Source organism: Oryza sativa, chromosome 4, assembly GCF_034140825.1.
Source record: "Oryza sativa Japonica Group chromosome 4, ASM3414082v1".
NCBI classification, from domain to species: domain Eukaryota; kingdom Viridiplantae; phylum Streptophyta; class Magnoliopsida; order Poales; family Poaceae; genus Oryza; species Oryza sativa.
The window spans coordinates 29,580,633-29,689,144 of NC_089038.1; the positions used below are offsets into that span (position 1 = coordinate 29,580,633).

The 108,512-nt window shown below is 44.9% G+C and overlaps 14 protein-coding genes and 2 non-coding genes across 29 annotated transcripts in view; 12 read left to right on the forward strand and 4 right to left on the reverse strand.

Moving 5' to 3' along the window:
• Window positions 1-1,755, forward strand: part of LOC4336740 (polyprenol reductase 1-like) — a 4,456-nt gene extending 2,701 nt beyond the window's left edge. For both annotated transcript variants that reach the window (NM_001402412.1, XM_066309182.1), the window contains exons 4-7: window positions 1-9; window positions 440-535; window positions 1,195-1,266; window positions 1,399-1,755. The exon at window positions 1-9 is cut by the window's left edge and continues 226 nt beyond it. In NM_001402412.1, the coding sequence (NP_001389341.1) occupies window positions 1-9; window positions 440-535; window positions 1,195-1,266; window positions 1,399-1,503 (282 nt within the window). In that variant the 3' untranslated portion in view covers window positions 1,504-1,755. The remainder of the gene's footprint in view (window positions 10-439; window positions 536-1,194; window positions 1,267-1,398) is intronic.
• A 6,129-nt stretch (window positions 1,756-7,884) lies between these two features.
• LOC4336741 (probable inactive leucine-rich repeat receptor kinase XIAO) lies at window positions 7,885-12,110 on the forward strand. The gene has a single exon (XM_015778254.3). It carries the CDS (start codon window positions 8,035-8,037, stop codon window positions 11,506-11,508), a length of 3,474 nt encoding a protein of 1,157 aa, XP_015633740.3. The 5' UTR covers window positions 7,885-8,034; the 3' UTR covers window positions 11,509-12,110.
• A 2,204-nt stretch (window positions 12,111-14,314) lies between these two features.
• Window positions 14,315-18,486, forward strand: LOC4336742 (uncharacterized). Its single transcript, XM_015778344.3, has 10 exons — window positions 14,315-14,426; window positions 15,002-15,046; window positions 15,691-15,768; window positions 15,885-15,909; window positions 16,002-16,034; window positions 16,105-16,226; window positions 16,327-16,457; window positions 16,553-16,779; window positions 17,486-17,742; window positions 18,170-18,486. Exons 2-10 carry the CDS (start codon window positions 15,044-15,046, stop codon window positions 18,254-18,256), a joined length of 963 nt encoding a protein of 320 aa, XP_015633830.1. The 5' UTR covers window positions 14,315-14,426; window positions 15,002-15,043; the 3' UTR covers window positions 18,257-18,486.
• An 11,850-nt stretch (window positions 18,487-30,336) lies between these two features.
• LOC4336745 (uncharacterized) lies at window positions 30,337-45,151 on the reverse strand. 9 transcript variants are annotated; one of them, XR_010740879.1, is made up of 11 exons: window positions 44,914-45,151; window positions 44,759-44,832; window positions 44,602-44,683; window positions 43,278-43,328; window positions 42,697-42,797; window positions 42,276-42,429; window positions 42,010-42,198; window positions 41,338-41,519; window positions 33,685-33,761; window positions 33,532-33,605; window positions 30,337-30,596 (listed from the first exon to the last, which is right to left on the reverse strand). XR_010740879.1 is itself a non-coding variant. In XM_015780050.3 (8 exons), the coding sequence occupies exons 1-8, from the start codon at window positions 45,067-45,069 to the stop codon at window positions 41,391-41,393; spliced, it is 936 nt and encodes a 311-aa protein (XP_015635536.1). In that variant the 5' UTR covers window positions 45,070-45,151; the 3' UTR covers window positions 41,166-41,390. The 9 variants fall into 9 exon arrangements, 3 of the variants coding, with proteins under 3 accessions (XP_015635536.1, XP_015635537.1, XP_066165802.1); XR_010740877.1 differs by lacking the exons at window positions 30,337-30,596; window positions 33,532-33,605; window positions 33,685-33,761 and adding an exon at window positions 40,430-40,838; XR_010740878.1 differs by lacking the exons at window positions 30,337-30,596; window positions 33,532-33,605; window positions 33,685-33,761 and adding an exon at window positions 40,430-40,844.
• On the forward strand, window positions 31,538-35,026 carry LOC4336743 (rho GTPase-activating protein 5). The gene is made up of 5 exons (XM_015780046.2): window positions 31,538-32,023; window positions 33,226-33,346; window positions 33,435-33,554; window positions 33,954-34,184; window positions 34,259-35,026. The coding sequence occupies exons 1-5, from the start codon at window positions 31,623-31,625 to the stop codon at window positions 34,823-34,825; spliced, it is 1,440 nt and encodes a 479-aa protein (XP_015635532.1). The 5' UTR covers window positions 31,538-31,622; the 3' UTR covers window positions 34,826-35,026.
• Window positions 35,539-38,303, forward strand: LOC4336744 (GDSL esterase/lipase At5g41890). Of its 3 annotated transcripts, none has more exons than XM_015780049.3 (6): window positions 35,539-35,902; window positions 36,755-36,898; window positions 36,978-37,108; window positions 37,198-37,440; window positions 37,531-37,789; window positions 37,905-38,303. In XM_015780049.3, the coding sequence occupies exons 3-6, from the start codon at window positions 37,040-37,042 to the stop codon at window positions 38,138-38,140; spliced, it is 807 nt and encodes a 268-aa protein (XP_015635535.1). In that variant the 5' UTR covers window positions 35,539-35,902; window positions 36,755-36,898; window positions 36,978-37,039; the 3' UTR covers window positions 38,141-38,303. The 3 variants fall into 3 exon arrangements, with proteins under 3 accessions (XP_015635535.1, XP_015635534.1, XP_015635533.1); XM_015780048.3 differs by having other exon boundaries at window positions 36,773-36,898; XM_015780047.3 differs by lacking the exon at window positions 35,539-35,902 and having other exon boundaries at window positions 36,215-36,898.
• Window positions 45,152-47,288: 2,137 nt separating the features above from the next.
• On the forward strand, window positions 47,289-48,647 carry LOC4336747 (transcription repressor OFP1). The gene has a single exon (XM_015779134.3). It carries the CDS (start codon window positions 47,371-47,373, stop codon window positions 48,472-48,474), a length of 1,104 nt encoding a protein of 367 aa, XP_015634620.1. The 5' UTR covers window positions 47,289-47,370; the 3' UTR covers window positions 48,475-48,647.
• Window positions 48,648-50,290: 1,643 nt separating this feature from the next.
• Window positions 50,291-52,473, reverse strand: LOC4336748 (protein FATTY ACID EXPORT 4, chloroplastic). Its single transcript, XM_015778660.3, has 4 exons — window positions 52,171-52,473; window positions 52,030-52,094; window positions 50,568-50,655; window positions 50,291-50,485 (listed from the first exon to the last, which is right to left on the reverse strand). Exons 1-4 carry the CDS (start codon window positions 52,388-52,390, stop codon window positions 50,376-50,378), a joined length of 483 nt encoding a protein of 160 aa, XP_015634146.1. The 5' UTR covers window positions 52,391-52,473; the 3' UTR covers window positions 50,291-50,375.
• A 4,897-nt stretch (window positions 52,474-57,370) lies between these two features.
• On the reverse strand, window positions 57,371-60,171 carry LOC4336750 (1-aminocyclopropane-1-carboxylate synthase). The gene is made up of 4 exons (NM_001419821.1): window positions 59,794-60,171; window positions 59,569-59,700; window positions 59,219-59,379; window positions 57,371-58,812 (listed from the first exon to the last, which is right to left on the reverse strand). Exons 1-4 carry the CDS (start codon window positions 59,953-59,955, stop codon window positions 57,816-57,818), a joined length of 1,452 nt encoding a protein of 483 aa, NP_001406750.1. The 5' UTR covers window positions 59,956-60,171; the 3' UTR covers window positions 57,371-57,815.
• A 14,508-nt stretch (window positions 60,172-74,679) lies between these two features.
• Window positions 74,680-76,194, forward strand: LOC4336751 (uncharacterized). The gene is made up of 5 exons (XM_015778786.3): window positions 74,680-75,102; window positions 75,262-75,416; window positions 75,535-75,601; window positions 75,698-75,749; window positions 75,902-76,194. Exons 1-5 carry the CDS (start codon window positions 74,739-74,741, stop codon window positions 75,993-75,995), a joined length of 732 nt encoding a protein of 243 aa, XP_015634272.1. The 5' UTR covers window positions 74,680-74,738; the 3' UTR covers window positions 75,996-76,194.
• An 858-nt stretch (window positions 76,195-77,052) lies between these two features.
• LOC112938874 (small nucleolar RNA Z199) lies at window positions 77,053-77,127 on the forward strand. Its single transcript, XR_003242193.1, has one exon. It is a non-coding gene; the product is annotated as a small nucleolar RNA Z199 (small nucleolar RNA).
• Window positions 77,128-77,364: 237 nt separating this feature from the next.
• On the forward strand, window positions 77,365-77,461 carry LOC112938879 (small nucleolar RNA R64/Z200 family). Its single transcript, XR_003242198.1, has one exon. It is a non-coding gene; the product is annotated as a small nucleolar RNA R64/Z200 family (small nucleolar RNA).
• Window positions 77,462-78,402: 941 nt separating this feature from the next.
• On the forward strand, window positions 78,403-79,441 carry LOC136356138 (protein SPIRAL1-like 4). The gene is made up of 2 exons (XM_066309706.1): window positions 78,403-78,810; window positions 78,930-79,441. The coding sequence occupies exons 1-2, from the start codon at window positions 78,508-78,510 to the stop codon at window positions 79,008-79,010; spliced, it is 384 nt and encodes a 127-aa protein (XP_066165803.1). The 5' UTR covers window positions 78,403-78,507; the 3' UTR covers window positions 79,011-79,441.
• A 3,246-nt stretch (window positions 79,442-82,687) lies between these two features.
• LOC4336753 (beta-carotene hydroxylase 2, chloroplastic) lies at window positions 82,688-84,755 on the forward strand. The gene is made up of 6 exons (XM_015778662.3): window positions 82,688-83,201; window positions 83,340-83,399; window positions 83,500-83,706; window positions 83,817-83,942; window positions 84,064-84,120; window positions 84,243-84,755. The coding sequence occupies exons 1-6, from the start codon at window positions 82,791-82,793 to the stop codon at window positions 84,309-84,311; spliced, it is 930 nt and encodes a 309-aa protein (XP_015634148.1). The 5' UTR covers window positions 82,688-82,790; the 3' UTR covers window positions 84,312-84,755.
• A 4,076-nt stretch (window positions 84,756-88,831) lies between these two features.
• LOC107276646 (uncharacterized) lies at window positions 88,832-90,577 on the forward strand. Its single transcript, XM_026024605.2, has 4 exons — window positions 88,832-88,949; window positions 89,855-89,950; window positions 90,044-90,241; window positions 90,328-90,577. Exons 2-3 carry the CDS (start codon window positions 89,881-89,883, stop codon window positions 90,235-90,237), a joined length of 264 nt encoding a protein of 87 aa, XP_025880390.1. The 5' UTR covers window positions 88,832-88,949; window positions 89,855-89,880; the 3' UTR covers window positions 90,238-90,241; window positions 90,328-90,577.
• Window positions 90,578-104,169: 13,592 nt separating this feature from the next.
• Window positions 104,170-107,136, reverse strand: LOC4336754 (ferric reduction oxidase 2-like). 3 transcript variants are annotated; one of them, XM_066309707.1, is made up of 6 exons: window positions 106,872-107,136; window positions 106,607-106,670; window positions 106,305-106,487; window positions 105,938-106,172; window positions 105,527-105,854; window positions 104,170-105,449 (listed from the first exon to the last, which is right to left on the reverse strand). In XM_066309707.1, the coding sequence occupies exons 1-6, from the start codon at window positions 107,056-107,058 to the stop codon at window positions 104,443-104,445; spliced, it is 2,004 nt and encodes a 667-aa protein (XP_066165804.1). In that variant the 5' UTR covers window positions 107,059-107,136; the 3' UTR covers window positions 104,170-104,442. The 3 variants fall into 3 exon arrangements, with proteins under 3 accessions (XP_066165804.1, XP_066165805.1, XP_015634063.2); XM_066309708.1 differs by lacking the exon at window positions 106,872-107,136 and having other exon boundaries at window positions 106,607-106,749; XM_015778577.3 differs by lacking the exons at window positions 106,607-106,670; window positions 106,872-107,136 and having other exon boundaries at window positions 105,938-106,329.
• Between the last annotated feature and the right edge of the window lie 1,376 nt (window positions 107,137-108,512).

Below are 108,512 nucleotides of genomic sequence, written 5' to 3' on the forward strand. Positions count from 1 at the left end.
GCAATTCTTGTAAGATCTATATGCTCTCTAATGTCCCTATGACCCTAGATATACTAGCAAGTTTCTTTTACATATATGGGCAGCATCAGAAATCTTCCTAAAAATGAAAAGAAAAGAAAGAAAGAAATCCACCTATATATGCTGTAAGTTGGAACTGTCAAACTGCAACCATAACTTGTTAGTGTAAAGCTGAAGGTATGGCTTGCTGGAAGTGTTCTATTTTTTGAGAGGGTGGAGCCCACCAGGCTTTAGGAACCCCATTTACACAAATTGCTTGGTCAATCAACATCAGGAATCCTTCATGAAATGCCAATCAGATTCAATGGGTTATGCATTATGCTTGTTCAGAAACTGTGGTATTATGCATTGTTGTCTTGGAAACTTCTAGGCTGCGGTCTATATTTTGAATTTCATGGTTTGTTTTTTATTGCTTTTACAGGGAACGTTGCGTGAGCACAAAGATTCTGATGAATATGTAATTCCTTGTGGTGACTGGTTTAATCGAGTCTCTTGCCCTCATTACCTTGCTGAACTAGTGAGTGTCTTTTCTATGTCCTCATTTTCAGTATGTGGCATATACTGTTTTGCAAAATATGGCAGGTCTTGTTAATCTGCTTATTTAACAACGTCAAGTTAGATTAGGCCTGTCCATATTGTCTTGGGTTTGTCAATAAAAATCATCTTGGGGAAGTTTGGACGGGTTCCAATTGGTGGAAGCACTAGACTGATTAGCTCCTGGTCCAGCTTCAACTCCTGGCTGGAATAGGTTGGGGGAAAAACAGAGAATTTGCATGTTGCTTTTGCTGGGATTTAGAGTTTTTACACTGAAGCTGAATTCCAGTGCAGACTTCTCATCAAATTTGTTCTGTTACCTATTTCATCACTGTAGTTCTCTGAGTGCAATACCATGTGAGAGTGAATATGTCCTTTTAGTATCACCCGTACTGGGAAATGCAAACATTCTTTGCATGGCTTAAATATGATAAAACAGGATAATATTTTCTGAACTTTCATATTATTTCACTTGTGTGAAGCAACTAGATGACTCTAACATGACAGCACATATGTTTCCATGTAGCAGAATTGGTGCTGTTTGACTTGACAGTTGATGCAGTAGGGCACTGAGCTACTAAAAGAGCTCCTGTTGTTTTAAATTATTATGGCATTAACATTTACAGTTACTTTGGCTTGTAGGTAATATATTTTGGCATGTTGGTTGCTAGTGGTGGAGAAGACATTCCAGTGTGGTTCCTGTTCGTATTTGTGGTACGCCCTACAGTAACTTTTTGAACAAAGATAGTCAGAATTCAACTAACGCGCAATTATCTTCTACATTTAGTTTCTTTTGTTTTTTGTTCCAGTAGATTGAACTATCTTTTTTCTTTTTCATTTTTGCAGATCACAAACCTGTCATTTGCAGCAGTAGAAACTCACAAGTGGTATCTTCAAAAGTTTGAAGACTATCCTCGCTCTCGCTATGCCATCATTCCATTTGTATGCTAGTGTCTACGAAATGGCTACATTATGCAAAGCTTATGTATTTGCACACAATTACGACATGTAACTTAGCTTGATGTAAATGTGATAACAATCATACTACGTACCACCGTAGAGGCTGGAAGTGTTGTATTGTATAACGTAGCCACGCAGAATGTACCTGTGACACTTCATGCTGTGTGTTATGCTACACACTTGGATATTTATCAACATTCTTAAGCATCGGGAATAAAGTTCTTGCAGAATTGGATTGGAAAATCTTCAAGCTGTGACAATCTAGGCAATGTCAGTTCCTGATTTGTGACTTAATATCAGAGCACCTATGTACGTTACCAGTAGTAATCTTTGTGCTTCTACATATTTAAATTACATGCCAATTATGTCATCGATGAAACATGTTTGGTAATTTAAACTTAAATGTTCGCAACTCAAAGTGATCTAGGGTATGTTGTGCTCGTCCTTTGTAGAAGGAAAAAGAAGTGCCGTCATGTTTAGAGACCTAAATACCTGATCTGGTCTGGAAAACGGAATACTTCAGGATTTATCAGAGCGATACCATTTCAACTTTAAGCAAGATACTTTATAAGCTTTAGGCAGATGAGTTGCTATGATTTTCTCAACCAATCGCAAGTTTAACACAGTAACAAGGTCATCATCCTCTAAAGTAGCACGCCGTCAGAGTAAATTAACAGCAGGATTAGCCTACTAAAAGAAGAAGCTGAGCTGATGAAAGTGAGCAAGAGGTGCCAGCCACCAACCCACAGCACTCATGGAGCCATGGTCCCTCACCTGGCCGGGATATGGGGGTGAGAGGCGTTTGGTCAGAAAGCACATCCACTGATCCGCGAGAGGGGACATGCTCCTTGTCTTTGCCCGGCTAATCCTCCCTCCTGGACATGTGTTCAATCACATTGCCGACTTGGATCTTCTTTAAGTCTTGTTTACTACAGCTCTTACTAGTATAATCCTTGTTTTTTTGCACGGCTAAAACTGGGACTGAATTATGGCCTGTCCACTAGCTCAGACTACTCAACGACAGACACCATGAGAGCTGAACTTTCCCTGGTTCAGGTGGTGGGGAATGGAATTAGAATCTATCCGTGGAAACTCAGAAAAAGATATTTGCAATTGCCACTGTTTTATCAGAGAGTTGCTAGTGCTTGTTCGTTTGCTCGCTGCACTATTTACTTTATAGGAGCGTGGTGACGTTGCAGGAGTTGGTGCCAGAAATCCGTGAACTGAAACTAATGAGATAAACTCGGAACTGATAGTGAAATGCCGATACAGTAGAGTAGGCGCCTGAAAACTGACGAACAGAAGGCATAATTGGAATCCGACGTTTCTGAAGGTTCATTCGGCCGAATTGAGCGGGATGTGCTCTCCAAGTCTCGATCACACGTCGATTTAATACCTTGGATAGCTGAATAAACAAACGAACGTGAGCGTTTGACGAAGCTGTCCCCATGTATGCGCCGTTCAGTTCAGAAACGAAAAATTTTCAGCTTCGATTTCCAACGTCACTGAATTGGGTGCCACCCTGTGTATAGCCTGAACATCTCATTTTTAATGAGAGAAGAGATCAAATTCGGCATCAACTCAATGGTTTCTTGATGATCCTACAATGAGAAGATGAGAACGATGTGTGTGTGATGTGTGAGCCAGTCCAAGCTCTGCCGTTTTGGACGGCTTTGCCACGGGCAGCGGACAGTAAGCGAAAACGCGACCAAAACCTTCTTTCGGCAGCTGACCTCTCGTCGTCGTTTTCCCGCTCATTTTCTGCATTTCGTCTGCGACTTGGAGTCGTTTTCTTCTGCCCATGACAATATTAATGGACACGCGAGGTCTCCGCTCGGAGTGTGTGAGACTCATCCAAGAGCAACAATGGCGTGATTTCTCTTACGCTTTGTGCGCGACTCGAACAAAGCATGTACATCCACAAGTTGACATTTATTGGGTTTTTTTTCTCTCCATATTTCTTCACGATTCAATCGATCTGCCATGGACTAACACTAGCTAACTCACCAACCATGACTTCACCGCCATTATTCAGTTTCCGTGTATTGGGCTTCTTGTTTAAGAATTTAAGAGTCAAGAATTCCAGATGCGTCCTTGATGCTTTGTGATGAACAGTGGAAACTTGGATCTATGTCTAGGAATACTTAATTCTTTTCAGATTATTCACCTGATTATTTGCTCAATGTTTTGAAAAAAAATACATTTTGTGGAGAAAAAACTTTCTTCTACTATATTGCTTTTTTTTAGATAATGGAATGAAACATCCCGACCTTTACTCCGAAGAGCTACAGCCAATTATTAAAAAAGTAACACACTTATAAAGTCTTAATTCAATATAAAACTATCAAACCAACCAAAATTAAAAGAAAGACCTAACATGACAAGGAAAACATTATTCCAGCCTATTAGAAAATCTCCATCCATGGTTGGCAAAAAGTTGCATAACCGTTGACTCAAGAGTACGACACGCAACATTCAGGAAAACTTCATCTTCCTCACACTTTTGTAGTTGAGCCCATAGCCGAAGCCAATATGTTGCCCTGAAAATTACCTGCATATAGGAAACAGATGATGATTTGTCAAAAACCCTATCATTTCTACACAACCACAGGGCCCAACATAAAGCAGAGGCACCAATAAGTATCAACTTTCTCTTGTCCTTGTCTACACCCTGAAGCCAACATTAAACATATGAGGTATGCTTCTAGGAAGATGTAATCCAAAAGAAAATTGAACAGCTCTCCAAATAAACTTTGCATAATGACAATCCATAAACAAGTGTTGGATCGTCTCATTTTTCATGCAGAAACAACATGTTAAACCCCCATTTCAATTCCGTCGTGCAAGATTATCCTTTGTTAAGACGACTCCCTTGAGCAAATACCACATACTATATTGCTTAGGTCACTTGTTTTAAACTATTTGTTAAGTTTACTTATAAAAAATATTTACTTTATCCCTTTAACCAAATAAATAATCCGAGAAAAAATAGTCTACTCAATAATCTGCTACAAACTAATCTGAAGTACTTAAGTAGTAATACATGTTCCATGGAACAAGGGATGGTGGAGGCCGGAGAGGACATGTTAAGGCGTACTGAACTTTTAAGATCCATCTGCATACATAAGTGCAAGCGAGCATCCTCTCGCTTTGCTGAATTGTTTTGCAGAAGAGGGGGGGAGGAGAAGCACAGTGATGAGGAGGAGTAAAGCTGACACTGCTTGGCTGGTGCTCCAGTGTCAGGATGAACACTGCCAGGTCGCGCCCATATGGCCGTTTGATGAATTATTGGAGCCCCTTCTCTCCTGCATCACTCTACAGTCCACACTCATCTGAATTCATTTCATCAGCTGCTGTTCTAGTAAGCAAGTATAACAGTGAGCTATAAGCTTATTATAAGCTTACGTGGAGAAGGAAAGAAAAAAAAAATCAAAGTTGTTGGCTCTCATACAAGAGCTATCTTAACACAAGCTCTAAAACAAAAATAATAAATATATAAGTGAGAGATAGAGATAGGCAAGAAAATTGTAGCCAACCTTATAACTAATCTATTATATGTGTTGGTTTTAAGATAGACTAATAGTAGATAGTGAGCTCTACTAGAGTATTATCTTTGCTCGTATGGGAGTGGGCTGCTAGCCTCTGCTCACATCGAGGTTTCGGTATTTGACCTGGAAACCTGGAGTCGCCCTGCAATTTTACCTTGAATTGAGAGCTGGTTGCCTCGAGCGAAAAAATTATGGTATAGCTATATTTATGGCGCCATATTTTTTATTAAAAAATAGTCAGCATGTATTTATATTGTAAGTCCCTAAATTACATATATAATTTTAGTGTATTTATAATATAAGTCTCAAAATTACATATGTAAGTACTAAAATTACATATATAAATTCAAAAATTACATACTAATTACATATGTAAGTGGGGTGTAAATAAGGTGTAACTACTGTGTAAGTGGCTAAAAAAATCGACTGTATCATATGGCTACCATATTTCTAGCAACTCCGAAAAATTACATCTTTTCAGATTTGATATCGTATTGTCGTATGATGTGTATTCGTACTGTATCCGTCCATATTATTTGTCGCTTTAAGTTTTTTTAATATTTAATCATCCGTTTTATTAAAAAAATTATAATTTTTTTTTGACTTGTTTTATTATCAAATATACTTTAAATATGATTTATATTTTTTTATATTTGTATTAATTTTTTTAAATAAAATGAATGATCAAACGTTACAAATAAAAAATCAAAGCGACAAGTAATATGAGATGAATGTAGTAGTACTAATTATGTGCGCGGAAAACTATAGTTCAGAGCAGTAGGAAAAAAAAATCGACGCAACGTACACTATCTTTTCACAAAGATTCGGGCAGAAAAGTGAGAACTTTGCAGTGAGCCGCGCCCTACGGTGGTGTGCACATGTGCCTGCAATAGTTCAGGGATTGATAAGATTTAATCTCTTTTCACCGGCATCAACACACACAGGATGCGAGCATTCTTCTCTACTCTCTTCACTGCAGTGGTAGGTACTGCCATATGCCCATATCAAGCATGTGCAATTGCTTTACTTACTTTTTGGTGCTTTCTATCCAACAAAACCGTCCAAATATTTGGCCGCGTACAGGTTACAACGGCAGTACATGCAGGAAGTGGATTTGGCTACGGTATTCCATTTGCTGCTTGATGCCATTAAGGAGATCGATTCGGTTGACGCTGGCACGGAATGGGAGCAATGGAGCATCAGCATTGTATATTTGTTCGAGCATAAATTAAATTGATCATATTTTGTATACAATGTACTAATAGTATAAGCTGTGGATCAAGAGGAACAAGAAAAAAGCGAGCTGTGATTAGACTTTCTGCAGATTGTTTGGTCGTTGATTATGGTCTATGATTGCCCTATTCTTCTAGGAGTAGCATGAAATTAGGATGTGATGGTCGCTTAAATTCTCTAATTGAACCACGATTTGTACGATGTTCCAGGACTAGGAGTAGAGCAGTAGGATCATGGACTTATGAAGATGTCGTAGCCGCAAGCTACTAGTTGGCGAGTGGTATTTCAATGCTGTATTCATATATACTACGTACTACTCAGCTCAGATGTTTCTGTAGTAGTATCTCAGCTGCTCTTATGTATCTACTCAGGATGTTGTCTTCATATCCTTGAATTTCATCACTGTTTTGATAGATAAACCGATATATATACTCGTACTAAAACTCGAGCTCCCTGCAGCAACAAAAAAAAAAAACTTTGAGCAGTACTCCAGCAAATTTTGTAAACCCAGAAACCGATTCATCAGAGGTAAATAAAATTGTACTAGTATAAAGTTACACTGGTAATTGAACTACCAGCGACATCATACTCCTTGAGACCTTGACACATGAGAGTTTAGGAAACAAAGTGAGGAATAAAACACACAACCATTTCGACATTAGGCAGGCAAGCAATCACCTGACCCAAGCATATGCCTACGACGAGGGAGCACAGCCTACGTGGCTCAGTCAACACATCTCCTTCGTCCAAACCCTAATCTAGTCTATGAACTGGTATCGCACAAAACCGATGCGGCGCCCCGGACAGGGCGGGCCCACAGCCCGCTGTGCCACTGACACCGCGCGTCCAGACCTTTTTTCCCCCGGGCCCACACGTCGGCGTCGCGTAGGGGGAACCCCAACATCGGGCCCACCGTGCCCCTCCTCTCCTGTAAAAAAAAAGAAACAGAGAGAGAAGGCGTTAACGGCCGTGACAGCCTGTCTTCTCGCTCGTAAAAGCGTGCTTAACGTTAACTAATCGCCCCCCCTCATAAAGCGCGCTGCGCCAGCGTCTCGCTTTTCTCCCTCCACCAGCTTTAACGCCATTTCTAGCGTGACGAGAGAGAACACACGCAGACGCAGAGATGCAAATGGTGGTTAAGAACTAACAAATGATTTGGTTAGCCTGTGCACGAAATATGAATCATATTCTATCTGTGTACGTAGCCCTATATTAGTATTGTGGAGAGTAGAACATGTACGTAGAGTGTACGTATAGGGCTCTGTTATCGATTTGTGTACGTATATGACATTATTTTTTGTGCGGGGTGCACAAATGTACATATTTTGGACACTGTTACCGACCCGGCAACTATTCAAGTATACTACTACTGTATACAACAGCTGGGTACAGTACATTGCTTCGCAAATGTGTATCAAATCCAATCATGTACTAGTACTTTTTTTTTTAACAAACAAACGAGCATGCATAAAAAACGCGCAGAGAGAGCAAGGAAGGAGTTAAAAACGCCTCGAAACCCACCCAAACCCGTCCAAAACCTCGCAACCAAACCCCTCTCTTCTTTTTCTCTCCCTCCGTCTCCTCTCCAAATGCAAAGCTCTCTTCTCTTCTCTCGCTCCTCGCTCTCTCCATCCATGGCCATGAGGGCCTAAATGCCAAAGCAGTCAAGCTGATAAGACCGAGAGAGAAAGGTGTTCCTTTCCGTCCTCGCACCCCCCGGCTCCGATTTTCTGCTCCCGCCATGCCGCCGCCGCCAAGGCTGCTGTTCTTGCTCGTCATGCTGCTGGTGGTCGCGGCGCCCGGCGCGCCGGTGTTCGGGGCGAACGCGCCGCCGGAGGTGAAGGCGGAGATCGACGCGCTACTCATGTTCCGGAGCGGGCTGCGCGACCCTTACGCCGCCATGTCCGGGTGGAACGCGTCCTCGCCGTCCGCGCCCTGCTCCTGGCGCGGCGTGGCGTGTGCGGCCGGCACCGGCCGCGTCGTCGAGCTGGCGCTCCCGAAACTCCGCCTGTCCGGCGCCATCTCCCCGGCGCTGTCATCGCTCGTATACCTCGAGAAGCTCAGCCTCCGCTCCAACTCGCTCTCCGGCACCATCCCGGCGTCCCTCTCCCGCATCTCCTCCCTCCGCGCCGTCTACCTCCAGTACAACTCCCTCTCCGGCCCCATTCCTCAGTCATTCCTCGCCAACCTCACCAACCTCCAGACGTTCGACGTGTCCGGCAACCTCTTGTCCGGCCCTGTCCCTGTTTCCTTCCCTCCCAGCTTGAAGTACCTTGACCTCTCCTCCAATGCCTTCTCCGGCACCATCCCGGCGAACGTCAGCGCGTCGGCGACGAGCCTCCAGTTCTTGAACCTGTCATTCAACCGCCTCCGGGGCACAGTCCCGGCGTCGCTGGGGACCTTGCAGGACCTGCATTACCTCTGGCTGGACGGGAACCTGCTTGAGGGCACCATCCCGTCGGCGCTGTCCAACTGCTCGGCGCTGCTCCACCTCAGCCTGCAGGGGAATGCGCTCCGCGGCATCTTGCCGCCCGCGGTGGCGGCGATTCCCTCGCTGCAGATTCTTTCGGTGTCTCGGAACCGGCTCACCGGCGCCATCCCGGCTGCGGCGTTCGGCGGCGTGGGGAACTCGTCGCTGCGCATCGTGCAGGTCGGCGGCAACGCGTTCTCCCAGGTGGACGTGCCGGTGTCGCTCGGCAAGGATCTCCAGGTGGTGGACTTGAGGGCCAACAAACTGGCCGGCCCATTCCCGTCCTGGCTCGCCGGGGCTGGGGGGTTGACGGTGCTCGACCTTTCGGGCAATGCGTTCACCGGCGAAGTACCTCCGGCGGTCGGGCAGCTCACTGCGCTGCAGGAACTGCGGCTTGGCGGCAATGCCTTCACAGGCACCGTGCCGGCGGAGATTGGCAGATGCGGTGCGCTCCAGGTGCTTGATCTCGAAGACAACCGCTTCTCCGGCGAGGTACCTGCCGCTCTTGGCGGTCTCCGGCGGCTCAGAGAGGTGTATCTTGGCGGTAACTCATTCTCCGGCCAGATTCCGGCCAGTTTGGGCAACCTCTCGTGGCTGGAAGCATTGTCCACACCGGGGAATCGGCTCACCGGCGATTTGCCCAGTGAGCTCTTCGTGCTGGGGAATCTGACATTCTTGGACCTCTCCGACAACAAGCTCGCCGGGGAGATCCCTCCTTCCATCGGCAATCTGGCCGCTCTGCAGAGTTTAAATTTGAGCGGCAACTCCTTCTCCGGCCGCATTCCGTCCAACATTGGCAACCTGCTGAACCTGAGAGTTCTTGACCTCTCTGGTCAGAAGAACCTCTCGGGCAATCTCCCGGCAGAGCTCTTCGGTTTGCCACAGCTGCAGTATGTGTCGCTCGCCGGAAACTCTTTCTCCGGTGATGTTCCGGAGGGGTTCAGCAGCCTGTGGAGTCTGCGCCACCTCAACCTCTCGGTGAACTCATTCACAGGCTCAATGCCGGCTACCTATGGATACTTGCCATCACTCCAGGTGCTCTCGGCCTCCCACAACCGCATCTGCGGTGAGCTGCCTGTGGAGCTCGCCAACTGTTCCAACCTCACCGTGCTTGATCTCAGGAGCAACCAGTTGACTGGCCCAATCCCCGGTGATTTTGCGCGCCTCGGCGAATTGGAGGAGCTTGACCTGAGCCACAACCAGCTGTCCCGCAAGATACCTCCAGAGATTTCAAACTGCTCATCGCTTGTCACTCTCAAGCTTGATGACAATCATCTTGGTGGCGAGATACCGGCCTCTCTCTCCAACCTGTCGAAGCTGCAGACACTTGACCTGTCGTCCAACAATCTTACCGGCAGCATCCCTGCTTCATTGGCTCAAATTCCAGGCATGCTATCACTCAATGTGTCACAAAATGAGCTCAGCGGAGAGATACCGGCAATGCTTGGCTCCCGCTTTGGCACCCCGTCAGTGTTTGCTTCCAACCCGAACCTGTGCGGTCCGCCATTGGAGAACGAATGCAGTGCGTACCGGCAGCATCGGAGGCGGCAGAGGCTGCAGCGCCTCGCTCTGCTGATTGGTGTGGTGGCTGCTACCGTGCTGCTGCTTGTGCTGTTCTGCTGCTGCTGTGTGTACAGCTTGCTGCGGTGGAGGCGCCGGTTCATTGAGAAGCGAGATGGTGTCAAGAAGAGGCGGCGCAGCCCGGGACGGGGCAGCGGGTCGAGCGGCACAAGCACAGACAGTGTCAGCCAGCCGAAGCTGATCATGTTCAATTCCCGGATCACCTATGCTGACACGGTGGAGGCGACGAGGCAGTTCGATGAGGAGAATGTGCTTAGCCGAGGCCGCCATGGTCTCGTGTTCAAGGCTTGCTACAATGACGGCACCGTGCTGGCGATCCTACGGCTTCCTTCCACCTCATCTGATGGCGCCGTGGTGATTGAGGAGGGCTCGTTCAGGAAGGAGGCCGAGTCCCTCGGCAAGGTGAAGCACAGGAACCTCACTGTGCTCCGTGGCTATTACGCCGGGCCGCCGCCAGATGTTCGGCTGCTGGTCTATGACTACATGCCCAACGGCAACCTCGCCACGTTGCTGCAGGAAGCGTCGCACCAAGACGGACACATTCTCAATTGGCCAATGAGGCACCTGATCGCCCTCGGCGTCTCCCGCGGCCTTGCTTTTCTCCACCAGTCCGGTGTCGTGCACGGCGACGTCAAGCCGCAGAACATCCTCTTCGATGCCGACTTCGAGCCGCACCTGTCCGACTTCGGGCTGGAGCCAATGGTGGTGACGGCTGGTGCTGCCGCTGCTGCGGCGGCTGCATCGACGTCAGCTACAACAACAGTCGGTTCGCTCGGCTACGTCGCCCCGGACGCCGCGGCCGCGGGTCAGGCCACGCGGGAAGGCGACGTCTACAGCTTCGGCATCGTGCTGCTCGAGCTGCTCACCGGCCGGCGCCCCGGCATGTTCGCCGGGGAGGACGAAGACATCGTGAAGTGGGTGAAGCGTCAGCTGCAGCGCGGGGCGGTGGCCGAGCTGCTCGAGCCGGGCCTGCTGGAGCTGGACCCGGAGTCGTCGGAGTGGGAGGAGTTCCTGCTCGGGATCAAGGTCGGCCTCCTCTGCACGGCGCCCGACCCGCTGGACCGCCCGGCCATGGGCGACGTGGTGTTCATGCTCGAGGGCTGCCGCGTCGGCCCGGACATCCCGTCGTCGGCCGACCCAACCTCCCAGCCATCCCCGGCGTGATCGCCGGCTCCCCTCGGCCGGCGGCATCACCCGATCCAGTCCACTAGTGTTGTTCCATCCATTTTCCGCTAATTCTTTCTTCTTTAGTTCAGATTAGTCTTAGCTTCATCCAGCCGCGGGGTCAAAACTGACATGTGAGCCCGGGAGCAAGAACACCTGCATTTCCCGCCAAGCAGACCAGAGGCTTGGCCCCAAGTGGGAAAGTAGCCGTTGAGCCCCTTCCTAATCTCGCGGTTAGTGGAGGTGTCAGTGGCTGCCGGGGAAGCAAATCACCATGTGGACTGATGCTTGCGCGGCATGTTGCGGAGGAGGAGGTTGGTGGTGGTGGCGTCGTGGACTCGCGCATGTGGGGTTCCCCATCGCAACGGCTACTGATGCTCCATCTGTTCTTGGCTGCTCTGTACCCTGTACTCCCTTCTCTCTCTCTCTAGGAAATTGATTTCGTGTAGGGGGGCCTGCTTGGCTTCTTCGGATCTTGTCTTTTATTAATCTCCATTTTTTACCATGGGCTTAGATCTTTTGTAATGTTGTGATGTACATCTTGTCTGTATTTTGTTATCCCAATTGGTTCAAGAGGATGGTGGGGGATGAATGATGCTTCATACTACTAGCCGTTAAATCTTTTTTTCCCCTCTGCATGGAATGATTTGTGTATGGCAGTATCTAGCAGTAGTACATCCAAAATACTCTGTGCACTTGTTTTATCCACTGTATGATTAGTTGGGGACCCTACCTATCTATCGGATGAATGGATATATATTACTCTGTGGTCACCTTGTTTTTCTTTGTCAATTGGAGAAAGAAATGGTTGAAACAGTGTATTATAGGCTTGACTGGCCAGCAATGCTGAACGTTTGCTTGGCAGTTGAGGAGATCTTGGTACCACTGTACTTGGTTTGAGCCCCAGAGGCCCCCTTAATACTTTTCTTTACCTCCTGAATCCGGTCATGTGCGCCATTGAGTAATAATTAGCACCTGCGTTATATCAGTACATAAATGCATTAAATCATGGACTTCAAGGTGCGTAACGTACACTGAAGAGCACGACGTTCGTGGATAGACCATCTCAATGTATAGCAGTGAATGAGCCTTCAATTTGGCCGAGATGGAAATCATGGAATACAGTCAGCCCCTCTTTCCCTGTGTCTCAATGCTGCTTGCTTGTTTTTCCGGAATAGTAATTTCTTACGAGCATCAGGCGGCAGGGGCCCTTGCTACATTTCGGAATCCAGATCATCGCACTGAAATTTTCTTCGTCAGGGAGGGCACGGGCAGATTGGCATGATACGATGACGAAGTGCAGGCTGCCATGATCACACGCAGCACTGCGCGACTGCACGAACACACTTGAAAAGCTCACACCGTTTTTCAGGTTCGGCGCAAGTACTGTAGTAGTCAACAGCCAAGCAAGAATTGCACAATTAGCGCGCACTACGAGTCTACGATTCCTCTCCTTTTGATCTCTGACTCACCTTGTCCTCAAGCGTGTAGACCTGCCTGTAACTCGGGATACCACATCAAAGTTTAGGCATTAGCAATCCCGGATGTCGATACTTCTAACCTGAGCAGAGAGAGGCCGTGAGTAGGGGGAGAGAATGCAACCCATGGCGTCTTGTCAACAAGATGGCATCAATAGTCGTCTATCCTAGTGCCTAGACCTGAATAAATCCTGAACAAGTAGCATGTGGCATGTATAAAACAACACGAGGCAAGGCACCAACTGGCAACTCGGCCATCCTGTTGCGTTTGCGCATACATCACCGTAGAGCACCAGGGAAGATTAATTACTATAGCTGTAAACTTGTGCTAACAGAATGGGGGAGGATAACTGACCATGTATTCTGGCTGCAACGGTGGTCAGAGAGAAAGACCACCAACACCAGGCGTGAAATTTGCACTGAAACTCTGCAGAATGCTGTAAATTTTGCTGTAGAGGTACAGAAAAGGCTGCATGCCGCATGCTGAATTATTGGGGAGCCACCAGCCCGTGCAATCAGTGGCACTGTAAATTTTTGCTGCAGGGGAGTAAACTACTGAGTTCACTCACGGACTGGTGGAACCGAAATCACTTTGGCAGCATGTTTTCCTCTGTAACCAGGGGACACTGGCTTTCTGCATGATTGCAACAGTACTATATACAATTCTGGATGGAACACAGACGACATTTATGTTTCGGCATGTGCATACTTCTGTTGTCACAATTTCACAGATTCAAGCTAGAGTGTTTTTACTACTCTCCCATCTCGCCCTGTCCCGGCCTACATCCAAGCTTGAAATGCTCACGTTGGAATCTCTTGAAAGATGAAATGGCCCATGTAAAACAGTACATTTACAATCTACTCCAGTCATGGAAGAGAACAGACATCTATGTCCTCCTAGTTCTCATATTGTTGCATGCTCAATTATTGTTTCATTGAGCATTGTTTCCTACCATACACACACCTTTGCATCATTGCTGCCCTACTTTCTTCAGTAGTTTGAAACCTTTCTGCGCCACTAGCTCCTAATTCCAAAACCAAGTCTAGTATGGTGTACTCTAGATCATCTTGGAAACTTGGAAATTGGAAGCACGTCCTATTGCATTCGCATCTTGTTCTTTTCAGGAGACACAACATAAAACGACATATGTACTTTGTGTCTTTTGACTCTTTCAGGTTGTACATGGGCTGACACAGGCTAACCTATTACCAACTGGGCCGGAAACAATTGGGCCCTGCAGCCCGTTCCACTTCCCAAGTGGGCTTTCCTGGCCCATATACTTGTGCCGGTGCGAGATAGCCCCCCCCCCCCCCCCCCCCTTCCTCTCGCCTGTCGCCTCGACTCCCGGACGTCTCCTCGGCGAGTTCGCCCGCCGCCTCGCCTGCGTCGATCTCCATCGCCGCCGGCGTCTGCTGCTTCCGCCGCATCCTCGCTCGCTGGTGAGCAATCCATCTGTTACGCGCATCCTCTTTCTCATCTCTCTCTAGCCACACTTTTACTTGCGTTAGCCGTTAGCCCTACCTTCACTTCACTTCTAGATCCGGAAGCCTTTTTGTCTTAACCCTAGTACCAGTAACAGCTTAGTTTGTTCGCAAGAAAATTTGGGGGGTTCAACTAAGCCCTCATGCCCCCACGTTAGGTCCTCCCCTGGCTTGATTTTTTTTTTTTAGATAATGGATAATCTGGATTGTGCAGAGTGTTGAGAAGTTCTGTGGCTCTGATGGTGAGGCTATGTGATATCGAATGGTTTTGTATTATTTTTGTCTTTTCAATGAAATTTGTTTTATAAGCAAGCAGACTGCTCAAGAATGGCCCTCAGTGTCTATGCACCACCAGCAGCTGCAATGCAGAGGCTTGCTCTAGGCATATAGTTATCATATTTCGTGCTTACAACCCCTAATTGCTTTGTTACATTAGCTTTTTTAATCTTTTGCTCCACCCTATTGCTTAGTACATAGTAACATCCTCTACCACAGATTAAATAGCCACCTTTTCGCTTTTCCATCCTTCGTAGGTTACGAGCCTGGGAGAAGTTGAGGCAAAGACCTGCAGCAAAATGGTATGCATCACTTGTTATTGCCATTAAAATTTATTGATTTTTTGTGTCGCAATTTGGTGCATGTATATTATGCTTGCTGGGTTATTTCTCCCGCATGTGGAATTTCTTCTAGACTAGAGAAATCACCTAATATATGTTGAAAGTTCATGTTTACACCTAAAGGAAATGTGTACTCTCATGTTGTCTAAGGGGATCAAGTGGAACAAGAGCAGGTAATAACTAGTCTTATCAGAAAGGATCTCTTTGGAATTTGAAATATATTAGTCATTGCTACATGTTTAAAAATACTGGAACTTCCTGGTGTATTATTGCTGGCTGAACTATGGAATAGTTAGCCCCAAAAATGAAGTTCATAGTGTACACACAATACACAATGTTTTCCTGAGATTATCCCCTAGCAACATCACACTGCAATAAAATTCCCTCTGGTGTTTGCATTTCTATTTTTCAGTCCTGTTTGTAACTTTGTATATCTTATGTTTCGTTCCTTCCTCATCCTTACCTTTCTACTGAGCTTTTCAATTTAAGAGATGCCAAAGATAAAAATCACTACTTATTCTTCTGTGTGTGTGATGCTTGTCTTTTCAGGTTGCACTATGTAATTGGCATAAGCTTAACTAATCCTTTTATTTTTGCTTCTGCAGTTTTATGCAGGATATGGCTACCATGGGAGTAACTTTGAGCAAACATACCGTTGTTATCCAGCATCTTTCTTTGACAAGGTATCCTTCTCCCCTGTGCTGTTATTGAAATATCTAGCATTGTTTTATCCTTTTACATGATGAACTGGATTTAACTGTCTTTTTTTTCCTTTTTTTTTTTTGCTTCATTTCTTCAGCCACACCTGGAAGGTGGCGACAAAGGTATGTCTTCAGACCCCTCCCCCCTCCTCTCACACACACAAACAATTCAAACCGCATGCCACTGACATTATATTTTATCATCATCAATGCAGTAATTATGCCACCATCTGCTCTTGATCGGCTTGGTAAGCTCAATCTCAGCTCTTTTATACTCTGGCCTTAGATTTACATTAATTGTTTTGGCTCCTCTAACAGCTTCTCTGCACATTGAATATCCTATGCTGTTTGAGTTGCATAATGATGCAACTCAGCGGATTTCACACTGTGGTGTGCTGGAATTTGTGGCAGAAGAAGGCATGATCATCATGCCCTACTGGGTATGTAATATGCAGTGGATTTTCTTTACTGATATCTGCAATTATATTCCAAAGAAACATATTGACTGATTTATGCTATAATTCTTTCATATATGTGCAGATGATGCAAAACATGCTTCTTCAAGAGGGTGACACTGTCCGTGTAAAAAATACAACCCTTCCCAAGGGTACATATGTCAAGTTGCAGCCTCACACAACTGACTTTTTGGACATCTCAAATCCGAAGGCCATGTGAGGATATGATAAAAACGCTCCATATTAAAACCATTCCGTTTCTTGGGGAAATCATCATTCTAATGATAATGCTTTGCTTTGTGACATTGCAGCCTGGAGAAAACACTAAGAAACTTCTCTTGTTTAACCACCGGCGATAGTATCATGGTAGCTTACAACAACAAACAATACTACATTGACATTGTTGAAACAAAACCTGCTTCCGCAGTTAGTATTATTGAGACGGACTGTGAAGTGGACTTTGCACCTCCTCTTGATTACAAAGAACCTGAAAATCCGCAGCAACCATCAGTTCCTGCAAGTGAGGCAACTGCTGAAGGTTTGTCTTTAGATTAAGTGCACTTTAGTTTTCAGATGAACTTGTATTGAAAGGCTGAATTTTATCCTCCTCTTCTATAGCAATTTTTCAAGTGTGCTGCCATCTGGGAGCATGTACTCCACACCCTGAACTAGTATTTTCATCTACTCCCATAGTCCTGTATTTTGCATAGTAAACTGCAACATAAGTTAAACAAAGAACAATAGAAGGAAAACTAGAACTGGAAGACATGCTTGAATCAAAGACGTCAAGCACTCTGTCCAGTGGTGTGAAGTGGCACTGTTCTGGATTGCTTGGTTTTGGGGTTGACAGCCTTTCTGTCAACTTCTTGTATGCTACTAGTTTGTTTACTGGGTTGTCAGCCTTTCTGTCAACTTGTATTCTATGGTTTGCTTCTTTCTTACTAAAATTCAGCCGGTCATATTTGGCTTGCCTGGCTAAAACTACATAAAAAAAATTCATTCTTTTTCATGCTTATGTATTGAAATTCTATATAAGGTGTATTTTCGTCATATCAAGTGTGAACGATCTGCAATGTTAACGTTTCTATAAAAGAAAATATGCGCTGTTAACATGTATTCCACATGCATGTTTGCATATGTTTATCAAGTGCATTCAATACAAGATTCCAGCTGCCAAGGTGTGTAGTGGTGGCATTTTTGAATTTCTCCTTTTAAAACTATCCTTTTGGCGACCTTCCCACCAGATGAAAATGCTAAAGTTGAAGATGAACTGAAATTCAAGCCGTTTACTGGTTCTGGAAAGCGGCTGGATGGTAAAGCCTCAAAGCTACAAGCAACAGAGGTCCCTTCTGCCTCACGTTCTTCCCCTTCAGACTCAAACAAAAGGGTGAATCAGGAAACGTTAGCACCAGCATCTTCAGGAGCTAGCAACTCCACACGCCAGAAATCAGGAAAGCTTGTTTTCGGTTCAAGTGCAAACAACAACAAAGAACCGCAAAAGGTATTACATTTTTCTCGCACTTGAACACCCTCCTTTCCCTTCTTTTCATGCTTCATTTTTTCCCTACTGAATCTGTTTTTTTAATCTAATAAATGCGTTACTAAATGTGAATAAATTTGCAAGAATGATGAGCTTGTTTTCTCTGCATATGTTCACAGAATCACCGGCCAGGATGGCCAGCTAATTGAAGGGTTAACCTTATAAATTCTATGTATTGGCCTTTTGGGCGACAAACAGAGGATGCTAGCCGGAACTTAGATTCATCTATGATCTAGAACTCAAATATATTTAGATATTTTTTGTTCTGTCAGTTGCTTTCCTAGTTAGTGAGCAGAGTTTTGATTGAGTGGAATGACATGTTTATGCTGCCTGCATTATGGATATGCCGACTAGTTATTGATTCTTTTTTTTTTTTTTTTGTGAACAGGCTTCCGTTAAGGATGATGAGTCTCCAAAGAAGGACGAGCCCAAGTTCCAAGCATTTAGTGGGAAGAGCTACTCCTTGAAACGTTAGCTGGATTTTGTAGCCTTAACTTTTGGAATGAGCCATCCTAATTCACTTGGTGAATGTGTGGGGCCGTCTGGCTACTCTAGCGTAGACAAATGCGTATATTCACTTTTCATACTATGAAACACTAGCATGTATATCCAAATTAAACTATATAAATGCTTTAGCGTGATGGAAATATTGCATTTACAGTTATATTTATTTACCCGCGGCTAACTCATTGGCCCTTTTGGTCCTGTTTCTAGCTCTACAGCCGTGAAGTTAGGCATCAGTGGAACATAAACTACACTTTTCATACTGTTGATTTATTTTGGTTCAAAGTTTGAACTCTAAGAGATGATTTATTTTTGGGAGTAAGAGGCAGGCCGATACATTTGGGCTCTAGCTAATCAAATGTTAGGGCCTGATAGTTCGGTTTGTACTGTAGTATTCCCTCCATCCCATAATGTAAGGCGCGCACGCATTTCAAGATTTAACCTTTAAAACACTTAGTATAATATGAAATGAATTTTATTTGTTAAAAATCATATCATTAGATTGAGATTTAAATTTACTTTCATATGATTATAATTTTGTTGCTACAAAGCTTACAGTATGTGAGACAATAAAAACTAAATATTAGTTTTAGAGACCGTGACAACTTTGACCGCGTCTTATATTATAGATAGAGGGAGTATTATTAAAGATAGGTATTGATGCTGCCACATGCTGTACGGTCTGGTGTCGCTGAAGTGCAAGACAACCAAAAACATCTCTTCATTGGCAAATACTACTGTTGACTAAAATGTTTAAGTGTATGGATGGAATCTTGTTGTGAGCCTATAGTGAGATTCGACTCACTATCAGTTCCTCTGCTTGAGTGAAATTATTGATGGAGGTGCCCAAGGCATCATATGATTCATATCGGTGGCCTGAGATGAGATGGAGAAGTCCATGATTTCAGTGGTCTAGACTGACAAAAAACAACATTACTACTCTTTAACCTGATGAATGCTTCCTTTGGGAAGTTGACAAAGTGGCATTCTGCACAAGAACAGGCCTCTGATTACAATGTGGGTTTGCAAGTGGTCACGTCATCCCAAAACTTCCTCACGGCCTCACAACTCCCCTAGCTTCCTTGTCTTCCTCTGCAACGTTAACAATGCCATTCACTATTCCATCAAAGAAAAAAAAATGTAGCATTGGAAGATAAAGATTTTGGTTTTATAGCACCCAAACTAGAGAAACTGGAATGGACATATAGGAAGAACTTAACTAGTTAGGCCGGTTTCCCTGTCTAATTTTTACTACCGACTAATCAGGTTCTTGGGATGCTAGTATGTTTACTTGTGTTAGTGAAGGAAACACCAGCTGACGTAGTTATAGGTAAACTAAAGGCTGCTAACAACAGCTTTACTGCTTGCTAGTTGCTACTCCAACAATAATGTCTTGCTCCACTCTGATAAAGTAAAAAATTATAATGCACAATTGCAGTCTTTCTCATGGAAGTGCGTAGTACTGTCAAGTGCTCCACTGCTGCTTCATGGACAGCACCATCTGATTCTGATACTTGCAGCAGTGCACTGTGCACACATCAAAACCTGCAAGCAAAGAAAACACAGCGACGTCCTCGTGACGTCGTGGCAGCCATGGTCTTCGATTAGCATACTTGATTGCATCGACAATTGACATGCCCAAAGCCACCTCGTGGCCATTTGTCACATCCAAAAGGGCCCTGCATCAAGAACCAGAGATCGATATGTTTGGAGGCTAAGCAACATGAGCAGCCTTTTTCTCGCCAAGTTTCTAGGTACATATCGTCTTCAGGTAGCACGTAGGAAATTGGTTGGTTTCTTTCACTCTCTCGATCTCCCTTTTGTCTCTCTCACTAGCACGTCCACTTTGGTTTTTAAAAATGGTGGATTAGGTCGTAGTGCATCAACTAATGAAAGCAGCGTGTGTGTCGTTTTATTTTGCATATCTCCTGATCAATGGAGCTAGCACTGCATGCTTCTGAATGGTCATGCACCTGTCGATATTAGCCCGCACGATGATCCATCACCATCTTCTTCAGAGTTTATTCAGACCTACCACATCTTATAAATCTCTAGTACATTAGTATGTACATATCAGGTGTCCGACACAATTAATTCGACGGGGAACTGGTTATACTATGGATTTCAACACAGAGATATATCTCTGATATATACACACACACAGTACGTAACTAGCTAACTGAAACTCTTGCAAAAAGAAAAAAAAACAGAAAGAAAGAAAGAAAAGGTAGCTAGCGAACTGAAACAATAATCGGAATGCAGCAAAATACGGCCCTATATATGCTCGTTTTTCCTCTTTAATTTACTAGTGCTTTGTACTGTATAATTCGCTCATATATACAGCTTGATTTCTAGCTCTATCTAGCTAGTGTTAGTACCACACTCTCGACGCAGCAAGTTAAACAATGGTAAAGGTAAAAACACGTAGCCACATCGATAATCTCCTTTCTCGTCTAAAAGCGATGCCCCAACGGACGACGTGTAGCTGTGTAGGTGATCAGTCTCGCAGAAAAGCATGGAATCCTTGAGAAACATCGACATGATCTCGACTGGTAGTAGTATATATGCCATGCTTAGTACACAAGTAAAATTAGGAGCTGCATGTCCTTAATCAAACTTAAAAAAAAAGTAAAACTAGCTAGGAATGGTCTACATATACGATACTCGATACTCCCTCCGTTTCAGGTTACAAGATGTTTTGACTTTGGTCAAAGTTAAACTATTTTAAGTTTGGCTAAGTTTGTAGAAAAAAATAGTACACCACCCATTTTAGGTAATTAGACGTTTTGACTTTGGTCAAAGTCAAACTTTTTTAAATTTAACTAAGTTTATAAATAAATATAGTAATATTTATAATACTAAATTAGTTTCATCAAATCAATAATTAAATATATTTTCCTAATAAATTTGTCTTGGGGTGAAAATGCTACTATTTTTTCTACAAACTTGGTTAAACTTAAAACAGTTTAACTTTGACCAAAGTGAAAACGTCTTATAACCCGAAACGGAGGGAGTAACATTTTCAACCCAAGACAAATTTATTATGAAAATATTTTTCAATTATTGATTTGATGAAACTAATTTAGTATTATAAATATTACTATATTTGTCTATAAACTTAGTTAAATTTGAAACAGTAAGTTAAAACGTTTTAAGTTAAACTTAAAACAGTTTAACTTTGACCAAAGTGAAAACGTCTTATAACCCGAAACGGAGGGAGTAACATTTTTAACCCAAGACAAATTTATTATGAAAATATTTTTCAATTATTGATTTGATGAAACTAATTTAGTATTATAAATATTAGTATATTTGCCTATAAACTTAGTTAAATTTGAAACAGTAAGTTAAAACGTTTTATAATCTAAAACGGAGGGAGTAGTATATATATTTGATATATCTCTTGTCGTCTTGTCGAAATGGCTCGGCATAGCAGAAACCAAGAGTGACATGCCACTTGCACCTCCATGAATGTACGATGACATCCATGATGCGCTAACAGCTACCACAGCTGATATAGATGCAAATTTATGCACCCATATGCATCTGCATGCATGCATGGGTAAGTTGAAATGTCATTTGGTAATTAAAGAAAAATGCATGCAAAGTTCTTGCATCTACCTACCGTTGTTAAACTCGTCGATCTGTGTTCACAGAACGAAAAGAAAAGAAGCCAGATAATCTTTTCGTGGTGATGCTTACATGCTACCAGTTCAGAGTGTAATGCTTGTCTTAACAAAGCAAAATGAGACATCACATCACTTATGGCAAGCAACCGCGTTCTCTTTAGCTAGCTAGTCACTATTATTACATGCATGCTAAACGGTACTTTATCCAACCATATGTAACTAACAAGAGCACTGCATATTTTTGGAGCAGATCGCGATCGAGATATTAAGCTAGCTCTTGCCATATATTCTAACTAGCATGGTGGCCCACGCAAATTACGCGTCTAGCATTATTATATTTTTCTCTCATATAATAGTATATATATATATTTTCTCATTATATTATTTAAATATATTAAAATGATAACATAATTTTAAATTTTGCAATAAGTTTACAAAACTACTAATGTGTAATATTCATATTATATTTTATATATGTGTTAGTTATTAATTATTTTTAAAATCAAATTTTAGTTATTCGTATATATCCTATATGTACTCTAGACTCGTCTTTTTAATATTTCTTTTTTTCAATTCCGAATTTTCTGTAAATTGTATTTCTATATAGACTCTATACTCTTCTTTTAATATTATTTATTTTTATTTCTGAATTTACATATTATATTTTATATACGTGTTAGTTATTAATTATTTTTAATATCAAATTTTAGTTATTTTTAAATTATATATATTCCTATATGGACTCTAGACTCATCTTTTAATATTTCTTTTTAAAATTTTGAATTTTAATATTCTTTAATTTTTAATTTTGAATTTCAGTTACTTCTAAATTGTATTTCTATATTGACCTTAAACTCTTCTTCCCATGTTTTTCTTAATTTTGAATTTTAGTTATTTGTAAATTGTATTTTTATACGGATTCTAAACTCTAATTTTAATTTTATTATGTTTATTCCAAATTTTAGTTAGTTTTAAATTCCTATATGGACTCTATACTCTACTTCTAATATTCCTTATTTTTTTAATTCCGAATTTCTATTTTTTTCTTAATTGTATTTCTATATGGACTCTATACTCTACTTCTAATATTCCATTTTTAATTCCAAATATATATTATTTCCTAATTGTATTTCTATATGGACTCTATACTCTACTTCTAATATTCCTTATTTTTAATTCTGAATTTTAGTTATTTCTTAATTGTATTTCTATATGGACTCTATAATCTACTTCTAATATTCCTTATTTTTATTCCGAATTTCAATTATTTCCATATTGTATTTCTATATGGACTCCAGTCTCCTCTTCTAATATTTCTTATTTTTTAATTCTGAATTTCAGTTATTTCCTAATTGTATTTCTATGGACTCTAGTCTCCTCTTCTAATATTCCTTATTTTTTAATTCCGAATTTCAGTTATTTCCTAATTGTATTTCTATATGGACTCCAGTCTCGTCTTCTAATATTCCTTATTTTTTTAATTCCGAATTTAAGCTATTTCTAAATTGTATTTCTATATGGACTCTGTCTTTTCTTTTTCTCCGATTAATGTGAGAATTTCTAGGCCATGAGAGCGAATTATTTCCTAATTGTATTTCTATATGGACTCTATACTCTACTTCTAATATTTCTTTTTTTTTAATTCCGAATTTCAGTTATTTCCATATTGTATTTCTATATGGACTCCAGTCTCCTCTTCTAATATTTCTTATTTTTTAATTCCGAATTTCAGTTATTTCCTAATTGTATTTCTATATGGACTCCAGTTTCGTCTTCTAATATTTCTTATTTTTTATTTCGAATTTAAGCTATTTATAAATTGTATTTCTATATGGACTCTGCCTTTTTTTTTTCTCCGATTAATGTGAGAATTTCTAGGCCATGAGAGCGAATGTGGAGGCTCTTTTTTTTATTCCTTTAATTATATAATAGATAGATTGCTGGACGTGACAAATGCCCAGTCCAAAACTGATTTTAAGTGTCACGACTTCCGTACAAATAAGGTACCAACCCTAACTACATGATTTGCCCCCACGTAACTACGTACTAGTAAGAGTATATGGCGAGAGCTAGCTAGCTAGCTGTCTGGACTATAGTTGGCCATATGGGCCGCCCGGCACGGCACGGCCCAGGCACGACCGGGCCTAGGCCGAGGTCAGTCGGGCCGGCACGGCCCGACGAACAAGCTGTGCCGTGCCGTGCCGTGCCAGCCCACGGGCTACAACCACGGCCCAGGCACGGCCCAAGTAGCCTCCGGCCATGCCGGGCTGGCCCGACGGCCCGGCTAGCCCATCGTGCCCGTGCCGGCCCAAGCACGCCCTGGCAAAATACCCCTTCAAAGGTTCAATTGAATACAACAAATTGACATAACACATCAAATTCATGAAATTCACATGTAATTCATCAAATAAGTCAAAGAATCACAAACAATTCATCAAGTCACCAGTTTATCAAATCATGCATACATCAAGTCACAGATTTACAAACAAATGAACAATTCTTCAAGTCACCAATTTATCAAGTCACAGTCTCACAGATTTACAATCAGTTCAAATCAATTCATCAAATGCATACATCAAGTCATCTACTATTTTCCATCAAGTCCATCTCAGAATCACAAACCTCAGAAAGTTAGAATATAAAAGGGGTTTATATAAGCTGTGATTGTGCAATGGCTGCCTCATTAAAAACCTTTATAGGTAAAAACTCACACCTCGTGAGAAAACCCTAGAAAGGAAAAGAGTACGCCCATAGCTAAAATGTTCATATCAATTACAATCATCCAGTTCAAGGGTTTACATCAATTTCATCATCAAGATACATATTCTCATAAGCATTTTGAAGCTCCACATTCTCAGTAGTATGCTGACTTTTTGCATCTGCTAGCTCCCAGTCCTTGATCACTGCCAGAATTTCCACCAGCCTAGGGTTTAGACGCCGCCGACGGTCCTCGATGATCCTGCCAGTTAAGCTAAAAGTAGACTCGGACGATATAGTAGAAACAGGAACAGTCATAACATCTTTAGCTAAGATTGAAAGAACATGATAAGTTAGTTTGTGCTGTTGCCATCAACTAAGGATATTGAAGTCATCATCATATTGGTTGACAGTGTCACTGTCAAGATATGCAGACAGTTCAGAAGAATTGAGATTAGCAGTTGAAGAAGCTGCCTGAAGCAAAGCAGTAGCAGATGTCATCCTGGATAATGAACCAGCACCAAGCCCAGCACCTGGACTGGCACCAGCATTACCAGCACCTGGACTGGCACCTGCATTACCAGCACCAAGCCCAGCAGCAACAACAGAACCAAAAATCTTCCCCCATGCAGTCCTTTTCTTACCAGTGGAAGGGCCTGGAATAGTGGAACTATGCAATCTAACAGAACCAAACTTTCTTTCATACTTAGCAAAAGTATCAGACAATGAAGCTCTAACAGTTGTTAAATAAGCAGAGTAATCATCACCAATGAGTTGAGCCATAATCTGAAGCACTTTACTAAACCCCCTAATCTTGGCCCTAGGGTCCAAGATAAATGCAAATGAATAAAGAATTGGAATTTTAGACCAGTAGTTCATAAACTTAGTTTTCATGGGACCAACAACATTTGCAATGTTTTGAACATTGCCATATGTGTTTAGATGTCTAGCAATCTCTAAAATGTGATGCATGATTAATGGAGATGTTGGATAATAAACACCAGACAAAACAACAGTTGAATCATAAAATTGTTCGAGGAAACACAAAACAGATTCAGCACATGCCCAATGTAAGTCTGTGAGTAATGGATGGTCATTAACAAAAGGATGTTGTGTACTAATAAATACTGTGAATGGTTCCCTATGTGGTATGAGATGCTTAAGCATTAGATAAGTTGAATTCCATCTAACATCCATGTCCAAACCAAACATACGAGGACGATAACCAGCAGCAATGCAAACATTTTTATATGTAGCAATGAGCTGATTAGATGCATTCAAGAATGAAATGGCAGCTCTAATGTCATTTAGCATGGGCTTGAACTTGTCAAGTCCAGCCTTAACAATCAAATTGATGATATGACATGCACAGCGTTGATGCAAAAATAAATCACCAATATAACCAGACAGAGCAGGAGTAAGGGTGTCCATAGCTTTAGAATTAGCATAAGCATTATCTAATGTAATAGAGAAAACCTTATCAGTAATACCATATTCTTCAGCAACAGCAATCACACGCTCAGCAATATTAGCACCAGTATGTGACTCATCAATAAGCCTAAGACCCAAGACCCTCTTTTCTAATTGCCAATCAGAATTAACAAAGTGAGCTACAACACTCAAATAATCTTCCTTAGCATGACCAGACCATATATCAGATGTCAAAGCAATAGAGCTAGCAGAATTGAGACGATCAATAATAACAGAACGACGATCCTTAAACAACTTATAAAAATCTCTGGTAGTAGTTTGTCTAGAGACAGGAACAAATCTAGGGTTATGAGCAGCCTTAATATAGTTCACAAAAGCAGGAGATTGACCAAAACTGATTGGAAGATCCTCTCTAGCAATCAATCTACACAATTCAAACCTAGCAACTTCAGGACTATATTCCCATGGAATAACAGAACCATCTGCACTAAATCTAAGCATGGACTGAGGCAAAGCATTAGACCCAAGCTTTCTAGGTTTGCATGACTTAATATGCCTAAGCAAATGTCCAGTGCCAGCAGAAGAACGAGCACTCAAAGTTTTATGACAGTAATTGCATTTAGCAAAGACTCGAACCCTATTACCATTGGTCGTTTCATAAAGTTCCTCAAAGTCATCCCATACCTTGGAGGTTTTGGTCTTCTTGTTGGTACAAGTCGCACTAGAGCCAGTCGGCGTCCCATTGCCTTTGTCGTCAACCGGCGGGTCGTCGTCATCGACATTCACATGGATCGGGATGTCGGAGGTATTGCCGAATACCTCCACACGATCCTCCTCAACATCATCATCGTCATCACCGCGCATCCCCATAGTCCTCAACTCGTAGTTGACAGAGGTAGGATCGTCGTCCATCGCAGGCACTCTGGTCCCTCAACGGCGGCTGCCGCTAAGCAACAGGCTTGCGACCTGCAAGCAGCCAACAACACTCAAGGTTAGGGTCGGAAATGGAGAAAAAAAAAAGAAAAACAATGGTTCCATGCTTGTACCTTCGCAGCCGGAGCACCGGAGTTGCCGTTGAAGACGATAGGCTCACGGATCTACGAGAAGACCAAGGGATCTGGCGAAGAAGAACAAAAGGGAAAGAGACGAAGAGGAAGGCTGGATCTGAAAGAGTGGAAGGACGATGACTCAGGCGACCATGCGTGGCCGGTGGCCCCCATCCTCATGCGCCCCTCATGCAAGTCAGGCGAGGAATCGATCGGAGACGAAGAGGAAGGCTGGATCTGGAAGAGTGGAAGGGAGGCGACTCGGTGAGTCTCACCGGTGCGCGCCTGAGGCCTTGAGCGAGTGAGCGGCGGACGGTGGAGGAGGAGATCTGGTGGGCGGTGGAGCGTCGGAGGCGGATCGGCGGAGGCGGTTGAGCGGTGGCGGCTAGGGTTAGGGTTAGGCGGAGAGGCGGAGAGCGAGAGGCGAGAGGGGACTGGGGAGGGGAGGGGCGGCGCTCGCTGGCTTATATATGCGGGCGCACGCGGCGCGGCCTGGCTGTCTGTTGGGCTGGGCCGTGCTCGTGCCTACCGTTGGTACGGGCCGTGGTCGTGCCGACCGTTGGGCCGTGCCGTGCCGGGCCGGCCCATCGTGCCGACCTCGGTCCATGCCGTGCCGGGCCGGCCCACCGTGCCCAGCCATAGGCCCAGGCACGGCCCAATAGTCGTGCCGGGTCGGCACGGGCCCGACTGCTACCGGGCCGTGCCGTGCTTGGGCCGGGCCAAATTCCCGTGCCGTGGGCCGGGCCATCGGGCCTCGGGCCATATGGCCAACTATAGTCTGGACTGGTCCTTGGTGTGCGCTAGCTGCACGTTGTCCAGAGAGACCGAATGTGGCAACAGCAGCCACAATAAATACGAGCTGCAATACTAGACGAGCAATGCATCAACAGGCGGTCCTAGCTGCCTGCTGGTTAAGTTGTTGCTTTTACACAAAGCAACAAACACGAAGCCTATGGATCAACTGCGTGTCTGCCTACGTTTAGCAGGCATCTTGTGCTCGTCGGGGAGTAGTAGTGGCGGATGGTGTAGTCAAGGCTCCAAGCTAAACAGATTCAATTCAGCGCACGCGAGCTAGCTAGCTTTGCAATTGTCGCTATGAGCTGGAGCTTGGGGCTCAATCAAGGGATAAGCCGATATGAGGGACAAGAGCACAGGAAGTATATAGCTCTAGAGAGAAAGAAACAAAAGTCTAGACCACCGAAATGATTATGATAATGACAGTACACTGGATATCTGCAGCAGTTTAACTAGGGGTGTGTTTAGTTCATGTTAAAATTAAAAGTTTGGTTGAAATTGGAACGATGTGACGAAAAAGTTGAAAATTTATATGCGTAGAAAAGTTTTGATGTGATGGAAAAGTTAGAAGTTTAAAGAAAAAGTTTGAAACTAAACAAGGCTTAGAGCCAGTTTAGAACCATTTCTGATCAACGACTGATGAATAATGTACGTACATACGTCGCAGTTTAATTGACCAGCTGGCCATTTTTACTACGTACACAGACTATAAGCGCGCGCACGGAGGCCTGACACGGTACGTCAGGCGCCTGGCGGCACAGAAGGTTCGCTTAGTACTTGCGTTATATTTCTCCAGGCAAACTGGTACCGTGGACCGGCCGCGTGGTACACATACTCCTACGCGCGCACCCCTGTTGCCCGAATCGTAAACGAGGCGCGCAACGCAAGGAAGGCCAGCGTGCACGCATGCGACGCGCGCGCTGCCGACCCGGCGACGTGCCCCCGCGCACATTTACTAGCGGCAGCCCGGCACCCGTACCACGGGCACGGCGCGGCCGGCGCAATGACGCTCGCCACCAACCCGGGCCGCCGGGGCGCGCGCGCGATCCCATCTGCCGCACCCGGCCGGCCGCCCCCCGCGCGCGCGTACGGCGTACATACATACGTGTGATCCCATCTGCCGGTCTGCCCGCCGTGGACCGAGGGTGTCGCGGTCACCCGCCGTGCGCCCCCCGCGCGTGCCCGCAGGCAACGTGGTCGCGCGGGCACGTGGTAATATAGTATACACAAGTCTCTGGTGGTAAACGGCATCCACCTCCTCTTTCCCTCTCCGGCAGCACAGGCTGTAAAGACGAGGACCTCACGCGAGCGAGCGAGAGCGCGCGGCCGCGGCCGCGGCGTGATATGATCCTCCTCCTGGTCGTCGTGGTCGATGCATCGGTAGTCCATCGACCGATCGACCTGCTGCCCCCCACTTCGGCCCACTAACCGAACGCCGGATTTTAATATACCAACCCACAACCCAACCACTACGCCAGCGCTGCTTCGCTACGCCTGCTGGACACAAACTGACAGCGGATCGGATATGGGGGGGGGGGGGGGGGGGGGAGCATCGTCCGGGTAATAATCCAATATCCAAGCCCCTCCACTCCACTCGCAATGTAATGTTTTAAGACCTGTTTCTTTCGGCTTGGAATTATTATAATCTAGATTATTGAGTCAGATTACTGTAATAGAATAAGCGGTTAGTTGTTTCTTTACTAAATTATTAGGTTTTTAAGTCTAAAGAGGGAGTAGGGTGGCATGGTGGATAATTTTTCACCCAATAATCTAGAAAAAGCTCATCTAATGAGCTTATCAAATTATAATAAGTTGGGCTCCAGATTATAATAAGCGAAACATGGCCTAAAGTTAATTGTTTTGAGACCACTTTTCTTTTTGAAATCTGAAATTAAATATTGTCCTGATAGGCTGATACCCTACATGTCAGACAGCAACAAAGGCAGCTCCCAGTCAGGTTTGGGCGATTGCTCGAGCTCCGCCGCTAGCTGCCACCTTCACTACAAATTACCAATTTGCCATCGATGTATAAAAAATAGTAAATCACCGAGAAACACAATTAACCGTTTAAACTTGACGATGTTGTTTGCTCCGTCACTAATATTCAGTGGCACAATGGGTGGCATATTTCAATCGTATACGAGAGAATTTCACTCACTCTTCCCATTATCGAAAAGTAGTTGCAAGTATTACTCGTATGATCGTATCTCACTGCAAGTTAACTAGGTACGAAATAATGATTGATGGTAAGATGCAAATTGAGCTATGTTGGTTGCATATATATATTTTGAGCATACACATGTGCAACAGGACGGATGGGCCTCCCAGACACAAAATTGTGCAATTCCACAAGCTTAGGTGGTAGTATTTAAGGGTGTTTTATTGGTTAAGATCATTGAAACAATATTTAATGCTGTCTTCCTCTAGTTTTGATATGCAAGCTTCACTTTCCATGTTCATCGCACACGCCATTAGACCCATATATTTACATCTCTTTGTGAGATTCACAAGTCATGATTGGGGATTTACATGAAGCAGGAATTTCTAATGTAACTGAAAGAAAAGGAATGACTGAAATAGAAGTTGTCAAAGTCAAAAAGATAAAACCTCAAAGGCTATTCACGTTTTTCCTTCTCATACCTCTCCACCATCTACAGGAGTCATCTCTTCTTTCTTTCTCCTCTAGTCCTTCCATAGTGCGTCATCCATACTCCTATAGAAACCTTGTGATCAACTAACTATTCATGTACCAGTCAGTAGAACCAACCAATGACTATAAACGTAATTACTAATTATAGGAAGCTCGAGAGTATAGAAAACAAATAAATTAATAAACTTTCAGATTTTTCACCTTATTTAGTTGTTAGTTGAAAAAAACACACGTTAGCAATATCAAGTATTTTGTTATATGTTTGATGTGGTTGTAGGCTTGACACACCATAGTTAAAATCATAGATTTGGAATCAATGTATTTTAATTTTAGAAGTACGGTGAATATATACACACACTTACTTATGGTTTGGGAGATATTTGATACATATGGGAATATTTTAAGCCTACGTGAGATTCATATACATGCAAATATAGTGATTCGATACAAAGGAGCGAAATTTTAGGATTTTTGATTCCTCTCTCTCGCTGGTTTTGATGGTTTTGGAGTCCATCTTTCACAAAGGCCAACTCTATCATTGGCTGGCGCCGCTTCGTTTGGGGACCTGTTAGGATTATAGTAGGGTTTCCTCCGCTCCAAATCTCCCTCTTGTAGGAGCAACAGGTACAACTTTCCTTTTTCATAGTTTTTTCCCTTCACAGTTCCTTTGCCTGTCCCCGGTAATGGTCTTTTCGTCCGTTGTGTTGTGTAATATATTAACATATAATTTTTTTACGCTTTTGCGTTTTTTTAGTGATGTGACGATGATGTATATGGACCGTGTGTTCTCAATTGTATACTTTCAAAGGAACTAGTACCATTCGTATTGTTGAGAGGATAAACACACAAGCGTTTAAAGTTTTTAACATTGATGAAGGGGTAGTAAACACGCGCTGCAAAAAGGTGAGACAAGGTAAAGCCGAGAGACGAGTGGTATTAAGTTCGCTCAAAAATAAAGTTATAAAACCAGGGAAGCAAAGGCGGCCCGGGAAAAAAAAGAACCCATCGCGGCCACCCGCCTCGTTCGCTTCCATCCTCTCCGCAGTCCGCACCCGCGCGCGCGCGCTCGACTCCCGCACCAGCCGCGTCATGGCGCCATTCCAGCTGCGCTTCGGCCTCCGGATGTCCCCCTCGCGCTCCTCCGACGAGGAGGAGGAAGACGACGAGGACGAGGAAGGGTTCGAGTACGAGGAGATACTGAGCGACGACGGGACGGACTCGCCGCCGCCGCTGATGATGCAGGCGGAGAAGGGAGGGGGAGGGCTGGTCGGGGCGGTGGTGGGGGCGCTGCGGAGGTCGCTGGTGATGTGCAGCGCCGGGAAGGTCGGGGAGGAGGAGGACAGCGAGGACGAGGAAGAGGAGGGGATGGAGATCGGGCGGCCCACGGACGTGCGGCACGTCTCCCACGTCACCTTCGACCGCTTCGGCGGCTTCCTCGGCCTCCCCGCCGACCTCGAGCCCGAAGTTCCCAGCCCCACGCCCAGCGCCAGGTGAGCTCGCCGGCGCTAACTCTCTGCAATTCCTCTGTTTCTTCTACTCTTCGGTCTCTCTCTTTCAGTTTTCTGAGGATTTTACCTGAAAGAAGCTAGTAGCTACGTACTCTACATACCCAAATATTCTTTGGTACTTGTATTTTTCAATTTCACGCAGTGTATTTTTCAATTTCACGCAGAAATATGTGTTAGTAAATTTGTTGTTTTATCCTTCTCTGTTCTGTGTTCTCCAATGCAATTAGCGTATAACCTCTTTACAAAATATATTGTGTTCATAGAAAGGCTCCCAAGAAAGTTGATAGTACTAATATGATGTTTCAGAACGATGATAGTGAGCTTTGGTTTCTTTTCTAGTATGTTTAGTTGATCGCTCAGATGATACAGGGTAGAAAGAGGGCGATTTGTTTAAGGATGTAAGATTAATTTATTCCACAAGTGGATCTAGTAATTAAAAAAGGACAAGTAGTACCTTTTTAATAAAAAGTTCAGTTCTTAATTCTAGTATGCGGTTATATAGTTAGATTGCTGAGTCAAGAAGTACATGCCATCAAACAAGGAATGGAAGTATGGAACACTATGAAGGTATGTGAAGGTATACGATTCTGAAGATATATGAGGGCATAAGAGAAGAATAACTCATATGTAGGATTTGGTACAATACTACCATATGACGGCCATGGGTTGAACTTTCAACGGATCAGACTTGAGTTACTTCGTTCTGTGCTTGAGCTTTAAGCAACGGGGCTGTTTGAGGTGGTTGGCCAGCATGAGCAACAAATGGGAATCTTCAAACCTATCTTTTTTATTTTGGATTAGTTCTCCTGTACTTTGCATCATCATATATAGTAATGTTCTGTGAAGTTTGTCCTTTTGCATTTACAAATATCATTTACACCATCTTTTTAAGGTTGTTAACGTCAAATCAGTATTTGATGTACAACCTAGTTAAATGAGCTAGGAATATAAGACATTGTCCTGTTGCTACTGCTGTTATGTCATAATCTCTTTTTTACCCCTTTAACTTGTAGTGGTTACAGAAGTGAAGATTCAAAGTTTATTCACCTTAACTACGATCCTTCCCTCCTTTTTCTTTTTCTTTTTTACCGTGAAACAGTAGGGGAGGCCTCTACCGTATATTAATTTTCGAAAAGTTTATGTACATGATACTTAACAATTTCCATGTCTAATTTTCCATGCAGTGTAAATGTATTTGGTGTTTCACCAACCTCTTTGCAATGTTCATTTGATCACAAAGGAAATAGCGTGCCCACAATACTGTTGATGATGCAGAGGAAGTTGTATGAACGAGAGGGACTTAAGGTATGGCCACCGCAACCTAACGATTAGCATTAGAAAAGTCAGTATTCAAGCCTTCGGAATACTTATCCATTGTGTTCTTACTTCTTAGATCGAAGGGATCTTCAGAATTAACGCAGAGAATAGCCAGGAAATCTGTGTCAGGAAACAACTAAACAGTGGTGTGGTTCCAGATGAGGTTGACTTACACTGCCTTGCAGGGTTGATAAAGGTAGCATGAACTTCCTCATCTCTCCTTAATTTTTCCGGTCCACGGCCTGAGCTGTATGAGGCAAAAAAGATCGTTATTATTTATCGGCAATTTGCTCTTGTTTGTTTAGTTTTTCAGTACTGAGCATTACCTCAGATTGACAGACGACTAGGCAGTTGCATCTATGTATGTGCATCCCCTTTTTATGCAATCTGAACATTTCAGAACCTGAAATGTTTGCAGACATGAAGGAATACAGAATAATTGGTGCAAGGAACAGTACTTTTTAAGTAAAAAGTCGAATAAGTATTTGCAGGCAACTGACTATTAGATGTGCATGCTATTAGTCATATTTCTTGTACATGGGTTATTGGCTTACTGGAGGATCTATTCCATGATCACTATATTCCCTTTTTATAGGCATGGTTTCGGGAACTCCCAACCGGTGTATTGGACTCACTGACACCGGAACAAGTAATGCATTGCAACACAGAAGAGGACTGTGCTCTCCTTGCTTCAATGCTACCACCAGTGGAAGCCGCATTACTCGATTGGGCTATCAATCTGATGGCTGATGTTGTGGAGCATGAAAACTACAACAAGATGAATGCTAGAAACATCGCTATGGTCTTTGCGCCAAACATGACTCAGGTATTAGAAACAACTCTGGATTCTTTCGTTAGAAAAGCATACACATACACTAACCTGCAATGTTTGTTTTCCAGATGGCCGATCCATTGACTGCCCTGATACATGCAGTTCAGGTCATGAATTTCCTCAAGACATTGATCTTGAAGACTTTAAAGGAAAGAGAGGCAGCCGGAACACCTAAGACAACGGAACCATGCTCCGGTTCTCCAAACGGACAAGATAAACCTCCGACGCCAGAGAATTTGGAGAGACCCATCATTTGTTCAGATCAGAAAGGCATAGATAAACCTATGTTTGATATGGCTACTTGTGATCAGCTGCTGTTTGGACCTAAACAATTCCTTGATCATCGTGAGAACAACAAATTTGAAGGACCGGAGAAGCATGACATAGGCCAACCGAAGCGCCATAGCGAAGCTTCTCCTCTTGGTAATGATTCGAATAACCAAGTCAGCAGCCCTGGAAAAGAATTTGGCAACAGAAATGTGGAAGGCCTGTTCGACAAATTTAGTTTTAGGAAAGGTGTCGAGAGGCTTTGCAGGCACCCTGTGTTCCAGTTGAGTAGGTCCATGAAGAAGTCTGCAGACGTTGTGGTCTTTGATGCTCCTGGAGAAGCAAGACAAGCTTGGGGTTTGATATGATAATGGTTGTATATGTAGTTGGTGTGGATGTAATGCTATCTTTTCTCTGTCTTGTTTGTGTGAGCAGAAGCGATTAGCATGTTAGATTTATAGGTGCTGCAGGTTGTTGTGTGCATTATAACCATTTACTTCTGACGAAAGCGTCTGCCTGTGGCTGCTACAAGTAAACGAAAGCCAGCTGAATTCTGGCTCAGTACTGTATACCTCAATAGCTGCTGACCTATTTATTCTTCTTATAACCGTCCAAATTAATCTACCCCCACAAATATCCCTTCCCAATCCTAACATGCATCCAAACGCCACAGTAATGCAACCACTGTCAGTGAACAGCAGTATAAGAGCATCCCCATAGCTTATCCATATTTGATCCTCCAAATACCTATATAGATGATTATCCAAAAAAAGATTCATCATTCATATTCCTTCCAACTCCAACAAATAATCTATATTACATCATGCATATCGCACCATCCTGTATTTTAATAATATCTTCCAACTAACTTTATATTTGTATTTTTAAGGGATATATTTTGAACTACTAAATTTTAACTGCGTTATTTATCGCAATAATATTTTAAAATGAGTAAATTTTAACCGATATATTTTTAATAAATAATTTTTTAATTGATGATGTATTTACATGAATGGACTTCTAATCCACATTAGCTAGCTAGCGACTGACCTTATCCTCTCGCTTAAAAAAAAAGAAAAACAGAAAAGAACGGACCTTCTCTCGCTAAAAAAAAAAAAGACCCTACCTTATCCTCTCACGGGTGCGTGCGTGCGGCAGACGGAGGGGCGATGCGGGACGGCGCGGGCGGCGCTGCAGGGCGGCGCGGGCGGTGGGGCAGGGTGGTGCCGAGCTGAGCAACGGCGCGGGCTACTGGGCGACGGCGGAAGGTGGCGTCCGCGCGCATGGTGACGGCGGCGGCGGCGGAGGATGCAAGCGGCGGCCGCGAGCATGGCGACGGCGGCGGCGGAGGAGGCAAGCAGCGGCCGCGCGCATCGCGACGGCGCCAGCGGTCAGCCGCGGGCAGGGCGACGGCTACAGACGGCGGTGGCGCGGCTCCAGATCTGGTACGCCTCTCGATCTCCACTCTCACTCCACCCTCCCTCTCCACCGTCCGCTGACTCACCTTCGCCGGCCGGCGACGACGGCGATGGAGGGGAGGTCGCGCTGGAGGTGAGGTCGCGTCGCGGAAGTCCGGATGGGGGCGGGAGAGGCGGCTGTTGCAAAATGGCGTGAGGAGAGAGACACTCCATTTTTGCCTCTTCTCTCTCCTAATTTGGCGCATCCGCCACTTTTGGAGGGCCTGTTAGCGTATCTGCTGGAGCTGATTTTTCCCCTTTTATACGGCAAATGAAGGATGGATGACCGGTTAGAGGAACTGCTGGGGATGCTCTAAGTGCATTTTCTTTCTTTCTTGAGGAGGATGCATTCAATATCACCCAAAAATTTATAAGAACTTGTCAGTGAATTGCTGAACAAATGCATAGATGCATTCTCTTTCTCTATTAACTAAAACATGGTAACAGAAGCATATAAGAACAACTGTCCGACTGCATACGGGGACTACTACTAATCTACTATTGCAGTACGGCTAACCGAAAATCTTCTGGTTCAGATCCTAATGTGTCACCCCAATTGGTACTGCTGACACCATGCATGTTAGTCCTTTTCTATCTCTTCCTGAAGACCTTGTCAAATAGTACAATACAAAGCAGACGCAGAAAGCATGCATGCTGCATGCCAAATTGCCAATGCCTTGTGTATGGGAATATATGCAGTTGTAGAGACGTTTCAGTGTTGCATCATACAAAAGATGGCTGTGCTTCATCCGCCCTGCCGCTCTTCCCTCTTCTTAGTAGTGACGCTGCTAGTTTTTCGTTCATCTCCAGCATTGCCTCATACTTTCTTTATCTTCGGAGACTCCCTTGTTGATGTAGGCAACAATGACTATCTTGTGACCCTCTCCAAGGCCAATGCTCCACCATATGGTGTTGATTTTGCGTTTTCTGGTGGCAAGCCAACTGGAAGGTTCACAAATGGGAGGACCATTGCCGATGTCATTGGTAATGTCAAGTATGAATCTCACGAAGAAACTCTGATTTTCCTGTCTCGATCTCACATTTCTTGGCACTGAACTCTCAGGTGAAGCCTTGGGGCAGAAATCTTTTGCTCCACCCTACTTAGCTGCAAATTCAAGTGCTGAAATGATGAACAGTGGTGTTAATTATGCCTCTGGTTCTTCTGGCATATTTGATGAGACCGGCTCTTTTTATGTATGTGAACACTCAATTGTTGTGCTTCCTCATGCTTGCTTTGTTTCTGAAATATAGTTGTATGAAAACATACTTGATCTGTGCTGTAGATTGGAAGAGTGCCACTAGGGCAGCAAATCAGCTACTTCGAGAAAACCAGAGCTCGAATACTGGAGATCATGGGGGAGAAGGCTGCTACTGGGTTCTTGAAGAAGGCGCTGTTCACGGTTGCTGCAGGATCCAATGACATCTTGGAGTACCTTTCACCTTCCATGCCATTCTTTGGACGAGAAAAGTATGATCCTTCAGTTTTTCAGGATTCCTTGGCTTCCAACCTGACATTTTATCTGAAGGTGCTACAACTTCTAACTCGCGATTACTGAATTTTTCTTTCTTCTAATGTTATTTCAAGATGATATGATACTTTTTGTTCCTCAATGAAGCGGTTAAATCAACTTGGAGCAAGAAAAATTGTTGTTGCTGACGTTGGGCCACTGGGATGCATACCGTATGTTCGTGCTTTAGAGTTCATTCCTGCAGGGGAGTGTTCAGCATTTGCTAACCAACTCACTCAAGGTTACAACAAGAAACTGAAGAGGATGATCTACAAGCTGAACCAGGAGATGGGGCCTGAGAGTAGATTTGTTTACGCAAACACGTACGAGATCGTGATGGAAATCATTCAGCAGTACCGTCAATACGGTGAGCTTTCTTCCTTGCTGCAGCTACCTCTTGCGAAAACCACCTGCGAATGCTGTGCTGCAGTCTGCAGAGCATTAGAAAATGCAGAATATTTCAGTCTTGCATTTGTCTTCAGGTTTTGAGAATGCGCTGGACCCATGCTGCGGAGGCAGCTTCCCTCCATTTCTCTGCATCAGCATCGCTAACTCAACCTCCACCTTATGCAATGACCGGTCCAAGTACGTCTTCTGGGACGCGTTCCACCCGACCGAAGCCGTCAACTTCATCGTCGCCGGCAAGCTTCTCGACGGCAACTCCGCCGTTGCTTCTCCCATCAACGTCCGAGAGCTGTTCCAATACCAATACAAATGAGAGATGTGCTTTTGCCCAGTTGCTATGGCATTCATTCCTGTTTGGCTGTATCAATTCCCATCCTCTTTCAGTCTTTTCCTCTGCAATCTTCTCGGGCATAATTGGACTGGACAGCACGCCTTTAACGAGTAGAATGTGACTGAAAGTGCGCTTTACGACACCAGTTTATCTTGCTTTTTTGCACTTTTCTGAAGGCCCGAGAGAAGATTCAACCGTCAGCCAATGAAAAAGAGACACGTACACGCTCTCCGGCTAGTCGCTGTCAGTGAACAAGAACTTGCCGGTGCAGTGCAAACTTGACCAACGAGCGATGCAACAGAAGCTGGCGCACTACGTGCAAAGAAACTGACGAACAATTGGGCAAAGTAGCGCCCATCTTATCACAGAGTAAATAACCTATCTATGTCACTATGTGTGCACGGTAGCCGCCGGTCAGCCGGTGCAACTCACAGTGGCGATATGCCTATATATTTTACGTGCACGAGAAAGTTGGGCTCGGGTGCCCCGGCACTGCCAGGTACGGCCACCTCCGGCTGATCGATCGATCGATCCATGGAGCCTGCCGCCGCGGCGGCGGGGCCTGGGAAGGCCGGTCACCACAACGCCGACGCTTTCCACGCGGTGGCGGCGGGCGGCGTAGCTCCGCCCGCGGAGACGACGCGGTGGTCGTCCCTGGCAGCCACGGCCGCGAGCCTCGTGGCGGTCGGCCTCGGCGGTGCCGCGCTGCTGGTGTGGTGGGCGCTCGCGTTCCACCCGGCGAACGCGCGCCTCTGGATGGTGCCCGCGGGGCTCGTCCTCCTCGGCACGCCCATCCTCGCGTGGCTCTCCCTCTGCCTGTCCGCCGGCCCGTGCGCCGCCGTCCGCGACGCGCCGGTGCGCGTGTAGGAGCTCCTCGCAAGAGTCTCGCGCATTTTTGCTGCTTCCAGCTGGTCCATTTTGGGATCAGATGTACATACATGTTCATTGTTCACTACTAGCTAGTCGTACTATGCTTCTTTCTTTGATTTCTTGCTGATTCATTTCGGGATCAGATGCAGATACACATACATGTTCACTACTGTACTTCTTTGATTTCTTTGTGAATTCAGCTGGGAGTTGCAGCGTGTTGCTGCTAGAGGGAGAGGGACATGTAGCATTGATATGGACATATGGTATATATGATCTGGTGTACACAGTTGCTTTCCAAGATTACTTCCCCGTGTGTGTGATCTGGTGAGTGCGAACTTTCGATCGGTTTCTGCGTTCACGCGGCCTGGAAAGTCTAAAGTTGGAGTGTGCCGGATCGTAATCCATTGGTCGGCGTCTCGTCGAGAAATGGACGCGCAATACAAGCGCATGGGCCCTCGAATTTGAGATATTTCTTACCGGAGGATAGGTATGTGTGGTTAATGGTTTCCCCTCGTGGATTGCTTTAGTGTTAGATTGGTGATGGATTAGATATGTGATTAATGGTAGTGGATTAACATAGGAAATGGAGTTCAACGGAAGGCTGTACTGAAATGCTTTAGTATTAGATAGGTGATGGATTAGATGTGTGATTGATGGTAGTGGATTAACATAGGACATGAAGTTTAATGGAAGGCTGTACCTGCAATGCTTTAGGACTAGATATGTGATTGATGGTAGTGGATTAACATAGGACATGCTTTAGGACCATGTTGGAGAACGTCGCCGGCGGCCGCGGCTTCCGTCGTCCACGCCCCACGTCGGAGGTCGTCGCCGGCGGCCTCGTCCTTCGCTGCCACGCCCCACGTCGGAGCTTGTTGCTGGCAGTCGCGTCCTCCGCCGCCACGCCCCACGCCGGGCTCGTCGCCGGTGGCCACATCCTCCACTGTCCACGCTCCGCACCATGCCGGATCTCGTCACTGGAGGCTGCGTCCTCCGCCATCCGCAGCCATGCCACGCCAGGAACTCGTCACTGGCAACCGCGTCCTCCACCATCCACACCCCATGCCGCGCCGGAGCTTGTGCAGCAATACGCATGCTTTGACAGAGATGTGGTAGAATGGATAAGGTAGAAGGAGATAGAATCGGTGGATTGGTTGGTTGCTGCCCTATCCCATTTATCACGGTTGGGACGGGATCCCGTCAGGTAGCATTTCTGTAAATTTTTATATACTTTTTGATACTGGTACTTCATGATTAGTGCTAGGATGCTATATTCCTCAATACATCTAAAGGACCATAAAATCATCTATTATGGGTCTTTTTGCAAGAAAATTGTAATGGAAATGTTTTTTTTATCGGTTCATGTATTATAATAGATACTGATGTTTAAAGTTCCCAAAGTTGACCAGATAAGATACTATACTATTATCTTTATATTTATTTGTGAACAGAGTACATAACACGGAATTGTCGGTGATAAGAGGTGCCATTGTGCATCCACAGATCCACTTGTAAGCGCAGAGGATTAAGGGGGGAAAGGACAAAACTAAAAACTAGTTGGAACATGACGAGATACAGAGATAGAGATGCTCCAGTCCAACATCCTTATTGATATGCTACAATGTGAATATGGATTTTCCTGATAAGCAATTGCTACGTACTAACAATTGCCCAATCATTGAAGTCCAGAAACACAGCACCATACGGATGGGCAATATTCTGTTGCCATCTCCTCTGTTTTGCCATTAACTGACCCACCCTTATTAACGCATTCATCAGTTCCGTAACAGGCTTCTTGTTGGGTCGCGAACTGCTCCTTTCAGAAGTTGCCGTCACAACCAGCATTTTGCGTCATGTTTTCAGTTTATTAGTGCCCAATCAAAATACGCAAATTGCTAATAAGCCCCCACTATTTTTGGTGTAAACCACTGCAACTATCCCCCACTACTTAAGGTATAAAACACTAAGACTATCTGTTTCCATTTTTTGCCATAGAAAATGGTAGCCCCAGTAGAGGACAGGACCATTGGTTGGTTGCCAGTCGTGGTGCATTTAATAGTTATTTAGATACCTTGCTGACCTGCTGTTCTCCTCTCAAGAAATGTAAAATCACACTTAGACAACATTGCCAAGATAGTGCCTCCTTAACGAAATAACCACTTTCTTTTATGTTGCAATTACTAATATACTACCGCCTTCCCCAAATGTTTAATGTTGGTTAGTTCAATTTTGAGCTAACCAACGTCAAACAAAAAAAAAAGGAGGGAGTACAATATAACGGGTAGTGTTCAGAGGCAGAATGCACGCACCAGGGTTCATAATTTCAGAGGAACAACATGGTTCAAATTGGATGCCCACCCAATCACACAGCTTCCACTTCATTGTGAACTTTGGATCCATGATAAGAGAACAGCTTGGTCGCATTCTTGTATGTCACTTCAGCAAGTTCTATTTCTGATATTTCAAGCAGTGAGGCGACATACTTCATAACCTGAGACAAAGAACCACAGTTTATTAAGCTTTTGTCAGTCCATGATTTACTCTGCTGTATGTATAAGAATGTTAACTCAAGAGGACCTTTTCGGACAGATGGAACATGCAAGGAGTGGTGAGCTGGCAGTGGACCAATATAAGTGGCTTAAAACAAAACAGCAGCAGTACAGTAATATGCAACTGTGTTTTTCAGATACTAGCATCCAAAACAGATTGCACGGAGGAATTGTGAAGTGTGAACAGTGTACAGTGTTGTTGAAATTGTTCGCAAGCATAGAAAACATTGTATGAGTTGATGGTATGATAAACCTCTTTAGTCCTGTGGAGGACTTATAAAGCATAGCAGCCAAGACAAAAAAAGATAAAACAGTGGAGCTATCAAGGAACTTATGTAAAAGAAGTGGTCCAGCAGAAAGGCTTGTAATAACTACCATGAAGATTCTTTAACGAAAAAAAGTCAGCAAAGGGCACCCTAGCAAAAATCTTACAATGTGGATATTAGATGGATGGTTCAAAGACTCATTTGAAGTGGTAGATGCCCGTGAATTAGAATCTTTTTTACTTTCTCCATTATCTGCACTTGAGCTATCCACAGGTACTGCTAATAGAGAAATATCATCCAATTTCGGTAATGCATCCGGTGCGTCGGTCTCTAGCAGAATTCTGTCTAAGGGCATCTAAAATAAGTACAAATGTAGACAATTAGTAAATCCCTCTGAGATGGCATCTAAAAGTACAGAATAAAATTACTTACTGATTTTAGCATTTTCTTTGCCTTCGTGGATTTCATGCCTGTAAGGAAGCCGGACAACGAAAAGTAACAGCCTAAAATTTCAAGGCTGGACACCATTTCTGCAGATCCTAGATACGAATGCAGCAACACACCAGCTGGGAAAGGTCCAGTTCTCCTGCAAGCAACAAAAATGTAGGAATCAATACTTATTGGAGAAAAACAATCAGAAGTTACATGCTATTTGTGCTAGCAGTTAGGTAATCTGGACCGTATACTTCAGATTGGCATTTGTTGTCTAAGACAGGCAGGATTCTCAAGGTTTTGGTTATCTAGTCAATAAATGTATCCGAACTATGTTAGGAACTGGTGGATACCATACTATAAATAATCTACTAAGAATTTCAACTTAAACATACTTTGAGAACAAATCTCCATGTCTTACTTTAGTATCTCCAGAAGATCACCAAAGGCGCGCACACAATGAACAGAAACAGGCTTGTTCAACTCCTTAGCAAGTTCAAGTTGCTGCTGGAAAACTTCAACCTGCAGTGATATTTTTTAGCTTCTGATAGTCTTATTGGTGGCATAAAGCTTGCTCATGATGCAAAAGGACTTGAGGCATAGGTTATATGGCCTAGTGATTTACACATGTTGGAACATTTGGAAGGAGCAGAGTAGGTGAGCTTTTCAAGATCAGTGTCTTCAGCCACAACAAATCATTTACAAGATCGAAGAGGATATTGAGCAACAGGAGAGAGATTTTCTAGCTTAGCTTGCATGAGTTTTATCGCTTTTGTGTTACTCCCTTCTTCCTTGCTCCTTTTAAACTTCTATCCTCCTTTAATGTAATAGGCAAAGCTCTTGGCCTTTCTTTTAAGAAAAAAATAGTCTTATGGGCATAAATGGGCGCCCAACTAAAACAGGGGCATTAATAGATAAAATCGTTATATCCATCAGATAACTGAATGTCTTGATAGATCATATAAAACAAGAAGTGAAGAAGGAAAAATGCTAATTACAAACCTGTTCTCCAAAGTCAATGGTTTTTCCATGTGAACCTTTGTCCAGACCAATCTGCATTACAGTAACATAGGCCGTGTTTAGTTCCATTTCATTTTTTTTGAAGTATACGGGCACACATTTGAAGTATTAAACGTAGACTAATAACAAAACAAATTACAGATTCCGCCTGTAAACTGCGAGACGAATCTATTAAGCCTAATTAATCCGTCATTAGCAAATGTTTACGGTAGCACCACATTGTAAAATCATGGCGTAATTAGGCTCAAAAGAGTCGCAATTTACATGCAAACTGTGCAATTGGTTTTTTTTCGTCCACATTTAATGCTCCATGCATATGTCCAAACATTTGATGTAATGGAAAAATTGGAAGTTTGAAGGGAACTAAACACAGCCATACTATAAGACAAATTGTACATGCCAAGAGCAGAACAAGTTAATATATTTTACAAGCAGACAGAATTCACCCGCTCATCGGGGCCTCCTATGAACAACAAAAGGAAAAGAGAAGAAGCTCAAATTGCGTCTATGGTACAAGAACTTGGTAGGTGGGTGCGATTTAGTCCAAGAACTTGAAAATTGAGTAGACTAGTACATGAACTTGACAATCACGTGCATTTTAGGCCAAAACACTAATACATACCTTTGATTAATCCTGGTATTATAAGCTTTGCTACATCGTTGGCTCATGGATTCATTTTAGTGTTTCACCATGTTCATAACCCGAGATAATGAATATGTTGATTAGTCATGCACTTACTTTTGATAATCATATATTTTTCGGTTTTAAATTGACGGATTATTTTATTATTATAACTAATCAATTGAAAGCAATATATAATACATGTAGATCCTTTTCGAGATGGTCTGAGTGGCGGTTTTTTTATATGGCATAAAAAGTATGGTGTGGAATATAGATCTTTTAACCAAAATGCACGCACTAGCCAAGTTGTTGCACCTATATGCTCATTTCTCAAGTTTTTGCACTAGATTGCACCAACCTACCAAGTTTATGTACCGTAGACGCAATTTACTCTATATTTCACTCAATTCAGAAACAGCCTTCTTTACATTACACAGGGGCAGCAGGACATGATTCAGTTGATTAGGATGTCCAGAAGAACAACGTATCCTAGTGATGATGAAACAAGATGAACAATAAAATACTTGTAGAGAATTAATACTAATATTAGAGAAGTGGTACTTGCACTAGGTAGGCCTTAGTTTGTGCTTTGAGGAAAGGAACTACAGATTATTACCAAAGTTCTATTGCTGGATAATTCAATGTACAATTTAAAAGCGTAAAAAATTGCCGAATAAAGTACACCTCCCCAACAGCCGCCTCTGGTGTTTCAGCGAAGAACCGCCGGAGCGAATCCATCCAATCCGGCGATCTCTCCGGTACCCACCTATCAAATTCACGGAATTAAGAACCAGAGAGCATAGAGGTCACGGCAGCGGGAGAGGCATCCAGGGAATCTTGCCATGGGTGGAGGCCGAAGCAGGGGACGACGGACGGGTACTCCTCGGCCATCTGCTTCACCAGGTGCCAGTCTTTCTGCGCGCTTATCCAGTAGACAAGAGTCAGCGAGGAGAGATTCCCCCCGTGTTCTCGCACGAGGTAGGCGCGGGAGCATACCTCGGAAGTGCCGTTGACGGCGAAGCGCGCGACGCCGGCGGCGGTGGCGGCGCGTATGAGGGAAGGGGCGACGGACAGCACACGCGGGTCCTGCAGGTGGCAGTGCGCGTCGAAGAGCCGCACGACGGAAGCGGCGCGCGCTGGTGCCTGGGCCATATCCGGCGACCCCGCGGTGGCCGGAAGCGGAAGTGCTCAACGGCGCTTCTAGCGGTGTGCCGGTGACCGCCGCCGCCCGAGCAAGAGGGGAATCACGGCCTTGTGGGCCGGGATTTATCGTGGGCCCAGAGAAGCCGAAATATGTCGTTGGGCTGTTCACGGAACGCGCTAGCCGCGCCATGTGTTCTGGGCTTATCGGCCCAGTAACACTGGGACGCGCGGGCTGTTGCGAGCAGCCCAGTCAAATTCACCGTGGCTGTCGAATTCACTTGGCTCCTGCGCAGGTGCTCACGACCTCGTTCGTCGTTAGTCCTAGTGGGAGCGTGGCCGCGTGAGATCATCGGAATACCACTTCGAAGACCGAGAAAAAGCCAAAGACCTACTACAGAACACTGTACACCCCAGCGAGGCAGCGATGCAGCCAACACACTACACATGGATGCACTCTGCAATTCACGGAACGAGACAGACTGATGCATCACCTACATAGATCCGTTCTTGCTGTTCCGTTCCTGTACGGGCACAATCAAGTTCAAGGAAACGGAGTTAGAACATCACATCAGCAGCCGAAGATAATCATGCAGGATCAACAGTGCTAACCCGCTATCAGTACTGGCTTAGCTGTCTCGGAATAATTGTGCATTTGTGCACACGACCTCAGGCTAATGTTCCCTGTGCGGTCTGGCCAAATCTGATAATCCCTCTCATTTACCATGACCTGCTCTCAGCCACTCACTTTGCTTATCCTCTTCCGGCCTTAACTCTTCAGCCTTCACTCTCCGTCAGGGAGCAAACAGGGAGAAATCCAGGCAGCAAGTAACGTGAAATATCCAGAGTTACTCCCCCACGAAAATATGTCAACTGTGTGTGCCCTGCATCGTAGAATAGTGGTCTTACATAGTGCAGTTCCCCTCAAAAGAATGATGCCTTCCAAAAGCGACGTGTCCCACAAGCACATGCGCAGTCCTATCAGGATCTGGGGCGTGTGGCCTCCAAGGTTAGTTACTAACGCAGCAGCTATGATTAACTCACGTTTACTGCATACCCCGGGACTGGAAAGGAAAAGGAAAACAAGCTCCCATCACAGATACAGCATGCTTGATTTTAGCTTTATCATATCATGCATCTACAGATTGCCAGGTACATGAGAAGTGCCCGGGACCCGAAGATATCCAGCGGAAAGCGTGGCCGACCTCACTCCAAACTTCCAAAGCCTCCAAGTTAGGACAAGCTATCGCCCCAATGTTTGCGGCGCCACCGCTCGCCCAAAAATCTCCGTTTCTCAGGGCTGTAGCAGTGCAAGAACCTCATTTGAGTTATCTCATATACCACATAGGACAAATGCATATTAAATCCATTTCTCTCACGGTGCAAAATGCTTTGACAAGAACTCCAACCCAACATTACTTTCACCGGGACCTGTGTTGTTACTTCCTTTTTTTAACTGCTCTGCACCTGCATGCGTTTGTTTTAGCTTTTTGAAGTGAGTTCCTCGCATCTTAGTGAAGGGACGAGGGCCCACACTTAGGGAAGGGACGAGGGTCCACACCTTTTTTCCTCCACGCTATCACGCAGCTTATGTGGACGCATGAAGCAACGCTCAACTCCTGTGCACGGCTGGTGGCGGTAGTAATGGACCATCTCAAAGCTCCACCGCGTCGGCGTGTATCCTGTGATTGCACATGCGGGCGGGCACGCCATAAGTATTCGCAGGGGGTGGTTCCCATGTAGCTGTCCAACGATCTCGTCGAAGGATACAGTTCGCTGGCCAGCTTAATGGGTACAAATACATAATCCGTAGCTTATCGGCCTTACCCTGTTCACCGCAGCATTTGCTAACTAAACGGCATTCGTCGGAGTTCCATCAAGAACCAGAGTACAGCCAAAGAGGTTAGCGACGAATATAATACAGCAAGCACGAATGATCCGGTTTGACGCAAGATTAATGGTGTTGGGGTTTTTCAGATGAAGCCCGTGATTACAAAGTCAATAATGGGGTCATACATTGTATCCTTTTTTCTTTTCTTTTCTTGTCTAATGAAGTAGAGTGCAAACGGAAAGGAACGGTGTTGCATGTCACGTCACGAACGGATGGGTACACGGTACATATGCTACAGTTACACGCGCTACACAGGTGAGACCAAGCGACGCCCCGCCCGCCACTAGCTAGCTTTCGTCGGGTCCCTTTATATAACTCACGAGCCACATGCCAACGGGTCGCCTCGCCTCCGTCCAAGACACTTGTGAGTTGTGAGCCGCGCGCGCGACACGACACAAGTCACAAGTGGAGCGCGTGCGAGGATGAGCCCCAGCGCCGCGGCCAAGATGCGGCTCGGCGGCGGCGGCGGCGGTGGCGGTTTCATGCTCGGGTGCGGCTGCAGGGATGCCAAGGCTGTGGCAGTGGCGGTGTCCGCCACGTCGCCGTGTTCCGCCGCCACGGAGACGTCCACGGCCACCACGGCGACCTGGCGCAGGGCCCGGACGCACCCGTCGGCGTCGGCGTCGGCGTCGACGGGCACGCTGACCGTGCCGTCCGCCTCGTCGTCCTTCCTGTGGGACGATGCCGACGCTGAGGCCGACGGCGAAGAGGTCGACTTCAAGCGGGAGAGCTCTGCGACCACGCCGAGCTTCTCCGGCCTTCTGCGGCAGCTGAACGAGCTCGAGCAGAGCGTCATGACGTGGGGGTGGAAGAGCCCTCGCCGCGGTAATCACTTCTCGCCACCGCCGCCGCCTCCTCCGCCACCGCCGTTACCTTTACGGCCAGTCGTCCTGCACCGAGCTGTGGACGCCGGCGGGAAGCGCAGCAACAAAGAAGACGATGCCAAGTTCTCTTCGCCACCGCCGTCTTCCCATTGCCCGACGACCCAGCTGCACCGGAAGGTGAAGAGCGTTGACCAACGAAACAGAGAAGATGATGAAGCCCACTTCGCGCCACCGGCACCTCCGCCATTGCCCTTGCCGCCGCAGCAGCTGCGGAACGTGAAGGGCGTGGACAAAGGCGGCAGCAAAGAAGACAGCAAGCACTGTCCGCCACCACCGCAGGCGCCGAAGCACCGGAAAACGAAGAGCTGCGACAACAACGACGGCTTCACCGCCGGAAAGCTCGACGGGAGCTTGGCGGTGGTGAAACAGTCCGAGGACCCACGCGGCGACTTCCGGCGGTCGATGCTGAACATGATCGTGGAGAACCGCATCGTGACCGGCGACGAGCTCCGGGAGCTGCTCCACCGCTTCCTCGAGCTGAACGCGCCGCACCACCACGACGCCATCCTCCGGGCCTTCGCCGAGATCTGGGACGAGGTGTTCGCCGGGCCGGACGAGCCCCGTCACGGTCCCCCGAGGCCGCCGCCCCGGCAGAGAACGCCACCTCGCCGCCGGCACCCTCTACCGGCTTGGCGCCTGTAGTAACCCCACACATGGATACTTACCGCGTAGTATGTACAATGTAGATTACTGTACTAGGTTGCGTCCAAGAAATTCTCGGCCTCATCTGATCACGTATCTACCGGAATTGTTTCTGTCACCAGATTCACCTCTCGTGCATTTAGTACAGTACTACCTAGTGGTCGTACTTGGTACGTGCAACTCTCCCATTTTGTTACCGTCTGTCTCCTGATTTACCAACCTATTATAGTCTCCGCCCATGTTCTCACTCGGAAAAAGAAACTACTAGTAGCCGCCATGGACGCGCGCGACACGGGAGGTTTCACAGTAAAAAACCGGGTGCGATGGTGCAAGTGGATGCAGGGCGCTTTCGGCCGGGGTTGGAATTGGATGGATGGATACAATACAAATGGAGGGGAGGGCCCCGTGCCGTGCATCGAGTGGGCGCGCTCGCGGTGGACGGTGGTGCGGTGGCGATCGAGCGAGGCGGTGGGCGCAGGTGATGGACGGACGCACGGGAGTGGAAGGGGGGAGACGCGAGCCTACTAATGATGGTCTAGTGCGATGCCAAAAACTGCGGCGACACGCTCCATCAATGCGCAACCTCTCTCTGGGGGGGTCCTTTCCTCTTTGCTTCCCTTCCTGGAAGGAAAGAAACGTCCGAGCCTCAATGCATCCACCGCAATTCTTCTGTCCAATCCTTTTTGGAAATTCTTCCCATGTCCTCTAATTAAGTTGATCTCCATTGACAAGTAGCCAGGACTATAGTCTACAGTTGCGTTTCTTGATGCAATGCTGTGCAGTTGCCTCGGCCAAAATTGAAGGTACGGGACATCCAGGCTCATCAGGTGCCTGCTGAAGCCAAACGCATTCAAATAAGTTAGCTGCAGCATGCAGTGTTTCATGTATTGCCCTCTGCGGCTGTGCCTGCTCTCAATTTCGGGTAAATAGCTAGGTCGACTGTTTTAATGCGTCTCAGAGCAACCACCCATGGCTGCAAAACTGAACTGCAACGGAGTAGAGAGCCTTGTTGTTTTGTCATGTGGAAGTGGTCGGTACGGAAGAAGAAAAATGACAAACTCGCCCAACTGGCCCAAGGCTGGGCCATTTCGTTTTGGGCCGGGAGAGTAGGGGACGCCTAATTTCTCGTACAATCAACATCGTCGTGTTCGGCTCCGTCCCCCTTGGCCCGCCTAGCTACGCGCCACCGCCGATGATACACGTACGAGCTAGTGGCCTAGTACTTCTCTAGTACTCTCCAAGTTGCGCTGCTCCGGTGGCCGGTGCAGGTAGGCGAGGACGCTGACCAGTAGGACCAAGCAAAGCAAGCAAGCAACGCGATCAATTCATTCGTTGCTGCCATGATGAGTTCCGTCTCAGTCGTTAGTCGTCATTAATGTCATGGGAAAATGCTGGCCGATGGGTCACGCGAAATGCAGTCTGCTGCGCTGCCGCTGCTGCGTGAAAACCTGCCAGATGCCAGTGTGCAACAGCGTGAACTACTGAACTCGGCCCGATGCTGAAATTGTTTACCGCGTAATAAGCCCGAGATTTAGGTAGTCTTAGATCATTGATGCATCAGAATCTACACGCTGATAACTACTACTCTTACATGAGGGGATGGCGGTTTCAAAATCTGTACAATGTGCCGACTGCCTAGGCAAGTACAGGCCGAGAACTTAACATGTTCAACGTCAGACATATTTAGTCCAGTCCAGGAGCAACATTTTCAATCAGCACAGTGATGGCTGAAAGCTTGCTCAAGCTTATCGTTGGCAAGACATGGACAACACTAAATGATGTTGTGACTAAAACAGAGGAAGAAACACCGACGATCGGTTCAAAATTTTACATTTAATAAAGACAGCCTTCAATGAAGGTTCAGCTAGTACAAAATTCTTCGACTGCCAAATCGAATTTGTTCACACCTTGTCTTGCATATAAGCAGAATAAAAGACACCCAAGGCACCAAGCGAAAGAACTAGAAGAAGACCAGAGGGCACCAGTTTCCGGGTATTGTACAGCCTTATACCTGAAAGAGAAGGAATATGTTTTAACTTCCCAACATCACAATTCAACTTCATGGAAATGGAACACAAGAGAGTGAAATGTACCAAAAACACTGGCAAACAGAAAGGCAGATCCAAATCCAACAGCGTCACCTAACGCCTTTGTTTCAGGTGATTGCATCAGATAATAAGCCTGCGGTAAGGATAAAATTACGCATATGTTACAAATAATCTTGACAAAACAATTCAATGTTTAACTGTACAAAGATAAAATTACTAGACAAACAGTCAGTTTCTTAGCATGAGAAATCATTATGCTTCCACTAGAAAAGGAGAAACAATGTACTTATTGATGAGATTCTCTAAGAGATTCAAAGGGGTGCCACTGACTTAAGATCAGCCAAAGGAACTGAATAACAGTACCTGCAAGCATGTATGATGAATATAGACTTTATACCAACCAGGGTTCCTTCGAAGATAACAAAACTAATCAAACCAAAAGGTAATGACGATATATAATATATTGTATACCTTCTTGAATCATCACAAAAATAATTTATTACACCTTCTCAGCTTTTCATAAACGATCTCAGTAATTCATAATTTGAGGACTTTCAAGTCTAAGTTGTGTTTAGCACTATGTTATGACAGGAACAAATTATGAAACTTCGTTAAGAATCTGATTCAACATCCTAGTTGAATTTAGTGGTGCCAAGAAAAGAATGATGAATAGTAGTTATTATGCTAAAAAGATTCCAGATTCACCACCTTAATTCCACAAGCATCACAATCCTGAATTACAATTGGAATTTTGAATTGAAAACGTATTTCCACATGATTCCTGATTAATAGTCACCAGTAATAAGTTCATTCTGAAATTGACAAGCACCAGCATTATCAAAGAGAAAAAAAATGGGAAGATCGAATAAGGACTCCCCATTTTGCAACAAAATTTATAACTTTCTGTTGTTCTATTTATACATAAACCCACAAATACCAGTAGTAATATGCATGAAGATTCACAAGCACTTCCTAAAACTCTGGATACTTGTTTAGTTGTTTTGTTACTCCTGTTGGTCATGTTTCTTGTACCAGTAAGCTGATTCAAAACAACTGGTTGGACTAAGATTTGAAGGTTGTTTCCTGCACCTAGCAAATTGTGTCCCTTTCCATCTTCTGTTCCAACTACAAGTAGTACACCAAAAATTCCAGACATATTTGCTGTAAGTTCTTCCAATGTTCCGAGTTCTAACTTACAAGAATCCTATTCTGTCCCCCCAACAGCCCAATAAAACTCTGCAATTTTGGGGAAACATGTGTGTAGAGTTGTGAATGCATGACTTTAGTTTTCCCTCACCGACCCGAAAGTTATACTTTGTTAAAAAAAATAGCAGTTTGGTCTAAGCATAATTGCTACAGCCGTGTAATCAATTGTATATCAAGAATCATAACAAAAGAAATTCCCTTAAGCATTTGATATCTAACCTGAAAGCTAGGCTGCTCTAAAGTGTAAACAAACACAAAAGGGAAATTCAGAAAATGTAGGAAATATACGCCGTCCACTCACAATGCCCATAAGCGCGGATCCGGACAGTCCTCCAAAGATGGAGCCTTTACTCCCCGACCTCACATCTACACACCAGAAAGAGACTCATGGTCAGTACGCAGCACATCAGGAAAGGAATCACGACAGCTCCAAATGGCGCACATGCAAAGGCGCCGCCGCCCAGGAGGAGGGCGCCGTAGGCGGCTGATGCGGTGGGCGCGAGCTCGGACACCGCGGAACACCGGAGGAGGGCACGACGCCGGCTGCGGCCGGGACGGGCCACAGCACTGGGACGAGGTGGCGAGGGAAGGGAACGGATGGCGGCGGCAGGGTGGTGGAGGAGGAGGAGGGAGGAGGTGGTGGTGGTCACCGGCGCCGTCATTTTCTCTGGCGACTTCTCCGCCCCGCGACCGAGCGGTTGCTATCGGTGGTCTCGGGAGAAATCGTGAAATCGGGAGGAATCGCGCGGGGGGGGGGGGGGGGGGGGGGGGTGATGTGGGGGGTTCCGTGGCGTGATCCTATCGCTTTCGGAGTTTCGCATTTTGCGAGTTCTTTTTTTTTCCTTTTTCACAACTGCACGTTTAGGTGATGGGTTTTGCTCGGTCGAGGCTGAACATGAACTTTTGACTTAGACCAAACGGATAGGAATAAAACTTTTTAAGTATCTATCATATCACATGTTTATATACTAATTATAAATATTTAATATAGACTATTAATAAAATCTATTCATAATCTTGAACTAATTCGTGAGACGAATCTATTGAGCCTAATTAATCCATGATTAGTCTATGTGATGCTACAGTAAATATTCTCTAATTATAAATTAATTAGGCTTAAAAAGGTTATCTTACAAATTAGCTTTCATTTATGTAATTAGTTTTATAAGTAGTCTATATTTAATACTCTAAATTAGTATCTAAATACAGAGACTAAAGTTAAGTCTCTGGATCCAAACACCACCTTACATTTTGGTTGTTTACTTGTTTCTTTTGGTAAACATTTCAAACATACTTCCTCCATCTTTAAAAAAACCAACCTGACCCTCTTAGTACAACAAATCTGATCAGGTTATTTTTTTAAGACGGAGGGTGTATATGTCTAATGTTTCGATGTATCTCCCTTAATAATTTAGCTCATACTTCCTCCGTTTCACAATGTAAAACTTTCTAGCATTGTCCATATTTATATAGATGCTAATGAATATATATATATAATAATGTCTAAATTCATTAGCATCTATATGAATATGGACAATACTAGAAAGTCTTACATTTTGAAACGGAGGGAGTAGCTGTTAAACGCATGCTTATTTTATGACATAAAAAAGTACTAGAATGAAACAATACTTTATTATCCATGATGCAAAATAAACTATAATAAAACCCCCTAGTTCAACTATAATCTAAAATTAAGTTTTAAAATTAAACTTTAGTTCTGACTGATCTAACCAGCAGACGATGAGGTGGTGCTCATACCTTTTCAACAATCAAGAAATGATTTCTATGTAAGATAGTTATTTTGAGTTAGTTACTTATTCCTTACATCCTAAATAAATTGATTTCATATGAGATGTAACATATCCTATGTTCAAGTATTGCAAACTTAGAGGCTGTTTAGATTAATGCCATTTTTTAAGTAAACTTACCAAAAATAATATATATGTTTAATTTGTTGCTAAATTTGATAAATATGTAAGAAATTCTGTCAAAATTTTGACAATACCAAAACTTGATAAGGTTTATTTTGGCTACAATTTAAACATACCCTTATTTTGAAATAAAGGGACAGTTTGCACACATGGTCATACAAGCAAAAGGTTGTGAAGTCAAAAGTCAATGTGTTTGCCTACCATCACTATCACTCGTCCGCAGCTTTTAAAGTTAGAAAGTTGACCCTGCAAATAAAACCCTAGCTGACTAAACACCGACAAGATATAATTATTATATTGTTTTTTTTTGTCATATAATAGTACTATCTCTGTCCCATAAAAAACCAATCTAAAATAAGATAAGATGTTTTTTTTTCTAGAACAATAAATCTGTACATACTTTTGTCCAAATTCATTTTCCAAGAAAACATTCCATCATATCGTAGGTTGGTTTTTTTTGGCACGGAAGGATTACTTGGCAATTGGCATTGTTATTGTACAACGAGCCTATCTTCTTCCCATGCATTAAAATTAGCTATAATACATAGGCGATATGTGCTACAGTACCCTACGGTTTCCGCCGGGGGAGGGGGGGGGGCAAGGTTTACAATGCGAGCTCATACACAAGTATACCTCCTATTGTCATATTTGTTATGAGATTCATGCATATGGCACATATTTTTATAAAGGGTCAATTACTTATTTGACCTTGTTTTGGACGCTAACTATTAATTTGACCCTACTTTTTGGAGTTTGCTTATTTGACCATCCTTTTAAAAAAATGAAGCTCCCATTTGACCCTGTTTCCACTCATCTGTTAAAGTTTGATTTTTTTTCAAAAAAGAAAGAAATGTGATTATTAGTCATAATGCCCAAAGTACCCTCGGACCCTATCCATCCGATCCCCATCTCTGTCTCTCTCGGGCTTCAGGCGGCAGCATCGGGCGGTGAGGCAGCGGCGTCTAGAAGCTGACCCCTGCCGGCGCCCGCTCGGGCTTGCGGCGGCGTGAAGCCGACCCCCGCCGGCGCCCGCTCGTGGAGGTAGAGGGCGGCGGCGGCGGCGGGATCCGCGCCGGCGCCCAGCCGTGAAGGGAAGGAGCGGTGGCGGCGGGAAGTGGAGGAAGGGAGCACAAGATTAGAACAAGATTAGATTAGTAGAACAAGTATTGATCCGAAGGTTAAAGCACCCATCGGCTGGAGGTCCGATGTCATGAAATCCACAAGATTAGATTAAACAATGAAACCTTTGTTGCCATCGGCTAAATTCAACTTATATGTATATGCAATCCTTATGAGCCGATGCAACGTCCAGATAACTCACCGGCTGAAACCCCGATGAAACCCTTATTGGCAATCAATAAGCAGACTAGAGATTATGGTTCTAAGCACGACTTAGTAGATCAAACTTAACTGATGCAGCACTAAGTATGAAAAGAAACACAATATCTAGACAATCAAGCCGTTGACTGATTTTCAGGGTGGTAGATGCCTAGGCTAATCTAATCTAGCAACGCGATTTAGCCGATACCGGCAAAAACCCTAAAGCGAGAGACAGCCAATACAGCTAAATTGATATGCTAAGACTAGATTAACAGAGACATGATAAATAGGTAGGCAAATATATCATCCAAACCAGAGCAATCCAAGAGGTCGAATGTACTGATGCAGCCTTGAACGACGCCGATGTAGATGAGACAATTGCCTGGACTGACGGAACATTGGACTTATCCCTTCGCCGGAGATCGAAGACGATGCAGCCCCACGTCGGGTGCCAAGTTCCGCCGGAACGTAAAAAAACAAAAGTAGAAGTAAAAAGGATAGCGATGCGCCGAATTGTATTGATCGTAGCGATAGATTACATAGACCCCGGGTGTACATATTTATACCCATGGATTGATACAAGTCATTGTCGGACAAGAAAGAAACTAACCTAAAGATAAAAGGAAAATATAAAGTCCTTATCGGACACTAAACACACTTTCCTAAAGATAAAAGGAAACTAACAAACTATTCCTAATTAATAGATAAACTGCCATGCCGCATCCTCTTTAAACTCGGTCACTTAGGGATAAGCTTCCTTTAGTAGATTGATTTCCTTAACCGAATATAGCAGGAATCCGACTATTGGCGACTTTATAACTCCTATCGGCTGATTCCGAGATGCTGCAGCCGATAATGATTCTAAGTCGATGACGTCTTTGTTGATTACCAAATTTCACTATTAACACAGCGGCAGCGGCGTGAAGCGGAGGAAGGGAGCGGCGACGGCGGCGGCGGCGTCTGCGGGCGCTCTGAGGGACGGCAACGACGTGAAGCCGACCCCCGCCAGCGCCCGGCCGTGAAGGGAAAGAGCGGCTGCGGCGAGAAACGGAGGGGAGGGAGCGGCGGCGGATCCCCAGCGGCTGGAGCTTCACGCGCGGTCGGGGGCAGCGGCGGTGGCTACCTCCACCCATATGTCCTTGGGTTCGAGCTTGGCCTTCATCAGCGCCGCGTCGTACGTCCTCGGGCTCGACCTCGCCGTTCATCTGCACGCTCCCTGTCCTGAAGGCGTCTTCTTCTTCATCCGCCAAAAGACAGAGACGCCATGGCCAGCTTGAGGTTCACCGTTTTTTTTTTTTGCTTTTATCTATGTGCTTCGATTGATTGATATTATTGGACACATGTGGTTCAAACTAGATTCCAAGGTGTGGTTGTTTATTTTTAAAAAATCCTGTCAAATTTAAGTCGAATTTGTCAAAATAATTCAAATTTGTTCAATTTATGCTAAATCTGTCATAACTGTGTCAAATTTTGTTTAATTTTTTTTTGTCAAAATTCTGTCAATTTAAGTCAAATTTGACAAAATGATTCAAATTTGTTAAATTTATAACAAATCTATCAAACTTGTCTTCAATGTGAAACTTATTACAAATATGTCAAAGTATTTGAATATATACACGGTATGACATAATAGGGTCAAACAATCAAGATATAATGGGGTCAAATAATCAAGGGCAAAATGGACTATTTACCCCTAAGTTAACACCGTGAACTCAACTAAACGGAATAGGGTCAGAGAGGAGCTTCGTTTTTGAAAGGGAGGGCTAAATAAGCAAACTCCAAAAAGTAGGGTCAAATTGGTAGTTAGAGTTCAAAATAGGGTCAAATAAACAATTGCCCCTTTAATAGAACATAATATTGTATTCCTCTTTTCATATATTATCTGCTGGATTAAATCTAAAAGTCACAAATTATTAATGGGGAGTAACTATACACCATTCAATATTTTTTAAAAGCGAACTTTTAAACATAACTATAATATAATTGGGATGCATATAACTTATAACTATAATATAATTGGGATGCATATAACTTATATAACTTATATGTAACATGTATAATTTTATTCGAAACATGGGCTCAATTAGATGGCTAACACCACAAGATGATATTTCTCAGGCTATGGGTTTGATTCCCACTCTTTCGTTGGTCTTGTGATCCGACGATTATAAATTTAAAAGTCTTGGGAATTTATATTTTTCTGCTCTGCACAATTCTTGAAGTGATCCAACGGTTATAAATTTGGAAGTTGCGAGAGAGAAAAAAAACTGTTGTATATTTACAAGAAATTCTGTTATTAAAAATCTGCAAGGGGAAATTAAAGCACTCAAATTCGTATGAACAAGTCCACATGCAAGATGCACGTTGAAGACCTGCTATACAGATTCAATATATCCGGATCGATTCAATCCTAAGCCTTATTGTAAGTGTAACGTGTTTACACTTTACAGTTTACAAGAGCCGATCGGGGGGCTTAACGCCTTAATCCGATCATTATTCCTTGCCATCTGAATTAACCAAACCATACACAAAAGAATCGAGGACTCCGAATCTCCGATACCCCTGTTACACACGCTACTAAAATTACCTATGTACACCCGACGCGGCGACGCCTGTACGCACTAACGCACGTCTCTACAAAAAAGCCAAGCTACATGTACGGTGCCGTGCACGTGTAGCCTAGTTTCCACAAACGATCACACGTACCTGCATCGGAAAGAACACCATACGGCCCCGTGCCGCCGTGCGACGATGCGATCGAGAAAAAAATGGTTATGAAAATGTAGTCGACGTAGTAAGGCGCAGCATTAGCAGAGCAAGTGCACTGCTGGCTTAATCAGCTGGTGGCGCGAACCATCGGGGACTGCGGCGACAGGAGCGCCAATGGACTGGAGAGATGGGCTGGGCTGAGGTGGTGGTGGTGCGGCAGGCTGAGGCGGAGCTGCCTATTGGCGGCCCAGCGCTCGGCCTTGACCCTGCGCTGCTGGTGCTGGCGCACGAAGTCGTGGATCCGGCCGAGCGCGACCTCCATGGTCTCGTCGTCCATGTTGGCGTGGCAGACGCGGAACCACCCGGGCTCGCGGCAGTGGAACGACGTGCCGGGCGACACGTTCAGCTTCACCTGGTGTACGATCACCCGCCACAGCTCCAGCTCCGCCTCGGCCGTCTTCTCCCGGAGCATGCGGCGCAGGTCCATCCACGAGAACAGCCCGGCGTTGCCGCGCAGGCAGCCGATCCCGACCTCGCGGAGGCCAGAGGTGAACCGCTCGTGCCGCGCCACCAGCCGACACTTGCTCTCCTGGAGGAAGCGGCCGATGAACTCCTCGTCCGAGAGCATCCTGGCGAGGAAGTACTGCGTCTGCGACGAGACGAGCCCGAAGCTGGACATCCTGCGCGCGGCCGCCACGACGGCGTCGTTGTACGAGTAGATGATGCCGACGCGGAAGCCGGGGAGGCCGAAGTCCTTGGAGAGGCTGTACACGACGTGGATCAGGTCCCTGTTGCACCACGGCACGTCGCGCTCGATGACCTCGGCGATGCTCACGTACTCCGGCGTGGCGAACACCGACCCCGCGTAGATCTCGTCGCAGACGAGGTGGACGCGGTGCTCGGTGGCGAAGGTGGCGAGCATGGCCAGCGTGTCGCGGTCGGTGATGGTGCCGAGCGGGTTGGACGGGTTGGTGATGAGGATCCCCTTGACGGAGATGCCCTGCCTCCGTGCGCCGTCGTACGCCGACACGAGGGCCTCCTTGGTGAGCCTGAAGTCGTTGAAGCTGTGGCACTCGATCGGCAGCAGCTTTATTCCTGACCTCCAGCAACAGTCGCGGTCGAAACTGTCAACGGAAGCACATGTCGTCAGGCCTTAGGCTTAGCTACCTCAGCTATGTTACATTGTAAACATGCATCAGAGTTAAAATTGCATTGACTACGACCGTGTGCGAACATCGTGCATGCGTTTGCTTGCATGACTAGATTTAGTCATTTGACTTCAACGGCATCCATAATTAGGTCGCAGTTTGATTCAATCACGGGAAAATTAATCCATCTTTTCTCTCCAAGCCAATTTTAAAACGTAACTCAAATCTCGGAGAGAATGTTATCTGATTTTCTTAGTTGACACTCGGATATCTTTTCCTCGTTTGACGAACTACTAGATATTCAGAGGAAACAGAAGACTTCTACGAGCGGAAGAGAACAAATTCAGTTTCAGTTGTGATAGTTAAGGTTGACGGGACATACGCTGGGTAGTATGGCGTGGGCACGAGGAAGGCCTCGCCGGGGTTGGCGAGGCAGAAGGCGAGCGTCTCCTGGGCGCCGGTGGCGCCGCCGCTCATGACGACACGGTCGGGGTCAAACGTTGCCTTGCCTCCCCTCACCTGCCCCATAAACTGGGCCATCGCCTGCAACATCACAATCACATTCAGTTGTTAACAATATGACCTCCCGAACGCTAGTTGCTGCGTTGCTTTCACGGTCGCAAGCAGCAGCTTTGTCATCTATCTGGTTCTCAATATTTTTATCGAATTTTCTATGATGTTATATAGCTTGTCTAATATGCTGATGTGATGTCAGCGATTGATTGGCCTTACCTTTCTGAACTCCGGGAGGCCGTGGTAATCCTGGAAATTGGCGATCCTCTTGAACTGCGAGACGCCCTCCGGTGTGCAAATGGATGCCTCGGGGTGGTTCTTGCTCCATTCCTCGATCAGGTCCAGAGAAAGCTGTGACATTTACAGGGCAACAAAGACGGATTAGCACTTTGTCGAGAACGATCCTTAATTCAGAAATGAGTATACACAGGTCTGTGCGCGTACCTGGTTCTCGGCGAGACCCATCTGGATGACACCCCCGCGATTGTGCCGCAGGTCGAACGGGTTCGTGTCGTAGGCCTTCCACCCGTCGAAGTACGATGAATTCTCGCCGTGGTCATCGCCTGCGGCTTTCGTCGAGAGAAGGTCGATGCCCTGGTACGCCATTGATTTGGTGTCGGACTCCGAGGATATCCGAAGCCCGGACCCTGGCTGGAACGCGAGCAGCCGAGCAGGTAGCTACTCTACCTGCCTAGCCACGCAAGGATGATCGGACAGACCCCCACAAGAAAAAAAAAAGGATGATCGGACAGACAACGAGTACGTGCAATATGGCACTTAGCTAGCTCAGCTAGCTCGATGATTGATTGAGCTGGCTTGTTTGGGAGATAATAGAACGAGGTGGCCATCGGTATTTATAAACCATGGTAAAGTTGGAGGTCAGAACAACCAGCTTGAGTTTTTGGCGCATGCATGGCCGAGAGAAGCTTCCATGAAAGGGAGACTGGAGGCTAGGCACGAGCGCGACGTGGTTTGGATTTTTGGAACATGGAAGAACGGGGCGACCTCGTGGCCGTGATGTTGGCCGCTTTTAATTTCCGTTTACCAAGTTACCTCGCCGCAGCCGATGGCTATCCTATCCTATTCTCTCTGTCCGTTTCAGGTTACAAGTTTTGACTTTCAAAGTCAAATTACTTTAAATTTAACTAATTTTATAGAAAAAAATAGAAATATTTTTAACCTAAGACAAATATATTATAAAAATTTATTTAATTATAGATTTAATAAAATTATATTGGTGTTGTAAATATTACTGTTTTTTTCTACATAATTAGTCAAACTTAGAATAGTTTGACTTTGACTAAAATCAAAACGTCTTATAACTTGAAACGGAGGGAATACGGTAAAGTTAACCCACTTATTCTAAAACTCAACATACAGATATGATACATCATCATCCACTAGCAATAATTACATACAAAACTTATGTAAGCATGCAACATCATCTATAATTTATTGAATTATACAAATCAACGTCCAATAATCTTCCTTCACATTATTTTTCACGATATTTTAAACATATATATATATATATATCCATCATTTTTATAATACTTGTTAACATATATTCATCCATATAATCAAAGTGGGATATCATATTTCATCTACAATCTCATAGAGTCTACTAAATTTATTTCTCTCTTAACATAGTTTGACAAATCAGTTTTATTTGTTATTGATAACTAATATTTTTTTTACTTTTAACTCGATTGTTAAAAAATTATTAAAAGTTAGTAATTTTCGCAATAAAGCGCGGAGAATCACCTAATATTCCGGAAAGAGAAGAACAGAGCATCGTATGTGGTCTGTGGTTCGGTTTGGGTTGGAATGCATACTACTAACGTTTAACTTTCTTGTTCTAAAATGTTAAACGGTTTGGCTATAAAGCTCGTTTTCGATTAGTATGTTTTCCTAATCGTTAAACGGTGTATTTTTTTTAAAAATAAATATATAAGTTTCTTTAAAAATTCGAATGAACCTATTTTTAAAGTTTATAATAACTAATACTTAATTAAATATTTGATCATGAGTCATCCCGTTTTGGGCGGCTGAGCCTGAAAGATGGAAAATTTATCTTTTTTCTCAAGTGCACGCTTCTTGAATTTTAAATTTTGTGTTTTTTGAAAAAAAATGTATAGAAGAGTTGTTTAAAAATATATTAATCTATTTTTAAATTTAAATTAATTAATACCCAGATAATCATGTGCTAATGTGTAAGTTCTCAATCTATTCTATTTTTCTCCTTCCAGGACACCCTAACTCTGTTTTTACTGAAGCCGGGCGATGGCTTAACTGAGCTCGGCTTGGACGCGGCAGTGGACTTAGAGCAAGTTCAATAGTGACTTAGAGCAAGTTCAATAGTATAGTCCACTATAGCTTCAATTTATCTATAGCCGATTTAATAGCCAATTCATACAATAGTTGCTTACTATACTATTAACATATGGTCCCACCTGTCATACACACATTGCATCTTGGAGTCTGTGTTACAGTTGGCTACAGATCTGTAGCCCGTTGCTTTTCTCTCTCATATTTTATCTTACTAAAATATGTTTATAGCTGGCTAATAGCCCGCTATTGTACCTGCTCTTACCGGGCTGCCCGAGATCGATCCCGGAAGACTAGTTCTGCCGCCGGCGCAGCTACCTCAAGAAAACGGGAGGTGGGTTCTACTTTGCATGAGAGGGAAGTAGTATGGGCGTACAACCACAAGTCCCAAGATACCACATAGGACTAAATACTAAATAATGATGTGGAGGAGAGAAGAAAGATGAGAGAAATAGTCACCTCTCATGAAGGGGTAACCCCTACACAAACTTTAATAAACATGTGAGAGTGTTAGAATATTGGGAATTGTGTGGTAGAGGTAATATATTATACATGTCACCTTTTAATTTAATTATATGTATATGATGCATGAAATTAGATGTGGTGGTCACCTCTATTATAAAACTTGCCCTTATACTAAAAGCAAGTTTAACAATACAGCCAACTATGGGCTCCAAATCAGCTATAGTCAATTTAATAGTCAATTCACACAATAGTTACCAATAAACATGTACTACATAATTAATGTCTAGTCCCACCTATTATACACTCATATCTTGGAGTCCGTGCTACAACTGGCTAGAAATCTGTAGCCGCTTATCTATCCTCTTTTATCTTGTTAAAAGAGTAAAAAGCACGGGCGGTCCTTAAACTTGTAGGGTTGTGCCATCGGTCCCAAATCAATACAATCCCTTCAGGATCCTACGCGGCGTTAATGTGGCGTGCCACGCGGACATGACATGGCATCATTTTGACTAATAAATGGGACCCATTTAAAAAAAATCCTTTTTTATATTTTTTTTCTTCTCCTTCATCTCTTTTTTTTCCTTTCTTCTCCTTTATCTACCCGAGCGGAAGAAAGGAAAAAAAGAAGAATGAGAAGAAAACGAAAAAGAAAAAGAAAAAAAAGAAAAGGACACGTCACATCCATGTAGCATGACACATCAGCGCCACGTAGGATCCTTGGGGCATGTGTTGATTTGGGATCTAGATAATACACTTTGATAAGTTCTGGGATCTGGATCTGCATTTTAAAAGTTTAGGGACCCAGATGACACAACCTTATAAGTTTAAGGACCAACTATACACTTTACTCTCGTTAAAATATATTTATAGCCAATTTATAGTCTGTTATTTTACCTGCTCTAGTTGTCATGGAATTAATTAACACCGCTAGTGCGCGGACCGCGGATACCGGATCGATCAAAGGATCTGGCTCTCGTTGGCGATTGCGTCATGCTTAATTATGGCTTAACTGAAGTTAGTAACTGACTCTGTGAAACAGTACTACAGCACACCAGGTGAAATGCACGCCGTAGAATCATTGATGAGCGTCGAGCACCCCAGAATCCCGGAGTTCGTTATCAACTCTCAGGTTGCCAGTCAACTTGGCAACCCAGTTTAAAGTACTAGTCTTTCCTAAGTCTTTGGGCTACCACAATAAATTCGCATCCAATTTGGCCACTACAGTGCCCAACTTGCTTTTCCAACGAGGGGAAATAATGATGTGATAGACCATCGTGATGGTGATCTGACCGTGTAAATTGATGGAAAAAAATTGTGATAAAAAACCCATCAAAATCAACTTTTAAATTGAGTTTTCAAAAATTTAGGTTGCAGTTGATAAAGTGAAGAGCAAACAATTGAGTTACTTGAATATAAGCCGCTTTAGGTTTAATTTTTTCGTAACAATTAATAAAAGAGCGTGAACAACTTTGTTATAGTTAATTTATAGTAGAAGATGAACCACTTATATTCGTGACAGGTGTAGCCTTTAATCGGCAAGGACAAAAAGGTATTTTTTTAAAAAAAATAAACCGGCATTAGAGTATGTTAATTAATTTCTGGAGAAAATTTCCTATACAAGTAAGAGCAAAAAAACTAAAGTTAGGAGAGTAAGGAATTAGCTTTGCGAGATGTTTGGCTTCTGCTATAACCTAGGTTTTGCGCCCAAGGAGTTTTGCGAGATGTTGGCTTCTGCTACTACACTCCGATTCCTTGCTTTCAAATTTCCCATGTTGTTACGGAGAAAAAGATGCGTAGAAGCTATCTTCAATATTTTTTTTTCTTTTGTAGGGATGGGGTAGCAAAATCGATTAACTAAAGAGTTAGGAAGACTAAACCATTATTTAGAATCAAATTTATATGTGGATCAATTTACCCTGTAACAATGGGATAATGTCATCTAGTTAATTTGTTTATTTTGCTAGCATGAGTGATATGGTCATATCCTGAATTAGTTGTAGTCCACGGGGTTGGGAATTTCCTGTAGAAAAACTAATGCAAATTCGGGAATCAAGTGGAAAAATTAATAAAACACATGCACGATTTAGACTGGGCATCGCTCCACTGGAAGAACTTGTGGGCTTTCGAAGGGATTTATTTACGGAATCGCTAGAATTGTGTCGACACATTTTCTTAGTCCGATTTTCTTTGTCCCGTGCCAATACGATCCTGTCCGTGCATATTGCTATGGCAGGCTAACGTTGCGGCTGTCCATATGATTAATTAAAGCTTAACGTCTTTATTAGTTCAAGGTTTTACACGTATGCATACTATACTTTATACAAATTTACACCCCACTTACATCCCACTTACACACCACTTACATATATAATTACTATGTAATTTTGGGACTTACATATGTAATTTTGAAACTTATATTATAAATACACTAAATTTACATATGTAATTTAGGGACTTATAATGTAAATACATGCCGACTATTTTTTGATAAAAAATATGGCACCATAAATATAGCTACTCCCTTTATTTTATTACCCGGTGCAACACACGTGTATTTTGCTATTGTTAATAAATGCATGAAACATTTACCAGTTCATAAGAGTAATTAAGAATGGTACGTACTTAGGCTGTGTTCGGGTGGAGGGGTTGAGAACCCCTTCTCCTAGCACACAAAACGAAGCTCGTATTATTACATGTTTAATTAAGTATTAACTTTTTTTTGAAAAATGAATTAATATAATTTTTTAAAATAACTTTTATATAGAAAGTTTTTGCATAAATCACATCGTTTAGCAGTTTAAAAAGCGTGCGCGCGGAAAACGAGACATGTGGGTTGAGAAAATTGGGGGGGGGGAGAACACAGCCTTAGGCCATTCCCAACCCAATGACTAGGATGGTGTCCATAGCATTAAATAGGCTGCCACCTAGTATGAAAAATTATGTGGCAAGTGAATAAATAAAAAAAATAAAGAAACCATGTCTTGCATGAGACATAGTTTTTTCACAACATCCAAGACATTATGTGAGATAAATAGCATTAAATTTAAGTATAGATAGTAGTGTTTGCATTGTAAGAGTAATGTCTACTACTAGTTTTTCTTGATGATATGGAGTTTGTGGAAACTATGTCTAGTGTCTTGGGTTGGGAATGGCCTTATTTGCACGAATTGACCTGGGATGAAAGTAGACAAAAGAAACACATTGAAGTTCTAAAATGGTTTATATTTAGAAAGGAAATAATTCAGCTAAATCTGATAAAACAATACTACCTCCGTTCTAGAATAATTACGCTCCTATAAGTCAAATCAAACTTGATCAATATCAGATATTCATGTTTAGGAAGAAAACCAAAATATTATGCTTCAATTCATAGTTCTTTTCTATGTGAATCCTTGAATAGGTGGCTCTAAGCTAAATGTGCTCGGTGTGCAAAGTTTACTTCCCATATGCAACATCTTAGGTCATAATGGTCCCCCTCACTAAGTAAGAAAAACGTTAGGTGATTAGCATTTATTCTAGATTTTTACTTTAACAGCATTATCATGCAGGAATATAATGGCCCTTTTGAACAAATTTAGCATCCTTTGTACTACTGGTTGTAGTTTGAAGAATAAAGAGAAAATTCCTTATGTGCCTGTGATTTTTCTTAACCCCTTCTGTACATCTTTGAATTTTGCCTCATCCCCAAATACCTATGGGTTTTTAGTTTGATCTATTTGTACCCATCCAGTTAGTTGACCGTTGGATTTTTTAAAAATTTACTATATTTTCCTACACAATTATATGCTACTTACTTCAAAAACACTAATTTAAATGTGGAAAACTTAATTTGTAAAAAAAAATTATTTGAATATGTCATTAAAAGGGACAAATTTATTTGATGCCAAATTTGAAAAAAGAAAAAAATTCAAACAAATTTTGAAAAAACAAATGATTGAATCCATACAAGAATTTCACCGATAAATTAATTCAGGCAAAATATTCTTTTTATTTGGGTTTAAATGTTGGTGAAAATGTTGTCTGCATTTAATCAAATTTGACACAAAATTATTTAAAACTTTTAAATTTCAGTTCTAACTTTATGTTCAAATAGTTCTATCTCCTTGTTTTTTTAAGTAAAGTGCATAGGTAGTCCTTAAATTTGTAGGGTTGTGTCATCTAGATCTTCAAACACTCAAAATGTAGATTTAGGTCCCATAATTTGTTAAAGTGTATCATCTAAGTCCCAAATCGACACAACCCCTCTAGGATTTTACGTGGCGTTGATGTGGCATGCCACATGGACGTGACATGTCTTTTTCTTTTTTTCTTCATTTCTTTTGCTTTTTTTTCTTTTCTTTTTTGTTTTCTTCTCATTCTTCTTTTTTTTTTCCTTTCTTCTTCTCGGGTCACAGAGAAAGGAGGAGAAAGAAAAAAAAGAAGGAAAGAAGGAAAAAAGAAAAATTTTAAATGGGTCCCATTTGTCAGTCAAAATGATGCCATGTCATGTTCGTGTGGCATGCCACATCAGCGCCACGTAGGATCCTAAAGGGGCTGTGGTGATTTGGGATCTAGATGATACACTATGACAAGTTCTCGGATTTGGATATGCATTTTGAGAGTTTAGGCAGGGGCGAAGCCAGGATTTATGATTAGGGAGGTGTGGGCAGGGCGAACAAATCATAAGTCAGAGTAAGCAATGCCGATGATAAAATAACATATCATGTGTTCTGCCATTAAAAAAGCTTGAATTTAGCTCTTAAGTTGTATCATTGGATGTTTGACAGTTTGAGACTTGAGACATAGTGAGACACAATGGGAGAACGGAGAGACGTGTGAAGCCGAAGCAATGAAGACGAGGAGTTGATTTGCGTTGTCTCTCCATCTCTTTATTATTAATTAATTTTCTATATCATGTTTATTGATAATGTACTAACTAACATGCTAATGCGCTAGTTAGTACAGCAGGGAGGGGGTCGGATAGGGGGTTGTTGGCCCCCTCCGGCGAGATCTAGATGACACATCCCTACAAGTTAAAGGATAGCTCATGCAATTTACTCTTTTTTTTTCTAACAAATGAATCTTATTTTCATGTTGGTATCTGTGTTTTTTCCTCAATAAGCTTGCCCATAAGTATTAGAGGGACAATTTAGTCATTCTGAAAAAAGAATAAGGTCAACTTGCAGAATGGTACAGTGAGGATTAAAACGAAAACTCAAAAGCATACAGGGACGAGAAAAAAATCAGTGACATAGGATTGATAAAAACTCAAGAGCACGTAAAGTTTTTTCTAAACATGACATGACATGGCTTGTTTTTTTTATTCTTATTTGGTTTGTAGATAAACGGGAGTTTGTTCGTTTCGTTGATAAGAGTCTGTTTGGTACAGCTCCCAGCTCCATCCCTCCTGGAGCTGGAGCTCAGCCAAACAATTTCAGCTCCATCAAAACTAGGAGTGGAGTTGGGTGGAGCTCTCTCACAAAATAAACTAGAGTTGTGCAGCTGGGTTTAGGCAGCTCCATAATTCCACTCTAGACCCAACTCCTGAAGCTAAATTTAAAAGTTGAAACTGTACCAAACATGCTATTTAGGTTGTTTAGCATCGATTAAGTTTGTAGGTTATTCCTGATCTCTCTACCTTAATTATCTACACCACGTACGTCTCGATCGGTACGTGGCCATAAGTTTCCGTTCATAACGCCACGACATACGTACGTACGTACGTACTCATTACTGCAGCGCTGGTAGTACTGTACTGTGTGTTTTTTTGTTGTAACTTGCAAAGTCAAACAAGACGAACTTTGACACTACGTACGTACTCCTGTACAAATACACGAGAGAAGTAGAGAACAATGTGCCGCGCCTCCCTCACGCTGTCACGCCCCAGGTCAAGCGGTAGAGTACGTAGTACACGTACAGCTACCTACCTGGCTGTGGCTGCTGCACACATGGCCACTTGGGCATCTGTTTCTTCTGTTCCATATGCAAGATGCAAACCCCTGTGGCTGTGACCGGCCGGCCGGTCGGAGAAGTTGCATGTTAACTGCTTGTAAATATTTATGTAAAAAAAATCTCACTGGTGGAGAAGGGGTTTTTACTCCCGGTTCGTAACCCCCATCCAACCGGGACTACGAATCCGGGACTAAAGATCGCTATCTTTAGTCTCGAGTGAAAAAACCGGGAGTAAAAATCTATTTTTAGTCCCGGTTGGTAACACCAACCGGGACTAAAGATACAACCGGGACTAAAAAGACTAGATCCGGTTGCTCTTTATTATTTTCTTTTCTTCATTGTTTTTAATATATATTGATTTCACACCATCCCGTCCCCAAAATCCCAAATCAATCATCCTCAAATTGCCTCCAAATCCACAATCGATCATCTCAAATACTCAAATACATCACAAAATCTCAAAAAAAAAATTACATCAAGCACAACAAAATACATCCACATCCACAATCCACAAATTAATCACAAAATCATCCCTAAATCAACCAACAAAATGCTCCACCAAAATATACAAATCATTCAAAAAAATTCGCAGTCGCCGCCGCCCGGCCGTGGGCCGCCGGCCGCCTTGCGCCCGACCGCCGCGCGGGTCACCGCCGCCCGGCCGCCACCTACCGCCTTGCGCCCGGCCACCACCGCCTGCCGCCTTGCGGCCAGCCCTCCGTGCTGGCCTCCGCCGCCGCCACTAGGGACGGCCCTCCGTGCGCGACGGCCGCCGCCCTCCGCCACCGCCGCCCAGCCGCCTCCCCTCCCGGATCCGACGGAGGGGAGGCCGCCGCCGCCGCTTGGCCGCCTCCCCTCCCGGATCTGACGGAGGGGAGGCCGCCGCCGCCGCCCGGCCGCCTCCCGCCGCCGGAGGGGAGCCGGAGGGTAGGGGAGGGGGGAGAGAATGAGGGGGGGAGAGGGTTGAGAGGAGAGGAGGAGGAGAAGGAGAAGTGAGAAAGAGGAGGAGAAGTGGGAAGGAGAAGGGATAAGATAGGGCGGGGAGGACGAGGTGCTGCTGGCCGGTGGCGCATGGGGATCTTTACTCCCGGTTGGTGTTACCAACCGGGACTAAAAATACATCTTATGTTGGTGTAACTCCAACCGGGAGTAAAGCTTATGTTGATCTTTTTTCCCGGTTGGTAACACCAACCGGTACTACAAATAGATCTTTAGTATCGGTTGGTAACACCAACCGGTACTAAAGATGAAAAAGTACCCTTGATCTTTTAAACTGGGACTAAAGATGTTTTTAGTCCCGGTTTTTAATACAACCGGAACTATTATGAAATCTGGTCGACCGATCAAAGATGATTTCTCCACCAGTGTCTGTAAGATTGATATAACATATATCACTCTATAAATATTTTGGTATAACTTGTTGCAGTCGAATTTGAACGTGTATATTTGTTAAAGTAACAAATTACATATTGATAAAATCTCTTTTATTTTAGAACGGAATGAGTAATCTATCTTGTCTTTTTTTTAAAAAAAAATGATCATTTAATTGACATGCAATAAACAGGTGAATGTGTATAATTAAAAGTATTTTGCTGACCCGTCGCGCATAGGTGAAAATGGTTGTGCGGTACGTAGTCGATGGACTGATACAAAGCACGGGTAGCTCGCGTGGCACATGCAAATTTGCGCAATGGCAAGTAGACATTAGACTCCAAAGAAGTTCGCGCTAATTGGCATTATTGTACGCATGCGTACGGTTGTCTGGTCGATGTTTTGGATTGGTCGGTGGGACGGTGGCTGCCTCGGTGCACGGTAGGCGGTAGCACGGGTGGTGTGCAAACGTGGCGTCCGAATTCGCACTTAAACAAGTTAACGTTGAAACAAAAAACTCTGAAAGGCTAAGCTGAAAGGCAGAGAGTGGGAGAGACATAGCAAGTTATACGGTTGTACCGTATACATAATGCAGGCGCGATATCTTTTGAGGCTCGAGAGACGAGTAATACACTCCGGTTTAATAATAATTATTATTGTAGATAAACAAATGATCTTAAAAAATAACTTGGACTACTATTTTCTATTACAATATATATAAAAATATTAGCAAATATATAATTTTATTGAAGTACCTTTTAAAACTGATTTATACATATAGTCTTCATATCCTTGATAAATATTTTAAAAATTATTTATAGTATAAAAGATTTTAAAGTTTGATCTCACCATTCTTCAAAACTACAATATTATCAACCGGAAGAAAATCCACCGGCCACATATTTGTTGAAGTTTTAGTAGTACGTACACTGTTTTGATTTGACAAGTTAAATAGTCAATCGTGCCTTGATCATCAAGTTTGACACTTTTCGCACTGAGCTAGTGTCCCGTGCGGCCGTGCGTTAGTGGCTCACTGTACTTGCAAGGAAACCGTGTACGTGTGGCTCTACATTCACCGTGGCGCAATTGTTTTCGAGGACGTGCGACAGCGCGAAAAGGTGAAAAAAAAAATGTGTCAAAGGGAAGGGCTAGATGGAATATTAGTTTGAAAAGGCAGTAAGGCACTGCCTATAGTTCTTAAAAGAAAATAAGACAAGGCACTGCCGTTCACGGATCGGACCTGTCCGGGCAAACCCTGCAGATGTACATCACGGCGTTTCTGCCACGTACTCATTGACAATTTACGGTTAAACACAGAATTTCTCCCATTATTAATTAGAGCACTACTGTATAGTTTAACTACGGATGCGGAAACGTGCCGCCGTGCATATATGTACATTGACACATTGTCTTTCCGCGTCTTTTTCATGTTCAAGGAAAGAACATTGCATGCTCTCGTGCACAGAATCAGTCCAAGTTCAATAATCTAGCTTATTACCATGACGTCCCTTGTCTAAAAAAAGTGTTCGGCTGTTGCGTGTGTCTCACTATAGCTCGACATTGCATGTTCTTCTGGTAAAGCTAGAAGCGATGGATCGAGGTGAAGCGAGAGATCGACTGGCGATGACGACTGACATTACGTTATTACGTACCTACGTGGTCAGCGATTCCAATTTCTGTGTGCAAAAAACGTTTTTGGCCGGTCAGTCATCGCACATGCATGGCAGCATGTGTGACCGATCGACCAGCTGTCGCTTCATGTTTGGAACAACGACTGTGACCGATTGACGACAGTCGCCATCTTCTGTTCGCAAATGGCGATCAACGTTTCTATGCAGAACAACGTGCATGCATGAGTTTCAATCGATCAACATGTCGTCAAAGGCTCAAGCTGTTGCTACAATGGGAACGAGACAGTATTAAGTGTAATATAGACAACTTATATCGGGCAACTTTAGTTTGCTACCACAATTTACCTTACTGGTAGGATAACAAACCAAATGCTTCAATAATATTTTGACACTATCAAATATTAGGATTGTTGGTACATTATCTCGCATTGACACAATTTAACATCGAAATGTACCAAAGCAAGATCATCATCAGATCTTTTCGATTATTGTTCAGGTCTAGCGTGGAGGCGGGAGAGGGTTGACAAAGGGGAAGTTCCTTTATTTAGAGGGAGGCTAACGCAACAACGGTCCAGTAACGGATGGTGGATATTCTGGGGACGGCGAGACAAGAAGGGCAATGAATAGTGGTAGCAGTAGGGCATTTGGATCAAGTGGTTAGCTAGCAGCGAGTAAGAGCATCTCCAACAGCCTTCCAAATTAGACTCTCCAAACACACATATAGCTAACTCTCCATCTAATTTAGCTAGTTAGACTAGTTTCTTACTCTAACAGACTCTCCATCTATACTCTTCATTATGAGTACAGTGGGACCTGTATGTCAGCTAAATATCCCCTTTTCTTCCTCCTCTTTTCTCCCTTTTCCCCGAGTCATGCGAGGCAATGGCTACCGCCTACCGCGGACGGCGGCAGTCGATTTGTGCGTGAGCGAGACGACGACGGAGCCCTACTTTTCTCACTTTCTCCGCCGCCGCTCGTCTCTCTCTCTCTCTCTCCGGCGCTCCGCGCTCGAGAGCAAGCGGCGAGCGGGAGGCCGCGGCGACCGGAGGTAGTGCTCGAAGCTCTTCTTGCGTGTGCGAAACAATGGCGATGGGCATGCGAAGCGACGGCGGAGCCCTCCCTCGCCGGCCCCTCTACCACCCCGTCTCCCATCTCACTGGCGCCGCCGCTCCCTTCATGCTGTCGCCGCTCATCCATTCTTCTCTCCTCAGCTCTCGAGAACAGGCGGCGAGCGGAAGGCCTTCGCGGCGGCGGAAATCGGCGCTGGAGGCCGGTGGCAACGAGCGGGAGACCGCGGCGACGCTCGCTGTCATGCCGCCCTGCCGCCGCGCCCTCTTCCCTGATTTTTCCCCGCGCGTGCGAGGCGGGCGACGACGGTGGTGACGAGGCGGGAAGCGGCGGCGGCTCCCCGTGCGCGTGAGCGGCGACGAGGCGGGCGGTGACGGCTGCAGCGGCTCCACGCGTGCACGAGGCGGGCGACGACGGCGGCGACGAGGCGGGCGGCGATGGCGGCGGCGGCTCCCCCCGCGCGCGAGCGGCAACGAGGCGGGCGGTGACGGCGGCGGCGGCTCCCGCGCGCGCGAGTGGGCGACGACGGCGGCGACGGGTCCCAAGCGGCAAGCGCGCGAGGCGGGAGCCGACGGCGGCGAATGACGAGGAAGCCCCACCGCTGCCATGGTCCTCTGCTATTTGGGCAAAGAGAGATGGGAGGAGTGGTGGGACCCACGGTTGGCCAGCCAAAATGACTCTCTAAGTTTGGCCGGTGGGTGCTGTGGTTTAGCTAGCCATATGGCTTAGCCAACCGGATAGAGAGGCTGTTGAAGGGTATTTTTTTTCTTCGTATTTGCCAAAATTTAGTTTGGATAGCCATTTGGCCGTTCTCTTGGAGATGCTCTAACAACAACATATGTAGTATAGTAGCAGGAGTTTCCAGTCGCCGAGTATATTGCTAGTTGGGACGCAAAGGATGAAGCGGTTGCATTGGTCACTGGCACAGGAGGAAGCTGTGGTGGTAGTTGTAGTTGCAGTGAGAAGTGGACATCATCATCGATATCAAGGGTGACGGCATACAGGGACGAGGCACATAAGGATGCATCGGCCGGCGGTGACACCGAACCAAAATGGATGAAAATTCAGATAATCAGCTAGGTAGGGATCTTTTTAGAGGAATCGATCAAGTAGGGATTAGATACAGTTTAGCGTTTTAGCGTTCTCATCATGTGTGCCTTTTTTCCACATTCAGATGCAATGTCATGCTGCATATGAAAATGGTACGGTATTCAGTAGTACAAGATTATCAACTATTTCTCCAAACGAATTTATTTTCACATGTGTGCCACACTGTGTGCTAACTTGTGTGGGGCTTGTAGGTAGCATTAGACCATCAACCTGTCACATTAGTAAAAACCATTTCTCAAACCACCAAAAGAGGATTGTATTATTGTTTGCACTGATTTTTCAAGACAAGGAAGGTGTTATTGTTAGTTGCGATCTCCGGGGATCAGGAAACCGATCCCTACTCCGCCTACGCGCCCTGATCAGGGGAGCCAGCCGTTCGTGGCTGTGGGCCCCTCTCACGCAACGCAATACTAAATAGGGGGAGCTGCCGGGCACGCGAACCAACGTTCGCCCTGTACTTGGACTCCCCACACAAACCCTAGTACCCACCGATCCGGGATAGGCGCTGAAGTGAGGGGAAGCCCGCTACAGCCATCGCCCACACCAACACCGTCGTCGTCACCGATGCCCTCACACTGCCACACCGTCGCCATGGCTGCATCAAGCTCTAAGACCAATGAAGGTATGGGTTCCTCTCTCTCTTTCTCTACCATTCATTCTCTAAGGCAACCACCATTATTCCAATGAGCAAATTACCCCTAGATCTGCACCTTAGGGAAACCTAGAATCTAACAGTTCTACCCCGTTTTACGGTTGAGGGAGACGATTCAATCAGGAGCAAGAGATAAGAGTGATAAAGTAGACTCATTCCCAAAATGTTGGCTCTGCAAGGGTGTTGAGGTTTGTGATGGCCCAATACTAAGTTATTAACATAGTACGCTCCATTTGTTTCGGCCTAGCGAGAAGAAAGCCTTTGCAAAAGGCTGGTAAGCGGTAACCGGTAAGCCTATAAACAGGCCCACCCTAGTCTGAAGTACCCATTAAAAATGAACTGATTTATCTATTCTTGATATCTTTAACCAACCATTCTTTTTTTTTTCTCAACACTGTACAAACTCAAATTGCTTATATAACCATGTACACACTTATCCTTATAAATATACACACATATATTCTTTCCGTATGAGTAGCTTCAAAGAATATTATAGATATCTTAAAATTTATGAAATAAATACAAACCTACCGTTCAAATAATAATTAAATTGAAAAATCGTGTTTTATAAATACTTTAATTTTGCGTAACGTTGTATCACACTCCTCTTCTTTTCTTTTTCTTTTTTCCATTTCCATATTTCGATCTCAAATAATAGGCGTGGTGTAGTACATGGTGTCATTGGTCACCACATATATATTTCTGAAAGTGAAAAAGGCAAACATATTTCGGCCTCAAAAATAAAAACTACTAGAAAAAAGTCCATTTCTTCTTGGTCGCTTTGTTGGCGAGGCCGGATCAGCTCCGGTCCTCCGGCGGCCGCAGGAAAAGGAATGGCCATGCTTGTCCGCTCTCCAACTTCTACCCTCCCCGCAGCGAATCACCGGCAGAAATCCGGCGTGCTCCTCCGGCGTCCAACGCGCCGCTCCGCTCGCCGTTTCCAACTGCACGCGGAGAAGCCCGCTTCCCCTGGCGCGGGCAACGAGACGTCCTCCAGCTCGGAGAACGCCGTCCTCAGGGCCGCCTGGTACGGCTCCGAGCTCCTCGGCATCGCCGCCTCGTTCTTCCGGCCGTCGCAGCCGCCTACGGAGGGGGACAGCGCCGGAGCCGTAGAAGAAGCAGCGTCGGAGCCTCAGGGCCGCGCTCAGGTCGCCGAGGCTGTCAAGGATGACTTCGCGCGGTCATATTTCGTCACAGGTCAGCGACGGACTGTGAAATGCTTAAATAACTCGAGTCGTTTCTGATGAACAATCGATCGGTGATGCAGCGCGCGATTGTTTATGTAATTTTCAGAGTTTTGTTTATCATTTAGGCTTCACCGTGCACATTTCTGTGTTTGCTTCCTACTTGTTGCAGGGAATCTCACGCTGAAGGCTTATGAAGAGGACTGCGAGTTCGCCGACCCTGCAGGTTCGTTCAATGGCCTGCAGCGCTTCAAGAGAAACTGCACAAACTTCGGTTCTCTCTTGGAAAAATCTAACATGAAGCTCACCAAATGGGAGGATCTGGAGGTACCACGATTTAACACATGCTATATATCTCGTTGCTGATGCTTAGGGCAAATCCACTAACCCATCTTGCTGCGGCTGCTGCTGAAGATGATTCATGATTCTGGACTTGTGGTTGCAGGACAAATCAATTGGACACTGGCGTTTCAGCTGCGTCATGTCGTTCCCCTGGAGGCCTATTCTGTCCGGTAAGTGCGTGCCATTTAACATGTCCTTCCTTGCTTTCTTGCTCTGTAGGTATACGTTTCAGTTTTTCACTCTCTTTTTTCACTGTTTCATTTCAGCGACCGGGTACACTGAATATTACTTCGACGCTGGATCAGGAAAGGTGTGCAGGTACGTACGTACTGAGACGATGAAATCCAGTGATTTTTAGGAGCAGAGAGAGAGAGAGAGAGAGAGAGAGAGAGAGAGAGAGAGAGAGAGAGAGAACACACAGATGTTGCGTCGTTGTGCCTGACGAACTGACGGATTTTACTGTCGTCCAGGCATGTCGAGCACTGGAACGTCCCCAAGATGGCACTCCTGCGGCAGATTTTCAGGCCGAGTCGATGGGTATGGGAGAAACGCACCGACGAATGAAGCATCGGTGTTCATCGTGAACTAGGATTATGCATGATTATACTCAATGGTACCTGGTTAGGGGCATTAGTAGTACTAGTACCTTGCATGGACCGCATGGTAGCCTATCAGGTTAAGGCTGCTCGCTCCTGTTGTACAGACTACAGACTACAAGCAGTAATAGATCGAACCATAATCATTTTAGTTCTGGGAGATTAAACCGTATTGGGACATCCTTCAATTATCTGTTCTAATCTAAACAACGCCAACAGAAGGATAATTAGCGATGGGATATCTGGAATCGTTTCTCGGATGAGAGTCTGAACTCTGAATAATCTCTGTAGTTTCTCTTGTGCAATGCAACTGCAGCATCCCCGCCAGGTTTCCCAAACCGTCAGGGCCGGGATTACCACGTCCCTGCGGTAAGCACGGTTACCGCGTGGTAACCGTGAAAAACCGTACGAAACCATACAAAATTTATCAAATATTTAAATTATTCTTTAAATTTATTTGAATTTAAAGAGGTTACCGTGGGTTTTTTATTACTGTACCCCGTGGTAAGACTGGTAACCGACGTAATGTAAACTCTGATCCTCGCAATCCAGGAATCGGAATCCTCGAAATCAATTGAAAACTCTGATCCCCGCAATCCAGGAATCGGAATCCTCGAAATCAAATGGACTGTAATGTGTAACGTGCCAGGATTACACATAGACCCCCTTCGACTGTGTGGTTCCAGAACCTTCCTAGCCTCGACGGGAACGTACTGTGTCGCGCCTTAAACAGGCCCGGCCCATATAAGCAGTTGGGCCTTCTAGGGTTTCTTATGTCGCACGACTTTATAAGTAGGTGTGGTGCCTGCTAGGACGGCCGCAATCTTTCTTCCACGGCAGCCGCCTCTTCTGGTGATCTTTTTCTCGCTTCTCCTGACTCCCTGCGTTCTCAATTCTTTCGATTTGCTGCCCTTGCTTTGATGTTCTTGTTCGCATAGCCTTCTCTCTCGTGGTATTTCTGAAGTTCTTCGGATGAATCCGCGGTTAGTTAGTTTGTTTGTGTTTTCTGAAGCAACAGTTTTGCTGGTCAAATGATGAGAGATATAACTGCAACAATATGATCCATGATGTGATTCTTAGTATTTAAGTCTCTGATGACCACTTCGCTGTTTCTAATGGCTGTACTAGTCTACTTTTTTTTTCAAAAAAAACTTTTTGTTAAACCGGTCCTTTGTAGGAAGTGATGAAGAAAAGGTTGGTCCGTGTTTCTGATTTGTCAGTGACTGATAACCATCTCTCTTTGCTTCTGATCCTACGGACAAATGACATTCTTTTGTTATTATTCCTTAAAATCTTTAAATCCCCTTATGCATTTGTTCTCTTGCACTTTGCCTATGTTGTTGCGAGGATGAATTATGAACAAACTTCGCATGTCAGACTTCGGAGATGCTTCAAAGCATCCATGAGAAGACATGTCATACGACTGAGCAATGCTGGCACCATCTGTTAATCTCTAGCTAGATAAGTTTTCAGACTATGACAACTCACTGTTAGCGGCCGGAGAACGGAGTCCTTAGACCTTAATCTGAATAAAATTAAATATTTTTCAGTACTATGAATATGGACAGTAATATTTTGGGATGGAGATAGTATTAGCTTTCAATATGCACTTTTTTCAAACAGAAAAAAAGTTGAAAGAAAAAGAAAAGGTAAGGTAATCGTCGCTCTACCGTTGTAATCGGATCGTAATGTGCTGAGTAGGACAGAGCAAGTGCAGCATCGCCATCACCAGCCTAATGAAGTAATGGTAATAGGAGTGAGCAACAAAAAATCAGAACGGGCGATCGTAAGAAGATTCCTCGCAAGCTGATATCCCGCAACAAAAGCACTGATTAATCAGAACGGCGATTGAGACGTGCAATGCTACTGTGATACACTGGTACTGGACGTTGACGCTTCTGCGTGTGTAGGATGAAAAATAATGAGATATTCCCACGCTTAAAATGGCAAACAATTTTTTTGAAGGAAGGGAACAAAACAATTTTGGGCTTGAACAATCACAGCCATTCGCTCTATTAAACTGTTCAAGACTTCAAGCACAGTTAAGTTCCGTCTGGGGCGCCATATCACTGTGCAGCATGACCCACTTACCAACTGAGAAAAACTGCAGGATGTCACTGTCAACTGTCTGTGAACTGTGACAAATGGGTTTCTTCTTGTGTATCGAGTGTTTAACAGCGGATTGTGCGTTGCTTTTCCGAACGTAGGATCAGCGTTGGAGGGACGTGATTGGGGAGTTGGCAAACTGTCGTGCTCTTGCATCCCAAAAGGAGATAACGTCCAGCTCATGCTTTTCACAGCTTCTTAATCATTATATCGTGTGATTAGTTGATTTGTGCGCTATCAATAAGCTGTCCGAAGATGCACCACGCTCGCATCAAGCTCCATATAAATAGCTGACACCAGTACATCAAGTCATTGCTACAGATCACACTCGCTCAGATCAACAAACGCAGATAGAGAGCGCCGAGAGGAAGAAGATGAGTAGAGCCTGTAGAGGAGAGAGCAGTGGCGGTGGCCGGAGCTCTCTGGGCTACCTCTTCGAGCCGGAGCCGGAGGATATCATTCCGGATCACTCGACTAAATCCGTTCAAGGAACCAACAAGGCCCCAAAAGGCAATATTGTTCTTGGGGACAAGATGGCCAGCGACGAAGCAGATCAAGAACACCAGGCTGCTGCTCCTCTGAAGAAAGAAGACTCCAACCCAATAGTATCTAGCCGATCTGCTTCAAACATCTACCATACTAACCAAGTAGGCAATAACTCTGGCCTTCTTATCACGGTGAGTATATATCAGAGAGTATATATACCTCTTGCTTGTAGACTCTAGAAATGGATTATGGTATGCATAAGCATAACCTGAGCTATTTGTATTGAGTTTGCCCCACTTTTTTTTTGAAGGACCGGCCGTCCACGAGAGTCCGTTGTGCGCCTGGAGGGCCATCGTCGCTTGGATTTCTGTTTGGTGATGAGGATGCCTAACGTGCAAGTGCAACTCTACAAGACCATAGCAGTGTTGTTATGACTGTACACCTATCCTTTGCATCCATGGGGTGGAGCAAGATTTGGCCCAAGTCTTGGAGACTTGGACCGGGGTATGTCTTGGGTTGTGCCTCTGTATCTTCAGATATTTACGTTTATTCCCAACAATACTTGTGCTCCATGTCCTGGTTTTAGGGATCTAGTTTAATTTATGTACGTACGTGTGTGGCAAAGGTCTCCGCCGTATGGTGTGAGGATGCGTGCTAATTGCTTTATCGTGTGTGTGCATGTTTCTGTATCTTTGTTTCGGCCTGTTATTTGTTGCATGGCTATTTGACATTATTGTTGTAAATTGTTGCCATCGAGGGCATAAGTTGTATTTATATATGTGACTAGTAATTTATGTTTGGATGATCTTCTGTATGGTGAAATTATGGACCACATGTGTTGGTGTGTTTTCCGGATAATATGGATTCGCCTAAAGATTATGGTGCTCTCCACTGTTGGTAGAAAACAATTTAAACCGTTAATCTTATTTGATCGAACGATTTATATCTATATATACTACCACCCTAATTAGCGGGAGTAGAACATGGTTTAGAATGTGTGGAGGGGTATAATCGTCATTTAGTAGGAACTGAACTTTTTTCTTCTTTTTTTGGCTTTTTGGATGGAACAGAGCTATGTCAGTGAAATGGATAACCACCTATCAATCTAGCCAGGAAAAAACATAAATAACAAAATGACCCTAATCACTGTAGTAGCCAATCGCTCAAAGATTTATGGTGTTCATGTATAAAGTAACCAATCGCCTTAATCTTGAGAATTATCGATCAAGATGATAAGAATATCATAACCGACTAGCGGAACCGATTTATATATCAAAACTAGCCTCCTCTATAACAATTTAGATTGATTTTGGGGTAAGCACGTATTTCATATGGGTAAATCGGAAGGTTTACGGGACAAATCTACAGAGGATATCGACTTTCGTAACAAATACAAACAATTTACAACAAAAACTATAAAAAATTATGGGCGCATGGCCATATCGAGGAAAACTTACGAAAATTGAGACCTAAACATGGGGAGTCTAGGACTTGGGCAACCAACGATGTCTTGGCGTTGGCAAGATGACCAGACGAGTAGGCAACATCATGAGGAACTCGGGAGTCTTGGACTTGGGGGGTGGCGCGAGATGCCTTGGCGAGGCAAACAGGAGGTGCCAATGTTGGTGTCTCGCTTGCTCTCGTGGCAGGCACAGTCCATAGGTGGAGCGATTGGACAGTAGAATAGGCGCATGCAAACGACCAACCGACACAACACTATGATAGTTGAGCTAGTGAGCTCATCTCCACTGGGTCCCCCCAAATTTCTAAGGCGGGGGTGAGGGGGCTATATGATCAAGGAGATTGCACGCGCTCATCATGGTTGGATGGACAAACTAGGCAAAAGGTTGAGAAAAAAATATGGCTAAAAAGTAGAAGATCGGTTTATTGTCGAGGGTTAGGGTGGTTATTCAATTGAATCGACCACAACCATTTTAGGGGGCGGGGGGATTTTTATATAAGCAGCTCGTTCTTCATTTCCTATAAGCTTTGGGCCTAAACAAGAAAACATGATAACTGTTTTAATTGGACTCGAACGAAGTTCTCCCATCGTTTAGACCGACCTCCGAGGAAAAGCCCTTATCTCTTCCAGATTTGATCTAAATTTGTTTAAAATTCAAATTCATGCTAAACATGGTTGTCAACAATGTCAATGGTCTTGTTCAAATGCTATATTAAAATGGGCCGCCCAAACACTCCACAACCAAGAACGCACGGCCCATCAACCCAACTTTCATGGCGCCATGGCCGCTCGCTGCTGCAGCAGCGCCCATCCACTCGTTTCATCGACGACCGTATCCCGCCGACGTGGACACCTGTTGTTGTTGCCTACCAGTGGTCAATTTCCCAAACTCAGGTGAGCCCCCCAATTAACGATCGTTGCGTAGGAGTACAACATAAGCGCCTATGCCGTCCGAAGCCAAGACGCAGACTTGCAGAGGCCAGAGGGAATGAAAGGATCACCATCAACGAGCGACTCTTCCTCCTGCAATCTGCACCATCAAGATTGCCTCTGTTCAGCGTTTTTTCTCACGCTTTTTCTTCGTCTTTTCGTGCGCACTTTTCTGACTTATTTTCTTTTCCGTGGCGGCGAGGCCTCACGAACGCGATGAGATGCTCGATCGGTAGACAGGAGGGAGGGCAGGCGGGGGAGGCGACAGCGTGTTCCTGCCCTTCGCCGCACAACGCCCACAGGCGCCGTAACTGTACACGGTATGGACATGGCACGCTCGATCCTTGTAATTTGTACTCTACTACCGTGTGGCGTTGGACTGTTCTCGCTGTCAGGTGTCAGGCCCGACCGCCCAACTTTGAGAGGACCTACTCCCCACTCGTAGTATTTGTACCGTTTCATAAGGCTATTTACAATGCTCATAGGTGACGTTCAGCCTCAACCATCTACGTCGAAAATTCGGCGCCATGTACATATCTGCCATTCCCAACTGAAGATCACGGAGCCTAAACGAAGCAACCCGTTCTTCGTCAGAACTGGCAAGCGTGGGGCAAGACGCGGGGCGCATTGAGAGGGGGCATGGCCCTGTGCAACGCCACCATACTCGTGCAACGGTCACGGCGGCAGCACAGGGAGAAGAAGGAAAGATGGCAACTGCGGTGGCCTAGGGCGGAGAAGGGAAGATGCCGGCGGCGGAGGAAGAGAAGGCGGCGGATCTAGCACCTAACCTCATCGTCGTCACCGTTCCGCCCCGCCTCTGAACGCAATAGTGACAGATCGACGGAGAGGGCCGCCCCGAACCCTGCAAGCGCACCGCCGAGCTCCCCCCGCGCCATCCGCCAATCGAAGGAGGAGGAGAGGTGGAGCCCCGCCGCCGCCGTCGCCGCTTGGACTGCACCTCTGCCGCTCGGGCCGCCAATCAGAGGAGGAGAAGGAGAGGCGGCGCCGCGCTTGGGCCGCGCCGCCGCCGAGCTCCGTTGCGCCGTTCGTCGCGGGCGTGCCACGGAGCTCCCCCCGCGCCATCCACCAGTCAAAGCAGGAGGAGAGGTGGAGCCCTGCCGGCGCTGTTGCCGCTTGGATTGTGCCGGTGCCACTCAGGCCGCCGATTGAAGAAGGAGGAGAGGTGGCGCCGCTCTTGGGCCACGCCGCCACCGCTTGGGCCGTGCCTCCGCCGCTCTGCTCGGCTCCGTCGGCAGGAGACACTTGGTGCCGCCACTCGCTTTCTCTCCGCTAGGCAAAATTGCTGAGAGAGGAGAGAGATGGAGAGGAAAAATGAAGGAGAGATAGAGACGGGACCCACCGAAAATAATCTGCATTGTGGAGCATGTGACATATATAGTTCTTAATCCACGTGACTTGTGAGGTTCGGTAAAAATTGGTGGCACATTGCTATTGCCCTAAGAAATATTTGCCCTTGCAGCCGTTGGATCCAAATCGACCGGCAACCAGGGCCCCATCGCCTTCTCGCTGACATGAACGTCTGTGAGCCAACGAGAAATCACAGTCGAATTTCCCCGCTTCGTCGTCCCCAGATGCACACGCGTTCCACGGTAAGCCACCGGGCGACTCGACGACTCGACGTCTCTTTAAGTAGTAGTACTACGACCGAGCCGCGGGGTCTCTCGATTACACTCCCCCGTCACACTCTCCCGCTCCATCCCTGTCCACGAAAGCGCGCGCGGGTAAGATACGAGGCCGGGAGGGAAGAACGACCACGGCATGGCCACCGGTCTCTCCGGCGGCGCTATGACCAGCTTCGCCGTCAAGAAGCCGCTCCTCGCGGCCGCCGTGCGCCGCCGGTCGTGGCCCCCGCCGTCGGGCCGCGCGCTGCCGTTCTCGCCGCTCACGCGGACCCCGCGCAGCCGCGGGCTCGGGACCGTCACGTGCTTCGTGCCGCAGGGCACGGAGAGCCAGCAGGCCCCGGCTCCGTCCCCGCCGCCGACGGTGCCCGTGCCCGTGCCCTCGCTGGAGGAAGAGGCGGCTGCCGCGGCGGCGCGGCGCATCGCGGAGAGGAAGGCGCGGAAGCTGTCGGAGAGGCGGACGTACCTGGTTGCGGCCGTCATGTCCAGCCTCGGCTTCACGTCCATGGCCGTCGCCGCCGTGTACTACCGCTTCCATTGGCAACTGGAGGTACATCTCCTCTTCGCTTCTACTTCCATTATAGTATGCGGAGAAGTCATCGCCGTAATTTTTGCCGGACAAGATGTCCCAGTAATTTAAGTGTGCAAATGGTTGTTGACCGTGGTTGATATCTGTGCGGCCGTGCAGGGCGGGGATGTGCCGATGACCGAGATGTTTGGCACGTTTGCGCTCTCCGTCGGCGCAGCGGTAAGCGGCCGTGACACCGCAAAATCCCTGTTTGCTCGCTGATAACGTCCTTGGGATGTCAAAATTTTGCTTAATTTTGACGCTCGCTGGGGGGTTGCAGGTTGGGATGGAGTTCTGGGCGCAGTGGGCGCACCGCTCGCTGTGGCACGCCTCCCTGTGGCACATGCACGAGTCGCACCACCGTGCGCGCGAGGGCCCGTTCGAGCTCAACGACGTGTTCGCCATCACCAACGCCGTGCCGGCCATCTCCCTCCTCGCCTACGGCTTCTTCCACCGGGGCATCGTCCCCGGCCTCTGCTTCGGCGCGGTAAGCCCAGCGCCCTGCAGGGAGCACGTAACGCTCTCTCTGGTCGGCCGGGCCCACCTGTCAGAGCCATCCAATTGGGATCTGACCTGCCACGTGTCCGTTTCTTACAGGGCCTCGGGATTACGCTGTTCGGCATGGCCTACATGTTCGTCCACGACGGCCTGGTCCACCGCCGCTTCCCCGTCGGCCCCATCGCGAATGTGCCCTACTTCCGGCGAGTGGCCGCGGCCCACAAGGTACGAGACCACCAGCTGCTCACTGACGTTTACTGCACCACTACTACTAGTCCACGCTGCTACTACTACTACTGGCTAGAGAGTGTACTTTTGCTGATTTTCTTTGTGTGGCCACGAGCAGATACACCACACGGACAAGTTCGAGGGCGTACCGTATGGGCTGTTTCTTGGACCCAAGGTGCGTGACTGGTGCCTATGCATTTGTCGTCTATATGTGCTTGTGACCAGTACATGACAAAGCAATCCTGGTTTCCTTGTACCGTCTTCTCGATCTCAACGTGTGTGTGGTCGTGCGTGCAGGAGCTGGAGGAGGTTGGTGGTCTGGAAGAGCTGGAGAAGGAGCTTGCGAGAATCAACCGGAGCTTGTGATTTTGACGGCGGCAATTGCAGCTAGCAAGACTGCGCCTGTCGAGCTAGCAGAATTGCCTTTGCCTTGCAAGATTTTTTGTATTTCTGGCCGCTTCGTCGACTCCATTAATTGTCGGTACCGGAGAGAAGGGGACTCCAGAAGCGGAAGCGCTTCGAGTATACGACGATGTGGCAGCGGTGAAGAGCACAGTATATTTGTTTGATTGTGGCCTGTGGCATGCATGCGTCTCTGCGGCTGAACATTGTAAGGAGGATGTTCTGTGGGATGGTTATTCTTTGAATTTCACTGCGCCAACGTTTTTGGTGGAGACGTTGTGCGTCCAGTCCCCTGTCTTGTAAGAAGCACCACATTACTGTGTATAACACATGTTAGAGATTGTTAACCACTTCAATGAAACTAAAATAGGTGGTTGGCAACAATGCTGAAATTTCAGGACTTTCACATCTGTCTTGTTCAGTGGTGCGCCGCATATGCGAATGATTGTCCACATTGCTCCCGGTCATTCTACGCGACTCCATCTTTATTCGTAGAGGGTATGTAGTGCATGCCATACGGCCCATACTGGTATTACGTGACAATTCACAATTTTCTTATTGTCTACTACTCTTTCATAAAAGATAAACTCTAGTTACTAATCTAGATACGCATGTATCTAAGATTTATAGTTAGGATTGAACATTTTTTTTTAAAACGGATTGAGGTAAAAAAGAAAAACTCACCATGTGAGCTCGTTTTTCGTGTGTGCTACTAGCAGCATGATCTCGGGGTCAGATAAGGAAATCACAAAATCTGGTCATTGATTAGACAGCCATGGAGACTGGGAGGTAAAAAAAATATAAACAAACTAAATTGATCACAACAGAAGTATATATGGTCAACAATATCAAAATATTCCTTGTTCTTGAAAAGAGAGTTACATGTATCTTGTATTTGTGAAATCAAAATGCGTTTTGATTATTATTCTGTGACGAACGATTGACATCTATGATTATTGATTTTGATATTTGGAGATTATTGGTGAAGTGGTTTTGGAGATGATTGAGTTTTCAGGTGATGAACAGGGTTACTGTTTTGTCAGGACCGGATTCTGTGTCGGTTTCGGTTTCGGGTTGTTTGTTTGGATATCCGTTATTGTTTCATGTTTATGGCTTCTAGATGGATACTATGCGTATGTAATATTGTTGTTTGCTACCAATGAGTTAAGTTGGAGATAGCTTGGCCTCGGAATATGGTTTCTTTGTTTGATTCATGTGTAGGTGACTTGATGTCTCGGGAAAGTATTGCCGGTGATGGATTGGGAGTCAACTTGGGGAAAAGGCGATGTCCGTGACGGTCAGATATCATGCAGGATACTTAGGCTAGAGTTCAATGCACGTGGTTGGTGAATATTCCATATGGCATACGATGGAGGTATTGTGTGCGTATGGGATGCGGAGTCGAATTTGGAAGGAGTCCAAATTTGATATGATTGGAGTTTGTAAAGTTTGTTTCTTGTACGGGAAGGTTTCCTAGGTGGATTAGGACTTCATGTATAAATAAAGAGGAAGCGTGAGGCTTATCGGTATCATTTTTGAGAGCAATTGAGTTGTAAGTTTAATTAGGGTTTCGAGTTTAGTCGAGATTTTCGTGAGGAGTGCTGTTGTTGCACTTTATAAACACAGAGAGAAGTAATAAAGTTATCATCTACTTTGAGAGTTCTTCGATTTATGTTTGCTCGGATTCGGCGGTCTAACCGGCAAGACACCGGCGGTCAGACTGGCGGCATACCTGCGGTCAGACCGGTGACGACGACAGGAGGCATAGGCGATCTTCAGGCGGTTGGACTGGGCGATCAACTCCAGTTAGACCGATGGTATTAGCTCGGTCAGACCGGCAGATCAATTTTGGTCAGACCGCGATCCGTCGAATTTGAGGGTAACTTTTAATTCCGCAAAAAGTTTAGGTTTTGGGGTATACGAACCATTCACCCCCTCTCTGGTTGGCCTAGTTCTTATGTTTTTTTGATCCTACTGTATTGCGAGGGGGTATATGCCTTTGACGAATACTATACTACCTCCGTTTCTCGCTGGATCTGGCCGCTGTGGGAGAGCTTAATGCCATGATCGCCTGATCCAACCGTAGCCGCTCCGCTTATTACCACCATTGCCATTTGGATCCTGCTCGTCATAGTCATCATCGTCGGGATTTGCTCACTGTTGCCATTGTCGTTTGGATCCCGCTCGTATCCGGTGTTGCTCACACCACACTTCCCATCTTCCCATCTTCCTTGGCCAATCCCGCGATGGCTCGTGCTTCTTGTCTCCAGCCAGTCGGATCCACCAGCAAAGAAGTTAGGGCCACTGGATCCGACGATCCTGTCTTTCTCGCTAATAGATGTGATGGCATCTGGTTGAGGGAGCATGACGACACTCAGTAGCAGCGGCAAGGGGGTGGTGGCAACCAGCGGGCGACCCCGGCTAGAACAGGATGTAGGGGAGGAGACGGGGTGGAGGGAAGAGATGGCCGGGAGAAAATAAATTGATCAATATATTAATATAGGAAGGGTGTAGCTATATTTATGGCACCATATTTTTCACCAAAAAATAGTCGGTATGTATTTACATTGTAAATCCTTAAATTACATATGTAATTTTAGTATATTTATAATATAAGTCTCAAAATTACATATGTACGTCCTAAAATTACATATGTAAATTCAAAAATTACATATTAATTAATATGTAGGTAGGGTGTAAGTGTGGTATAAGTGAGGTGTAATTTCTGTGTAAGTGGCTTAAAAAAATCGATTATAGCATGTGTCTACATAATTTTAGCTAACCTGATCCGGGGTCGTGCTTGATTCATATCATGTAAACTATCACGGCACGAATCTTTGTGGGGATCGAGTGATCCAGAAATCGCCTGTAATGAAGCAAAAAATGTGGCGACAGTAGTTTAGCAAATCCGTATAGGAAATACTTATTTTAAAATAATTTGTATAAAAACATAATTTTATTTTTAGAAACATATGTTATATATTAGACCTAACTCGACTTTGAAAAAGTCTAGCACTATATATACTAAATTACACGGGTAAATCTTCTATTACCTCCAATCCCCCATTCAGCAAATTAAAGGATGTCGTTTTAGCCCGTATTGCACATACCAATGCAAGTGTTAAATGCAGCAAAATGGCCTCTTTGCGCCTTTAGGCATCATTAATTCTAGCTCCAATCACCCTGTTCGGCACTGCATGCAAAATATATTTTCGCGGGTTGCTACGCAGAGCCATGAGCTTAATTAAGCGCCAACTGGATTTGTTTAGGGGCAACATGAGAAAATTTTGCCTACAAAACATAAAATGACATCTATTTGAGAAAAACAAAATGCTAAAACGACATCTATTTGGGAGTAGAGGTAATTTTCGGGCTAGTTTGGTTTGGTTCTAAAATGTGCCCTACCAATTCACTGTCAATTTTCAATAGTATTTCTTGTCGTTTAGGTTGGTGCCAAATTTTAACAACACATCTTTTAGATAGTAAAAATTTTACCCATCTAAATTTGGTAGTGTCAAAAGTTGCCCAAACTTTGGCACTACCAAGATTTTGGTATGGAAGCAAACCAAATTGGCCCTTCGTACAGATAGCTCAACCTGTCATCCATCGAAAAAATTGCTCGACACTAACGACTCTCATGCTCTTGTTATTCTACTAAGACAGTTTTAAATTATTGCTCATCCCGACCTCAAAATTCTTTTCTTTAATGAAGTCCGACACTCCGATCGACCTCAAATTCTTAAAGCAATCCAACCAAAGATTTGTTGAGTGTTTCATTTAGCTTTCATCCTTTACCTGCCTTTGACAAAGCCTCTGCAGACTTAGCGGGCGACACGCACGCATAAGAGCACTGATAAGTCGGTCGAACGCTCTTCTCGCGCGCACAGTATTTTATCCTCTGGCTCATGTGCTTGCGCCACTGCCTACGTCAAATGCACCAGCTGATGAATCGCGTGCGCTGATGCACAAACCCAGCACGATGACACCTCGCTGCAAGCAAAAAACTTATACTAACAAAGCAGCAGCAGCACGCGCTGCATTATTACTTGTATATTAAACGAAAGTTAGTTCCTCTTAGATTTGGGAAAACCCGGATGCTGTGCGGCGTTCATCAGCGAACCAAATGATAGAGGCTTAATCTTCTAGGCTACAGCTTTCAAATGGCCACGTCACTTTCTTCCACGATTGCTCCGGGGAATCAAGCCTTCTCACGTACAGTGGAATTTTAATTTTCTGAAACTCCCATCAAAATCGTAGCGCGGATCAAAGAAAAACGCAGTGTGATAGTGGCAAAATCGCGGTGGTGATAGAGGAACAGCCCAATGCCAATCCGAGATCAGTAGGCTGGAGGCCCATACAAATATAGCCCAATACCAATCGCTGTGGTAATTGTCCTGGGCCGACCACGGCTATACTGGAGCCCATGTGCTCAGGTAAGGCCATGACGCTTCTAGCATATTCTTCCGGAAATTTCTGGAGATCTCGACCATCTCCCACAAGCCGAACGCAATCTGCTCGTTCGTTCCTCGCTTCTGGGACTACGGAACTCGGAATTGAGGCATCCTGCGCAACTTGATACAAGTTTCAATCAAGAGATTCAAGGTACGGTTTCGTTTCTGTTTCTCTCCCGCGATTTGCCCTGCAATCCTGCTTTCCTTGTGTCAAAGGTACAGAATTTCTCACATCGATCGTAGCAGATGTGTGTTTTCCTACCGGAACTCGTTACCTCCAGTCTCCGCTATTCTTTGATCGCTTGTTTCTGGGCGCCTCGTTTTGAGGCAACAAGGTGGAATATGACTTTGAGTGTGGGTACACCTTAGAGATCAGGAATCTGAACGCGTAGGAAACATGAACCAATAATCTGGTTTGTAGTTCCAGATTAATCAAAATCGATTACCCATTTTTGTTCTCAGATATTGTAGTGTTTTATATACTTGAGGTACACTGACCCAAACATCCTTCCAAGATTTCTGTGCAAGCACCCAGAAAAGAAATTGTAGTTTGCTTTCACAAAAAAAAGGAGGCTCTGAAAACACTTTTAGTACGTTCTGCAAAACAAGTTACTACTCCCTTCGTCACAAGCTATAAGGATTTTTAGAGGTTTTCAGAGAGATTAAGAAAGTTGATAGAATTAATGATGGATGATTGTGATTGGTAGAAATGATGGAGTAGGTGGAGTGGAGATGCTCCTATTTTTGAATAAATTTTGAATGCTATATTTTGGACAGAGGTAGTATTAGTTTATTATAGTTGAACATGGATCATAGACTCATCAAAGATTGGAATAATTTGAGTGGAACGAAATAAGTTGCAAAATTAGGGGTTGTTCTCTTTGATGCCTAAATCAACCCTACCAATTTTTGGTATTGGGTTCATTTTAGAAACAAAGTGAACAACCCCTCAATGTGCAGCAAGCCATCAAGGTTCAAAGGGAAATCTGAACGCATTCTCATCAAACTTTCAGCAACCTTGTCTATCTTGTGAAACACCGTTTCTTCTATTCACAGATACAGGCATCGAATTACCATTACCAATGAAAGGAGCCGCAAGGTTTGTGGTGGAAAATGCAACCAGGCAAATCAAACCTGTCAATGGACTTCCGAGTATGTCAACATATCCCTCCAGTTTGCTTTGAGATTCAGTACCGAAGTTCAGTGTCTTTTGTCCTTTTTCTGCTATGTAATACTGTCGAGCAGGGTTGATGACAATTACTACTCCTCAGAAGCATGGCAAGGAAAATAATTCCAATGATTCAGTGCTCACAGAGGATGAAAACATCGAGCCACTTGTTGCTTTTAGCAGGCCACCTCCTTTGCCACCAGTTCTTGGCCCCTTGATCATGCTCTCACTTTTCAATATGTCAAGCGGCGGGGATGAAAACAAAAATTAAGCCGGTATGCCACCCATATGCATTGCATATGTTTTGCTCTTTACTTTGTGTCACGATGCCATGCTCATAATATTCAGTGTTTTTTTTCAGGAATCTGAATGAAATATGTGGTTTATCTCCGACCGCATACCGTCTCCAGAGGTGTTGTACATACTAAGTTGTAGCAATCAACTACTAGAAAAACATGATGTAGCATAAGCTATGCACTGTTTACTGCTGTAGACTTGTATGGACCAAGTAAGCTGCTGTCAAAACTCTGTTGCTAATGTTTCAGTAGCGAATTGACAACTTTCCAGGCTGCTGAAATTTGTTCAGTTGTGCTGATGTTTCAATTGCTTTATTTTCTGTGTTAGCTGTTCACTTTATGATTCGAGCCCTTCTTCAAAACTTTTCAATTGAGCCAAATAATCTATCTTTTATATTATTAAAACAGCCTTGAAAGAAGACATCACGTTCGCTGTGGGGGCTAGAAATTCTTACATTAATTGGAGAAAAGGAAAAGAAGAGTCTAACTAGAAATGCAATTTAAAAATAGCTGAAATTCGGAATTAAAAATAAACAATATTGAAAGAAGAGTTCATGTAAGAACTAAATACGAGATTAATTAAAATTTAGAATAAAAATAAAATAAAATACGGAATTAAAAAAGTTCTTACATACGAGATTAATTTAAATTTAGAATAAAAATAAAATAAAATACGGAATTAAAAAAGAAAAGGAGAGTTAAGTAGGAATAAAATTTAAAAAATAGCTAAAATTCGTAATTAAAAATAAGGAATATTGAAAGAAAAATCCATATAAGAATACAATACGAGATTAATTAATATTTGGAATAAAAATAAAAATAAAATCCGAAATTAGCAAAAATAGAAAAATAAAAGAATAGTTCAATTAGGAATACAGTTTAAAATTAACTGAAATTTGGAATAAAAAATAAGTAATATTGAAAGAAAAATCCATATAAGAACCCAATACGAGATTAATTAAAATTTAAAATAAAAAATAAAATAATATCCAAAATTATAAAAATAAAAACGATTTCAAGTAGGAATACAATTTTGAAACTATTGAAATTGAAAATAAAAATAAAAATATTAAAACAACACAATACGATACTAATTAAAATTTGAAAAAAAATAAATTCATAAATTAGAAAAAGGAAAAAAGATTTTAATTAGGAATACAATTTATAAATAACTAAAAATGATGATAAAAAATAAAGAATATTGAAAGAAAAGACCATCTAGAACACATGATGAGATAAATTAAGTAACGGGCCTATAAAGGAGTAGAGTGGTGGCGGTTGATATGACATATAAAAATTGTTAATAAAACACCAAATGGGATCCTAATAATGATTAAAAGGAGGGACAACAAGCAGGCTGTGAAGCAAACGGGCAAGACGGTTGCCGGGACTTCTAGAAAGTAAAAAAAACAAATCCCATTGATAAATCATATTTGATTTTTAAAATCTCAATAACAATAAAAAGAAGAAACATGGGATGGGGGTGTATAGGAGTATAGTTGCAGAGCCGCCGCCGGTTGGCGGGACTTCTATAAAATAAAAAAAATAAATTCTAACGATCGTTATGTTCGATTTTTAGAATCCCAATGACAATAAAGAGTAGACGGCGAACGGGCTGTAGAGGAGCATAATGGCATCATTTGATGGGACTTCTAAAAATTATAAAAAATAAAACCCAATAAGACAATAAACTCTGAAAACTACAAGGTCTAATTTTTAAAAGGTTTGGAACTTCTAAAAAGTACAAATAAAAAACCCAATGATAATCATGTTTGATTTTAAAATCTCACCGACAATAAAGAAGAGAGGCAACGGGTGAGCCATAGAAGAGTACAATGGCAACGCCGCTGACGGTTTGGCGGGATTTATAAAAAGTAAAAAATGAATCCGAACAATAATTATGTTCGATTTTTAAAATCCCAATGACAATAAAGAGAAGAGATAGTGGAGGGGCCGTAGAGGAGTATAATGGCAGCGTTTAATGGGACTTCTAGAAATTATAAAAATGAAACCCAGCGAGATAATAAACTCTACAAACTATAAGATCCAATTTTTAAAGATTTAAAGGAGAATGAATAGAAATAGTGGTAAATCGAGCAAGAAAATAAAGGAGATGACAGAAATAAATGGTATTTGACTTTTAAAAGCTATATAATTAGAAGCACGGAGATAGCTATATAATTAGATGACAGAAGGTTTGGTCTTTTAAAGTTTTAAGACAACAAGATTGCTACTTAATAAATTTTAAGTAAAATCATACTAAATATATATGATTTTATCTGGGTGCTAGCCATGCAATTACGTGGGCCACCCAAGCTATATAATAGCCCACAAGAATTGAAGATCTAGAAAGAGGTCGGAAAAGCAGAAACAACAACAGAATAGAGCGCTGGGTGACAAGTGTTAGGCAATTTTTTTTTTCTTATAATGGAATTTATTCCGGCCTGTGCAAGCGACGGCCAATTAATTACAAAGGTTTCTTGTCGAAGCAAATTAATTACGAAGATTGCTAGTCGAAAACTGCGACTTATAAAATTACAACTTAATTCTAAAAAGAAATAATTCAAACATCAACCCAAAACGGGGAAAACACTATTGGCAGCACACCAGCAGAAATGAGGCTCCAATTTGTCTTTTCTGAAAGAACAATGTCCATTTTCTGGAGTGCCAAGCTGCTTTGAAATGCCTTGTTGGCTGTTGGTTTTTTCACCGAGTGAAGCTTATGGACGCGAAATGGAGATTGCTCGCCGACCCAGACGAGCAGATTGTCGCGACGTCCTCGAGCAGCTCCGGCGGACCGCTCGCCATCATGCGGACGTTCGTGCCACCGATCTCCAGCAATGTGGAGATTATAGATACCCCATATCTACATGACAGTTATAATTTAGTCGGATATACGGTACCAAATATAGATAGAATATCTTTATGAGGACTCGGGTTAGTTTCTAACTTGTATGTGAAGGAAATACCCGAGATCTTAGTCGGTTACGATTGTATTTTATCTGTGATTCCATATTCTGTTAAGATATGGACTACTGTACTTTGTAAAGCGGACTCCTTCCCCTATATAAGGAGGGTCCGTGTGCCTCTCGGGGCACGGTACTTTTTTTCCAGTTTATACAATCAATAACACACTCGGCGGAATCATCCCCGGACAGGAGTAGGGTATTACTTCTTGAATAAGAAGGCCTGAACCTGTATAAAATTCCTTGTCTCCAAACCCATCCACTTTCCAAGCTTGATAGCCACCCCCTTTTATTATTGCCGAAATCTTGTTTCGACAGTTGGCGCGCCAGGTAGGGGTAGCGTCAAGTTTATGCCGACTAAGTGCGATGGGTTCCGTCTCCGGCATCGACGACGTCACCTTCCCTCCCGGGCAGGCGTTCCGGTTCGGCAGCCTCAACTTCATCACCAACGACTTCGGCAAGATCTCTCTCCTTGACTCGGATTCGAACCAGTCGGGGAGAGACCAGGTCCCCGCGCCGTTCGGTATTCCGAACTCGGCCGAGGCCTATTCTAAGATCATCTCTCCCGAGTCGGCTTCAAACCACTCGGACGAGATCCAATCTACTCCTCCACGACCAGATGAAGACGGCGGGTCCTATCCCTCAATCCTGATGAAACTTCCTGATGATTTGGCCACTGTCTTCACAACCAAGACATCTCCCACTCGAAGATCTAGGCAAGCTCCGGCTTCGGCCCCGATCCAATCTAGATCCAGGGAGGTTGGTGTTATACTCCAACCTCTTGGGACAGTCTCGACGGAAGAGTTGGATGGCTACCTCAACTCCCCCGGCGTCAGTTCTCGACCAACCGAGATCCTCGACTACGACGACTTCGGCTACCACTACGACCAAGGCGACCTCGACAACTTCGACGACAGCTATGAGGATAACTACACGCCCCTCTTCTTCGGCGTATTCATGGATGACAACGAAACGGAGGAACAGCGCCGAGCCCGAGAAGCGGACCAAGATCGCGCACGGCAAGAAGCTGAATGTCGCAGACTGGAGGAAGAGTGACAGCGACAGGAACGAGAACGACTACAGCGTGAGCAACAAGATCGCGAACGGATTGCAAAGGAGGCTGAAGATCGACGGCAACGTGCCTTGGAATCTGGGCGGCGACCGAGAGAGCTCATTGGGCAACAAGACGTCGATGGAACAACGGTCTTTCGCACCCCCCAGCAGAACGCGATTGCAGCAATCACTCTCCTCGACACCCTCCTCAAGGAAGACGCACTCAACCAAACTGATCATGTTGTCAACATCTTGAACCAGACGAAGACCATGATCGCTGCCTCGGTTCCAGCCAACTCCGCAAGCACCCGCACCCCGACTGGTAGCCGAGTCCCTCATCTTCGATCTCAAGACTATCACCAGCCAAGCCTCAGCATTGCCGGCGTCGGATCTAGTCGCAGGAGCAGGGGACATGATGAACGGTCTGTTCGTTCGCCTCCCGAACGATATAGGAAGCGTCGAGTTGAACGACCACACTCCCCACATCGAAGGCGCCCCATCGATCTTCGCGACACCATCAACCAGCGCCGCGCAGCAAGAGGCCATCATTCACCAGATCGCTACGACGACGATGTGGACGGAGTTGCTGCCTTCACAAGCGATCTGCGTCGAGTGGATTGGCCAACCGGCTTTAAGCCGACTAGAATCGAGAAATATGACGGCACCACCAACCCTGAGTCTTGGCTCACCGTCTATAGTCTCGCAATCCACGCAGCAGGAGGAGACAGCAAAGCCATGGCGAATTATCTACCTGTGGCCCTAGCGGATTCTGCCCGGTCATGGCTCCACGGGCTACCCCGCGGCACGATCGGATCATGGGCAGAGCTACACGACCACTTCATCGCCAACTTCCAAGGCACTTTTGAACGGCCTGGTACACACTTCGATCTCTACAACATCATTCAGAAGTCTGGAGAGTCTCTTCGAGATTACATTCGACGCTTCTCTGAGCAACGCAACAAGATCTCCGACATCACCGACGACGTCATCATTGCCGCCTTTACTAAAGGCATTCGCCACGAGGACCTAGTCGGCAAGTTCGGACGCAAACCTCCCAAGACGGTCAAGCAGATGTTTGAAAAAGTCTATGAGTATGCCAAAGCCGAAGATGCTATCACGGCGTTCAAGCAGTCGGGCATCACTTGGAAGCCAAAGAAGGATACGCCGACCGCAGGAGGGAGTGGAAGTAACAACCACAAGGATCGCAAGCGTAAGCCCGAAGAACTTGTGGCAACGACCTCTCCGTCTTCCCGACAACGTTCCCGCGTCAACACCTTCGACAAGATAATGAACTCCCAATGTCCGCATCATCCCAACTCCAACCACGTGGCCAAAGATTGCTTCGTCTACAAACAGTTTGCGGAGCAATACGTCAAGAACGCACGTAAGCCCTCAGACGGAGATCAAGGCACATCAAAGAAGAAAGATGATGAAGACGATGCCCCGACTGGTTTTCAAGATCATCGCAAAGAACTCAATCACATCTTCGGCGGACCCCTGACTTATGAATCTAAGAGAAAGCAGAAGCTAACAAAACGGGAGATCAATGCGGTTCAGCCTAACACGCCCCAATACCTTCGGTGGTCAGAGATAGCAATTAAGTTCGACCGCTCGGATCATCCCGACCGAGTGGTCCACCCGGGGCGGTACCCCCTGGTACTAGACCTAGTGGTTCGCAATGTCAAGCTCCGACGGACTCTCATCGATGGTGGCAGTGCACTCAACATCCTTTTCGCTAAGACCCTGGACGATATGCAGATTCCTCGCACGGAATTAAAGCCGAGTAATGCACCCTTCCACGGTGTTATCCCAGGATTGTCAGCTACACCACTCGGCCAGATCACTATTCCAGTTACCTTCGGCACTCGGGAGAATTTTCGCACAGAAAACATTTGTTTCGAAGTTGCTGATTTCGAGACAGCATACCATGCTATACTCGGACGACCGGCTCTAGCCAAATTCATGGCCGTCCCACACTACACTTACATGATGATGAAGATGCCTGGTCCTTGAGGGGTCATATCACTACGGAGCGACATCAAGCAAGCCGTCACATGTGACAAAGAAAGTTGCGAGATGGCCCAAACCCACGAGATCACTCTCGCTCGCGAAGAGATCCGACTGGCTGCCACCACGGCAAGCAAAGGAGAGGTGCCTACGACCAAGCTGTCAAAGACCGAAGAAGGCGACAACAAAACTAAGAAGATTTCACTAGATCCCTCCGATCCTACCAAAACTGCTGTAATAGGCGCCGAGTTAGATTGTAAATAGGAAAGCGCGCTCATCACCTTTCTTCAAAATAACAAAGATATCTTTGCATGGAAACCATCCGATATGCCGGGTATTCCTAGAGAGGTGATTGAGCACTCTTTACATGTTAAGGAAGACGCCAAACCCATCAAGCAACGACTCCGCCGTTTTGCACAAGACATGAAGGATGCGATCAAGGAGGAATTAACCAAGCTGTTAGCAGCGGGCTTCATCAAGGAGGTCCTTCATCCCGACTGGCTGGCTAACCTAGTCCTGGTTCGGAAAAAGACGGGGCAATGGCGCATGTGTGTCGATTACACCGACCTCAACAAGTCTTGCCCTAAAAACCCTTTTGGGTTACCTCGCATTGACCAGGTGGTTGACTCAACAGCCGGCTGCGAGTTACTCAATTTCTTGGATTGCTACTCGGGATATCATCAGATCCGACTAAGAGAATCCGACTGCTTGAAGACCTCGTTTATTACGCCCTTTGGGGCCTACTGCTACATCACCATGCCCTTTGGATTGAAGAACGCAGGAGCAACCTATCAACGCATGATTCAAAGATGTTTTTCAACTCAGATCGGTCGCAACGTTGAAGCTTATGTTGATGATGTAGTCGTCAAGACCAAGCAGAAGGATGACCTGATCGTGGATTTAGAAGAAACTTTTGCAAGCATTCGTGCTTTCAGGATGAAACTAAACCCTGAAAAGTGCATCTTCGGAGTACCGTCAGGGAAGTTGCTTGGATTTATGGTATCTCAAAGAGGCATACAGGCCAACCCGGAGAAAATCAACGCCATCCTCAACATGAAACCGCCAAGCACCCAAAAAGACGTCCAAAAGCTGACTGGTTGCATGGCGGCGCTTAGCCGGTTCGTCTCACGACTCGGCGAGCGGGGGATGCCCTTTTTTAAGTTGCTGAAGAAGACTGACAATTTCCAGTGGGGACCCGAAGCACAAAAAGCCTTTGAAGACTTCAAGAAACTTATTACCACTCCACCAGTTTTGGCCTCGCCACATCCGCAAGAGCCGCTACTGTTATATGTGTCGGCAACCTCCCAGGTTGTGAGCACAGTCCTGGTTGTCGAGCGTGAAAAGGAAGGCCATGTTCAAAAAGTCCAACGACCAATTTATTTCGTTAGCGAGGTTTTAGCCGACTCCAAGGCAAGATATCCTCAGGTTCAAAAGTTATTATATGGTGTCTTAATTACCGTCAGAAAATTATCTCACTACTTTCAAAGTCACTTGGTCACGGTGGTCACATCGTTTTCACTCGGGGATATACTTCATAACCGCGAAGCAAATGGATGGATTGCGAAGTGGGCCCTAGAATTGATGTCTTTGGATATATCGTTCAAGCTACGAATTTCGATCAAGTCACAAGCTTTAGCTGATTTCCTTGCCGAGTGGACCGAGTGCCAAGAAGACATGCCAGAGGAAAAGATGGAATATTGGACTATGCATTTTGATGGGTCGAAGAGGCTTACAGGCACTGGAGCTGGGGTTATTTTAATTTCCCCGACTGGGGAAAGATTGAGCTACGTATTGTGGATATATTTTTCTGCGTCCCATAATGTGGCGGAATACGAGGCGCTACTCCATGGATTAAGGATTGCCATCTCTCTAGGCATTCGCCGATTAATCGTCTGTGGAGACTCTCAGTTGGTTGTTAATCAAGTCATGAAAGAGTGGTCCTGTTTAGATGATAATATGACCGCTTATCGACAAGAGGTACGCAAGTTGGAAGATAAATTCGATGGACTTGAGCTCACCCATGTCCTCCGACATAACAATGAGGTAGCCGACAGACTGGCCAATTTTGGTTCAAAACGGGAGGCAGCCCCTTCTGATATGTTCGTCGAACATCTTTATGAACCACTGTACCCAGAAAAGCAACAATTGAAGCCCTGGATACTCAAGGCGTAAGCATGATCGAAACCGACTGGAGAGAACCTCTCATAAAAATTTTGACCAAACAAGAACTCCCTCAAGACAAAAATGAAGCCGAGCGGATTTCCAGGCGTAGCAGACTTTACATTATTCATAAGACTGAGTTGTACAAGAAAAGTCCATCAGGAATACTGCAGTGTGTGTCTTTGGAAGAAGGGAGACAATTGTTGAAGGATATACATTCTAGTATTTGTGGTAATCATGCTGCTGCACGGACTATTGTCGGCAAAGCTTACCGGCAAGGTTTTTTCTGGCCTACAGCTGTGTCTGATGCTGACAAGATTGTGCGGACATGTGAAGGTTGTCAATTTTTTGTCAGACAAATTCATCTGCCAGCCCAAGAGTTGCAAACCATCCCGTTGTCCTGGCCATTTGCAGTCTGGGGGCTTGACATGGTCGGCCCATTTAAAAGGGCAGTCGGCGGTTACACGCATCTCTTTGTGGCTATCGACAAATTTTCCAATTGGATTGAGGCTAAACCGGTCATCACGATCACAGCAGATAAAGCTAGAGATTTTTTCATCAACATTGTGCATCGGTTTGGGGTACCTAATCGGATCATCACTGATAATGGCACTCAATTCACTGGCGGAGCATTTAAAGACTTTTGTGAAGACTTTGGCATTAAAATTTGTTATGCCTCCGTGGCACACTCCATGAGTAATGGACAAGTTGAGCGCTCCAATGGCATGGTACTTCAAGGGATAAAAGCACGAGTTTTCGACCGACTACGTCCCTATGCTGGCAAGTGGGTAGATCAGCTGCCGTCCGTACTTTGGTCTTTACGCACTACTCCCAGTTGGGCTACCGGTCAGTCGCCGTTCTTTTTGGTTTATGGTGCAGAAGCAATGTTGCCAAGTGGAGTGGAATTTGAATCACTACGATTTCGGAACTTCAACGAGGAGCGTTATGAAGAGGGCCGAGTAGACGACATCAATTGACTAGAAGAAGCCCGTGAAGCAGCTTTAATTCAGTCGACTCGGTATTTGCAAGTGTTGCGCCGTTATCATAATCGGAATGTTCGATCGCGAGCCTTTTTAGTCGGCGACCTAGTTCTGAGGAAAATTCAAGCCACACAGGATCGGCATAAATTATCTCCCTTATGGGAAGGACCGTTCATAATTGTCGATGTCACTCGGCCAGGTTCTTATCAACTCAAGCGCGAAGATGGTACTCTCATCAACAATTCTTGGAATATTGAACACCTTCGTCGATTTTATTCTTAGGTATTTCGTTTGTATCTTTCCTCTTTGACTGCTAACTTCAAGTTTTTCCTTGAAGTTTTTCAGTCGGGGGGCTACTATGATAATAATGGAGTGTAATTTTTATCAATTCAATTTGCTTACTTGATTTATCATTGCCCTGTTTGGTCTTTCGACTAAGTCAATGAGGACTGAAGGTTTTTAATAGCTTTTGCGGGTTTTAGGCTCAATAAGGCTTGACAAAGGCTTTTAAGAAATCAGAAGCTAAGTATGGAACACCAAGCATAGCATAAATTCGTCAGTATTGTACAAATTGAGCCTCCATCATCATTAATCATCAAAATCATTGTTATATCAATCAGTATCAGTTTTTTCATCATCAGAATTATCAGACCCAGTCGGCCGAAGGTCGACATCTTGGAATCTCTCAACCACGTCAGCAACAATCTTGTCAGCGGCTTTTTGCGCATCATTGATGAGGTCAAGAGCAGCTTCTTCGCTCGTCCCGTCTGCAAAGCCATCAATGGCATCAATGTCAACTCTTGGATAAAGGGATTTGGTCATCGCCAACACCAGACTTGCTCCCATACTTCCAGCTTCTTTGATGTTCTTGAAGTAAGTATCCGGAGCGACTCTCAGCTTGTCGAAGATTTCGGCAGCATCAAGTGTACTTGGACCGGCGTTATTGAAGAACATGGCTTGGATGAGTGGAGTAGCGGCATTAGCGACTTTGTCCCTGGCCCCTTCAAGCCTATTGATCTTGTCAACTAAGACATCAAACTGTGCCTGTGACTTGATCTTGTGGTCTGCATCAACAGATTCACATTAACGAATCAGCATATAGAAGATAATGGCTTTTGAGGTATTGATTTTTGGTACCTTCAACCTCCTTTAAAGCTGAGTCCCTCTGTCTTGCCAGTTCTGCCTTATCATTTTCCAGAGTTTGAATCTGCTTCTCCAGTTGAGATATCTTGGCAGCTTGCACTACATTGACTCTGGTTAATCAAGATTACAAAGATAACAACATAAGTTAGTTGGGCAGAGTTTGTGTGTACCTTTTGATGAGCCGCTCAGTTCAAAATTGGATTCCTGGAGCTCAGCAATCCGATCCCTCAGATCATGTTCATTCTTCCTGGCAAGCTCTTTTGTCTCGTGCAGCTGATTCCTGGTGGCTTCGAGGGTCCCAAGATGAGGGACTAACCTCTCTAAGGTCGCCGTTTTGGCTTCGTTCCTAAGATGAATCCTCTGCAAGACAGTTTAATTAGCGCCTGGACTAAATGGCAAACGAGATGGTTGAGATCAGGCGCCAAAGAGCTTACATTTACAATGCGGGTGGCTTGGCTGAGCGCCTTTTTCAGCAAGCATACTTCTTCATCTTCTTTTTGCTTATTTATTACGATTCCTTGAGGCTGCATGTTGTCATCCCACCACTTGACCAGAATGGGAGGACGCGAATCCTCAGCTGCTTGTATCCGGAGGATCTCTTCTTCATCACCAATCATTGGCCCTAGTGTATCCATAAATAAAGATGAGGCGATCAAATAAAGTCTGTTGGATCGAAATGATTTCAGATAGTGTGTTTACCTGTGATGATTCCCGGTCGGGGACGAGTAGACTCTTGTGTCTTCACAGGAGATCTGGTTTCTGAGTCATTGCCAGCATCCTTTCCGGGAGGATTGTTTGTTTGAGCTTCAACCTCGGGAATTTTTTGGCTTGGCCCTGCATCCGACTGGTTTCCAGTCGGGGACTCCTGGTTAACTCTGACTCCAGCTTCGGCCGACTAGCTTGCGGTCGTGGGTTCGTTGCTGGGTTTTACATTGTCGCTGGCCTGCGGATTATCACTCGGGTGATCTTTTGCAGTCGGCCCGGTTTCTTTTGAGGTGTCTGTTTCCATGTTAGTCGGGTCAGAGTCTTTCTCAGAAGGATCTATGTCGGATGGTTTCCTACAAGTTTTGCCATCGGTGTTATCTTCATGATGGGAGAATATTAATACAAGGAAGGTTGTTATATGATTTGTACCTGGAAGACTTTCTGATTTTTGGTACAGGATGACTGGAGGTTTTCTTCTTCGGATTAGTTGGCTTCGGAGGTCTTCCGGTCGCTCCTTTATCTCTGAGCTTTCCGGTATCATCGCCTTCGTCGTCACTTAGAACCAGCTTCCTCTTGCGAGAATCTGACTCGCCGACTGGATCAGAAGCACTTGGTTGGGTTTCAGACCGAATTCTTGGTTCTCCGCTTCCCTGACCAGTTTGGCAGCGAGGTGATTGGCGTTGAGCGATTGGGGGATCCGATTTCATCAAAGCAAATTCCTGGGCGTGATATCCTTTATTGTTAACTGATTCAACAAACAGATAAGACCGTATTTTGTGAAAAGTTGAAGTGTTTGATTACATACCGGTGGAGGAGGATTAAATGCATTGAATGGCACGACTAGCAGCAAGTGCGAATAGCTGACGACGATAGCATTTGAGAATATCTTGTACATCCTTTCCTTCATGACCTTAAAGTTAAGAGAGTCCGGATCTTCACGATTTGGATCGTGTTTGCCGTCAAATTCAAAAGCTGTGCGGGATCTTTCTTTGATTGGAGCTAACCGGCTTTTTATGAAGTGCCGAGTGATTTGTTCTCCTTGCAAGCCTTGCTCTTTCAGCTTTATCATGCGCTCCATCAGTTCTACTGCTTGGGCAGCCTCATCCCCTGTAGGCAATGAATTCCATGTGTCTTGGTACACCGGAGGAAGACAAGAGTACTCAGGAAGGACTGGTTCAGGATTTTGAACATAGAACCAGTTGGCGTGCCAGCCTTTGTTCGAGGTCTTGAAGGGCATGGAGAAATATTTTTGGCTTAGTGTTCCCCTGAGTTGAAAACCAACGCCCCCAACAACACATGGTTTGCTCTTGTTTGGCTGAGGTTTGAGGAAGAAGATGCGGCATAACAAGGCGAAATGTGGCCTAATACCTAAAAAGGCTTCGCAGGCATGAATGAAATTGGCGATGTGAACTATGGAGTTTGGGTTCAGATGATGCAGGCTGATTCCATAGAAATTCAGAATTCCCCGAAAAAATCTTGAGGTTGGAAGGGAGAAACCGCCATAGAAGAAATGAGCAAATACCACGATTTCATGCGTATCGGGGGTTGGGAATGCTTCGCCGAATGCCGGTCGCCAACCGATGATCTCCTTCGCTGGAAGAACGCCGTGCGCCAACATCTCCTTCAGATTATCTTCCGTCACATCGGAGGGCGCCCACTGACTCTCAAAGCTTTCTCTTTCTTCCGCCATGAATGTGAACTGGATGGTTTAATTTGGTCCGAGATATGGCTGGAAAGGGATGAGGAATCAGAGCGGTGGACGCGGGGAGAAATTTCGTGAATGGATTGGGGCGGATTGATGAACCCTAGTTTGGCCGGCGCAGTTTTGTACTGTAGCAGGAAATGGGGAAAATGGCGAGAGTCTCGGCGGGGAAGACGAAGAGACGTTTTCTTTCACTTCGGTGTTATTAGGGTATAGGGAGTGCTAACAGGCCTGGGTCTGTACAGTACTTCAGCCCAATATTATTACCAGCGTGGCCCGTTGTGATCCTTAGGGACTTAGGCGCTTTTTGCTTTGGCAGTTTGTGCTCACAATGATGTGGCCCAATGCTGTTAAAATCCTTTTTAATGTGGTTTGATAATTCTTTGGAATTAACACGATGCAAACAAAAGATGTCCGACAGGAAGGTGTTATACTATTTTTGTAAGCCTTATTAGGCTGCAAAAGCTGTTTGGGTTGATTCGAGATGACTTATTTATTAAGAGTCATTCTCTTAGCATGTTATATGCTTAATTTGGTTACGATGAGGGTTATAGCTTAGGCTATTAGACTCGTTGATTACCATGATTTTTATCATGTTTGGTGGATCATTTTAAGAGTTTCTTACTCGTAGTCCTATCAAATGTGTTTATTTTTGGACCTTTTGAGTGTTTATCACTCGGCCCTTTTCGTATTTTTTATCCTTGATACGTTCAAGTTGAGAAACAGTCGGCTGGGTATTTTACTAAGTACCATGCATGCTTCGCTATAAAACCACTCGGTTCTTGACTACATGTTTAGTTTTTCAACTAATCACATAGTCAGGGGCTACACCTAATTAGGTGCATCTACTCGATGCACCATGTTTTATTTTCGCCCTTCGCAGTCTTTGATTTTAGCACTCGGCAAGCTAGAGCAAGTTGAATTGAAGCACTCGGATTACTGTTTTTTGTTTCGAGAAGGCTATTTTGTCAACTGCGAAGGTCTCGGGGGCTACTGTGGAGATTATGGATACCCCATATCTACATGACAGTTATAATTTAGTCGGATATACGGTACCAAATATAGATAGAATATCTTTACGAGGACTCGGGTTAGTTTCTAACTTGTATGTCAAGGAAATACCCGAAATCTTAGTCGGTTACGATTGTATTTTATCTGTGATTCCATATTTTGTTAAGATATGGACTGTACTTTGTAAAGCGGACTCCTTCCCCTATATAAGGAGGTTCCGTGTGCCTCTCGGGGCACGGTTCTTTTTTCCCAGTTTATACAATCAATAACACACTCGGCGGAATCATCCCCGGACAGGAGTAGGGTATTACTTCTTGAATAAGAAGGCCTGAACCTGTATAAAATTCCTTGTCTCCAAACCCATCCACTTTCCAAGCTTGATAGCCACCTCTTTTATTATTGCCGAAATCTTGTTTCGACAAGCAACATCGTTGCACAGACAAATTTCGCATTTCACGCACTCTTCAAAGGTAACAGAACCAATTCGACCCAAAAGGAGAACAAGATTGAACGGTGCATCGTACTTCTGAGATCGGGACGACGGCCTACCTCTGCGTCCCCACGACGCGGCTTGTCGAGCCACGTTGCCGGCGACGACGCTGGCGTCGCCACGTTCTCGACCTGCTTCGCCTCCTCGGCCCTCCTCCGCTTGTTCCACAGGACGGCCGCGCTCGCCGCCACGGCGATGCCGACGCAGAGGAGCAGCAGGTTTAGCAACGTCCTTGCCGCCCACGGGTACACGCGGTTGCTGTTGCCGTCGACGGGGTATATGTACAGGCGCTGCACCGCGCCGACGAGCAAGAGGAAGATGAAGAATGAGGAGGAGACGACGGCGGCGAGCCAGAGCCAGCCGTTGTGGCCGAGCACCGGGGCGATGGGCGCGTGCGACGGCGACGGCTTGAACAAGACCTCCTCTGCGGGCACCTTGTGCGCGATTGCGACGACATCGCCCGCGGAGGGCACGCTTTCTCGCGTCACGAAGGCCTCGATGCGCAGTTCGAGGCGGGAGATGTCGGAGAACCCACCGGAGGCAGGGACGATGAGGTCCAGCATGGCCAGGTCAGCCGACGTCTTGAACACGGCGATGAGGAGAAGGCTCGGCGTCGCGGCTTCTGCCGCCGTGCCGCTCCGGTGAACGAGCTCGCGTATGACGGAGATGAACGGCGTGATGCCGCCGCCGCCACTGATCATCACCAACGAGTCGTACTGAAGGAAGCTTGCTGGTGTGGCCTGGCTGTAAGGCCCCTCGACCGAGACGTCGAGGTGCCCGGGCTGCGACGGCGGCAGGGACGAGATCGTCTCGTACAGCTTCTCCGTCCATCTTCCTGCTCTCTTGACGACGACGCTTAACCTGTCAGGCTCAAGGCTGCTGCTCGACGTCACCGTGAATGGGTGCCATTGGAGCCGCGAAACGCATGGGACGTTGATGAACACCGTACTCATCGGACTGTGCGTCAAATCTGCAAGTGATCACGACATCAAGTGTCAGAACATGCTTACTTGCACCGTGAACGTGTCGGATATATGTGACACCTACGGGGGCTTTTGCAGAAGTTGAGCTCGACGGCGTCGCACGCTAGGAGGCGGGCGGAGACGAGTCGGACGCGGACGCGGGACTGCAGGAACCGGAGGTAGCGGTCGACCATGAAGAGGAACACGCCAGGCAGGATGGAGCAGAAGAAGGCGACGCCGACGTGGAGCGCGAAGAGCACGAGGAAGAGGGCGTAGAGGTGGTGCGCGTAGAAGAAGAGCTCGAACATCTGGCGCCGGACGCGCGGCAGCGCCGTCACCCACATCACCAGCCCGCTGAGCAGCGCGAGCTCCCCGGGGACGTTTGCAACTTTCGTTCTTGTCCATTTCAGCATCTGGAATCACATAATTGGCCGTTTATTAAGTCCCGACATTGGACATGTCTAGGACGATAGAAGAAATCGTTAGTTTGTATTACCTCGTGGATTTGATCAGTCGATGCCCAGAAGACGATGTAGCAGAGTCCATGAGCTGTGAAGAAGAGCATAACGAGATTGCCCAGCCAGACATGGTACTTGATGCTGGCTTCCGACGTGAGGCCAATGAGCGGCAACAGGGACGAGCCGCGTGCGACTGGAAAGAACAGGAACGCGCAGCAGAAGCTCCCAACGTGGCCAAGCCGCAGCGCTGCTCTGTCCAGCTTCGCCTGCCACCTAAGAACATTTCGCATACTTACAAAAGTTAGCACACAAGTAAATTACAGATCATAGATGAAACATATACGAGTATTATTTTGCTTTTTTTTTTGGACGGAGTTAATGCATGGTTATCGTGAGTTGGTCGACATTTTCTCGACAGGCTTGACATGGATCTTGGAGAAGTCGAGGTTGATGAAGGCGGAGTAGGACCAGACCAGGAGTGCCAGGAACAAGAGAAAGAAGGCGAGTTCTATGCCTGTCACAATTCCCAGTGGACCTCTCACCAGCACAGGTCTCCTCCAGGCCGCCATTCTCGTACAGAATACTCCTCTGCAGGAACAAAATCAAGAGAGGAACACGCAGAAAATTTGCATTAGTACTAGTACATTTGATGCGGAATGTCTGATGAGATTGATCTCCTCTCCCAGTTTAGCCAGAACTGACCGTACCTCTGACTTTGGACCCCAGTACTGTCGCCGCTCCTCTTCAGCAAGTGCAGGTAAATGCACGCAACTACACTGACAAACAGTATTGGCAAAGTCAGTGTAGTTCACGATTCAGACATGCACAGGTATTGGGAACACGTAGATCACGATTCTCGTCCCTGCAAATCCCGAAACGAAGAACACGAAGAGATGATCACGGCGGCAATGCAGATATGCAGTGGAATGGATATACAGCTGAGCTGATAGTACAAGAGATGGGGAAAAAAACCTTGTTTGCCAAAGTAGGTGGAATTTGTGTGGGAGGCGAGCGTCGGCGCCCACGTCGAGCTGAATGTCCTGGTCGGCAACATGACCCACATCATGAGCCACCCAACGAACACGGCGGCGGCCAGGAGAAGCATGGCGCTCCTGGTCGCCGGCGCGCCATTCCTGTCTCGGCCATGCCTAGTGTCCATCGCGTCGATACCCTGCGCTTAACCTGTTAATTAACCGCTGTATCTGGTCAGGATTAGATTGTCACTCACTGGGACACAAGTCACACAAGTAAGGACGTGTGTTGTGCTTATATAGGAAGAACGGACGGAGAGAGTGAGCTGCACTTTTAATGCGAAATGATACCGAGGAGATATCCCTTGCTGTAATGCTGTCATTTGCCATATTTATGAGGTAAGATTTGGTTGTGGAGATGGCAATAATAACTCTTTCGATTCATCAATTGGCATGGACTGACGGGGGTAAAGGGTGTACAGTGTACTAACACACTGGGAAATATTTAACCGAGTGCTGCATGAATATTTTTGGAGGGGCATGAAAAATGCATTTCCGTCGTTTATCTCTGTACGGATATACAGGTTGGATTTCTATCTTTTAACTCGTGAAAAAGAAATCTGCATACTAGAGAAATACTAATTCGATAGGCATAAGATATATGTTTTCATTACACAGTGTCGTTGTTCTAGGCTGTGTGTTTAGATCTAGGGGTGAAAATTTTTACCGCGTCACATTGAATATTCAGATACACATTTGAAGTATTAAACGTAGTCTAATAACAAAACAAATTACGTAATCCGCCTGTAAAGTGCGGGACAAATTTATTAAGCTTAATTAATCCGTCATTAGCAAATGTTTACTGTAGCACCACAATGTCATATCATAGAGCAATTAGGCTTAAAAAATTTGTCTCGCAATTTACACGCAATCTGTGTAATTAGTTTTTCTTTTTATCTATATTTAATACTTAACTAGCGGGGTGACCCGCGCATTTGCGCGGCTAGCACCCAAACAAAATCATATATTTTTCAGTATGATTTTACTTAAAATTTATTAAATAGCTATGTCGTTGTCTTAAGACTTTAAAAGACCAAACCTTATCATCCTCGTATTTCTAATTATATAGTTTTTAAAAGTCACACCAGCTGCTACCTATTACTTTTGTCATACCGTTATTTATTTGCTTGCTTGATTTCTATTTATTCTCCTTGAAACCTTATACTGCCATTATACTCTACGGCCCGTCCACGGTCTTTTCTTTGTATTGTCATTGGGATTTTAAAAATCAAACATAATTATTATTGGGGTTCATTTTTTACTTTATAGAAGTCCCACCAAACCGTCAGCGGTTTTGCTATTGCACACCTTTGTGGCTCACCCGCTGCCTCCCTTCTTTATTGTCACTGAGATTTTAAAATCGAACACGATTATCATAGTTTTTTTTACTTTTTAGAAGTTACAAACCTTTAAAAATTAGTCATTATAGTTTTTAGAGTTTATTGTTCATTATAGTTTTTAGAGTTTATTGTCTTGTTGTGTTTCTTTTTTATAATTTTTAGAAGTCCCGTCAAACGATGCCACTATACTCCTCTACGGTCCATCCGCCGCCTACTCTTTATTGTCATTGGGATTCTAAAAA

Coding starts and splice junctions, on each gene's coding strand:
- LOC4336741 (XM_015778254.3), top strand. CDS start 8,035: ATGCCGCCGCCGCCAAGGCTGCTGTTCTTGCTCGTCATGCTGCTGGTG.
- LOC4336742 (XM_015778344.3), top strand. Junction 15,910..16,001: donor CCTGGAAGGTGGCGACAAAG/GTATGTCTTCAG, acceptor TCATCAATGCAG/TAATTATGCCACCATCTGCT. Junction 16,227..16,326: donor TGATCATCATGCCCTACTGG/GTATGTAATATG, acceptor ATATATGTGCAG/ATGATGCAAAACATGCTTCT.
- LOC4336743 (XM_015780046.2), top strand. CDS start 31,623: ATGGCGCCATTCCAGCTGCGCTTCGGCCTCCGGATGTCCCCCTCGCGC. Junction 33,555..33,953: donor GCCTTGCAGGGTTGATAAAG/GTAGCATGAACT, acceptor CCCTTTTTATAG/GCATGGTTTCGGGAACTCCC. Junction 34,185..34,258: donor TTGCGCCAAACATGACTCAG/GTATTAGAAACA, acceptor TTTGTTTTCCAG/ATGGCCGATCCATTGACTGC.
- LOC4336744 (XM_015780047.3), top strand. CDS start 36,562: ATGCATGCTGCATGCCAAATTGCCAATGCCTTGTGTATGGGAATATAT. Junction 36,899..36,977: donor GACCATTGCCGATGTCATTG/GTAATGTCAAGT, acceptor CTGAACTCTCAG/GTGAAGCCTTGGGGCAGAAA. Junction 37,790..37,904: donor TCAGCAGTACCGTCAATACG/GTGAGCTTTCTT, acceptor ATTTGTCTTCAG/GTTTTGAGAATGCGCTGGAC.
- LOC4336745 (XM_015780050.3), bottom strand. CDS start 45,069: ATGGCCCAGGCACCAGCGCGCGCCGCTTCCGTCGTGCGGCTCTTCGAC. Junction 43,329..44,601: donor CAGAGGCGGCTGTTGGGGAG/GTGTACTTTATT, acceptor ACTGTAATGCAG/ATTGGTCTGGACAAAGGTTC. Junction 42,199..42,275: donor CAAAGAAAATGCTAAAATCA/GTAAGTAATTTT, acceptor TACTTATTTTAG/ATGCCCTTAGACAGAATTCT.
- LOC4336747 (XM_015779134.3), top strand. CDS start 47,371: ATGAGCCCCAGCGCCGCGGCCAAGATGCGGCTCGGCGGCGGCGGCGGC.
- LOC4336748 (XM_015778660.3), bottom strand. CDS start 52,390: ATGACGGCGCCGGTGACCACCACCACCTCCTCCCTCCTCCTCCTCCAC. Junction 50,656..52,029: donor GATCCGCGCTTATGGGCATT/GTGAGTGGACGG, acceptor TCCTTACCGCAG/GCTTATTATCTGATGCAATC. Junction 50,486..50,567: donor TCTGTTTGCCAGTGTTTTTG/GTACATTTCACT, acceptor CTTCTCTTTCAG/GTATAAGGCTGTACAATACC.
- LOC4336750 (NM_001419821.1), bottom strand. CDS start 59,955: ATGGCGTACCAGGGCATCGACCTTCTCTCGACGAAAGCCGCAGGCGAT. Junction 59,701..59,793: donor TGGGTCTCGCCGAGAACCAG/GTACGCGCACAG, acceptor TAAATGTCACAG/CTTTCTCTGGACCTGATCGA. Junction 58,813..59,218: donor CCCACGCCATACTACCCAGC/GTATGTCCCGTC, acceptor TTCCGTTGACAG/TTTCGACCGCGACTGTTGCT.
- LOC4336751 (XM_015778786.3), top strand. CDS start 74,739: ATGGCCATGCTTGTCCGCTCTCCAACTTCTACCCTCCCCGCAGCGAAT. Junction 75,602..75,697: donor CTGGAGGCCTATTCTGTCCG/GTAAGTGCGTGC, acceptor GTTTCATTTCAG/CGACCGGGTACACTGAATAT. Junction 75,750..75,901: donor GGATCAGGAAAGGTGTGCAG/GTACGTACGTAC, acceptor ACTGTCGTCCAG/GCATGTCGAGCACTGGAACG.
- LOC136356138 (XM_066309706.1), top strand. CDS start 78,508: ATGAGTAGAGCCTGTAGAGGAGAGAGCAGTGGCGGTGGCCGGAGCTCT. Junction 78,811..78,929: donor ACTCTGGCCTTCTTATCACG/GTGAGTATATAT, acceptor TTTTTTTTGAAG/GACCGGCCGTCCACGAGAGT.
- LOC4336753 (XM_015778662.3), top strand. CDS start 82,791: ATGGCCACCGGTCTCTCCGGCGGCGCTATGACCAGCTTCGCCGTCAAG. Junction 83,202..83,339: donor GCTTCCATTGGCAACTGGAG/GTACATCTCCTC, acceptor GCGGCCGTGCAG/GGCGGGGATGTGCCGATGAC. Junction 83,943..84,063: donor GAGTGGCCGCGGCCCACAAG/GTACGAGACCAC, acceptor GGCCACGAGCAG/ATACACCACACGGACAAGTT.
- LOC107276646 (XM_026024605.2), top strand. CDS start 89,881: ATGAAAGGAGCCGCAAGGTTTGTGGTGGAAAATGCAACCAGGCAAATC. Junction 89,951..90,043: donor ACCTGTCAATGGACTTCCGA/GTATGTCAACAT, acceptor ACTGTCGAGCAG/GGTTGATGACAATTACTACT.
- LOC4336754 (XM_066309707.1), bottom strand. CDS start 107,058: ATGGACACTAGGCATGGCCGAGACAGGAATGGCGCGCCGGCGACCAGG. Junction 105,855..105,937: donor CGACTGATCAAATCCACGAG/GTAATACAAACT, acceptor ATGTGATTCCAG/ATGCTGAAATGGACAAGAAC. Junction 105,450..105,526: donor CAACTTCTGCAAAAGCCCCC/GTAGGTGTCACA, acceptor GATCACTTGCAG/ATTTGACGCACAGTCCGATG.